The 144,179-nt window shown below is 44.1% G+C and overlaps 2 protein-coding genes across 2 annotated transcripts; both read right to left on the reverse strand.

Moving 5' to 3' along the window:
- Positions 1-7,631: 7,631 nt before the first annotated feature.
- Positions 7,632-10,785, reverse strand: SNTN (sentan, cilia apical structure protein). Its single transcript, XM_041465638.1, has 4 exons — positions 10,676-10,785; positions 10,045-10,079; positions 9,158-9,297; positions 7,632-7,790 (listed from the first exon to the last, which is right to left on the reverse strand). Exons 1-4 carry the CDS (start codon positions 10,783-10,785, stop codon positions 7,632-7,634), a joined length of 444 nt encoding a protein of 147 aa, XP_041321572.1.
- A 5,427-nt stretch (positions 10,786-16,212) lies between these two features.
- On the reverse strand, positions 16,213-118,297 carry SYNPR (synaptoporin). Its single transcript, XM_041465687.1, has 6 exons — positions 118,178-118,297; positions 118,021-118,086; positions 43,706-43,830; positions 27,126-27,324; positions 19,008-19,199; positions 16,213-17,996 (listed from the first exon to the last, which is right to left on the reverse strand). The coding sequence occupies exons 1-6, from the start codon at positions 118,193-118,195 to the stop codon at positions 17,730-17,732; spliced, it is 867 nt and encodes a 288-aa protein (XP_041321621.1). The 5' UTR covers positions 118,196-118,297; the 3' UTR covers positions 16,213-17,729.
- Positions 118,298-144,179: the final 25,882 nt, after the last annotated feature.

Genomic DNA, 144,179 nt, shown 5'->3' on the forward strand with positions numbered 1-144,179 from the left:
AGATATTAAAAAAAGAAAAAAAAATATTTTTCAAGGATCTTCCACTACAGATCCCAGTCACAGCTGCCTGTGGTGGGTAACAACCCTGCTCTCATTAGCATCAACACCAGAGACAAGAGAAACGACAACTGTGAGACTGGGTTTAAGAGAGAGCTTACTAAAGGTTAGGAGACCAGTACCTGCAAGCTGGGGGAAAGCTTTGTCAGAAGCAGCAGCAGCAGGGAGGGACCAGGATGTCTCCGGGCAGAGGAAGGCACTGTCACACCAGCAGAATGATTGCCTACTCCATTTAGCAGCATTTTAATGCCAAAGGGTTTTTAACAAAGCCCCTCTCCAAGGCACTTAAAGCTGCTAGGATGTCACAGGATGAGAAGGAGGATCTTTTAATGCATTAATAAATAGAGGGATAAAAAAACCCAAACCCCGCAAGACTAGGAATAAGCCCCAGTTTTTCAACACAAAAGGAATGTATCCAGAGATTTGTACTGCTCACTGCAGTCATAAGTGGCCTAGAAAGTCATTTAGAAGCAAAATGAAGTTTTTAGGTGAGATAAGTCAGAACAGTGAAAACTGGAAGAGATTTTCTATGTTTATATGCACATAGAGATATTTCATATGTAGCACAAGTATCTTAGTGTTATATATTGCACATATTACAGATATATCATAGCTTGTGTATAGATAAGTGAAAATATATCACATATATTTTAAATAAATGTATTTTATATACATACACAGATCTACATAAACTAATACCCCACCCCATTTTCTGCCACCTTTCCCTGGGCACCGGGCTCCGGGGCAGATGTGCAGGGAGGCAGCACAGCAGCCTGTGGGGCTCCACAGGAGAACATCAGAAAAGCATCCTAGCAACAAGTTAAATACATTCCTTCAGAGCAAACCAAGTGCCTGGGCAGCCAAACCCTGCCGCTCCCCCTGGGCCAGCGCCAGCCCATCTCCATCCAGGGACAGCCACCACAGCTCCCGGAGGGACCCCGAGGGCAGCAGCGTTCACTCTCGAATCATTTCAGACCCCTGGAGGCTGCAGCAATCGGGACACAATTGTTTAATGCATTCCCTTCTTAGCTACAGTTCCAGCTCTCCCCTGGTTCATTAACAAACTGCGAGCTCCCATCGACCTCAGGGCACCTCTGGGCCCCTGGTACCCATCAGGATGGGCACATCTAGCCAGGAATCTTGCTATGAAACAATTGTCAGCAGCAAGATGCTCCCAGGCTGCAGCACAGCACACAGACAGAAAAGTGGCTTCCAGCTCGAGGAGACAGTCCTGCCTTTCCTAAGCTTTTACTGCTTACAGAAAAAAAAAAAAAAAAAAAAAAAACAAAAAAAAAAAAAAAAAAACCAAACCAAACCAAACCAAAAAAAAACCAAAAAAACCACAAGATCTCCGTGGGTCTTTCTAAGGGTAGCAGGATGAAGTTCTGTGCTCAAGACAGCTACACAACTGCTCTAGGTCATGGGCACCAACAACCTCCCATCTCCAATTAATACCAGCATTTATTTTCTGGTATATTGTATATATTCTGGTATATATATAACAGATGCCTAGTGCAAGGAGGTATTTCACATACCTGTAAGGCAGGACAAAACAGCTCTCCATCTGCTCAGCCTGGGAAGGCCACCACCCTGACCTCTCTCCCAAGAGCTCTGTAAGAAAAGGATGTTCTCCTTTTATCAGAATTTCGGAGCTGATTTGAAATACGTAGCAGCTGAGAACTCCCAGTTAAACACCTGAGGAAGAGCTGCTAAACATTTTTCAGGGCTAGAAAAAAGGAGAGAACCAGAGCCAAAATGTTGCCCTGGGAAGGCTCTGGCTACAGCAGGAGTGCCCAGAGCGTGGCTGCCACCCATGGATCTACAAGCCACTCTCCTTAGGGGTCCTTTGCCAATGTGTTAGATGTAGGCATCCAACAACACAAGGAAAATGGTCACTTGAGATTCCAAAAGTCTCCAGTCTCTCGTAGCCTTCATTCAAGGCTGTCCTGTTGCCTCAGGGGTCTCTTCACTTCCATCCCAGGCCCTGCAAGAGGCAGCACAAACCTGCCCCTCTGCTGCAAGCCTGCCTGCTTGTCCCAGGGCATCAGCAGACCCCAAACACCCACCCCAACACCCCCAGCCCCACTGTGCACCCACACACTGCCCGGGCTGTGGGGCAGCCCCTCCTCCTGGGGGGCAGCTCAGAGCACCATTGCTGCTCCAGCATCCCGAACACAACACGAGCCTGGGAGCTGCTGGGTGAATTCAGCTCCCTGTGGAAGAGCTTTCCTTTTGACCTTTGCCATCCTCTAATAGGGATGAGAAATCTGCAATTCTTCTACAGTCTCAAGGGCTGGAATAAGTATTACAGAAGAATTAAGCATTTCTCTTTAATTTGCTGTGCTTACCCACTCTTTCCTTCACATATACTTGAGCACTGCCAGCATTGCTTGGCCTCAGGCTGCATTCAGCAGAAGGCTTTAGGTGCTCATTAATTAATGCTTAATTTGTGTGGGCCTCTGCTTACAATTCTTATGCAAATCCTTATCAAACTGTGCTCTGTTTTCAGCTGAGCTGGATCCAAGCCCTAAAGAGCTAAAAGAGGAATGACAAATTGAGGAGTAAATGTGCAGGTAATAAAGCCTTTCCTGTCCTCAGAGGCTTTGCAGTAACCTTGGGTCATGTGTACTACAAGTATAAAATCAGAGGAGAAATAAAGAGTGCCTTAATGTTTGAGTCTTGCAGAATGTACAAGAGCTGTTGTTGGAAAGAAACTACCAATAAACACTTACTGATGTGTTGGTTATTAATGTGACATTTTTATATAAATGCTTCTTCCCCTAGAAAGAAGATAGTTTTGTTTACCAGAAGAGGAAAAAATGAGTTTTTTCTGTATAATTCAATCATTGTGTATGTTGCCTGGTACTAACACAGCATTTGATAAAGGCACATCTAGTAAGATCTGTTTTTAATTTGTGCTCCTTATTACAGTTTGTTGTAGCTGCCTAATTAAAATTTGTCAGGGAAGTAATCAGCCTTATTTCTGCAGTGAGAGCAGTTTAATAAGAAAGTAATTTTGCAATTTGGTTTCATTAATTAATTAGGCAAAACACTATATAATCCACGTAGTGGTGTATAAACCCAGGGATGCCATGACACCAGCTATGGTGTCCCAAGAAAAAAGGGAATTTACCTGTGGATATTCTATGCCCAGTGTGGCTTTTGCCCCTGCCAGCTTCAGGGAAAAAAGCTGTCATACAATGCTTAACCTGAATGTGTCTGCTAGGGCACATTTTCTTCAAACAAACCTCAAAATAACTTTATGTGGGGATGGAGGCAGAACAACTGGATCAAGAAAAATTCACCAGCAAATGGATCAGCATCTGTACACAGACTTCCTCCAACTGTCCCAGATGTCAAAGTAAACGAATCTCATACTCCTGAGGATGTGAGATACTCCTCATATCCTCAGTTCTAGGGATATAAACCCTTAAAGAGGGGGCAGGGAATACAGGTGAGCAAAGTGAGGAGACAGCATCACTGGAAACCTTGTGAACCACTGACTGCAGTAAAAGTCAATGCAGGATTAAAAGCTGTCACCTCAAAAGGCCATAAACCACCACCTCTTCTACATCTATGTTCCCTGACTGAGCTTGAAACAGAGATTTTATTTTTCAAGAGGCATTTCAGAGTGCTCCTTTGAGGCTCACAAATTATCACACTTTGCAAAGAACATAATTCTGGGACAAAGCTTTTCCTCTGCTCTCTGTGAGCTCCTAGGGGTTGTACCACACAGCATCTTCCCAGCACTCCTGGAGAAGGTTTTCCTACTATGTAGCCACAATTTAATCACTTTCTTTGGAGACTACAATGCAAAACTCTACCTCTCTGCAAAGAGACCTGCTACAACAACCACCTGAGTGGATGTAGCTGCTGAGAATATTTCATGGGCCAGGACACATGGCAGCAGGTCTTTTCAAAGTGTATGCACCCAGGGCAAGTTTAAATTTACATTAAAAAGTAACACAACATTTCCTCTGAGGGAGGAAGACACAAGGAAAACATGTCTCAGGCTGCAGGGTTCCCTCAGCATCCAGGCTCCAGTGCCCCAGATATGAGGCCTTACTGAAGGTACAGTAAGAAAAGTTGAAAAATGTATTCTCTTCCCTGAAAGACTTATGAAAAATTGTACATTAAAAAATTGTACATTAAAAAATTTGTGCATACAGTGTACAAAACTGTACAGTGTGTGTGGCCCTGGGCTCCCAGAAGAAAGTTCAACACGCAAAGCCCTGTCCTGACTCACCTCCTCAAGTCAGTGCACTGGGATGGGAGAGTTCCCCTGCAATCTGCCAGAGCCCCTCAGAGATTAGACTGAAGCCAGGTTTTAAAAACTTTCTAAATTCAGCAGGCCAAAGAGTTAAGGTCAGATAGAAAGGAAGAAGTCATGGGGAGAAGCTGTAGCTGTGCTAATTAAAGCATGAGAATGAGCCTGCCTTCCTGAGCTGATATTTGGAAATGCAAGCTGAGGATTTGAGGCTGAAATTCTCCTTAACCCCCATTTCTCATCTGGCACTCATCTGAAAGCTCATGTAACTGCAGAGATGATTCAGACTTTTCAGAAGAGAGCTTAAGGCTTAGATCCAAAGTTTACAGAACTCCCCAGCTTCATACCTGAACACTCTCACGGCACAAATCCCAACACAAGCCCAAGCACACAGAGGTCAGGTCTTGACTGGCTGCTCTCACACCACTTTCACTTCTGGGGGAATCAGACACTGACGTGATGCTCTCACTTGCTGAGGCAGAGGAACCTGCAGATTTCATCAACTCAGCTGCTGCTCACTCCTGAGCCCTTGCTGGGCTCTGCTCTGAGAAATCAATGATGAACTCTCTTTGCTTCCAACAGGAGTAAGCTAGGAACAAAATAAAGCACAACAGCAGCCTTTAACAAGCTTACAGCCTGCTCCCTGAGGATGCAGCCAGACATGCTGTCTGCCCCAGATCAGCTTCAAAGCCAACAGCTGAGAGCGCTCAGGGCACAAATAGTCTGAGTTAATAAAAGAGCATCTTCCTCAGTCACGGCGCAAACTTCGGCCTCCTCGTAACTAAAAGAAGGTGCCGGGGCTCTTCCAAGAATTTCCTTCTGCTTTGGAGCATCAGGTGGGACTTTCAAGGACTGATGCAGATGGAGCCTTGCACATCCCATTCACCTTGATCAGAAACTCTTGCAGAAGCTGTCCCAGTGCCTCAGCCTCTGTGAGGAGCCCAGTGCAGGCTGGAATCCAGCCCTGCTACCTGTGTTCACAAGGCACTTGGTTTTCCTCTGCCTCCAATTCCTTCCCTACCATCTGAATATCTTTGCTATTGAGTTGTTCAGGAACAGCTTCTTACTTTGAATTTTTACTGTGCTTAGCACAAGGGGCTTTTGATCCAAGCCAGGGACTCAGGATGTTTCTCACAACACACCGAATTGGGATAAAAAGAGTTTGCACATGATGAGATGACAGAGTGAATAAGGCTGATAAAAGGCTCTTAAGTCATTAATTCAAGTTATGCAAGATCTAGAAACATTTCATTTCTAGCAACAACAAAAACTCTGTTAGAGCCTTAGCAATTTCAAAGAACGTTTTCTTAATTGGCTTCACAATATTTTTTCCTTTCAGTCTTTTTTTTTTTTTTTGTGACAGAGAGATATTAGGAAATTTATTCTTCCAGCACCACCAGTGGCTCCCAAACAATCTTTTCAAGGCTGTGCTGTGTTTTCTTTGCCTGAGTAATGGGAAACCTGCCCAGAGACTCACATTCAGTCCAGCTTCCTACCCCAGAAAAGGAGCATCATCTGATATTTTAGGCTTTCACAAATCTACCTGGCCAAAAAACAAGGGGACAGGGAAAGTGACTGAGTAGCACCAGGGACACAGAATCAGTGTAGAACTGTGATCCCAGTGTTGGGAGGCGGGATGGGCACCAATGGGAGCAGGCATCCTCCAGCACTGACACCAGTCCCTCAGCAGGGGATGCCCAGGGGGGACATCCTGAGCATCCCCTGAGCAGCCAAAGACAGAGCAGAGAGAAACACTTTGTGCTGCCTTTGTCACTTCTTGCCACAGGCTGGATGCTGCCTGTTCCTGCAACCCCCCATCCCAGCAGGGGCTTTGCTAATCAGAGGTTTATTTGTAGTAGCACCAGTTGTGAATGTTTGGCCTCCAGACCCGGCCTGTCCTGGCTGAGGTCCAGACCCAGCACCTTACCTGCTGAGCTTCATTTCAAAACCCACCATATCCATTTGCATTTCTTCTTTCAGCTCCATCCCACACTGCCCAGAGACATTCCTTCTCCAAACAATTGGCTGCTGGTCTTCTACTGTAGTCTTTCCTTCACATCAAAATCCATCACAAAACATCCTCTTAGCCCCTGAAAACACTGAGAGCCTTTTTATGTCAGAGTTAAATCTCATTACTCAGCAGGCATTAATTTCCCTCTTTTAACACTAGAGGGTTTGATCCCTTCCTGTTAAAAATTCATGCATCAAAGCTAAATCATTCTTGTCTTCACATTCCAGCCAAGGAAGAAGAAAAAATGTAAAAGGCTCCAACAATTTGCTGGCTCATTCATCTTGGTAGATTCTTATTAAATCCTTACAGAGGCTGGCTGTTTGTTCCTGGGGCATGACACTTTTTGTGTCCCAAAGGGATGTCACAGTGGGATAAATATTGGATCTGAGCCAGGACTTTGTAGGTAGGAATCAAACCAAATATTAGGATGATGAGCATTTAATACTGAGGCTCTGGCCCTAACCAATATCCCTCAGCTCCAAAACAAACAATTTATTGGCCACCTTTTTTTCCCACCACGCCTGGTCTGGATCATCTCTTATCTGGTTTCTGCTTGTCACATTTTCATGGAACAGCAGATTCAGCTGGCTGGCATGCTTGGGTCATTCCCCTGGCCATACAAGCACAGCACTGCCAGAGATGCCCTGCCAGTGCTGGACTTGAAATTCCTTCCATTGTGATCTGCAAAGAGAGCAGCTGAAGGAGGAAATAAAAGTAAACAAATGCTCCCTTAGCAGGGTTAATGGTGGGGTGGAAACCACACAGACTAAAATCAATCTTTACCTAAGGCTTTTGTGGTCATTTCCATTGTGAAACCCATCAGTGGTAGCCCCTGCTCAGGGCTGAAGCCCCCTGGGGTGACTGGGAGAGCCTGGGCAGCTGGGCAGCCCTTCCCCAGGGAAGCTGCACATTTTGGCAGCTGCACGTTTTGGCAGCTGTCTCTCTATCATGTCCCACACCATGGCAGGGAGAGGATGGAGAGCTCTGGGAGAGCCTGGGCTGCATTCCCTGGCATTAAACTGGGCTGGGAGTTGCCCCCAGCTGTTAACTGGTCTTGGACCCAGCAGGAGCCAGTCACTCACTCTCCCAAAGCAGGAATGCAGAGCACACAAATCCCTGAGCACAGATGTCATGGAGTGTTTGGAGAGGAGTAAGTTCAGCCAGGTTTGGACACAACTTTATTCCATTTAAAAGGGAGCAGCACAGGGTATCCAGGCACACAGTGGTACCTCTGTGTGTACCCCACTCATGTTTCCATCATATGCTGCCAGGACATTTCTTCCTTACAATCACATATCATTTTGTGGTTTTCACATTGTTGATCTCCTGCAGCAGGTCAGACATTAGAGTGAGACTGACTAACAAGATCATGAAGTCTTCAAAATTAATTTTGTTCTCTGACTCTTCATCCAAGGAAGAAATGATTTCCTGGTATTTTGGTTTGTTTTCTTGGCCCTATGAAAGATTTTAAATGAAAAAAAAAAAAAAGCATGAAGTTCCTTTTTTATTGCATCATTAGAAAAAAAAAAAAAGACATCTACTTATGTAAATATTAATGTATTTTTTATTTTCCAATTCAGGTTGTTATGTCAACATTCATATTACTTTTTCAAAAGGTATCCAAGGAAATTCAAACAGAAATATTATTGCAGTCAGAAAGGAGAACAACCAGTCCTCAAAGTTTCTGTAAGAATCCAGAATACATCTTTATGTCCAAAAGACAACTAATTATGACTGAAAATCTGACAATGATGATGATGATACAGCTGGTAACTGTTAAATAAAAAAGGGAGTCCTATATCTTGATAAAACTGGGAGGAGGAAACAACCAACCAACCCTCTTAAATTTAATATTGAAATATATACAAATACATATTGTGAAAGTTTCAGAAACTGTTGATTTTACAGGCATAACTTTAATACTGCTACTCTTGGATCCTCTTGGGCATTCCTGTTGGAATGGATTATTAAAATTCTGTAACATATCTATTATTTATATTTCCTAATGAAAAAGCCTTGCTAGAGTTCCAGGGTAGTTTCTTAGCTTAATCATTTCCCAACTGTCTCAGGATCCCAAGCTTAATTGCTTCCAGTAATATTTTAAATTCTTTTTCAATAAGGTGCCTAGTTTCTAATTTGGTGCCAGTTTCCCCTCCCTAACCAGTCACGTGATTTTGTTATTTTTGGGAGTAAAGGTATCACCTCTCTCATTTACTTATTTGAGCTCTTTTTCATTAGTGCTATATAGCTTTTCCTACCACTTGATTTTTTTTTTTTTTTTTTTTTAATTTAGGGAGGGGGAAAAAACCTGCAGGAAGTTTACAGCCACAAGTACTGCTGTGATGGTTTTTCACCACATCCATCCAGGTGGGTGAGGGCTTTCTGCCCCTCTCTCCCAGGACCCCCAGCAGTGACTGCAGTGAACCCAGCTCTGCAGCACAGGGCTGGCTCCCAGCAAACCACCAAACACCTCATTAAAAGCCATGAGTTTCTTCTCTTCTCACAAAACCAGCCTTTTGTCATCATCCTAGGGTTTTAATTTGGTTGGGGTTTCTTGTGCAATGGCCCTGTTTTCTTTAAACAAATTCAAGCAGGAATCAGCCGTGGTTTGTTGCTTCCTTTGGCCCTGTGTTAGACACAGGCTCAGCATAAAGCAGCTAAGTCACAGAATGTTTGTACCAAACCCCTGAAGTCTCACTTGGGACTATCACCCATGGACTGATGCTTGCCAAGCTGCAGGAGAGAGCCTGAGCTGCCATTCCTGCACCCAGAGTGCCCAGCCAGGGCTGTCCCAGTGCCACCCACCCAGCAGACCCCCTCACCTGCATGAAATGCCAAAACTGGGATTGCAGTAAGCTCTTGGTTTCAGATTTACTGAGCTTGCTCTCAGGGTCAGCATAGTTGTTATACACCAAAGCTGCTGTAGCAAAAGCCTTTTCAAGGTCTGAGCCTTTTCTTAGAGCTGGAGGGAGGAAAAGTTTATTTAAAAAAAAAAAAAGGCTTTTGAGATACTTTTGAGATATAATTGAAAGGATACTGTTAAAACCATCCTGGGTAGGTGGAAATCTGTGTAGTTTCATTAAAGTTAATGAGACTGAAACTGTTTATACCCACAGAGGATCTGGCCCAGATTTTATTTGGAATGGGCCAGCAACATGCCTCATATCCCATGCAATCACACCCTGAAGGGAGCTTCCCTTCAGAGCTAGGGCTGCGAGACCCATCTGGCCCATCCTGACCCTGGGCACCCAGCAAGGACCTGCCACACCACGGGGACAGGCCATGGTGACCATCTCCTGGATGCATTTGGACTCCCAGAGACCTGCACCAGGGAAAACACGGCTCATTTGGATCCTGGCTGCACAGGAACATCCGTGTCTGAGCATCAGTGCTGCACTCCAGCATTATGGCAAACTTGGGATGGATTCATTCCCCCCTTGTGCATGACTCTGAAAGGCTGCATGCTCCCAAGCCTCTGCTGGCAGAGGTCACACAGGTGATTTATGCTGTGATTTTTTATGAAAGGGCAAGCACAAGAGGAGATGTGACAACACAGGACAGTACAAGGCACAGGGACCCATGAGACCCTCTTGACTTGCATCAGCTGAGGATCTGCACGGCCTCTGCAAGCCCTGTGACACTGCCAGAACTTTCTGCATGTGGGCTGAAGGACCTGAACCCCAAAGGGGCAATGAAGGGCTTCCCTTACCTTTTATTGATGCCAGCTGCTTGGCTATGGGTACACTGGTGGTGAGAAAGCAGAGAGGCACAATTATCACTTGGTAAATTGTGTTGGGTATTGAATTTCTCCATGAATGAGCTTGCTCATTTCTGTTTTATTTAATCACACAGGAACTCAGGGCTTCCCAAGGGACAGTGTCTTTCCTTCACAGTGGAAAGGAAAATGGCCTCTACAAGAAGCACAAGAACATCACACAGCTTCTAATCCCTCACCTAAGTGAGTAGCCTGGAGTTGTTACTAAAGCTGATTATTAATTTTAAGTGAGGGACATTGCAACACACTTCATGTAATTTCTCCATGAACATGAAAAAGGTCCCAGAGATTTCTCAATTTTATACCTATTCCCAGGAAAGTAGAGAGGGGTCTGCCATCCCCCCCTCACCAATGCTCTCAGCTTGGAGCAGGCACATAGCTTTTATTTCCAGCAGGACTGACATTTGTGAGGATCACCCCCCTGCTTTCCATCAAAACCTGCTTACCTTGTGCTGAATTGCTGGAAACTAATTACAGAGCATGTGATGGAGACAAACACACCCAGATAATGAGCTCCAACAGAAACGGCAGATCACCCAGATGCCACAACAAAGCCATGACTTACCCCTTGGGCATGCCTGCAGCAGCTGGAGGGCCTTTTTTGGTGGAAGCAGGAGCTGCCTGACTGACCGAGTACTGCTTCATACTGGGAACACTCGCTCTGCAGCCACACATCTCCAGGCCAGGCTGTTTGTGATCTCCAGGCAACGGGGTAACAGCGAGCAGGTGGATGGAAGCTCTGCCCCGCGGAAGCAGCCTGCTTGTGGCCATGCCTATCAATAATGCAAACACTGCCTGGGGATCCTGGAGCCAGAGAAATACACCGGGCTACAGCAGCCCCTGGAAGGCACTGCTGGGCTGGCAAGTAGTGGGGTTTGTACTTTACAGGGGAATTTGACAGAAGCAAACCCAACTCGTAATGGAACCTGGATCCTCTTACACCTGTGGGGATGTAACTTTGCATCAGGAACACTTTGACACTGCATCCATTCATCTATACAAATTATAATTTTAATGAGAAACTTTCCCAGTGTGGGATAATGTAAAGAGAGTTATTCCTGCAGCCAGAGTCGGAATCCAAGCATTTCCTAGTTCCTGATCCAGCATTTATCCTCGGTGAGCACTCCTGCTCCAATATTTATTCTATTTCCCCGTCACAGTGCAAAGAGACCTGCTCTGCCTCCAAACCACTTCCATAGCAGCACCCAGCAGGAGCCTGGGCTGTGGTTCCCACCCGAACAGGGAGCGCTGCTTCCCAAAGCAGCTCGGAGCCATATGGCAGAGCAGTCGCACATTAGTGGAACTGGAAGGGCTCCAATGAACTTTGTTATTTATTGGCATGGATATTGCTATTAGAAAACACAGCTTGTCACACTGCCTATCTCCATGCACGGGCTCCTCTCTGCGGATCCTTTGCCTAGAGGTGTCTAGACAGGATAACTTCAAGTTAAAAGACAAAGCAGCCACTTTAATTCCAGGGTGGTCTGTTAATAGGTGGTGACTTCAACCACCTCATCCACCTCATCGCTGCTGGTGAAAGGATACAATACTGATGTTAAAACTGTCCATGATGAGACTTTATGTAACGGGACACACAAAGGAGACTGCAACAGATGGCCTAGAGAATTAAAATGTTTTCCTCATTTAGCAGAAGCTAAATTACTGAAGGCTAATGAATAAGGATGTTCACCACCTTACCGTTCCTGGATTTTAATTATCTTAAAAAGCATGGGAAAAGAGAACCTTTAATTTTCCATCTAAGAGTGTCATTACTCAAACAATTCATAGCCTTTTTCTGAGAGGTTTAAGCTGTCTTAGATCTCTAGTGCATTCTTTAGGACTGGCTCATGAATAAAACAGAGCCTGTAATTGCAATGACGAAGCCAAAACACATATAATCAATGCTCATTATTCCATCAATTAACACACTAAAATTAAACAAGAATTCAGGCTTAGTAATCTGCCATCAGCTAAAAAAAAAAAAAAAAAAAGGAGAGTCTTGATATCACGTTGAAGTGATAATTCCCTTTTACATCTGTTGAACCATACAACGAGGCATGAAAAGCGTTACATCCCATTTAATATGTGGAATGGGGATGTTTGGTCTTAGCGTCCAAGGTAAAAAATGAGAGTGAGAAACAGACTCAGTTGCCTGTTTATCACTGGCAGGCAGTACTGCGAGCGGGCTGGCAAACCCAGCCCTCTGTGTTTTGGGATCTTTCCACTGTAGATCAGATTTCAGCTCACAGTTGTTTTAATCGCACCGACTTTTGAGAGCCTGAGCTCTAGAACAGGTGATTTGCTTTGCTGGGGTAGTAGCAAGTTCAGACAAACCTGGGGTTCATTATCTCTCTAGGATACACTAATTAACGTGTACAGGAGCGTTTGTGCCTGACAGATGAAGGGTAGCATGAGGATAACCCTTGCCTTTGCAGATGATCATCTTTGAAGATTGAGATTTTGGCTGCGTGTGTTGCTCGAGTATTCTGGTCAGCAAGGTGTGTGTGGAGCCAGGCCATCTGCTCTGTAGCTATTTTGGTGCACACTATTTATGTTTGAAATATCCAGGTGCCTTTATTGGTCAATTTTTAGCATGTTTCACACGTTAACAATCCTGTCTGCGCAAAATACGCAACCTGCCACTTCAAACTGCAAAATCTTTACAGGCAGTTCACTTAAAATAATTGACACTGGAAAAAGCCAGAGCCTCTGCTTCAGTTTTGGTATTTTCCTGGAGTTTTCCTCTCCTTTTTTAAGGAAATGCTTTTTGCATTTCAGGAAGTTGATGTTGTGAAACAGCGTGTGTGTGACAGAGCCACGACTCCCTTAGAGATGGCCCTGGGCAGGGCAGGGGAGGGCTGGATCCCAGGGACACAGGCAGGAGGGAATACCTGAAACAGGAGACACACTCACACCTCCTGGCCTCTCAGGCTGCATTTCACCAGCAAACCCTTCAGCAGCCGCAGGAGAACAGCTGCTAACTTGCAGCCAAGCAGGTGATAGCTTGAATTCTTCACCCAGAGAAGCTGTGGCTGTCCCATCCCTGGAAGTGTCCAAGGCCAGGTTGGACAGGGCTTGGAGCAACCTGGGATAGTGGAAGGGCATGGGAGGGAGGGGAGATGGATCCAGATGATCTTTAATCCTGAAAATACTATTGCCAAGTAATTTTCCCTCTGAGAAATGTTTTATTATCGGACATTTAGACTTCAGAAAGGCAGCTATATTCTTAAAAACCTAGAATCTCATTAATGGGGGGCACAACAATAAAAATGTAAGAACAGGAACTAAATGCAACAAACAGGATGCCTTCCCACTGAACTATTAGAATTTCATATTGAAATGCTAAGGTCTTCATAATAAGGATAGATGTAATTGACAAATGATGGGATAATCAGCACCAGATATATTAATAGCAAAATACAAACGATTGCTGATGTTAGAGAATTCCAAAAGGAAAAGCTCCTGGGTTGAGAAGAAGTAGGGAATAAAAAGAAATCCTAAAAAAAGAATATTGAAGTTAGGGAGAGCACGAGCTAAGTAGACCATCTATTCACATACATAAGGAATTTTGACTCAAATCTATCTTAAAACTAGTGGACAAAGGACTAAATGCTTGTGACATGATATGGCATAATGAGAAGAACTTTTTCAGAAAAGGATTAAATAATACAGTGGCAGTTTTTACTCAGTGGTTCTTAATCTGTCTGTTATATTAACAGTAAAACTCTGCAGATATTGTCAGGAGTAGACTACAGGGAGGTGCAATACATGTTGATGCCACTGCCTCTTATATCAGCACATCACAGTTTCAGCCAAGATTGATTTAGGGCTACAGCCTGGATTGCTCTTTCAATTTGAGAGCATATAAAGATTAGAAATAATCAGCTTAATCAGATCAGGCAATTGCAACATGAATTCATGCAACAAGACCACAAACTTTCTCCAAGTCTTAGCCATCACTGAGGCTCTGTTATGTGCAGCTCAACGGCCACTCTGAAGGAGATTTGGTCATCAGGAAAAATATCACACACAAAAACCCCAACCCCATCCAGCCAGGGCAGAGCCCTGTGGGCTGTGTTTGCATCTGAACTCATCCTTGTCTCCTTGATGGGGTGGGCATGAAGTGCAGCAGGCTGCAGAGCCAGTGGTGCCCAGAATTACCCTCCCTGCCCTCTTCAGCACCTTCCCATGGAGGGCATTGATGCTCCAGCTCTGCAAAGTGAATCCCCTCCCCAGCCAAGAGCAATGGGGCAAACCCCAAACCAGCAGGTGAATGTGCCCCTTCTTTGGCCTCAGAGGCACCTGGAGAGAAAGTCCTGTGCTCCCTCCTCCCCAGATGGACCTGCCTCTCCCCCATAGCTTCACACTTGAAAATGCAAACATGCTCCTAACTTGGGCAGCTGAGAAATGGGCTATAAAGAGAAACACATGGGAAAACAGGAGGGACAGCACAAAGATCAAGGAACATGTTTTTTCTCTCCCAGGCTGACCTAGTTATTTAACTAACTGGCAGAGATACTCTAATGATGAAGCGGGGAAGCAACGAGGCTGCCAGCAGCAGTTTCACAAAGGATGCTCAAGTTTACTTCACTATTTGTCTTAAATCCAGGTAATATCAAATACAGTCTTTTTCATAAGTTGCTGGACCCTTGGCTATGCAGTCACCATCCCCAGCTGAAATAAACTTTCAATTTCTTAGCAACTGCAAAAGGATGTGATAAAACTCAAATCTACAGGAAGACAGGAAACATTCAAATACATTTTCCTACATAACACAGACAAGTGCATGCATCATTTTTGTTTTCACTTTTGCTGCTGCCATACTTTATCAATCTGAGAAGCTATAGACAAAGAATTTTTCCTCCCTCCTAATTCAGAGTGAAGATTACAGTTCCCAAAGGGTGACAACTGGCTAAACTGTTCTGTACAGCAGCAAGGAGCTGAGGTATCTGTAAAGATCTGGCCAGTTAGGTAAAGCAAGGGCAAGCCTTCCATGAAAATATGTGCCTCTTACACAACTTTTTGTTAACTCTTCCACCAGTTCTGCCCTTCATGAGAAAAATCTTAGACCTGGAGTTACACAAATAGTATCCAAAATATGACATAAGCTTAATTCTGTTCTAAGCCTTGTATCAGAAACTGCCCTTTCTCCAGGGGTGTGAATTCCAGAAAGCTGCAGTCCTTGCTCACATGGTTACAGAAGAATTTCATCTGGTCTGAAATGCAGGAATAAGCCAAAACAAATCTCATTTCCATCCCTCAGCTTTGGATAGAAAAGTTTAGGAATGGGACCCTGCTGATTTGTGTGGAAAAGTTCATGAAGAGAAAGCTAGTTGACACAAAAACTGTTTCTAGTGCAGAAGCTTAGATACGGGAGTTTGGGATATTCCTCATCAACTAATAGAAAGAGAATTTAAAAGAACAATAACAACAACAGAAAGAAAGAGTAGAAGCAGGAATATGTGGGAGAGGGTATGAAGAGCACACATCCCATCACACCCCTTGCCACACACACAAATTTCACTTTCTCCTGACTTGCCAGTATCTAACATTTTTCCAAACGTAAAAGAAGAAAACCAACCAAACAAACAAAAAACCACCTCCCCCAACAAACAACCCCAAAAACCTAAAAAATAATGCAAATCAAAAAACCCCAAACAAATTAACCAAGAGCCAAAATAACATTTTTTTGTTAACCCAGAAAATTGTATTTTGCCCTCATTTGGAATAGGAGAACCTTTAGATATTCCAGTTTCTTTTCTCTACAACTCACACATAGCTTTTCAGCAACTCTCAGAACTGGGATGGTTAGAACAATGCTGGGCTAGTCCTACTGACAGTGGAAAGAGAGGTAAAGAGGCAGGCAGGTATTAAACTGCACACTTTTAATTTTTTAAAAAAATTGTGATACTGACCTTTAATGACAGGTGTCTGCAGAAGTGTTGTACTCCACTGTACATTAAAACAATCCCCATAAAAGTGTTGGAAAACAGTAAGAATGTGACCAATAAGGTCAGGCACAGGAATAGTTATTTTTCTTTAATAGTTATCTTCATTATTTGGCAGTGACATTTCAATATTAACATACTCTGAAAACATGCATTGTATGCAATAACTTTATTAGGGTCAAATAGATATCACAATATAGATTCATCCACTGAGTAGCCATAAATTGGTTACAACAATCATAGAAGAGACTAAGCTGTTTTAAGCTAAGATGCTTTCAACATTACAGCTCATACAATAAGATTATATACTGATACACTTTGATCTAGAAATGCAGATGATCAGTTTTGATTAGTACATTGTGCTTCAGGCTTTCATTTGTGTCAATGCATCCCATATGTCCTAGTGAGGGAGGGTTCAATTTCCCAGGGAGGAATCCAAACAGGCTACAAGTCTGGCTCTGGCTCTTTCAGGACGAGCTCCTCTGAGCCTGGGTTATTTGGTCAATCCAGTTACATTCTCCATTAGCACCAAGCTAGCGCTCAGAGCAGCAACCTAACAGAGGGATATCTAACAATCTTCAAACAGCACGGACAGAAAGGTTTTCTTCTCATAAAAGGGCATAAAGGAATATTTATGCTTTGTAAGGTCACAACAATACGTGCGGTTTTCATGTTGCTGTATCAAGCAACAGGGCGTTTCCACATGATTTTGTATACTGATATCTGCACCTCTGTTATCTTAGTTAAATAAATACCTTTGTAAACATATAACACAGTTACTTGGTCCTTATTCTCCACATCTCACGTTAAAAGATTCACAAAACATCCATAGAAATAGTGATTTATAGAAGGAATACTTAGCTGAGTTAAATGGAATAAACATTGGTCAGGTACCATATATACTACTGAATGCCATGTCAAGGAAAAACAGTTTAGTTACAAAGCATTCAGAACTTGGGTAAGCCATATATTCAACTCTGCAAAATATATAAAAGATGCATACTTCGTTTAAACAGACATTTAACAAAATGTAGTGGCAGAAGTCGAGAAGTTCCATTTACACAGTCCAGACATTTGGTAGTATGAAACTGCTTATCCATGCACTAAATTACTGATGGATGACCCAGTTAACTGAAATAATAGTAAAATCTTCTGAAACAAAAAGGTATAACCAAAACAAACTCTGAAGAGTCACAGACAGGCAGTTCTGAAAATTTAGGTGCAATGTTACATGCATGGATATACAGAATAATCTGTAGAAATCATAGTAAAACACTTCCGTTTTTCACCAAAATGCAGAAGGAAATTCAATTATATTATGCATATTAAATACTACTGACTTGAGGCTACAAAAAGCTTCTACCATCTTAACACATACAAAACTACCATAAAGTTATCTCTACAGTACGTACTACAACAGCAACTCCAGGTCACCGGCGAGGAGCACATCCCCTGTGTCTAGTCAGGCTAGTCAGGGAAAGAAAGGCCAACTCCAGCCCACTGGTCACCTCCCATCTGCCAAAGGAGGTGGGCTTAGACCTTCAATGGACATTAAACACCATGTTGTAGTATTAATTTATGTAGAACCCTTAAAAACCTGGTGCCACTGAAACTTGAGACCTGTTAAACTCTCTACTTGTGAGGGATGCAAGAGCTTGCACTGCGTGAACCCTAAATTTGATTAGCGAAGGAGGTTGGCCCGCTCTGCCCATAGCTCTGGGACTGGCCATATTCACCCACCTGGCCATAGGAGCCTGGCTGGTTGTAGCCACCAGCTGGCCCATAGCTGTCTTGGTTGTAGCCACCTTGGTTGTAGCCACCGGGCTGCTTCTCCATGGTGTCCGCAGGGTGCCGCTGGCCCGAGGAATGCCAGCCCGTCTCCTTAAACACAAACCAAATGTTGCCTGCCCAGAGGATAAAGTTCAAGTAGCCAAAGACCTGGTGGGAAGAAGAGGAGCTCGTCACCAGCAGCCACAGTCCCACAGCTCAACCTAATGTTATGGACCCCACAAGATCCCGGGGGAAGGCAAAGCTGCTCCCAACCCCTCCTTCCCAAGGACAAGAGGAAACGGCCTCAAGTTGTGCAAGAGGAGGCTCAGATTGGTTATTAGGAAAAATCTCTTCACTGAAACTATTGTCAAGCACTGGAAGAGGCTGCCCAGGGAAGTGGTGGGGTCACCATCTGTGGGATAAGTGTAGATGTGGCACTAGGGGATATGGTTAGTGCTGGACTTGGCAGTGCTGGCTTAGTGGTTGGACTCCATAATCTTAGAGATCTTTTCCCAACCTAAATGATTCTCTGATTCTCCCAAAACCCACTGGAAAATTTTCTCAGCTTTAGAGCAAATTCACAAATTCACCTCACTTAGCTGTAGCTCACAAGGTGTCTGCTTTGCTTTTTGTTTTCAAAATAAAGGTCGAGTTTTTTTAGAGCAAAATTTTTTTTTGTTTGAAAACATAATCTAGTTTAAAGAAATTGTGGAAAGATAAAATTGAAAGAAACTAATTAAAAAGAGAGCTCTTAATTGGCCAGGTGGCCTAGAGGGATTTTTTGTGTTTATTTTTTTTTATCGTGCTGAATTCCAATTTTATGGGTTTTTTTGAGGATTTTTAGAAGAATCTGTAAGGCACAAACATTACCTTCTAAAGGAGCACACAGACCCCTTTGCAGAAGAGTTGCAGTGAGCAACTTAAAAGCAGAGGGGCAACCAATGCACTTGGACAGCCACTTTGCCTTTTCCCCATCCCAACCCTGCACACTCACCCTGCTGCTGCTCCATGGCTGAGCTGCTGTGAGTCACAGCCTGCCTTTCCCTGCAGCAAGACTGCACTTCCAATTAAATCATGTCAGCTAACTGGTTTACACCAGTCAATTTAGGTCAATACACGGGTAAAAGATGAAAATACATTGCAAGGTAAGGGTGAACAGCAGCAATCAAAGTCACTTACAACCGAAGTGTTGAGGCTTGACATAACAGGGCTGCGAACAGGCAAGCATTTGTTGGACTGCTGTTTGCAGGCAGACATCAGCAGCAGCACTTCATCAGGGTCAGTTGCAACCTTTACATCTGACAGTCCTTTAGCCCAAGCAGATGAGCTCACTAGCCACAAGAATGAGAAGACCACTGTCACAATGAAATCCTAAAAGACAAATTAGTTAGAAGCATTATACTGGTGTGTCCATTGGAAAGGAAGAAACATTAAAAATCACTAGAAAACTGAAAGCTTGAATGAGAGTAGAGAAATACCAAGAGCTTGTAGAAGGTTGTGTTACTGTTGTCACCCACAGAGCTAATTTTCAGAAGTGCCTGACACACCTAATGGGGCAGAGCCCCTTGGCTGACATTTGCACCTTTGGACTTGAGACAAGATTCCCACAAACACATGGCTGGTACCCTGGATGCTGAGCTGTCTTGAGAAAGTGGCTGTTCACAGCACCAGGCTGATGCATTGGGACGAATTACAAAATACACATGCCTGTAAGGAAGCTGGGCTCTCCTGAGGGCTGGGTCTTGCCCTGGGTACTCCTACAGATAGTTGGGGTGAGTTTCCAATAGGAAGTGTTTCTGTCTTAGGGAAAACCTGAAATTGGCTAATCCTCAGGTACCAGATGAGGAGTTTTCTCACCAGCCACAGGTAAGGCCAAATGTCCCTGCTGTATAAGCCATGCAGCCACTAATTACCATGAGTGAGCAAGTAAACAGCAAGACTTGCCAAGCAGAGATTCCTCCCTGGCCTGGTAAACCACTGGTTCCTAATTCCCATCCACGTGAAAAGAGGGGAGAAGGTGGGGTGGTCCCTCCAGGTTCCAGTAGCTCTGCTCTGATCCACTCTGCTCACTTTCCCCTTGAAAGACTCTCGGGAGCATGCACAGGCATAAACTTCTCCTTGTCTTAGCCAGAACAAGTGGCCAAGTGACACTGTTGTTGTGTGGGTTTGGGGGGAAAGGAGGGAGGAGGTGTGATTTTTCAAGCTTTCTTGTGTCTTGCTAAAACAGAAGAGCCTTTCTGCTGTCATATTTCATCCCATCTGTCAGCCCACAACAGATGGCAGAGGTGCCAAAGTCTAACATACCACTAACTGCATCGCTGCGTCTTGATATCCCACCTCCCAAGGGGCTGCTTCCCCTTCCCCCTTGCAAAATAAAGGTGTGCATGGAAGGGAGGGAAATCACTCATTAAGAACCCAGTGTTTCAGGTTGCTTCTCAAAGAAATAAGCAATCCCTAGGAAACACCATTCTCATCCACAAGCACACCTGACATTTGGGGCAGGAGCTCTCTGTGGCACCGCAGGGGTGGAGGGCGCGAGCCCCACCACGACGGACGAGGCACCAGCCGATAAAGGGAGCCATGAACAAAGGATGTCTCCACTGACGCAGATGGGATTAAATTAACTGTGCTTGGATGCTTTCCCAAAGGATACATCCTTCTCTTTTAACAATTTGTTTTCTGCAGGCCTGTGTCTGCCACTGAGCTCTGAGCTCCTCTGACCTCCTTCATGCTGCTCAAATGGGCTCTCTTGAAGAGCGTGAAGCCCAGGAGCTGACAACTCCCTTAACACCCAAAGAGACTCCGTGTGGGCAGAGGCATATAGCCCAGAGTAATTCTTCTTCTCAGGGAGATTTCCAGCAGAAGAGATTATTGTATCTCATATGTCTTAGCAGAAAGAGATTCCTAGAGGCAATGGCTCAATTGCAAACATTCCCTAAAAATTCCAGCTGGTAGAAACACGAGATGTCTGCTGAGCTGTGGATGATGGTGGGAGATGCTCTTTATTTGCTGTGAGGTTTGACATGCTATCAACCCAGATGCCAAGCCCCCATGCAGTTTTGGACTGACACAAGAGATGGGGACACAGCAAAGTTTTGGGGAATATATTTTCCAAATGCCAAGCAACCCTCTCTCAATGCCACCACACTTGAAGCAAACTAAACCCAGCTCTGTAATCAGTGCACTGGCAGTGTCAATGAAAGAAATGCATAACAGCAGGTAGAAATTTGATGCAAACAGAGACAAACTGACTAAAACTAATGCAACACAGGAGATCAAACTTGCTAAAAAGAGAGAAATTTTAAAAGCGAGCAAAGTTCTTGAAGCAGGTGACAGCAGCAGGGTACAGACCTGCTGTTGAGCTTACAGGCCCTGAGCCCGTGTTGGAGAGGCTCAAATTGCACAAATTATTGCATCTGCATGAGCACCTCAGTCTGACTGCTGGTATAGCCCATGTCCTGTGCTGCAAGTCCTTCCAGAAGATCTCATGGCACTGTGCAGTTGAGGGGATGGCCCTAAGGGCATTAAGTATTTCATGTTACTTCTCAGGTCTTGTCTTTCCCATCACACCCCATGCTCCATCCTTCTCCTGACTTCCTCTGCTTCCCTGTGCCGGGGTGTTCACAAAGTCTAAAACCCTGCCCTCTGTGCTACAAACTCCCCTATTTCAGAGCAGGTCAGAGCCTTGGGGAAAGGGTTCTTGCTCCTGGGGTATCAGGATCAGCTCTTGTACAGAGGAGCTCCCAAAAAACTGTAAAGTCTGGCTGGGAGCAAGAAACACACTGAAGCAGAGATGAGAGATGGCACGGTGGGACTCAAAGAGGAAACCATGCAGCCTGGCCAAGGAGACAGGACAGAATGGCTAATGGAACACTGGGATTTTTTCAGTAGGTGATCTCATCAGGGCTACATGGCCAGACTCAGGCTCTCAGAGGACTTTTTCTGCCTCCTCTGTACTATGCAAGGAGCAAAATGTATAATTCTACGACTAGAGTGAACTTGCATCTTCCTATTTATGTTGAATCTTTGCGAACCTTCAGCTTTGGCTGGAACTTGATCCTCTCTTGTTTTCAAGTGGGTTTGCATTTCTGGCTGAACATTTTCACAGCTCTGGGTGGAACAGAGTTACAAGATAATGACATGCTGAAAATAAAAGTGAATTTCAAGCTAAGCTGTTCTGTGGCTTAATGTCTATCTGGGGAATTTCTCCTTGGTAATTAAGGCCAGAGTGCCTGCATACTAAAACATACTAAAACAAATCTTGCATTTCAATGTTTAATATCCCTATAACATGGGTGAATCTTTTTTTCCTTTGGAACAAAGTAATTTTTTGTAGTTGCTCTCTTAAAATGATGTCCAGATCTCTTGAGTGTATATTGTACGATTACACTACACTCCTAATTACCAAGTTTCTCTCTCAGATCTCAGCTGTGATACTTTGCTCTGCCTACAGATGCCTTTGGGAAAGAAGGAAAACACGAACATGTAAAGAAAGGAAAAAACCTAAATTTAAAATACTCCGAATATACAAGGAGGGACTTTTTAAGATCCTGAAGTATGTGCAAAAAGAAAAAAAAAATTCTTGCTGCCTTTTTCAAGTTGAAACTTGTTATTACTGAGTTTGCCAAAAATGTCTACTTGGAACAATTTTATATATTACACATTTTAGAATAGAACTGTGAATGCCTTTTCTTTTTATAATAATTGAAATATTTCTCCTTGCTATCAAGCTACTTACTGGTTTTTGCAAAATGTCCTTCTTGGAAAGGGGCAGTCACTTAAGCCTCCTGAGCACAGTTTTGGATTGCCCAGTATCTGGCACAACCACACCCAGCCAAGAGCCTCTGTAGAAGCTGCTCGTTCACTCAGAAAGGGGACGTGTTTCATCTGCTCCAAGCTGGTCAGTGGCTTCATCAGGCCTGCAGGCTGTGACACACATGTCCCTGTGTGCACTCTGTGCCCTGCTCTCCCTCCCAGCCAAGGCTGGCAGGATGGGCTTGGGCTGTCATGGCTGGAAATGCAAAACCTCAGCTCTGGCCTGGCCAGAGCGCTCCTGGCATCCCTCCTCCCTCACAGAGCTGCAGCTGCTGCCTTGTAACTGACTTCCATGCAGGGCTCATGCTACAAAACCTTTCCATTTGTGAAAACCCTCTCACGCATTTACAGCCTCCAAGGGAGCAACTCCTCCAATGCTGAGGTCCACGAACCCTCCTAGTCAGAGCCTGTCTAGCACTGCCAACAGGTTTCATGGCCAGCCACGCAGCAACAGAGGGAGATTTATTTACCCAGCAGAGGCAAACCATTCAGAGGATTTGCTTTCACAGTCACAACCACCCTAAAATTTCAAGAACTACCCCAGCAAGAGCCAGAGCCCTGGTCCCAGCCGGGAAGGCGGCCAACAGCAGATTGCCGCAGGCAGCAAACGCCTTCCCACGGTGGCATTTTAGCTCTTTTTTGGTTTGAACGAGGTCCCACCCCAGATTTTCTGCCGAATGAAGCTTTGAAAGAATTACATGCTTCTTGCAATAGTGTAAGGCCTTGCAAGCTTGCTTCACAGGGAAGTGCAGAGCCTTTTGGGAGACACCAGCATGTACAGCAAGGTCACCCTGGCTTTGCTTTAAAAGGAGATGAAAAGAGCAGGCTGAAACAGCTCTTTGAAATGCAAAGAAATATTCAGGTTCTTCCTAATTTCATTTTTCAACTGTAAAGGATTCAGTCCTTTTTTTTATAGATGGCTCTTTATTCTTTTCCTGTCTATTTTTCAGACAACTGGACACTGGTGAGGAAGCACAACATGTTTAATCAAAGAGGCGTCCAAAGAGCAGACCTGGGTGTACTTAACTCACTCGATCTGCAACACATGTAAGGAACCAAATGCCTTTCTGCATAATGTGATTATTCATGGGACTCCAGATGCAAAGGAAAGATCTCATCTTCTTATGCACCATAAGAATGAGATCAGCAAGTAATCACTATAAAAATGAAATACCTCTTTTCAAGGCTATGTTAGTTACCTTTCTTGGATGAAAAATGGTGGTTTTATATTAATTTTATATTAATAAAGTGATTTACATTTATATTTGTGGTTCCTCATGGCCAAGCTATAACTTCCCAGAGACAAACCTGAAGGCACATAGGGTTGTCAGCATGTGGATTTTAAATGGAACACATATGGGGTAAAGAAACCATACAAAAAGTAAGAAGCCTGAGTGATGGGGATTGATATACATTGACTGTGACTATTCTTTCTTTTCTGAGAGACATATGGAAGCATCCTATCCCCTAAAATTTCAGCACAGCTGGGTTGGTTACACTCTGCTTGCAAAAAGCTCCAAATGTACAGACCTGAAGCAGAGCATCAACACAGGGGCCTGGGCTGGCAGCCCCAGGGTGTAGCTCATCTCTGCTCTCATCACAAACCAGCAGTCTCTCCCAGGGTATGTGGTGGTAAACAAGTGGAAACCATCTTTGGTTGGTTTGGTCTGAGAGATGGGATTGTACTGAAAACTGGTGGCATTTTGTACATTGCATTCTTGAAAATCTAAATCACCACCTCCAATTAATTTCTTTTAAAAGTTTCTGGCTCTTGAGCACTAATCAGTCACTTGAGCAGCTGCCTTGCCCTCGTTGTACCACCCAGGTGAGACCCCAGCTCCTCACTGCACACGCGCACCGTGTGGCAGTTCACAATGGAATGAAAATCAGAACTGTGGTTTGCAGAGCTCACAAACACACAGCATGTTTCCATGAGGTACTGAATCCCTGCTAACCTGCTCCTTGTTCCTTCAGAAACTGGGAATCCAAGGTCCTCTCTTAGGTTCATCTATCTGTATGAACCTCCTCAGAGGATCCCTCAGGGAGCCAGCAAGGGAAGCAGAGGCTGTATAGTGCAAGGACTCATCATTCCCTGTGGGAATGGATGAGCAACACAACCAGGGCCCTGTGTGACCAAAACGAAGACTTTTATCCCCAAAACCTGACAGGCAACATTAGCAACAGAAATGGTTTACTGCATAGGGAATAAACACACCCCTGCCATCCAAACAGACAGGGAGCAGTTATCTGCTTCTCCCACTGGAAATATTTCCTTGCTATCATGCCTCACTGCACACTGAATGCTAAAATATTTTTCCACAGTTAAAGTGATGCTTTGCTGAGATCTCAGCACATGCAGTTCATTTCCCTGTATCTGTATAAACAAAGTGAACTTGAAACATTTGTGACTGAAATTTTCCCTGCAAGTTTCTTGTGACTTAACGGTCATTAAATTCCTCATAATCATATCTTCTGCACCCAGTCAGGCTTCTGCAATTTGGTAATGCATTGATGGTGTTCTGACTGCCTGTGCAGGGACCTTTTGAAAAAAAAATTATAAAATTTCAAGTGAAAAGGTTTTTTTCCTCTCTTGACTTCTCCTGTCATACTCATTTTTCAAATCCTGAAAATTTGTCAGGAGAAAAAGGCAGTTCTGAGAGAGTGCTGCTTAAAGGCAGATGTCATCCCAGACTGAGAAAACATGAAGCCAAGAGGAAGTACGAGGCTTAAAACAGGAATGGTTTTAACCATGAAATTGTGATCAGGCACTGCAGCAGAAGCAAGGATGGATGAAACTATCATCTTCAAACTCTTCACTAAGAGAGAAAAACTGGTAGTCTGGACAAGGTGCCTGATGTACTCATCCTGCCTGGTGATGAAACAGAACGAGGGCTGCCCTGCCTCCTGCACCAGCACGTGCTGCACCACAGATTTCTGCAGCACTTTTCTTTGGAAGGAACAATCTCAAGGATGAGACATACTCACACATCTGATCTGATACATGTCAGTTCAGAGCAGCATCTGCCTGGAGCTGGAGGATACATTGCCTGTCTCCTTCACAGAGCATGTGACATCCCTTAGGTGAGCACTGCAGCCCTGAGAAGCTGCTTTTCACTCCAAGTTTTCTTTTTCCTTGAACATTGAATTCCTCCTGGCTACAGCTGCCAGTCTTTTCTCTACCTAGGGCTTTGCACTTTGCCTACAACTCCACTGCACAGAGGGCCTGTCCTCAGCCAGGCTGTGGTGCTGCAATCATTGCACTGGACAGTGTCCAGTGACATCAGCAAGGATGTGCTCCAGGAAGAAAATGTTCTTTTTTTCTAAAAATGCCAAATACAACAGAGCTTGCAGTGCACAGGAGTTGCAGGAGCATTTGCCTGGGGAAGATGGGACTCCTCCTGTCAGGCACAACCTGACCATAACCCTCAGCCATTCCCAGAACCACTCACCAGCAAGAGCTGATGTTGCTGTAGGGCAAACTCAAAAGCATCTTTATATTCTGAAAAAATAAGGACATATAGCCTTGTTTTAAATACTATGAAATTGCAAACAGAGGCTTTGGTAACAGACGCTGGTTAAATTTAACCTGTAGATTCAATTACAATCCATTTCTCAGAACAGATTAAGTCAATGTGATGTTAATGCTATAGCAGATTGTGCCATGTATGCTGTGACAGACCCGACTGCAGAAGCTGTTTCAGGAAAGTCCTGGACAAAGGCAAGTGGTCACATCATGATGTGACATAATAATACCATTGTTTATCTTTCCTTTTTATATTGCTACAGAGGATAATGTGGTTGGTCAAAAGTAAGTATTATTTTCCACAGGAAAATTAAGATGGAAGAATTCTGTAACAAATCCTTTGATGAAACAGTTTGAATGAGTTCTCACTTGATACAAAGAAGAAGAAAGGCACTTTATGTATTTACTCTTTCTGCAGGGACCCCTTTATTTTGCTCATTCTTTGTTTCCTCTGTGAGGAATTTCCTTACATTTCCACACCATTTTCTAGTGTGGTGGTTTGGCACAGCCTGGTTTTTGGCAGCAGGAGAGGACCACAGGGGTGGCTTCTGTGAGAAGCTGCTGGAAGCTTCCACCCTGTCCAACAGAGCCAATCTCTGATGATCTCCTCTTTCCTTTTTTTCCCACCAATGAAGTTCTGCTATCACAGGGCTGAGATCCCAATCCTGCTACCACTCAGCTACTGTTCATTATTTGTGTGACCATCATCACTGTGGGCAGTGGGAGAGAAGCACAGAATTTCACAAGTACATACAGGACTAAACTCCTCCTGCATACAGCCTCCATTACCTTTGGTGTTAAAATATGACATCACCATTAAGACAAAAAGCAGGTGGATGCAGAGATGCTTTGGGCAGCAGGACACCTGGATCTCCCAGACCATGCCAAAACCTCAACGACCAAAAAAACAAGAGGTGGAGACTACACCTGAAAACACTGCAAATGCTGCAAACACTTACAATTAAAGGCCCTCTGTTGTTTTCACGGTACTTGTTCTGGAAGAAGATGTAAACCACAGTGGCAGCCAGCGAGTAGAGGAAGGCGAAGACCGCGATGGTGACGAAGAACTCCGCCGAGGAGGAGAAGTCCCCTATCAAGGCGAGCGTTTCCTTGCGCTTGCCTTCACAAGTGGGAGCCTCAAAATTCACTTGATGCAACCTGGAAAACATCCCATAGAGCAGCAGGTGAAGTACAGAAAATGGAAACTGTTATCTGAATAAAGGTGAATGCATTTTCTGATGCATATTGATCCCTGTAACTGGAAGCTGTGGGCTGTGCTCCCCCCAGAACCCTGCGAGTGCCAAGGTGAGACTGAGCACATGAACACATCTTTTAATCAATCCCAGAGAAAAGTTTATGTTCCAGTGGTTTGGTACAACCCTCCCTATTCTCTCTGGGGTTTTGCCATGGCAACAACTGAAAAAGGATAACACAGGAAACAATTTGATTCTCAAATTCTTACAGTCCAGGCAGCAGAAAACAGGTTTTATCCTCAGTACTAAGCCCATGGGATACCCGTGTTTGGATGTTCACAAATTCCTTGTTTGGTGCAGAACTACCTGTGGCTGTTAGCCCATAGGGCTGCAAGAGCCACACAGTGATTCTACATTAAAGGCTTTTAAAATCAAGCTGCAGCAGAAATACACAACTTGGATCAAAGAAAAAGTCTTTATTCTCTGGTTTAAGCAACCTAAGCCCTAATTTTATATTCATGACTGTTTATCAGTGACTGAGCTAATAGATTTATAGTTCTGTCTGGAAGCTCTTTTTTCTGTAAAAAAGACTTTTTTCTGTAATAATTTTAATTTCTGTTTCAGAAAAAGAAAGAGGATCCATGGAGGGTCATTTTGGCAGGTCCTGTTGCATGGCCCACATTCACATCAGTGGGGACGTGGAGCCCAGTGAGGGATCATGTTGTTCTGCCCTGCACAGGCTGAGTGAAGGGGACGAAGCCAGCAGCAATTAAAGAACTGATGATCTGGTGCTGAGAAAGGATTAGGCCTTCTGGGAGACATTCCTCTGCTCAGGGGCAATTAATGTGTGCAACAGCAAGCCAATGGGAGCTGCAGCCATAACTATATTTGGCTAAATAAAAAGTTAATTCCCCAGATGAAAACAAAGTACCCACAGCAGAAATCACAGAAGATGGATTAATGGACAATGGAGGATTGGATGACTTTTTGCATTTGCTGGTCCTGATTAAATGTACCCAAACGTGTAGGCAAAACATTTTCATCAGTGGTTGATGAATAACACCAGTTATTTGCCTCAGAGATTTTATTCCCTGTCATTGTACTAGTGGTGGGATGAAAACAAAAACCAAATCTGCCCAGATTGCAGAGATGAGCAGTGCCTGAATCACCTTTCCACTGTAAAGCCAGCAAAGCTTGGTGAAATCTGAACATTTAAGAGAGATCCTAATGCCAGTGATCAGTTTCCTGACTTCACTGTCTTTATAGCAGAATTTTCTTCCCCTCCCTGGAGCCCTAAAACACAAGGTGGACAACTACTGCAAGTAGCAGCTCAAACTCCTGTGCATACCAAAGAGGAAATAACTTAGGGAATATTTCTACCAAGATTCAGACTTGGAGTTGCTGCCCACCCCTGCCCCCCTGACTGTCAACACAGCCCAGTCTCATGATCAACAACCACCAGCCTTTACAAAACATGGTAAAACAACTGAGACCATTTTCCTTTTCTATTCTCTGTTTTCCTGAGTGCACCTTAGTTCTGAATCTAAGGCAGAAAAAAAATGTTCATATATTAACACCCCACTTGTACCTTCCCAGCAGTGCTTTTGTGGCCAGACACCTGTCAGGGATACGAGATCACAGAAACCTTCTTCCATCAAGTTATTTTTATTCACTTGCTTTTCCTTTTAGATTTCCTTGGTCTCTAAGAGGATGTGCAGTAATTGGTGCCTCTTGTGGCCACCTCACCTCTGTCAAAACAACCAAGATCTCTGTTGTGCAAAGGGCCCCAAAATAGACCATGATTCAGACCTGGGAAGAGGAGCTGTGACAGCAAAGAGAAGTGAGGGAGCCAAGCCCTGCAGTGGTTAGGGTGGATGCTGACTTTACATGATACATCTGAAAAGTTTCTTTAAGGCAGGGGAGGATCAGTGACAGAAAATCCAGTTTCACTAATCAAAGCCTTTTTGATCTGGAATGGCATCTCCAAGAGAAAACTCTGATTTTTTCCCACTGATGTTGCTGAGTCAGCCTTTCTGGGGGCAGGATGGTTTGGTGATGACTCACAAAACATTAATTGCCTCCGCCTCTCACTTTTGCTACAATTCTACCTGTTCTGTCTCTTACTTCCTCTGATTTACTCTTCTTTCATCTTCTCTTATCTCTCTTTGTTTACACCCCACCTTTTCCTTCAAGTCACCCTTGGCCAGTGTCCTCCTGCTGCTGCTTTTCCAATTTCCAGCACCACCCCTCCATTCCACCTTTGACTCTCCATTTGCTAAACAAAATCAGGAACTCCAAGAGTGACTCTTTGCAATCACACCCCGAGCACTTTGTTAACATTTGTTAGGCTGCATTAACAGGAATGATTTTCACTGATTGATGGGCAATGCAAATAAGGAACATAACAGTAATGAATTTACTTAATTAGGGAAACCTTTCCCTCTGTAAGCTCCTCCAGGGCTTTTTTTTTTTTTTTTTTTTTTTTTTTTTTTTTTTTTTTGCCTTGTATTGCACCGAGTGTTGCTATTAATTCAGAAATAAAGCTCCTGACTTTGGAATGTGACCTTGCATCCCACACTCAGCAGAGCTGCACTAAGGTCATCCTTGCTGCCCATTGTTACCAGCACCATCGCCTTTGTTAACAGCAGCTGCCATGGCCAAGCCATCCAGGTCTGAATTCCCACAAATTCACTTCAGTCTGAAGTAAGTCCAGCAAAGGCAGTCAAGTTTCACTGATGAAGTCACAGTAATTAAGGGCTTCTGAGGTCTCTTCCACCACTTGGCAAACTTTCCATTGCCGTGGGAAATATGATGACAAGACAGCTGTATTGTCTAGCTTGACAACATCAAAAGAGGGCAGGAATGTTTTACAGTGAAAAAGGGGATTTTTACATTGTTCCACAATAGCGAAGAGCAGTTACATTTTCAGATGCTAATTACCCTTGCTCTGAAAAGAATACATGAAGCCAGACACATGGAACAAAGCTACAGCTGTTACATGTGCACGGGAGAGCAAAAGTTGTGCTCTCTCCATGTGAATGTGAAGTTCCCTTTTCTTCCTGAACTTCCTCAGTACAATATTGAAGCCACAGCTTTCTTTTAATCATAGCCCTCCATTTTTTTTGGAGCAGCTTAATTCCCCTGATGATCCTTGAACAAGAAAATAGTCATGAGCCAACTTCCCCAAAGACCTGTCTCACTCCACCAGCAGACACAGAAGAGCCCAAGCAGAAGGGTGAGTGATCTAATATTGTCTGATTCACCCCTTCAACAATGCTCATGGGGCTTAGACTTGAAGCCAACATAACACACAATTAACACAAGAATGGGCTCAAATGTTATTGATGAACCAGCACAGATTTCCTCTCCAGGGCTTTGATCAGTGTGTGGATTAATGAACAACGGATAAAGCTCTGCCTCCAAAAATTCTCAATGGGGGTTAGTGTTTCTCCATTCCTTTAGCAGGATCTAGTGAAAAACAGGCAAAAAAAGGCTCTGTTTTGGCAGGTTGTCCTATTTTCTGAAAATAGCATCTTGTAATCCACCCTCCAACCTGTCTACAACATGCTGGAACAAAATCTGCAACACCCACACACATGCTTGCAAAAACCCAGAGATCCATTATCTTTTCATTGGGCTGTATTTCCCCCCAGCTCGTTTCTGGTACTCAAACTGTCAATTGTCTTTACTGTCTGCAAATCCCTGAGAGAAATGCATTGCTAGAAATGAGTTATTGCAGTAGTGCTTGTGGAGGGGTTTCTTGGGAAATGTTTATCTTGGCTGATAATCTCCAAAATGAGGGGAAAATGAAATTTCAAAATACAGTAGTAAAATGCTGACATGCACAGAGCCCCTCAGCAAGTCAAACTGCTCTGCTGAGGCACAAAAACGTGACAAGGGTTTACATCTTCCTTTCTCTGGGATACAGAGTAAAGGCATTTATTTTAGTTAGCCCTGGAAACACTGGAGTTCCCTCATTTCAGAGGACTATGCTGGTGTGCTTTGACACCAGTGCCTCCAGCCAGCCAGTCCCTGGGCAAATGTACCTTTTTGAGGCACCAAATATGGAATTTTTTTGTAGGTTTAGTGGAAGGATACAAATAAACGGGAGCCTTTCTTCACACAACAGAGCTCATCATTCCTGTAAAACTTCACTACCGATACTACCTACATTAAGAAAAACACTCTGAAAGTCATGTCTAATAGTCAGGTCAAAGCAGAAATCTGCCTGCCAATGAGAAGTCTTTTCTTTAAGGAAACTGGGGTCCACTGACTCTTCCAACACTCTTCCCAGCCTGCTCTTCTCACTGCAAAGAACACTTTCCCCAGTGCTGGGCATTCCTGAATGTTTGGTGTTGAAATCCCGGCTATCTGCAAGGCTGCTCACACAGCAAGAAACAGATTTCTTTCCAGGCTTCAGGAGGATGGAAGGAATGATCTCTGCATTCTCATCCTCCTCTTCCCCCCAGATCTGCTCTTCAAGGACAAACTTCTCAGTGGGGGGACCCTGCAGCATCAAAACCATTATACAGCAATTCCCATAGGATCTGAATCTTTGCACCCAGGCATCCAGGAGCTGCTGAAGTTAGGCAGAGAGCCTGTTAACGCCACATTTGTACACCTTGAAGCCATTAATGCTGAAGTTCTCTCCAGCCCTTCAAAGTCAAACAGCTGAGATGTTTTTCAAGCCCTGGACAGCTGTGAGGATGAGATGGGGTTTGCCCCTCAGCAGGACAGCAGCTACCATGGAAGTGACTGGTCCCTGGCTCTTTTGCACCTTGTGCTATTCTGGTAAAATCAGAGTTTTCTACCCTTTTTCTAACAATGACAAGACTGTTTCTCACCCCAAGCTGCTCTCCAACAGTTCTTTTCCTAATGAAGAAATTACCTTACTCAAGTATTCCCATCCCTTACCTTTACATTGTCCATCTGCCATGACACAAATTTCAGTGCTGCCTGCACATACCACAGCCTTTCAAAACTGAGATGTTTATCCATTCTTTCATAACTATCCCAGCAGTTTCCCACACCTCACTCTACCAGCTGCCCCAAAAAACAACACCCTTCCAGACTGCCCAGCACCCAAAGGTGCCCTCCTCCCCTACAGAGCAGCACATTCATTTCCACCACATACCTGCCCCTAAAAAATCTGTTCATTTTTATCTGGAGACAGAAAGCAAAATTAAAATTCACCATCTGACTCAGCAATCCAAGCATGCCTGGTCTTTTGTTTCTTTCCTTTCTAGAGGAAGAAGGAATAGAGTTGGCTGATCAAAGAGTATTTGAAAATATTTCACTTTGAACTTCTGTTCACTCAATAAATCCTCTCCATTTGTTACCAAAAAATGAATTCTAAGGCCCACATCACTCTAGAATTATTCAACACTACCAGTCATTTCACACAAATACATATATCATCTTGCAAACATTTATTCCTAGCTCCTATCATGGACATTTGAACATCCTAAAGATCTCCCCTTTGTCACAGCTGACTTTAGTGGCTTATACCCATCCAAATCCATGTCCAGAGCAGCATGACCAAAAAAACCCCAGAAGTTGCTTCTGGGAAGCTAACCAGGAAGGCTGTAGCAACCTATACTCTTTTCTGGTTTATGTCCAGTCAAAATAATAAAAAATATTTCCCTCCTCATACTTTCAATTTGCTAGCTTGCCAGGTTCCCAGCCCTCTCTAGCACATAGCTGTGCTGCAGATGTTTGGCCAGCACTATTTCCCTACAGTACTGGTTTATCAGGACAAACTGCAGGCACAGCTGCCATCCTAGCACGCCACACTGTGCTGCACTGGGACAGGGGCAATTCCCCCAGCGCAGGCAGCTCAGAGCAGGTTCATCACAACACCTATCCAGATCTGGGCACCTCATGGGTCCCTCTCCTCCATCCCTCTACTCCTTATTTAATTTCTCTTGTTAAGACAGTGAGTCTGAGACCCCCTGAGGTGCTGAGGCCTCCAGGAAGAGAAGCTACACCACCCCTTTGAGGGTGGGCTCTGAAGGCATTGGACCAGGGACAGCACTGGTGGTGGGCAGAAGCACTGGTGCCATACCCCAGCTTGAGATCCCCCTGCAGGACCCACTCCCAGTGACTGTGTGCACCAAACTCCTGGGAAACAGCCTGCAAAACACTTCTGGGGGGAGAAACATCTGGGCTGGTGCCAGCCGCGGGAACGAGCCTCCACAGGCTGTGCATGTAGCAGGAGTGCAAACCCTACTACTCCATCGTAGCACCAAGAAGACAACAAAAAAGGCAAAAAAGGCTCATTATAGAACACATGCTGCTGGGAGTGCTCGCTAAGCTGAGTGGGTGATCCCAACCCCACTTCCAAGCCTTTATCCAAGACCCAGATTTATCTCCCAAGATAATTTCACAGCTCCTCTCAGGAACACATGCTGTGCAAGCAGAGCACAGTGCTCAAAGACATGCTCCACCAGTCCAACCTTCTCAGATTGGGCACTTGCATTCTTTGTGGTACAGACTAGTGACAATATACTCTGATTTCCCTTCACTGAGCTATTTTCTTAGGACAAACTGCTTTCTGGACTCTGGGAAACCTTGCTACAATCTCTGAAGGAAGGTAACCCTTAATTATCTTTAAAAAAAGCCATTGTGTTCATGGAACAAGGCAAATTATAGGACCTGGAAATGCCATTGGCATACATCAACACATGAATAACTACCAAGTGTTACCTGGTCCCATCATGATATCCTGGCTGAACCCACAGCTCTTGTGTCCCTCCTGCTACCCTCTCCTCTGGACAGACACAGAACACAGCTTCCAAACTAAGAAGCTCCTGTCAGAGCCAAACAAAAGCTTCCCTTTGGAGAAAAATCTACAGAAATCTAAACATCTACAGATGAAACACGAGCACTAGAAATCATAAAGTTCTAAAAAAGCCATTGAATATAACAAGACCATTTCTGAGAAGTGGATGTATCAAATCCCTGGGCATTGTTTCTGCATGGAGCAGTGTGGGACTGCTGATCTGCCATTCCTGCCCCCCAACACATCCTGCAGCTGCTCACACCACCTCCAGTTCACTCTCCCTTCCACCATCAAATGGGCTATGAACTCCATGTAAAAGTATTCCAAATTCTTGGGCAAGTTCTTTCAATATTACTTTGTATTTAACTACAATTTTTCTCAAGTCTATTGTCCTAATGTACCTAAAGCAATCAAATTAAGTTCTCTGGAGAGTTTTATGGGATGACTCCAATGAAACTCCCAGTCACAGTATGTACCTTTGGAAGGATATGACAAATCCTTTCCTCAGGGAGCTGGTGGGCTGCAGCACAGACTGAGCAGACTTGTGGGTCTGCTGGTGGACCTGCAGACAAACTGCCAGCACCTTCACACCTTGAACAGCCCAGGAGGTGTGAATCCAGAGAGAACAGCCACTCAGTGGGGCTGTGCAGCATGGGCTTGGATGCACATCCTCTCCAGAGTCTACTGAATGAAAACTATTGCATTTATCTCCTGGAAAATAAATTAACGTAGAACCCAGGTGTGAGAGACCAAAGACATCTCATGCATCCCATCCCCTACAGTCCTGGGGAAATCTTTAGGGCCCCTGCACAGCAAATGCACATTTTGGAGCAGGGAAAAGGGGAAGGACATTTGTTTGATTGTCCTCCAGCTGAGTCACCATGTGCCATACAGGGTATGGAATCAAATGCCAAGCAAAGCAAAGCCAAAGGGTGGCTGCTTTGGTTGCTTCTGTACTGACAGCATGAACATGTGCAAAAATAAATTTGCAAGGGAAGTTGCCTAAATTTTGACTTGTAGGGAAACCTTTTGTGGCAGGCACAGATAAAACACCATCACTGCACAATACTGCAGAGACTATTCATGAATATATATTAAAAATTCAAATGGTGAAAAAGCTGCAACAAAATCCAAAATCCATTTCCACTTAAAGAACAAATTTGGCATAACGAATTAATGAAAATTTTTCTGGCACTAAAACAGTTTTAAGCATAAAATATAGCCTCTATGAAGAAAAATCAGCCAGTATGGACCATCCAAATTCAGGAAAAGTCCAATTTTTGGGTGCCAAAAGAAAAGCTCTACAATTGACAAAGTTTTAAGAAAGTGTTCTCCCTTATCTGCAGCAGACACCATCTCCAGAAATTTCATACAATTTTCCTTCTCCCTCCATCTGTGTGCCCATGAGCTCTGTGTTCTTGCAAAGTTTGTACATGGACAACAAGACAAGAACAGACCAGTCTGAAGAGCTGTGAACAAAGACAAGCCTCCTCTATGGCCTCAGTTCAGCATTCAAGGATGTGCTTGTTTTGAGTTTTAAGGGATTAAAAGCTACAGAGTAGAAGCACAACACTGATGACAGCAGCAACTGAGATGACCTCAACATTTGGAGAAGTCATCTTGTCTGCAGAGCTGCTGCCCCATCACAAAAATACTGCCTGGACCCATCAGCTTGTCCTTGGTTAACAATTGTCCTTGCAATTAACTGGACACTTCATGGTTTTACAAATCTTCCTCCCCTGACCTCCTCAAGCACCGAGTCCCTACTGACAGCCCTGAACAAGCAGAGGCTTTCCCACCCTTGGGCTGCAGCTTCTTGGCTGTTTACAAAATAGTTTGACCCAGAGGCCAAGCCATCCAGACCAGCCATGAAATTGTGGGGCTGGTGGGTGGTCTCTTGCTTCGACAACACAGTTGTGATGAGGACCACATGCACAGGGTCAGCCTCAGAGAGAAGCTGAAGATGTGGTTTCATCAGATTTCTGGTGGTTTTCTATAGATCTCATGCAGGAATAAAAGGGTGACTCAAAGCATCTCTGATCCCTCACTTGTGAGGAAAGGACACTTGCCTTTATCCACAGTTCCAAAAGGGCAAACTGGCAGTAATGACCATTCTTTGCCAATCTTGAAGATTTCTACAAAGTGGCTTTTGAAGACTGTAACTGGGGTCAGGAGGAGGCCCTCAAAACTAGAAAAGTCACAAAGTCATCCATATTTTTATCTGTTCTAATCAAACCAGCAGTAGTTCCATCAAACTCTGACAATAGGAATTACATTGTACATTGTGCTCATGGGCAGCTGGTACTGCAGACCATAGCTGTCCAAGTAAAAAAGTCAATTTTCTCCCATTCCACTGTTCTCTTTGTCTAAAGACAGTATTTCACAGTCAGTGCGGTCCTTGAAGACTTGTGGAAATTGGAGAACACTGATTTGCAGTTTTCATTTACTTCAGTAGTCTGTAGCCATGCACAAAAATCACATCAGGGCTCTGAACTATGAGATGCACTCTTTAATCACTAGAGCCACTTATAAAAATATGAAACATTCTTCCCTATTACAAACTATGCTCATTCAAATCTGAAAAGTACTTATTCTGCAGACCTGGATCACCTTTTCCCCAGCCCAGGAGACAATCTAAGAGAAAACAGCTCTAACTAAACCAACAGCTCATTGATCAGTGCTCAGTCTGGATTTGCAAGCTCCATGCTCAGGTTGCTTCCAGACTTGCTTCAGTACAGAGACTTGACCAAGGTCTCTGATGCCTTCACTGCCAGGGAAGTGCTGGGGCTATACTTTAAATAGCCCACAAAGTTCTTGCATTCACGTCAGAATGGCATAAAATCTTTTAACTGGCTTTCCATCAGGGGATTTTGAAAAACTGAGCTGCAGTTTTCTGGATAGCCCTATAAATTACCAGAATGTAAAAATCACAACTGAGAAAAAAAGGTCTATTTCCTAGTTAAAAATATATCTTAATTATTCAGTTTGCATTAATTAAGTCACATTAAATATGAAGATACTTTGTGAAGGTGTCACAATCATAGATATTTGTAACCTGAAGGATTTGCTGAATTTTACCAAGGAGGATGCAATATTATCTTCTTCCTCATTCACACAATTTCCTCTTTTCACTAATAGTAGAAGTCCTGATTAGGCAAATTATTCATTAAGAGGTCAAAATTAGGTATAAAAAGCCTGCTGAGATCAGAGTTTGAAACAGTTGTGGAAAATAATTAAAGCCATGACTGATCCCTCAGTGCCCATCCTACACAACCAGTTTATATAACACGGATATTGGTGAAAATCTCCAGCTTAGCTGATGTATTACTGAACATTTTTCCTCATCAGTTCAGCTGTTAACCCCAGATCTGTAGCGCCAGATGAGGCAGTCACAGTTTGGCAAGAAAAGGGACTAAACTAATGCAGCTTTCACTATTGTAGATCCAGAAGGGACCACTGTGGCACAGCTCGTGGTCTTCTGAACTCCACCCAATCGTCTCTGCAACTCCTGCTTATGCAAAATCTGCTTCTCAGAAGCACCAGGTTTTGTTCTAAGAAGTTCCAGGGTGGAGATTTATGCCTTCATTAAGCTGGAATGGGTCACGCAAAGTTTAACCAGCACCTCTCACCTTCCCAGGAGCTCTGCCAAATCTGCCTGGGAACTGGGGCATCTGCATTTTGGCACAGCTCACACCTGAAGCCAGTGCACAGCTCCTGCTGCCTTGCTTTTGCTCCTGTCTATGCACAGGAGGTTTATGAGAACACAGTTTGGTTTTGCAGAAGGGGCATCTTCTGTAAGGTGAAGACATCCAAAATAAAACAAAATCTTAAGGAGTTCAGCTGACTCTGTGACTTTATTCTTTCCTATCTCCAACCTCCCAAGAAGTCTGGGAGCAGAGCCCGCCACAGCTGCCTGAAAGTCAGCACTGCAGGCAACTACTTAGTGGAAAGAATTTCTATTTATCAGCAGCTCTCAGTCTCCCAGCCATTACAGACATTCATAATCTTTCAGCCAGAATGTTTTTCACTGAATTCTGAAGCAAGATTTACAAATGGATGACAAAAAATAGAAGGATAGTACACACTGGCACAGAAATGTGCTAACATTTGCAGAGGCCTTTCCCAAAGAAAGATAGATGCAAAGCTCAAAAAGTTAGATGTTTTCTCCTTAATTATCATTTGTAGCTTCTAAGTAGGCAATTTGGATCTGGCTGTCATATTTCAAAGGAAGACTAGGCTGCCCATCGCATGCAGATGAGGGGAACACTTTCAAGGGTGCTCAATGGGAATGTCTTTATTCAAATGAGATACTTAAAGTGAATGAAAAGCTCCCATAAATCTCAATTTCCTTTTCCTTCAGAAGGAAGAGCCACTTGAAGAGACAGCTTTACTAGCACACTGAAAAAATACTAATAGGTGATTTAGAATAAAATGGCAAACATTTGTTTTTCTCACTGCTGTGACACAAAGATGTGCAAAGACATATTTTCATCAGGGTCTCATGTTAGCACCACCAGGAAATCCTACTCTGTCCTTCAGGTAACTGTGGCTCACTGCTCCTCACACTTCTGCACACACTTCACCTAAGAAGGTGGCGTAGGTGAGACTGTTTAAAATTTAACAAGGTAATCCTCCAGGTCAATATTTTCCAAGTAGTTTTCAGGATGAATGCCCCAAGAAAAGACAAGAAACGCTCCAAACTAATTCCCATGCAGCATTTAACTTGGGGATATACTCCATATGTAGGCTTGGGTTAAAGCATCTCCAAAAGCTACAAGCAAAAAGATTTCAGTCCAGGGTCTGCCTCAAGACTTAACTTAGGGGCTTGTTTTGGGATGGTTTTCCCTTCCCATTGCCCTGCAGTTCCAACCAGTACAAGATCTCTGCTCATGGGACTCCCATGAGCCACAGACCCCACCAGCATCACCCACAGCCAGGCTCTGGGGTGTTGTGGTTGTGAGGGTCCCAGGACAAGGGAAGAGATGAATCTGACTCCATATTCTTAGAAGGCTGATTTATTATATTATTATATTACATTAAAAGAAATTATATACTAAAACTATACTAAACTGTAGAGAAAAGGATACATCAGAAGGCTAGAAAAGAATGCATAATAAAAACTCGTGACTTCTGAGAGTCATTAAATAAAACCAATTCACATGTTTGATAAACAATCTCCAGACCACATTTCAAAGCAGCAAAACACACTCTGAGGGTTCTCAGCTTCACAGGAGAAAAAATCCTAGTCAAAGAGGATCTTTCAGAAAATATCATGGTGGCACTGGGGCACAGCATTCCTCCCTTGGCCAGGATAGGGCACCACCACAAAGGGCAGGTCTCAGCACAGAGCACCTCTCCCAGCACATCATCACAAGAGCACTTCTGAGATGCAAAGGTTCATTTAAATCAGTAGTTGAAGAAGCCCAAATGTTTCAGTGCAACTCTGCCAGCTGCAAGTAAAACATCAAGTTTGTGATACGGATAATTAACTAGCAAAAAATCCTCAGTACAGACTCAGTAAATTAAGCAAACAAAAACACTTGCTTTTAGGAGGACTGGTGAAAAAGCATCTTAAAATAGTGAATACCAGTAAGAAATATGTACCCAGTAGGTGTACTGCTCAATCACTTATTATCAAAGTAAGCCCAAGGAAAAACCAAGTACATGACAAAAATATTTCTGGGATCACAGAAAATAATAAACAAATAGGACCTTCACTAGGACTCTTATTACAGACAAAACATATTGCTTCAGGGCACTTGGATAAGTGACAAATCCAGTCTGAAAGGGTGATGGACTGTGAGAGTAACAAATAATCCCAAAATGCAGAATGTTTTTTCCACCCCTCAAAGAATCATTGCCTGGGTGAGGGTCAAGTTAATAAGCATCCTAATGTGTGACAAATTTGCAACAGACTCTGTATCAAGCACAGATCCTAATGCTAGAAAAAACCAGCTACTGTAGGGCCAGAGAAATTGATTCCATATTTGAACTTGTAAAACTTCCAAAATGCATATACAGGTATGCAGAAGAACAGCTGATTTGTGCTTTAAAACATGAGGAAGGAAGAAATGTTTTGTGATAAAACTAGAATCAGGCTGAAATGAGGAAAAAAACCCACAGGTGAATATATAAAACATCTTTATAAATATCAGATTAGGCATGGAATAGTCTGGCAAGATCTGTAGAAGAGTGTGGCAGGGCTCCAGGAGACACTGTTGGAGGATATTAGGGTTTAGACTTCAGGTGAATTTCCACACTGCAGGGTGACTAGAGGGTCATGGATGTGGGCTGCAGGAAGCTTAAATGAATCAGTGTAATTGTGGATGGAAAAGCATCCATCTCCTCTCCTGTTCCAGGAGAAGTGGTGGAGCCAGATTTGGGGTCAATTATGTCAATATTGGGGGACTCTTCAGTGCTTACTGTACCCCAGTAGCATGAGCTCAGATGGGAATGGCTCAGCCTCCTCACGTTCCTGACACAACCACCTTGCACAGGCACCACCACATGGACTTTTCTCCCAGGGATCCTGTCTCCCAGCAGTGCAAAAGCACCACTGCACCAGGTTACTCTGGTAGTGGCTAGTGATTAGTACATTTTCATGCTTTTCCTCACTGCCCCCTTTTCAAATGGCAAATTAATCTAGGTCCAGAACTAACTAAGAAAGTGATTCCAGCAGAAATGAGAAGCAGCCACCTTGCAAAAAAGGTTTCTTTGGATTTTCCTTTTGGTGCTCCACAATTTCCTACTACCAGAGTTACAACAGCAGTAAGATAACACAGGAGCCAAACATAACTTCCATAATGCCATAACTTAAAAAAAAAAAAAAACACCCAAGAAAAATTAATATTAAAGGTATGTTTCAAAACTCCCTGTCTAATTGTACTAGTTATTTCTTTTGGACTCATTTTTATTTCTTGCTGGAGACTTTTGCAATTTGTAGGTTGGGGCTGAGAAAAATCTCAATAGGCAGGTGTGAAGATGCTCCTTTGTTTTGGAAGCATCTGGAGCTACCTGCTGTGGAGTGCAGTGCTGCTTCTGTGCATTCAAGACTGGCCTGGGACCACACAAATCATCCCCACACCCCACCAGCACTGGTTTTGCCCTCCTGCATCCTCCTTTTCTTTAGCTCAGGTGATTGGCCCCAGAAGCATGCAGTCACAAGTGCAATGCCCATCCTTTCTGTCTGGAAAACTCCATCCCCATTCTGATCTTGCTTTAAGAGGAACATTTTCAGGTTCTTTTCATCTCACTTCCAAAGCATCCAAGTCCTCCTGCTTTGTCAGGCTGTCTTGTTCAGCCATACCACTTTGTTTACCAGCTTAAAGCTCTTGACATTTCTCATCTATTGGCCAAGGTCTAGCAGTTCATCTTTTGGGAGAAGAAAATAAAGCCTCAAATTCCCAGCAACAGAAATGAAAGCAGCTGGTAGAAAGACTTTCTTTGTTTCAAGTCATGCTGGAAGGTGCAGATCATAAAAAAGCAGCGCTCAGGTATTTTGACTGCTTCAGTGTCACAGCTGACAGCCCCAACAGCAGCGGGGTGTCAGATGCTCAGCAGTTTCTCTCCTTCCACCTACACCTCCCCCAGCTGACAGCCAATAATCAGGACTGTGAAGGCATTTGAAAGGAAAATGCCATGGAAAGATGGACCTGAATGCAAGACTAGAGGGAAATTCATTCTACCTAACAATGCCTACAAGCCCATGCAGGGACATGAGCCTCAGCCTGAGGAGCACAGTCTTGATTAGAGAGCCTCAACTTTTCTGAGCTGCTTTTTCCAAGCTTATTCACTGCTCTGAGATGTTACCTTTCCCAACTAATCTCACTTCTGTTTTTAGACCACCCCATCTCCATTCTGTGGAAGGAGCACTGGAGAAAAACAAAAATAGCAAACACTTGAGAAAGTCACAAGAATATTTAGATAAAACACTGAGATGACACCAAGTTCCAAAGTAGCAGATTTTCCAGGCACACATCTGCTGCCTCATGTAATCTGCCCATCTCTGGACACTTTTTGCATATGCCTCAGGTTTGCAAACAAAATCCCATACTGCACAAAATCTGACTATATTCATGCTTCTCCTGAAACATCAGCTAAGTGTCATCTCCCCTCTCACCTGCACATTTCAGGTGTATTTGTACCACGCAGCCAAGCACCCCACTGTACGTGCCACACATCCCATCTGTGCATGCTGAGTTCAAGAGCCAGCTACAGCCTCAGCTGGATCCCTCCTGCAAATAAACCCTATTCTGCATCATCTCATGTTGGAATGTTACATTACTCATCAATTACTTCCAGTTTTCTAATAAGTAAAACTGTGGGAAATTGCAGATCCAGCTACTTCCTTCCAGAAACAATGGTTGATGTGCCTGGTGGAACACCAGGAGACACTTGAGGGCTACTTCTCTCTGTTTTATTAACTTTTAAAATAAAATACTATTTTATAATCATGCAAACTAAAAGCACTTCACTACAGGGTGTATTTGTAATGAATGTTGGAGAAATGACCTATTTGGAAGTGAATCAAATTACAAACTCACATAACTCAATTTTCAGGATCTCTCCTACGCATACTAAGCAGAAATGAAAGAAAATGTGGACATATTCAAGCCAAAAAAAAAAACATTTTTAATACCAGGAAATGTGACTTTTTAGAGTAATAAATATATGTCAAGCAAGAACAACATTTCAAGGAATCAAATTCAGTTCCCACTATTTAGAATTTGCTGTGTCTCAGAACATGTTAAAGAAATAGATGCTTTCAAGTCTGGTCTGTGCATAGCAATCATAAGCAAAACAGCATGTGATTTCCCATGGAAGAAAAATTACTTTAGAGTCATAGTGTACTAGACTTGAGATTGAATTATGCACCCTTTTCTTAATCATCTCAATTTCTTGAAGAAATCACTTATACAAAAGTGAGTGGTTTCTACAGTGGACTTGACATATCTAAAAAAAAGATGCTCTTTTGAAGCAGGATCTCAAATGGCATGAGTATTATATATATATATATATGTATATATTTATATATATATATAATGTATAAGTACACTATAGTTTTCAGATGTACTTAAAATACATTAAAAACCTATAAAAACTGTTTTCCTAAATCACTAGGTTTAAAGCATTCAGACACCAAGAGATGCAAACAGGCAATTAATAAAATGTTCAAAAAGCATTTCAAAATTATGGTTCAAACTCATTTTGGTTTTTTTGCTTCCCCGTCCCTTGGAATCACTATTTCAGATCCTTGCTACTGCAATGGGTGGGAAATCTCATTTCCAGCTTAAGTTAATGGCTACACTACAGTTTTTCATCTTGGGATGATTTGTTTCATTTTCCCTTGCCTCCCATTTTCCACTCCCCCAGCCTTCCTGGCCTCCACAGGGCTCTGGCATTTAAGGACCATGAATTCTCCTCTGCTGAGCTCCCATTCCCAGCAGTTCCATGGCCCCATCCACACCAAAACTCATGCCTCCTTCACACCAGAGGAAAATTCTGGAGCCCCAGCTGGGCCAGCCCCAGCCCCGAGAGCCGAACCGCGCGCGCCGGCCGGGGTTACCTGAAGGGGTAGGCAAAGGCTATGTCAATGCTGAGGTCACTCTCGGACTTGTTTGTACAGTCCACACTGAGGCGCAGCTCTCCAGAGTACCCGCCGCATGTTGCAAATGCAAAGATTGCAAAAAGCTGTCAAAAACAAACAACATTTTTATTTGATTTCGTTTCAGCGACCGCCACAAGCAGATCCATGCAGTAGCTCTAGCGGCAGCACCGGCCCCCTCAGGTTATCCATCACTCCTTGCATTTAAGCATTGCCACACATTATTCCTGCACCCTTCCCAAAAGCAAAGAGCCATGACACATGAAGCTCTGTTGTCACACAGACAGACCCATCACCATTTGTCCGTGCCAGCCATCTCAGCTCTTCCCTTCTGTCTTGAACCCTATTTGGGATTCACAACCCAAGCAGTTATTTAAATCACCCCCACTGACAGGTGAGATTGGACAAGAAGAGAAGGATGGATATTGACTGAACATAATGAGTAATTCTTAACCCAAACAAAACACTGAAGTATTTCAAAGGTGCAACCAGAAGTAGCAACAGCAGACCCAGACAGTTCACACAGCCACCATCACATTATGTGGCAAAACACAGACCTGAGCTGCCTCTCTCCCAGTTAATTTATGACTTAAAAAAACCCACAGTGTTTGTTTTAATTCCTTTTCCTAAATTACTACCATAATCTAAAGTGGACATAGAGGTGAAATAAACTGACTGCAAAGCAGAAAGGAATTGCATATTTTGGCTGGAGTCAGGCAAACTGGAAAGGAAAAAAGATCTGGGGTGGTTCTGATGCAAACCTATAACACATCTTAATCTTCCAGGAGAAAAATAATGAAGGAGGGAGTATGCAGGGCAGGGACACATCAGCTTTTATATCAAGGGTTCAAAGAAAGAAATTGGAAGCAGGCATAAGTATCTTCAAACATCACTGATGTAGGCTTCCTTGGAAGATCCTAAGCAGAAGTGGGACAGTTTATATATGCAGTTGTAATTTAAATTAAAGGACAGGTTAGATTTTGTTGATTGCAGCACTATAGCCCTGAAGTACTCCATTAGTCTTAAGAGAGTTACTCTGAGATCTACAGAAGGGAAATGGCAAGCAAATGCCCAATCCCAGCCACAATTAAATTAGCTAAAATCAGCAACCCAGAGGAAACAAAGAGGGTTCACATCTGGGAAAGAAACCATGTTTTTGGACATTGAAAAATTATGCAGCAAGCAGATGTAATGACAAAATAACAGACTGAAAATATAATAAATAGAAAAACTAGATATTTTCTTGCTGCACAAGGCTTTGTAAAGCATGCCATTAATCTTAGTTCTCCCAATTTGCAGCATAAACAAGCCCCAAGTTTCACCAGCCTCCTTGGAATTCAGCTTTGCATGTGCACCTTTTTCCCACAGGGTGACAGATTACAGGGGTGACACCTGAGCACTGGGGCAGGGAGACCCTCCCTGGGTGCAGAGTGATGTGCTGAGCACGATGGAGCACAGGGAGTAATAGGAGAATGATGCAAGTTTCCACCCTGCCACTCACTTCCAATGTGATCAGGGCATATCATACATGGAGAATAGACTTGCAAAGGTATTTAGGTACCTAATGACAAGACAAGTTAATAAAAACTTTGATTGAATCAATTCTTCTTGCTGAACCACTGCAAAAGAAGAAAGCTGAGATTCACTATGAATTGACTTGTTAAATATGTGCCACAAAATAAATGTTTTCAGTACAACTTAAATAGTGTTCCTTCATCCTAAATGAGACACTTCCTCTGTACACACAAGAACTTTCTGCCATTACGTGTAGCACAGCACTGAAAATCAGCATTAATCACCTCAGGTCAATTTGTGAAAACAAATATATTAAGGAGAAGACAATACATTAAGGAGAACAGGAGAGAACGCTGACCTGCTTTCTGGCCTAATTAACAGAGTTGCAAATGCAAATGTTTTGCAGGTACATAGGCACAAAGATTAACAGTGGTAAATAAAAAGGGAACTTGAAAGCCTGCAGTGTGAGACCTGCCATAAAGCAAGAGCCATCACCTCTCAGCTAACACTCTCAGCAAGGGGACAAGAAGAGGAAAGAGGTGCAACTGAAACGCATCTCCTTTAATCATGCATTAGAAATCACCATAATGGATGTCATCATGGTTTTTCACCAAGGGCACAGAGCCATGACCATGCCCAAAAAACACAGCTTAGACTATTCCTTCCCAGGAAGTATCTCCCTCAGAATTCCCAGTTTTTCCTCTGCCCTATTGAGAGCATCCAGCCTTTACTTTAGCCCCACAACCAGCTCTTAACCAGAAGCTTTTCAGCAAACCCCTCCATGCACAACCACCAGCTCCCAACCTTACCCAGCGCACACTCTGCTCCAAGCACCAGGCAGCACCCACAAGGCAGGTGGGAAGAGAAAAAGGACCATGCTGCAGACTTTTCTACCAAACTTTAGCAATGCCTCAGCCAGCTCAGTTCAAGCCTGGCTCCCTGCTGTGGCTGGATCAGGTGATGGCTGGGATCACCCAGCTGCCAGTAATGCCAAGCCAGTCCCCACAGCTTCATGCTGAGGACACAAAGCACTTTTTAGGGAGCATATTTACAGTTTCCATCAAGGGAATGCAGAGTGAGGGCTGTAAATCAGTGGTATTTCCCTGGGGTATTGTGGCCAAGCAGCAGCATAATTCTTCTCCTCCTACCTCTGCATTTCCCCTTCCCCCCCACCCCAAGTTGTGCTGCTTTATGTTGTCAGAGGAGGCCCGGAGCAATAAACCAAGAATTACTAGCTGGTTTTTTGGGCACACAGTGATTCTGCGGCCATTTCAGGAATACTGTAAACACCACTGTATTTTATTAGAGCAGGATTTGTGTAAAAGGCAGTTGTAAACCCCATAATTGGAGCTTTATGGGCCAGACTCAATAAAACCTCCATCTGTGAGATAATTTTATTGAATCGGCCTGCTCTGAAATTGAAAAGTTTATGGAGAAAGGGAAAGTGTTTCCCCATGTTCCTATTTACTCTTTGCCTATAAATCCACACTCAGCACCAGGCCTATCTGCAAGTGTGCACACATCCTGCTTCTCCCCTTGACACAAGATAAATCTGCCCATGCAGTTAGCTCCAGTTATCCCATGGCTGCTGCCTGCCAAGGCTCAGGCTTGACAGCCAGTCAGGGGGAAATGTGGTGCCACTGAGGCAACAAATCCTTGCTGCCCTGGCTGTGCCAGGCTACTCCTGCCCACAGGAGTGGGAGCAGGGCAAACCCTGCTTTCTCCTGTGTTCCCATCCCTCCTGCAGCTGCAGCTATTGCCTTGCCATAGTTATACAGTGGGGAGGCTGGTGCCTTCACAGGTGCCTGGACCCTTGCAGGGAAATGGAAAATGCCTGTCCCCAGCCTGGATGAGTGCTCCACATTCCATGTGGGATAACACACCAAGCATCCCCAAATTCTGTGTGTGCTATGGAGCAGTTACCAGAAGGGAGGGAGAGCAAGGAACATTATTTGTGCTTCTCAGCACAGACTGGAGCAATGCACATCTCACATGTCCAGTCTAGCCTGGCTGGAAGATCATCCTTCTTCCTCATGGTCTCAGACACAATGCTGCCAAGGCAATGAGTTTCTGCAAAGTGGTTAACACCATTCCCAGATCCTGTTATGATGATGTTCCCTCTTTGAACTCCAGCTTTAGCCTGGACTACAGATACATTTTTGTAAAGAAGTATAATCCCACAATATAAGTTAACCAACAGAAATTATGTTTATTATGGTAGTGTGCAACAATAAACCAGCCTTCCCTATCAAATCAGACAAGCAGGTTTTAAAGACCAGTTGGTCCCTTAGCACTCTGAGAAAAAAATAGCAATGTAATACCCAGCAGAGCACAACACTGCTTCTCACACTAGCACAAGGCAGGGAAAGGTTCATCATATGATTTATGGGACCACCTCCCTTCTTCCAGTGCCAGGTTTCAATGCAATGGCAGTGAATCCTGTAATTCAGCATTCAGGTGCTATCATTTATCCAGGTTCAAGGCTGGTTCCTTTGTTTTCCAGCCCAGCAGCCAGGGACTTGGGGTGTGTGATGCCCTGAGGGAGCCCAAGTCCCAGCTGTGAATTAAAAAGTTGGTAGTGCCTCAGCATGTGACCCTGGACATCACTCATCCCACCACAGAAGGGAAAAATAGGATGATTTCATATCCCTTCTCCCTGTTTGGCTTTGTGACAATTCCCCTCAATGCCTGCTGAGCAACAGGCTCGCTCTGCACACCAGGAGAAGGCAGAACAGTTCCTGACAAGGCGAGTTGAAAGGCTTACGTGGTGCATGTTACAGCTGAAACATCCCAGTAGGAAGACAACACTGTCATTTAAAATTGATGAAACTTCCATATAAACCACTTGCTTTTAGAGGGAGCACATCTGCCCTGTGCAGCAGCCTGTGGCAACTTGCTGGCTGACAGGATGAAGCCATGCTGGGGATGCACCCCAAAACTATCCTGCTGCAAAGGAGAGGTCCTGCTCTGCCTGAGGGCTCCTTGGTGGGTCCTCCAGGAGGGCAAGATCTTAGAAATTGTTAGTCTTGTCTGGAGCAGTGGTGGCCAAAAACAGGCTGTGAGGGATGCACTTCACTATGTGGTTTGGTCTCCAGTGCTTTCTCTTGCCACCAAGGAAGGAAAATGAGAATGAACCTGCTGGATGCTTTCCAAAAGAGGTCCCCCCAGTCCCCTACTCCTGCTCTAACAGTGGAGAGCCAAGGGGAACTCCTGACACTTCGAAAGAGCAACCTGAAAGATTCAAAATGCCTACACTATTATTAGTCATTTCACATGTTCAGAGTGTTTTAAAAACAGACCTATTTTTCTGGCATCATTTCTGGATCTGAGACCTCCCTTTCTCCATACCACCATAACAGAGAGAATGCAAAACCTTTGCCAAATGTTCCATTGCCTTCCACGTCCCACAGTGGCCAAGAGTGTGTGGGGAGAGAGGAGGAGCACATTGCTCTGAGGGCTCTGGAGACGTCCCCCCACAGCCGGCATCGCTCACCCAGCAGAGTGTCTCGTTAAACTGAGATTATTTATTTATAGGGCAGAACCAGTAATTGAACATTATTATTAAGGCTGTAAAGGGAAGGTTTGAAGGCACTAAGGACTGTACGGGAAACATTTACTGCAGAACTGATGGCCCAAAATATGTCACCAGTGAAGGATTAGGGAGCACTCTCTCCTCTGGGTCTCTGCCTGTTTCTTTTTTAAAATCTGGCATTTTTCCTGCACGGATCTGAGCTGCAGACTTCCTGGAATCACTTCTCCTACATACAAGCCTTTGTGCACTGGAGATTATCAGATTATTGACTTTGGGATTCCTAATTATATCAACTTGACTGGTTGATGAATTGGAGGTGGATAGCATTGCAACCAACGCAGTTCTGGGTGGGGGTGACAACTAGCTGGAGTCACTTTCCTTCAACAACTACACAGGGAGAAAGCTGAAATATATCCTGCTCCTGCTGAGAGACAACCCTGAAGCTATAGCTCACTGATTGCTGGGATTTAGTGTCCCCACCTTATAAACAAACAGCAGCATTGCTAAGAAGGCTCCTGTGCCAGCCCAGCCCTGGTCTGTGTGGAGAGAAAACCCCAGGGATGAGGGAGCAGCTCGAAGTTCAGGCATGAAGAACCACATATGCCACTGTCATCCACCTGGAGGAGACCAATCTGCTCCACGACTTCCCCACAGGGCTGTGGGGGTCTTCATGAGGCCATCTACAACAGTAAACATCTGTCTGGCATTTTAGAGCAAAGAGCAGCCCTTGATGCCACCAGCTGGATGGAAAGACCTGACCCCAGAGCAGGCAGGACCCCCCACAGCATCCTCTGTTTGAAGTACAACACTTCATTTAATGCTTAGCATTTTTTTTTAATGAAAAAAACCAAAATCCAACAACTTGATTTGATTCTTAATGGAAGATTTATGGAAATGAAATTGGGGTATTTTTAGTGAGTAAAGATCATTTTATAATAACTTGGTTATACAATACTTTAATCCCAAGGAGACAATTTTCTCTCCTTTGCTTTGAAGAAAACCTTTATCTTTTTCATTCATCTTTCATTGATTATTCTAAAAATCCCATTTAGCTCCACTAAATAATGGTATGGTAGTCTTTTCTCATTATATTTTAATAGAATAAAGCCCGACTGTATATGAGAGGATTAGACAGCCATTCGTTGGGTAAAGAACACTGTTCCTCCAGATGGCCAGACAGAATCTGTGTAATGCCTTTCCTATTTATTAAGTTTGAAATGTAATACAAGCTGTTTCATCCAGTTTTTAATGGGTCAGCCACAAAGTTGAAAGCTAATGCTAAGGTTGGCAGCATGCATGGAAGAGTTAACAGGCAGAAAATAGTCACATCTCTTCTTGGCATCAGTGAGCATCTCTTCTTGGAATCAGTGAAAAGCCTTGAACTACAGAGGTACTTACACAAGTAACCTACACAAGAACCTCTAACCATTAGTCAAAGGTTTGAGGTAAGCATTTACTAGGTCCCGAGGGTTTTTAAAATTTATTGTATAAATTGCTTTCAGCACATGGACATTGACACATTGGTGAGGTGTCTTCCATGGAACAAAAGACACCAACAGGTGCTGCAAAGAGGCTTAGGGGTACCTGGGGTAATTACTGAGTGAACATGGCTTTGTTTGGGATGGATCACAGACATACATGCAGCCCTCTTCCCCTCTGGCTGTAGAACAGCCTGGAAGTTCTGGCCCTTCCTCCGCAGCCTCCACAGCTTCCCCTCCGTGCCCTTTTCCTTTAAGGACGCGGGAGCACAAGTTGGACAGACATATTTGGATTTGTACATATAATCCCTGAATGACTCATGCTGTGACATATGTCACTGCAGCAGAGACGTGCTCCTTTTTGGGCCTGAGAGTTTTTCTAGTCCTAGACTTCCAGCAAAAATAAAAACCAAACAACTGTGGCAGTCTCTACCAGGATCTACACTGTGACAGAGCCCAGAGCATCACAAATGCCCAGAGTCCTGGAGAGCAGCCACTCCCACTCTGTGTCCCCTTCCTCTTGTCTCATGAGCTGCTTTGGCACCAACCACATGTGACCACCACAGGCAAAACCACGGAAAGCCACGGTGAGGTACAAGAGAGCTTTTCTAATAGGTCAAGTCAATTCTCATTTTACTAACAGGCAATGTGCAACAATCCACCAAATACTCAGGTTAATGCATAAATATAACTCTGTTTCTGCTCCCTCCAGAAAACAACAGGTTTTGTGCAGACTTTACAGACTGATTATATGTGATTTATTGCGTAACAAGTGTAAACATCATAAAATAAAAAAGGTTGGATGGCTGCTCATTTCCTCTTTTGCTTGGTGGGTTCAAAAGCATCTGGGCTTAAAATGGCCCATAATGTAATATAAATGCATACAGAGCATGGTCCAAGTTATTACTGAGTAGGATTTACTCCCTCTAATAACCACAGGGATTTACATTACGGCTGAGTGACATGCACACATGGGAAGCACTCTGTGAAGGGGAAGTGCTCCTGAGCTTAATGTCTTTAAAGCCTGGCTGGCCAATACAGGCACAAGGACTCAACCACAGCCAAGGCTACACCACACTGCAGCACTGGATGGCAGGGACCACAAACCCAGCTTGCAAAGGCAGCGTTGTACTCAGTGTGCACAACACCTGCCCTGGGCTGGGGCTGGGACAAGGCATCTCTCCCAGCCAGGGAGCCTAGCCCCATTCCCAGCTCTGCCAGCATCACCACCAGGCACCACTGTCCCTTGGCAACGTTCCCTGATTGCTCCTGGAACTGCTTCCTCGCCTAATTTGTGCCTTTGTACTTCCCATTAGCTTCAGCTCCTTTCCCAGCACTACTCCGTGGACCTGGGCTCCTGAGGAGAATTTTCCTGCTCTGGTGACGGATGCACACAGCGGAACTGAGAGGCTGGAGCACTCCTCTGACCGGAAAATGCTCTGACAGCTGAGTCCCTGCAGCGTGGCGCAGTCAGGGGGCTGCAACCAAACCCTCCCTGGGTCAGCACTGATGGAAAATTATTATTACAGGAAAGGCTCTTGTTCTTCAATCACGCTGTATTATTTATGACCTAATGATTGCCCATTGACTAGCAGGGATTATACATTCCTGAAGATGTTTCTGGGTGAATGAAAGGGCATTAACCTCATTATTATCACGTCCACACTCATCAGAGGCCATTAGTAGCTTCCTCTCAGCTCCCTGGGCTCCAGTGTAACTATCTGGTGTCATCTGCTGCCTGTCACCTGCTGTCCTACACGCCTGCCCTGGCTCTGTCTCCAAACATGGGGCCCACTGCCTCATCTCAAACCAGTTTTGGATGGAAAAATCCACTGGAGCTGGCTTTGACCTCAACACCCACCTCTGTGCAAAAGGCTGTAATAAGAATTTGCTCCTGGCTAAATATCAGCCCACATGGTAAAAATAATTTATTTTTTAATAATTAAGACGATGGGCTATAAATGAACATTTGCTTTGCTGAGCTCTGGGAATTCACAGGGAACATTTTGAGCAAGAAACATTTTTAAAATTAAAACCTCCCTCTCCTCTTCTTTTCTGCCACTCCTCTCATACTCTGTCCCCAGAGATGGTATTGCTCTCCTTCCCACACTTAAATCATAAAAAGCAATACCTAAACACAACATATTTAGGAAATGCTAACAACATTGTCCTTATCTCACTAGCTCTGAAACACCTCATCTGGACAGGTTAAGTTGTCCTGTTCCCCTGCATCCTCCTGTTCCTGTGCTGCTTCACACCTCTTGCCTGTCTTCTTTTTATTCACACCCCTTAATTCACGTTCCATGAAATCTGTACCCATACCTGCTTCCAAACACAAAGAGAAAAAACTTTTCAAAAATCAGGTTCTTGCCTGAATGTTCTCCATTTCTGTCATGGTTCAAAATATTTAATTCTGAGACAACCAGTCATCCTTCCCTTTCTCTCAGCTGCCAGCAGCTGCTGCAAATTTTCTGTGCCACTTGTCAATGTACTTCAAATCCTCCCAGACCCCAGAAAAGAAACAGACACTTGTACAAAACCAATAATGCATCAATATGTTTTTGGCTGTTGCAATTTTTACATCTGCACTGCTGGAGATGAATATCCAGCTTTTTTTAATCTATAGACACTGGCCTGTGGAATAAAGCCAGGACCACTAAAATAAGGAAGCAGAGAAAATGCAAGCAGAATGGAAAAAGCAATTGAACATGCTATAAACTTAGAATCAGGTGAAAGCTAATTATGGCCATGCTCCCTGAAAAGATAAGGACACAGTGAGGGAAATAGACTTATTAATTATTTGTGTTATGGTAGCACTTAGAAGCCCCAATCCTTTATCTGGGACTAGCTGTACTATACACGGCAAACACTTAGATGTATCGTTGGGTAGTTGTACAGAGTTTTAAGGAAAATGTGCAAATGCTCTCTTCCTTCGCCTTCAGCAGCTTTTGCTTTGTTAATGCTTTTAAAGGAACCTGAGTCCACCATCAGACTCATTCTGAGCAGCTCACAGGATGGTCTCATCCGTCAAAGAACAAATTCAGCATGAAGGCAGCCTGCACTCTGGGCTGAACTGGGCAAACCGCAGGAAAAGCCCCCAAAGTGGGCATGAGCTGCATCCATGGCCATCCACATGCCCTGGCATGGGGCACAGAACGCTCACTGCTGCCAACAGAGACGTTTCATCCTCACTGACTCTGTGCGACTTTGATTGCTTTTCTAATTAAGATACATTTTATGATAATCTACCAAGCCCCTTAGACTAAATCACTCACTTAATCTGTTGTTAGTGCCCATATGTTTACAGCTTTACAGCCTGCTGCAGCATATTTGCTTTGCCACGGCACCGGGGAGTTTTGGTGACAGATGAGGCACTGCACAGCCCTTCAGGTGGCACAGGGCTCTCCCACCCACCCAGCCTGAGCATGGACAGATGGACAGACAGCCCTGACACACACACAGCAGTTTGGAAAAGAGAGGAGAGGGAAGACACAGCACTGCAGATACCCCATGCTGATCACCTGTCTCTGTCTCTACAGAGTGGCTTAGCACATCTTTCTCATTTTCTTTTCTTTCCTTGCCTTTTTTTTTTTTTTCTTCCTCCAAAATAAGAGATGGCACACGACAGGGGAGGACTGCTGAAGAGTTTCACAGTACTGTCATGTCTCTGGCCCCAGAGCTCAGTTACCAAAGAGTTTCACTGCAGGTGCAAGGGCTCTTTGCAACCTTTTGGTCACATCTGCAAACTAATGACAGGCAGAGCCAGACCCTCCATCTGCACTGGACACTGAAGGAAATAAAGGCTGAGCAAGCTCTACGGGAGGTGTGTCCCCAGCCCCAACCTCAGCAGCCCAGACATACACATGGGCCCTCCCAGCTCCTTCAGGGCTGGCACTGTGCCGCCACAGGCACAGCGAGGAGCTCCGTGTCCCCTGGGCTCCCCAGCAATCCTGCCTCCTGTGCAGACACAGCTGCAGCGCTGGCAGGCAGCAGCTCCATCTTCATCTCACAGCAGGCTGCCTGCTCTGGCTCTGGATGAAGGAGCAGGGATGCACTGAACAGAAACGTGGCCCTTCCCTGTTCCCAATCCATGGCACAGCTCCCAAATGCCTGCATCCCACAGTGGTGTCTCAAGCTCAGGAGGGACCCAGAGACCTCGGCTCTCCTCAAACAGCTGGGCTGAGTCTCCAGCCCACCATGCACATGAGTCAAATTCATAATTTTTGAAATTACTTGTGCTCAGCTTGATGAGGGAAAGAGCTCACAAGCAAAATCAGGAAAAACCAAACTCCAGGTTAGGTTGTCATCAACCATCCTATGTTCACAGAAAAATTCCCTGGAAAAAAATGGTCATATAATTCTACAGGAATTCTTAATCAAGAGTTACATGAAGAATAAAGCACCACCTGCAATCACCAGCACTGACAGACAGCTGCCACCCAATATCAATACTAATACCTTTCTCCCTGTAGAGTTTCTATTGATCTGAACAGGATCAACAGAGGGGAGGAAAGTAGTCATTACATCCAAGGACTTGGCTAAAAAAAGAGTATCACACATTCAGAAGGAGTCAGATATTTAAGAAATCAAATTTTTTAAGGGTTTATGGAATTTCTCTAGGAATTGTTTGAGCTGCTAGAGGAGCAGCCAGAAAGACAGGTCTTAAAGGAAATGAAGCTCCTGGGATCCATACACCCCTAAAATGATGTTTCAAACACCGATGCACCTCCTAGCAGCGGACAGTGATGTCTCCATCCCACTGCCACAAATGTCTAATTTTCAGTCCCACGGCTTGCAAAGGCATGCTGTGAACATGTCCCTGCAGTTGCACCAAGCCCAGTTTGCACATCAGCCTGAAGTCCTCTTGTAGAGTGGGTATCACACTCCTGGGGAGGTGATGGAGGCTGCTCCAAGGTCTGAGAGCTGAGGGGTAGTTGGTGGTACTGGGCTGGAGAGCAACTGCCCCCAGACCTGCTACCACCAAGTAGCTAGAGATGAAGGATCACCACACATTGCAGCATGAAGATGGGCAAAAGGACAGAGACAAAACCCCATGGACACTGAAGATTTCTGTATGTATGACATGATGAGCAGGGCAAGCTCTCCTGTCCCCCTGCGTTTGTGTCAGCCATACCCTGTAGAGATGTAGGGCTGATGGGATCATTTCTGCTCAACCAAAAGAGAAAATCTTGCAGCAAAATACTTAACCACATTTTCACTTTGTGCCTTAAGTCCCTTGCTTGCTGGCAACCTGTCCTCAGGGACAGGGATGAGTCTTGCTCCTGCCTGCAGTCAAACCAGCCATTTCAAGCCACTTTTCCTGCTTCAAAGCTATTAGGATGAGATCAACTGCCTTCCTTAATAAACCACAACCTGGCTTCAGGACAGTCTGGCACCCCTGCTATGATGAGTTATGTGGCACAGGAAAACCAGGCCTTTAGTTTTGCAGGGTAGGAGCAGGAGCTGTGCTTTTCAGACCCCTCCCCTCCTGGGGCACCCAAACACATTCGCTGACCATCGCCCTGCTCACCTCAAGGACTGCACTGAGCCACATACCAGGGCTGAGCAAAGTCAGAAATGCCCAATCCTGTCCTCAGGCAAGCAGGATCGTGCTTAGAAAGTGTGTGAAATGTGCATTGCTCAGACACCCATACCCTCCACACCTGAGGAGCTGAAGGACTGTGAAAAAGACAATTATTGTTATGTACCTTGTTCTCTAACGTGGTGGCACATTTCATGTACCGTGTTTTCTGTGCCAAGCACACACATTCAAGCTATGCAGCTGCTCAAAATATATATGGTCCTTATGAAACAGCAATCACAAAAGCACCAGAAAGCCTCTGAACTGAGTGCCTATTAACTACATTTTCAGGAACAAAGCCTGTGGAATGTCCTGGCTCGCCTGTGGAATGCCCTGGCTGCCTATGGGATGCTGTGCACCAGCATCAGCTCAGCCAGGGCACAGACCCAGCAGAGCCCACGAGGCACTGCTGGGGGACACACCACCAAATATTCCCATCAGCTGCTCTTCAAGCAGTTGAGAAGGCACATGAATTATTACATAAAAAAAAAAAAAAAAAAGGAGGGGATGGATAATTAAAGCTGTCCAAAAGCAGCTTAAAATGACTAAGCAGTTATTGCCAATCTGAAATTTCTCTTTGATTTTAGAAGAGTTTAGCTTGGGCTTGCACAACATCCTTACCTTCTCCTGTGGGTTTAATAAACTCAGTTACAGTCTTCTAACATCTTATTAAAGTACACTTCATATATCTATTAACATATCCTGGTATCATGAGAGTAGCAGACTATTCTAGGTTTAATCTGTTGATTTTCTGAGCAGATATATACTGAAACATGTTCTCATAGCAGCTCCAACTTGTGCTACAGCTGGAGTTCTTAAAGACTTCTGGAGCACCAAAGCTATTGATTCCCATGGATACGGTTCAAGTATGAGAGAATTAAAGTGTCAATAAATTAATCAGTATAATGCTGCAAACTCAAGTATTAGGTAATCTGAAAGTATTAAAGCTACACATCTTGTTTTCCTCAGCATATTACAGTCCCTGACTTGTGATGCCTGGAAAGCTCACCAGGAGCTGTGATGGGAAGACAGAAATAACTGCACCTCGCTGTTATTCACAGGTAACAAGGAGGTCTCCAAGTTAACCAAGAGGGCTGAGGAATGAGGCTGCTGAGCTGTAAAAGCCAAGGCAGGGAGCAGAAAGTCAGAGCAACAGTCTATTGACCTGTATAATGATGTTACACCCTGAAAAGCAAGCTATTTTCTTAATTAAAGATTTTCTTTATTTCATTAACATATTTTGATGAGGAGCATGTTGCTGCCAAGCTGTCATACTTTAGATTGATCTAAGGTAATAGGCAGTCAGATTTAATACTTCAGCTTGATCAATATTAAATAGCTCTTACTGATTTTTTTTTCTATCAAATATTGCAGCATTATTTTGGAGGCACCTTTGATTTAAAATGCCAGAAGGAACACAATAAATAAGAATTCCTTTTCCCTTTAATCATAATTCTTCATGTTTCTGCAGTAAAATGAAGTGCAAAACAAGTTTTCAAAGCAGGCATCCCTCTCTGCAAAGCCAAATACAAACTGAAAATATTTCAATGCATCTAAAAATCACAGAACAGTTTTGCTCAGCATGAGACTACAAAGAAGCCAAGCCTAAAGACAATTCTGTGGGCTTCACAATTCCTGAAATACCCCACTTCACCCCAACCAGTACAGTTACACAAATAAATAGAGATGCATATAACTTACCGGAGCAAATATCACCATACACATTTACAAAAGGATTTATAATCCAACTTGCGTCTCCTGAAATAAAGCAAGGTTTGTCTCATACTAAAAATAAAGGCTCCCAAAAGCTTCTCACAGGAGAGAGAGAGAGAGAGAGGGAGGGAGGGAGAGGGAGCAAGCGAGCATCAGCTCCTTGCCTCGCTTTTTATGAAGCAAATAAGGAGAGCAAGAAAATCAATGCTGAGAGAAAGTGAGATGATATACCAATCAGGCAGCAGCCTCAGACTTGTTTGCAGAGGGATGGCAAAATGCTCATATTATTAGACACCGACTACTCCCAGCCTTAGTGAAGAAACTGTTTCTCCTCAGTGAGGGGCTGATTGCTTTGTGCTGGTGCAGGTACCACCGTGGTGGGCAGGGAGATGCAGCCCCTTCCCCCACACTACTAGTGCAGCATCACTTTGGCCCTCATGTGTGCTCCAGAGAAAAGAATCAGCCCAAAATTTTGGGCTAAAGTTGAAAAAAGCTTGGAGATCCTCCAAACTGTCTTTGGATTAGTGGCTCTTCATTGTAGGGTTTGGGTGCTGTTTGGACTCTGTTACATTTTGAGATGCCTTTCACTGCACCTCAGACAGCTGCTCTGCAGCAAGGAGTCCATGCAGAAAGGGGAAAAGACTTCTCAAGTCTCCCATACCTTCATGTGTGCTGAGCTCACCCTGTGCTTGCACAGGACCAGACCTCCAAAGCATTCTCCTGGAATTTGTGCTTTTGTCCCTTTTTGTGTATCAGAAAAAAACAGTGGGAAACCCATAGGTTGCCTCGCACAAAGAGGGAAAACTTTTGTGCTATTAATCCACCCAAACAAAACCTTTGCCCTGCCACGTGTGTTGGGGGGAGGAGGATGTATCAGGGCATGAGCTCAGGCACCTGTTTGTGAGCCGGACGCATCAGTGGCAGCCAAACATCACTTCTTTGGGAAGGTGCCACATTTGCTCCCCCCAGCAGCTACAGAGACACAAACCTCACACCCTTTCACAGCAAACTTCCTCACAAGAGGGCTTCAGGCCAGTCCCACATCTCCCTGCTCTGTGCTTAGGACATCAGCACGTCAGGAAATGATCCACGGATCCCTTCTGGAAAGGTGTCAGCTCTGCACTTACCTGTGCCCCAACACCACTCAGTGTAACCAAGACTAAACCATACTGTGTTGTTTATTGATCAGTGCTGAGCTGATCACTGTTTTACCCTCTTTTCTACCCACAGCATCAAACATTTACAAATACATGTGACATAAGGCAGATTTCCCTTTTATTAGGAGACAGAAGTTACCTGCTGGTACACAGATATACCTGTGGGGTGACAGCAGTCCTCTGCAGTGCAAAATTGGAGCACAATTGCTTTTCCCCTGCGGCTTGTGATTTACAGTAAGTGCTGGAATTCACAGGGAAAATCCTGAAGACAAAAAAGCAAGGAGGCAGCACTCATCTGATAATAGAGTTTATCTGTGGGGGGCTGGCACTTCTAGCACGATCCAGGTGCAGAGGAGGCTCTGACAGCCCTTTATGAGCATAGTACTCCAGGCCCCTTTGCCACAAGCAGGAGCTGCACAGCCAGGCTGACAGATGTCACTGCTGTCAATGTGGCCCTGCATTTCCAGCAGACACAGCCTGATGCTGGTGGATGCTGTAATGAGGAGATGCTGTGATGCTCAGAGAGTTCTTCAGGTTGAAGCACTACTCTGCTGTGTGGTGCATTTTAACATACACAAAAACATGTATACCAGCTACCTGCACACTGCCTGAGCCCCAGTCATGAAGATTAAACACCACAGAACTCTGGTTCTGCAGAGCTGGGCAGCATTTGCCTCCCCCTGCACTGTGAGCAGCCCTTTGATGCCTCAAATGCAGGCAGGAGCTGCACTCTGCAGTCACGTTCACCTCCACGTGGTCAAAGGTGACCAAGGACCACACAAAACTTACCACCCACTGCATCAGCACAAAGAGTGATGCTGGCTCTCCCACAGCCCTGGGAGCTCTTCTCCAGGCTGTGGGTGCACATGGGTGGAGGATGGCAGGAGGATACTCAGCTTGCCTCAGCTCCCCAGCTGCTGCAGCTCACTGCTCCTTCTTCACTGCATTCAGCTCTCCAGCTGGCACTCAAATTGCTGTATCTCATGGTGAGCAGCCTCTTGCTGCAAGGTGTGAGAGTAAGTGAAATGCAAACACCTCTCATTTCCTTTTCCAGTGAGAAAATTTATTTTCCCTTCCCACAGCTAACAACTGCTTACTTAAATTCACTAAAGTCTTCTGAAAACTTTGAAAAACACACATTAAAAGAGTTTTGCTGAGCTGAGAGCTGTCATATCTCAACCCTCTAAAACATGTGTGCACCTGGGCACCTGTGTGGGATGTAGGGATGCAGCTTTAGCACAATGGGCTGCAGCAGAGGAGGACCTGTCCTGGCACACACCTCCTCAAAACAACACTGTAACACAGACTCCACAGGATACAGAAACCAAGGGCTGCTTTTTTTCCCCTAACTGGTAACACACCATGAATGCTGTGGATGGTTCTAACACTGCTGAAAGTGAACGTGCTGGTGTCTGCTGACAAGGCAAAACACTTGTCAGGCTGCAGCAGACCCTGCAGCACTGCAGCCTGGTCCTTTCTCCAGCTTTATCAGATTCCTTTTCAAAAATTCATCTGAAATGCTGGATGGGACACTCAACATCACCAAGCACAAGAAGTGCTGTTGCCAACACCAGCACTGCTGTGCCATGTCTCTGTGCTATAGTTTTTACTTCTTTTACTTTTTTACTTCAGAGCTTTTTACTTCTGATTTTTGAGTTGGGAGTTTCAAAGCAAACTAAAAAACTTCCTGGGATTTGAGTCCCAAACTACTTTAGGTACTACTGAAAAGCAGTACACATCTAATGGATTTGCATCAACCTTGTGCAAGGCTCATGGCCAGTGCTGCTGAAAGGGATGCAGTGACATCAGCAACAGGACAGACAGCAGCCTGGGGAGAGACTTGTCCCCAGTACAGGGGAGGCATCTGCATGAGGACACCTCAGAATTAGAGAAGTTGGAGAAGACCCCTGAGATCACTGAGCCCAGTGCAGCACTGCCAAGTCCACCACTAAACCACATCCCTAAGCAGCACACACACATTGAACACTTCCAGGGACAGAGGTTCCACCACTTCTCTGGGCAGACTATTCCAATGTTTGGCTACCCTTTCAGTGAAGAAACTTTTCCTAATATCTGGCTCTCCACCACTCTTTGCTGTTTGTTCTCACCATGCCCCAACCCACCATGGATATCCAACACCCACACAGCAGAAGCACAAAGACACTAACTGCCCTTAGAGCCTCTCATTGCTCCATTGCTTTATTCTTAACATGCTTGTTCACATTACCCCAGAACCCCTGTCCATGCCTGCTCCTGTGTGTGTGTGCAGAGTTACAGACACCTCTGAAATCACACACTGCACTGTGCAGATGGAGTTTCATCACTCTAGTCATGGAGCACCTGAGCTGGAGCTTTTCCACATCAGGGTGCTCAGCTCTGGCCAAGGCTGATTGCACCCTTACCCTGCCCAGGTAAAGCCAGGAACAGGCAGCACCACCAAAGGCCCTTTGGACCACGCTACTGCATTGGTGGCCACTCCACAACTGGAAAAGTTAATTAATAATATTAAAGTGTCCATCCCACCTGTGCTGTAGAGAAAGCATCCATCAAGGCAGCAGTGGTGTCCAAGAAGGCTGAAGCCTGACAGAGGAGCTGGAACCCCAGCTGGGAAAGGATAGTCAACCTACCTGGAGCTGCTGCTGTAAATAACACACCAGTACAGGGAATATTAACATAGGCTGCCTGTTTGCCAGCAGAGATTTTCACATTTCCCTCTCAATCTTTATTTAAATTTGGGAAGACAGAAAATTAACGAAGTCTGAGATCTATAACTGGAAACCATTTGTTTTTCTTGTGGAAATGGAACATTTCCTAATGAACTTCCCCTCCCCCTGTGCCACTCAGATCCGGATGCAAATATTGCTGCGAGTTTATCAATCTGCAGCTTGTTTCACGCAGTTTGCAATGCTAATGAGTAAACCAATTTTGACATATTATGTAAGCCAGTTTCTGAAACAGAGATTCTTGGCAGGCCAAATGTAAACACAGACACCCTCTTGCATCCAATTTAAATGAGCATGTTGCTGAAAGCACTAAGGGCTTGATTCTGTTGACTTATTCCTGATTTACTCCAGTGGAAAAAAAAAAAAGGTGGGGGGGAGAAGAGAAAGAAAACTAACAAAAATACCCCTTCAATTCAATTCCTAGTGCAGCAGCAATTTGCAAAATGGATCTAATTTCGTAGCAAGGAAATGTGCTGGAATAAGCTAATACAGGGTGGTGACTCGGGCACTGTGTGAGCATCAGCACAGCACACGCCTGGGAGCACACATGCCATTCCAGATGGAACTGAGGGGGGAGATGACAGCTCTCCTCTCCCTCATCCCCCCAAGCCAAAATCAGGTCCAGGTAGTGGCCCACGGGTTGGACCAGCCCCAGAAGGTGACTCCTTCCAGCCTCTTGCTCTTCCACCAGAGCTCTGCAGAAGGATGATGCCTATGGGGGGAGCAGACACAGTTCCAAGCGCAGCAGCAGCTGTTTTGAGCTGCCCCTGTCCTTCACACAAAGGCCAGTAGGAACCCAGAACATGCAGGAATATTTGTTTCAGCACACAGTAGAAGTCTGAACTTCACCAGCACACATTCAGGTGTGAAGACCCCACGTACTACTCACTACTACTCACTACCTTCTCCACCTGGTTCAACCTGGCAACAGGCCCCAACACGGAAAGTCAGACAATGATTAATGGATTATTATCTTTCCCTTTTAAAGAATAGCATCAGAAAAACATGCTGGAAGGAACTCACTTTGGATGGCAGACTGCAACAACGAGCAGAACAACTCCCAGTGACAGAGGGTTGAGCTGAAAGTCACAGGCTCAGAGGTAGGGGTAGGAAAAAAAAAGGAGAGGGGATGCATTTTTAAAAGCCCCTAAAAAGAAGCCTTTACCAGAGAGATGAACAGGATTTTATTAAAGTGAGGAAGGGCTGAAATCAAATCTTTCATTTGCACTTTTCCCAGCACCATCTGGAGCACTTGCACCTGCCAAAAGCACGGCACATTTCTTTGACTAGTAGAACCAAATGGGATAGAGGCAAACCTGGAGGTGGCCTTTGCCCTGCTATCAGCTCTGGGCACCTCCACAGTGTCTTAAAACACATGTGTGAAGTTGAACTGTGATGATCCTGCCATGACAGAGTAAAAGCAATAAAATCAGAGACACGCTGTGCTCTAAGGTCAGGTGTGCTGCCACAGAACGTATTTATTGAGAGTCAGAGATCCCACCAGGCACTAGAGCTGCAAAACACCACCTCACATTAAATTCCCTGAACAACATCACAATCAGGATACCATTTATCATACCTGGATCTTTTATATGACAAGGTAAAGGAGAGCAAAAGGAAGAATACTTTTAATCTCCAAGCAAATATCCCATCCTGAGCTTTAAATGGTGAAAGCAAACATGAGAGTTCTTCCCTTTGTGCTGTGCTGAACTTTCAAGCTATGATCATAAGCAGACAAATGCCACACATTTGTTGGCTCATTAAGTTTCACCCTGCAAGTTTAACAACTGTGTATTTCTAAAGTAATTCACGTTTTTATGCCATAAGAGAAAACTTACTGCTGTCTAGACACAGAGGGGGAAAAAAAAAAAAGGACAGTGCTTGAAAGGAGGGCAGCAGACAAGGAAGCATCACTTGGGATGTCAACAACAGGGACATGAGATGCTGTACAGCCCCAGCACTGCAGGGCACAAATCCCAGCACTGCAGGGCTGTGGGAGAGCAGCAAAGACTGGGAAGAGAAGATGCCCTGCAGATCTGACGGACCTCACAGATTTTTGTCCAAGTCCAGCTCTTTGCCAGCCAGCAAACACCCCCACTACTCACTCTGCCATCCCAGCACGGAGGCCAAGGTGGGAGCGAAGCCCAGAATCACATCACAGCATGGGCTCCCATCCCAGCAGGGAGATGAAGGCAGCAAGCAACCAGTGCAGACTGATGTGCCATAGCACCTCCCTCCATCCCTCCTGCTTATCTACACCTGGCACATTACAGTAACAGACAGGCAAATGGGGATTTAATTCCTAACATCTCATTTTTTACTGTAATTTTAAATGATTTGGAATAACTCCTGTGGTTAGAAGTCCAACTGTTATTCAGAGTTAGTCAGTTTGGAAAGCCCTCACTGTCCACTCAAGCATCCCCTGGATTCCTCATGCTCAGAAGAGTATTACTGCCATTCCCTCATTCCTAGTGCTTTTTGCATTTTTTTAACATTTTCTCATTTCTGCATGTCTTAAATACCAGATACTAAAACCATATAAAGAACAATCAGTAGACCAAATGGATACCAATTGGATGATGAAAACAGCACGAAATAAAAGAGAATCAGATTATTTTCTGTTGTAATTTTTATAGCTATTTAACAGGAAGAATGGAAAAATCTAATTACTGTCAACTGTAAGTTTTCAGCTACCCAGCCAGCAGTGCGCTGTTATTAAACTACTGTATAATTGCCTCTTTTACTCTGCTTCCCACAGAAGTTGTGTTATTTCACTCATAGTTAAACTCATAATATTGGCTTCATAACTAATCCTGTCAATCGAAATCCCCGGGGGCTGGTGCAAGGATAAAAATAGCAAGGAGTTGTTTTTTCCCTCAGCTTTCTTTCAAAGCCCATTTCTGCAGGCACTGGGGCTGCAGCTGCCAAGGTGCCCCACTGGCCTGTGAATGCTGCTCCTACAACTCAAAGGAACACAGAGGGGAGGGACAGATCGTTCCAGCAGGAGATTCAGTCCTTTGTGTTGTATCCATCCCAGGAAAGGCCAGTCCTGCTCATCTCTCCCTCCTGACCCAGGCAGCTCAATTAAGGTATTTGATGTTGCATTGTTGAACCCCACCTCCCAGCCCAGCTGTGACTGCCTACCTTGGGACTTCCTCCCAGCCCTGAGGTTGAGGTGACACTCACAAAGCCTAAGGATACATAAAAAACATGGGTGTGCTCCTTCCCCAAACACTGGGACAGAGTCTCACACAAAAAACTCCACCAAGACATACAGCTATCTGTTCAAGCACTGAAGGTACCTACTGAGATGTCTGTTAGGCTCCAGGATCTTAAAGGTCTTTTACAGACTAAATGATTCTGTGCTTCTCCAAGATGAGTACAATTTGCCTATGCATTTATAGGAAACTGCAAAAAGTAGCAGATTTTCAGCCATCCAAATAGTTAAGCTCTGTCTGAAGCCTTACTTGTTTCCTGTACCTCCTGGATTGATGTCCCTTGCTAATTCATGGCATGGTCCTTTCCTGGAGATGGCACTGGGTTTGCTGTAGAAGACACAGCCAGGGTCTCCTGCTCTCTCCTCCAGCATGTCCTCCCTTCCCTGTGGGATACTCCTTTTGCCCAGGACATAGAAGGCCTAAACTCACTGTTCAGCTCAGGTTTGGGATGAGGTGGTGGGGCTGGAAAGAGTGAGGGAAGACAGGTTTGACCTCACACTCATCTCTACAATCTGTGTCTCTGGAGACAACAACCCTGTGCTGGGGTTGCTCTCTTGTGGGCACGCACAGAAACTGCTGAGAGCTGGCAAGGAAAAGATGGGAAACAACACATTTCCCAAAGTGGTGTCCCAGAGGAAGGTGCCCATGCCAGGAGGGACCCAGTGCCAGGGCTCTGTGTGCATCTGGACCAGCTCCAGAGTCATCTCTCTTGCCTGGAGGAGCCCCTCCCTGTGCTGGGACTGACACACACAGACAGGAGCACACAGCACACTCACTGCACCACCAGGTCCATGTGAGAATCATGGGAGACTGGTTAATCTGACGTGGTTTTCCTCCTGGGAGAACCACCACCCCACCTACTACAGCCAGAGACAGAGAGTACAGCATCCCAACCCTCACTCAGCCTGCACCTGGAGCCATCCTTGGGATGGACAACAGCAGTGTCCATCAACATAGGAGCGAGAGAAACAGAGCACCAGTTTAAAAATGTGTAAAAAAACATGGCTCACCCTTTCTCCCACCCACAGCAAGGATGGACCAGCCCAAGCACAATGCTCCGCAGCCAGACAGGAAACTACTGCTTCCCATGCAAGCCTGAGACACCTGACCAGAAGTCCAGAGGGGCCCCAGGGTTAAAAATCCCTTGTGTGCACTGTGAGAGCCCTCTGGAAAGACAGCTCTTCCCTGAGCTGTGTTACTCGGTTCTCCCCTCATCACTAAACTTGCTTCACTTTAAGACAAGAAGATGGCGAAATCATTTTTGCCATTGCTTGGGCTGCCAAACAGCACCATGGTGCTCCCAGGCAAACCAGGAGAGCTCCCACCACGTCCAGCCTGGAGAGCCCTGGTGCTCCCAAGGGCTGGGGGACTGCCTTGGCTGACAGAGCTCTCTGACAGAGAGTAGAGATTCAAAATAAACATGGCCCAACATGGTGTTAGATTTCTCACCCAAGGTGTTTGTGCAAATGAACCCTCAGGCTGACAGACCTTCCGACTCAGAAAGCTGCAAAGACACAGAGAAACTGTGTTATGGCCAAAGTCACCCTAGTGGTGGCACTGTCAATGAGGTGCCACCTCCCTGGCAGCAAGCAGAGCCCACAGCCCCAGCTGTACCAGGCACGGCGAGGACAGAGGAGGGAAGCACCAACACAGCAGGGCTGAAGCAAACCCACCAGCGTGACTGAGAACTATTCCTGTGTCCAAGTACAGGAGGAGAGTCAAGGACAAACAAGGAAAACTGAGGTTGCCAGGCACAGGAACAGCAAAATCTCCTACTGTTCCTACAGGTGTTGGTGATGGCACAGCACACAGAGGAGCTCATAGCAACAAAACAGATCTGGTGGCATGAGCCAGCCTGCCTCAGTGGAGGTGACAATGTATGTCCTCTCTTTGGATGCTCAGCCAGGTCCTCAAGGAGAACATGGCAAAGCAATCACTCTTATAAACACCTTAATACCAACATTCTTGGAGTCTGATTCTTCAAAGATTCAAAACCTGCCAGAGCTCCCAATCTTCCTCCATCTCCTTTTGACCATACTGCTTGTGGTGTGTCCACTTAAAATTGTCAATTTTTCATCCTCAAAGAGGAACGACAGTCCCAGGCTGTCCTATGCTCCTCATGAAGTGACACTGTGTTTTTATGAATTCCCATCAGCAGTAGATCCTTCAGGATGAATCTGGAAGAGGAGAGCACAAGCTGTGTAAACAGTGGATAAATCAAGGCCAGCCCGACTTTCCCATTTGCACAGTGACCCAAACATGCAAGAACACTTGTGCAAGGGTCTCTGTATTCCCCAAATTAAAGTACTACGGATAAATGGATGAAAATGTATTTCAATTGACTCATTGGTCAGGGAAAAATGAAAAGGAAGTACATTACTGCTTCCTTAAGTACCAATTATCAGTGGATTTTAGATACAAGAGTAAAGCATTCATCTTGCTACCTATTTTTCATTAAACATAGTTCAATCAAAGAAGCCATCAACTTTCCTAGATGGAAGTAATTAAGGAGAGCACAGCCTGTTGTGTTTGCAGTGGAGAAAGGAACCTTCCCCTCGGCAAATCATATGCTCCCAGATGCATCCGACCCACCAAAAGCTTTCAGCCAGCTGTTAGCCCAAGGCCTGTTCCCAGATGTGGGGCACCCATGTGATTGCTCCAGCAATCAACCCACCCACTGCTCCAGCCCCATGGAATGTGCAAATCCCTCTCCCCTACATAACTGCATCCATTATGGGAACAAAACACAGCTGCTTCTGAGAAGGGCACACCAGAGACCTGCCCTTGTGCCAGCACACAGGGGAGAGGAGATGTCTGTGTGTGCCCATCTCATGCTGCAGGACACTTGCACTCAGCTCTGTAATGGATGGACTTCTAGTCACACCTAAAGAAGGAAGTGGTCCCTTGTAACACAACCAGGGACCACTGAAGAAACTCCACATGGAGAACAAAGCTGAAGGAAAGCAAGGGCTGGGCCATGTGGTGAAAGGCTAAACCTCTCCAACTGATGTCCCCAAAAGTGCAAGTGGGATGCTGTGCTGGGGACATTTTCAGCTCTGTCTGAGACATGTTGACTACTGTGTGTCATCAGGGTATCTTGTATTGTCCCGATGCTCAGAAAAATCAGTCACACCCCTAACAGAAAGTAACATGGCCAATGCAAACACCAGGCAATGTCTTACCTGAATCACCATCAGCAAGGCTCTTCCAAACTTCAGCTTCAGGAAGGTCAGGGGCTGAGGTATTGTATTTCCCCTGTGAACGAAGGTGAATGGTGCATTTTTTAAGTTTCACGCTAGGCAGCCACACAAGTGCTTTAGGTTGACCTTCCCTGTGGCTTGCAGAAGACTGTCCTTGTCCAACCAGCAGAGGCTTTCTGTACAAAGCAGCTCACTGTCCTTGGGCTTTTGCACATTTTGTGTGTGTAAGATTCAAGTATTGGTTATTATTTCTTGAAATGAGAACCCCCCCCCCCCCCCCCCCCCCCCCCCCCCCCAGAAGCACCACTTGGTTTACATGGAGGGCAACATTCTCCCACACCAGTTATTTCTCTTAAAGTATTCCACAAAAGTCTGGGTGTTCAGTACATGCTTGTTGGCAATTTATGCAAATCTAGTCTACAAATAATCTTGACAAATAATGCTAAGAGTGAATTTGAGCTGAGGCTGTCTGAGATCACAGGTGTTAGTTAGGTTATCAGACACAGTGGGTGGCATGTTAATGTGTTCACGTCCTAACTAGTGGGTATAAGTGAGAGGCTTGATCTACAACTGAAAGAAAAAACTGAAAGAAAAATTGAATATAGAGCACAACAGATATTGCTGAACAGATTCGCATGTGGGCACTTGATTTATCACAATGCCTACATAAATATGTATGGAGCAACTGTTTCAGAGAGGCCCCATGCATGGACAATAAGTTTTCTGATCTAAATATTAAAATTGGCCCTTGGCAAGTAATATAAGTAATAGTCTCTTACAAAATCACTGTTTCAATTAATTTTACTGACATCACCTTTATCTGTGCAAGAGGGAGAGAAAAGCATCAAACAGGCCTGAAAGCCAGCAAAATAAATTCAGAGTTATTTTCAAGAGGTCTGCTTGTCTCACAGTTAAGAAAATGCACCATGAGATGGAAAAACAGGTTGAAGTCCCATCTCTGCCAGGGTCTAATTTTTCTCTGTAGAAAAGTAGGATGTATTTCTTGCAGCAAACACAAAGCATTTTCTCTTACTTCAACGAACAATCATTTTTTCTGAGCAGTTATATCAAACTTACATTTTTTTGCACCCTCCAGTAGCTTTGTTTTACTGAAATTGTCATTGTTAAAAAAAAACCCAACAAAATAAAAAAAAGTATCTTCCCTCTTCCTTAAACCGATTAGAAATGTCATTCACATTACTCTGGAAGTGAATTGAACTATTCCCAACAGCCACTCAAAAAATACATAATCACCATAATTAGTGGTGGCATCTAATTAACATTCAGCTTCCTCTCTACAGCAGCTACAGCTGGACAATCCATTTATTTCAACCTAAAACTAATGCTCTCCTAATTATTTTCCATCTCACTAAGCAGCCCACCTGTGCCTGTTTGCACGGCTCCGTCTGGCACAGCCTGGTGAGCTCAGCCTGGAGCAGCCTTGCTGACAACTGCCCCATGCAAACACGGGGACCTGCTCCCACTAATTACACAGCTCCTGCCTCTGTTAGCCTGCTTCACCACCATTCACAAAAAAAGAAAAAGAAAAAAAAAAAAAAAAAAAAACAAGGAAAAAAAAAAAAAAGGAAAGGCAAAGGAGCTGCAAAAGGCTGCAGCCACCCCAAGGGACTTCATGCTCTGGGTTTGATAGGATGGGGTAGAGGATTAATGAGCCCATAAAATGCACATGCCTCTGGTTTGATGCTGTGGACCTATCTTCCAGAAGGGCATGGGGTCAGGATGGGCACACCAGTGGTCCAAAAGCCTGGCACATCCTGGTGCTGGTCTCCAGGCTGGGGAAAACCCTCTGCTGCCACCTTCATTCTCCTTCCTTGGCCTCTCTGTTGCAGCAACAGGAACAAAACTGCTCAACCCAAATACTATTTTAAAAATATAGACAGCTAGGGATTACACAGATATAGCAGCTTGCTTTTATGAACTGCCTGGTATCAGTCACTCAGAATAAAATGAAGTACATGCAAATGTCATGATACCTTAGTTGTTTCAGTCTACTTCTAGCCATTTCCACCCCCATATCACTCATCAGACAACTTTTTAATTCACTTTTATTTTTCAGACATCCATCACCTCTTGTTAGGAAAAATAATGCCTGCTGTTGCCATCTAGATGAGCTCCAACTCATTATCTCTGTTTCCTTCCAAAACTCACCTAAAAACTTATTTTCTTTTTTCCTCACTCCTCTCTCTCTTTGCTATTATGTTTCTACTTGTATTATTTCAGCCTGTAATGATTGTAGCACTCCTAGGAGTGATGATCTGCAAAATTATCTTGTAATTGCATTCATATTTGAACTTTCATCATTACAACTAAATACATAAAGGGGGATGAGAAGGAAACTGACAGTTACTGGGGGAAGCTCTTGGCTGAACTTCTCCTGAACTCAGGAATTACTAATGCCTCTTTCTTTCCCTTCGCCCCCACTTTAATTTGTCAGATCTAGGGTGAATCTCTGAAGGCACCAAGAGGCCTCTGCTCAGCATGGCCAGCTGGGTTCACAAAACCCACAGTGGCACAGTGTTCACAAAAACCACAGTGGGCAAGACAAGTTAATGACATTCAAAATCTGTGGGGAGAAGGAAGGAGCTCAGACAGCACAATCTTGTAGATGTCACTTGCTTCAGAGATCAAGGAGAAAAATACAGCAGGTCAAGAGAGGTCTTAAGAGTTGGCCTGAGTGTCAAGGGGAAAAAATAAATCAGTGCATGCATATTGGAAGATTATTTATGCAATAGTCAAGTAGTTATGGTTTTGATACCAAGGAAAGAACTCCAAGCACCAGTTAAGATCAGAAATTCAGTATCTTCAGGCTGTGCGCACAAATTTCTCCCCTCTTTGTCACCTGCTGAGCAGTAAAGTGCCTCCAAATGGAATTGTCCAGACTTCCCCAAACAAATTTTCAATTCCATACAAGATAACCTAGTCTTGGCAGCTGGCCAATAAAACTTTTGCGATATATAGGCTATAGGGAGAGGACCAAATTTTATGAAAATGCCCTAGTTCTTATCAGCGCAAACCAAGCTAAGATCAGAGAACTGAAGTCCCAGCATTTGCTAAACTCAAGAGCTGCCCATGTGCTCTCCTGGCTGTCCAGGAGCACTCAAGTTTGAAGGACTAACTGCAAACCAGTGTATTTTTCCTTGCAACTTTTCCAGAAAAGAATTTAACAGAGTTAACACAAAGATCTCCAGCCAGCAGAACATTGCTAAGATTCCCTAGGTGAACATTTTGCACCTCATTTACCTTCCTGGTGAAGCCCCGGTTTGCAGACACTTGGTTTTTGAGCTGCTGGGCTCTCCACACCAGCCAGGCTCACACCTCCTGCTGCACATTATCTCTCCTGGAAAGGGCACTCAAAGCACCAGGAAGGAAAGAGCCCTTGCAAACCCCAGAAGTTCTCAGCTGGCCCAGCAGAGGAGGAGGGATGGGTGGATTCTCTGGTGTCTAGTTGCACATACACCATCTCTGCAAGTACTCTCAGCAGGGGCAGTGGGACGTTCCGTTTTTTTTTGGTTTTTTTTTTTTTTTTTTCCATTTATTTTTTTATTTACTTTTACAAAAATTCCAGGAATGCAGATTCTTCGAAACCCCACTATCCTACCCCATCGAGCTGATGCTATCCAGCAGGTTCACAATGTATTTGTACCCCTTGTCATATTGCAGGGTGCCAGCCACAACCAAATGATTTCATCTGATGCTTGAAGACAGGACTTGCAGATGATAAAACAAACATCTCCTTCAAACTAATAGCCCTCTCCAAAAGCCAAGCAGGTAGCAATTTATCAATTCCAACCTCAGCTAGCACTCACTTGCACTCCTAATTGCTTTTAGCCTCTTCTTGAGGCAATTAACTCCATACCCACCCCCTGACACCTTCTCACTCCAAAAAGCAGTTCCCAGTTCACTGCCACAGGGCTCTACATCTGGATCTCAAGCTTCTGTCTTCATTCCCTTTCCTCTGCAGGGTTCTGCATGTGTTTGTGTCTGGGCATGTGTTTTCTCACCCTGATGAATTCATTATTTATGGGGCTGAAAGAGCAAAGCTGCTGAAATCATTTAGCTCTTCTGCATGTCTCCCAAAGGCATAACAAACATAATGGGAAAGCAAATATCAGGCTAAGCTGGGTTGTTTGAGGGAGAACTCAGAAATGAACGTGGGGATGCTGTGCAGCAGGTATGCCAATACATGCCATGCTTTCCTGCCTGGCATGGGGCTAAATCCCTCCTGTCCTGGCTCCATCTGCTCCTGGGGATGCCCAGAGCAGCCTGGACCAGCACAGGTCAGAGTGCTCCAAGGGATGCTCTGTGTTCCCTGGCTCACTGACGCTTTCAGCTTTACCAGATCTGGCAAATGACACTAGAGGGCAGAGCAGTTTACCCTCAGCATATCTGAGACAAAGGAAAAAAAACACAACTTTCAGGCAGCTTCTGAATTCTCCACAGTCCTATCCAACACCAAAAGCTTGTTAATACACAAAAGCCACCAAATATATTTCCACTCAGAGTGACCAAACACAGGCAATAACGAGCCAACACAGAGCCTGCAGTTCCCTGCTCTGTACTAAGACTGCAGACCTGGAGGTGTGTGCCAGCCTCTTGCCAAGGCAGCAGCAGCTCTGCCTGGGCCTGCCCTGGCTCTCTGCATTCCAGGGTGCACAGGGCAATGCAAATAACACAGGTGCCTTGACAGCAGTGGGGAGTAGCAAAGCCTGTTCTCCTCCCATCACTGATGCAGATGAAAAGGCGCTACTCATCAGGAAGCTTTGATCGCAGAGACCAGAAATTATGGACCACACTGATACTCTGCTGCTCAGGCTTGCTGCTAAGCATCTCAACAGATGGAAAGTGCTTCCAAGCAGGTGAAACCTTCAAGGTTATAGCTTTTGTTCTGAGCAGATGACCAGAGGCTGAGAAAACCCCTGTAGCTGGGCAAACGTGCTCGAATGCACACACGTACCCTATGAACCACAAGATTTACATTCCAGAGAGCACCTTCAACAGCCACCACTACATCTCCTGGACCCCAGCTCACTGCACTTGGCTCAGGAGGGGTGGGAGGGACTGTAATTCCCAAAATTGACACTCTTGTGCTGCTACATGCAAAGGTTTTTCGATGGTATACATTTGCTAACTTCAACAGACTGTTCCAGTGTCCCTGGTGCTGAGAGCTCCCTTGGATGAGGATTTTGGCCCTAAGAACCCCACTCCAAATCACTCATAAATCCTTTTCTTATTATTTCCCCAGTGCACAGAGTGTGCTTTTCTTTATTATTATCAAGATCAGTCATCCTGCAGGCCTGTTTACTGTTGAGTAAGGAAGCAAAGGAATCTTGCTCTTCCTCCAGAAAGTCACTGTTCCTTCCAGAGTCTAAGGAGCTTGTTCATGAAGTACCACCCTGCATCATATCCCAGCTCTGCTGCCAATGAGGGTACTTCATAACAAAATCTCTGGAGAGGGCAAGGAAAATACCTGCAAAGTATAACTCAAAGTACAGTGCATTAATGGCTTGGGCAACAGCTTAGAATAATGTTGGCTATCTTAACAGCGTGAAAAAAAGGTCTATTAATATTTAAAGAGAAGGAAGGAAATAATACTGGTTTCAGGTCTCAGTCACATTTTGTCCCTTGCCACAACCATTTTATTCCACATCTCTTCCTCCTGGGCACACCCTGCATCTTCTTTGCAGAGGAAAGGCAGTGCATGGTCTTATTTTTGTGCAGAATTTGATTTCAAAGCCATCATTGCAAAGAGGGTTGAAAGGACCCTCAGAGCAGAGGCCAGGCAGCTCTATCTTTTCTGGCAGATGTTTATCTAACTTCTGACTCCCAGTGACTGCACCTCCACAACTTCCTGGGGCAAAACTACCCCAGTGCTTGTCCATCTGCTTCTTAAAATTGTATATCCTTTAATAGCATGTCTTCTCCCACCCAGCACAGACAAGAGAACTGCCCATTCCCTTCCTCTCCTCTCTGCAGCAGCCCAGAACCCAAAAATTATCTCACCTCCTTCCAGTTACCTCTTTTGCCCCCCCCACAGTAAATAACCTGAACCCCACAAGTTTTCTCCCCACAGCCTCTACTCTTGGTTCATTTTTAGTACCCCTTTTCTTGACTCTGTTTTTCCAACTATCTCTTTCCTTTAGGAAGAAGCCGAAAATGTGATTGTTTCCCAGACTAATCAGCACAGAGCAAGGCAGGAAAGGTTGCCTCACCTGCCCATCACTCAGCTCTCCCAGTTTGCTGTAGCCCCAGTTACAATCTGGACACTTTGCAGAAAACTTACTTCCACTCTGAGAAGCACCCTGTCCTCACCAATCCCCTTCCTGCAGAGTCCCATTCCAGGGAACTTGTGGAGCTGTTCCTGCACCTTCCCAAAGGATGCTTTGGGATCCCCTTTCTCACTGACTTACCTTGTGCATGTTTTCAGTCCTGCCCCACAGATCTGCACAGGAATTGTAGAGAAAGCAACAGCAAGGACCAGGCAGGTCTGGCTTACCTGAGCACATCACCTGCTCAGCTCACACCTGCACCAGCCACTTGGTCAAAACTGCTGCTCCTTCCCTCTCCCTCCCTTAAAAGCAATGGCTGTATGTGATTCTGCAGCTCTAATTAATGATGGCCTCCTAAATTTTCACTTGGGTTGACCTCAGCTCACCTGCCCTGACCCCAGACATGGTGGGTTTGGTGATTATGTCCATGCTCACAAATCCAAGTGTACCCCAGGTGTGGCTGGTTCTTCCTCAGCCCATCAATCACTGCTGCTTGCTCCTTCTCTGGGCACTGGCTAGCCTCACCAAGAGGCTGTGAAGAGCAACTCTGGGGTTGTGTAAAACCTGAGCAACATTTAGATTTGTAGATAAAATATCTTCACTCTGCCTACTTAACAATTCAGCATGCAGTTATTGTCTTTAAATACAGTTGGGCAGAGAACTAAGAAGGATACTGTTCTTATTCTTCAAATAGTTACTAACAAATTATAGTAGTACATTAATATCAGAGGTATTTTTTTCTCTAGCTTCATGCTCATCCTCTGACTGTCACTGAGGCTATCAAGTACACTGGTGTTGGAGCACTGTGCTGGGCTCATTTAATTTACTCTTCATCCCCAAGGTCTGCTGCAAAATCTCATGACCAGGCTGAAAAAAACAATACTTAATTCTTTCATAGATGCTGACTCTGAAGTACAGATCACTCAGAAAAAAAAAAAAAAAGCTTAAGGAAATTGAAAGTGATAAACAGTACATATATATGAGTAATAATTAAGAAACAGTATAAAGCACATAAAAGGACTAGTTCCCTACCAAGGAAAACACAAAATACAAACAGCCCTGCATAAAATGAAATTAAGCCAAAGAAGGTTTAAGCAGCATTACAAAATCAACATCCTTTTAATGTCAATGACCAAATCTGAACCTGGTTTCAGCCACCCTCCAAGTTTTTAGCGTATTTTAGTAATTTCTTAGCCCAAACATACCTGCCAAACCTGCCTGGATGTATTTACAACAATTCAGATGTGGTTGTGCAAGAAAATATCTGATTTGCACATGCAAATTCTCATGGAAACTATGATCAGACAATTGACATAGATAATTTTTCAATGTGTGCTCAGAAGCTGACAATTTAATCACTTTAAGTGTAAAACAGCCTTTTTGTTACTGTGAAACACAAGGCCTGTCATGAGGTTATAAATGAAATTGCTATCTGAGGAGTATGAACCATCAAAGCCAAAGAACACCAAGGTCTGGATGGATTTAAAATAACACCAAGGCTGGCACAAATCAATAGTGGTAAACAAGAGTCTTCAAACGATTTAAAGGACAAATCTCTGTGTGCATTTGACTATACATATTACCATATTAAATATGACATTTATAGAATCACAGAATGAATCACAGGCTGCTTTGGAGGACTGGTTTGCAGAGGATCTGGGCCTTTGGGCAGACGATGGATTGTTCTCCCTGGGTGACTCCCTTGATCATCCCTCTGCCTTGCATCTGCAACTTACTTCTTCTCATGTGGCCTCCAAGTATTTTTAAAGAATTATCTCATCAGCTGACATTTTAGCTGACAATCACCTTGTATCTGCAAATCCAGATAGTTAACAAACCGATTTTCTTCTATCATGAAATTTTAAGTAATATTTTTAAGTTCAGGAATACAAGCTTTAATAAACAGCACATTCTATATGAAAGAAAAAGAAGTTGCTTTATTTGTAATCAAACTAATTGATCCCTTTAAAAAAATATTTGCATAGTTTTGTTTAATTTTGTAGAAACCTATAATTGAGACTGAGATCAAAGAGACTGATTTCACCAGAGACAATAGGTTTTACAGAACTCTGCAAAGTTCTACCATTGCCTGAAGAGGTTTTAATTCAGGAAAGAGATTTATGTTTCCAGCCTGCCAGTTTCAGTTAAAACTAATAATTACACTTGTAAACGGACTGCTGCCTCTTACCTGATCTGTGATTTTAATACCCAGTTTGGAGGTCACATCTTGTTCATACTGGACAATTCTGGGCTAGGGTTAGAGATGTTTTATGAGTCAGGTCACTTCCATTATATTGTGGTTTGACACTGGCCAAACACCAGGCACCCATGAAAGCTGTTTGCTCACCATTTCTTGCTCTCAGCTGGGCAGAGGAGAGGGAAAAAAACTAACAAAGTGCTCATGAGTTGAGATGAGGACTGGGAAAAAACACTCTAAGGGCAAAACAGGTTTAAATTTAAAGACATAAAGTAAATTTATTTACTTTATGTCTTTACTTACTAACAGAGTATTTATTTACTTACTAACAGAGTCAGAGTCAGAGGAGGATAATGAGAAGTAAAATAAGTCCTTAAAACACCTTTTGTCCTCCCAGCCCCTTCCCTCCTTCCTGCCTAGTTATCTCTCTAACTGGGCCAGCAGCACGTCCATCTTCAGAGCATCAGAGATGGGCTCTGTTGGACATGGTGGAAGCTTCCAGCAGCTTCTCAAAGAAGCCACTTCTGTGGTCCTCTCCTGCTACCAAAAACCAACCAGGCTGTGCCAAATCAACACACAATAGGTGACACCATGGCTCATGCTCTGGGGTAACTCAAACTGCAAATAACTAACACTGCCCAGAGAAGGAAAGAGTGAGAAATAAGGGAAAAAAAAAAAAAAAAAGCATATTTATATGCTCAATTCAGCCAATCACATAGTATTAGTATATTATGCTGTTAAAATTTGTTTCCATTGTTTCTAACTAGGGTTTTTTGGCTTCTCCATACAGGGACTGTCAGTCACAAAATCCAGTAATATTCTGCAGTACATGATTCCAAACATACACAGGCTTAAACAAGGCTCTGTAGACAGTGATACTGAGGGGTGCCAAAATGATTGCTTTCACTCAGCTTTCAGGGAATCAACACTGATTTATGACTAAAACCAACTGCATTGAAATCAAATGGAAGTCAGACTCTGCCAACAATTTTACATGCATTAAGTGCTGGGAGGTGATGGGGAAAATGGACCATTAGCATATGATTTCTGAAATAACCACAGCACTGCAAAATTAGATTATTCTGACCCTGTCTTGAGCAACAGTCTCCTCCAGAGCCTTTTTTGCTCATCAGTTGCCTCTTCTGCAGATCCACTTTGTTCTCCCCAGGTTTCTCATTAACTCTGGTCCCAGTTTGGGGCTTGTGGAGACAGAGCCAGCCTGAGCTTCCCACAGGAAGGCCAGGGTGGATGTGTCAGCTGGGGCACATGTTTTGGAGCAGGTGGAATTAAAAAAAAAAAAAAAAAAAATGAGCTGTGTTGAAACAAACTTGAACTAAGACTTAAAAAAACCCCAAAAGGGTTTTTTCAGCTGCAGCCTGGTTTGCTTTTCAGTGACCCCAGATTCTAAGCCTACCAAGCCCTCAACTCCAGAGACACAATGTCCTCTTCCTCCAAATACAGAAAACACAAAACCTAGATTAAGAAACTAATATTACTGTAGTTATTAAAACTATTTTCTCTACATCTCCTACACTGGATTTGCATGCATATAAACACATACATATATCATTAGATAAGAGACAGGCTACACCAATGTAAACATCAATTTATATCTGCCAACAAATAAATGGCCATTTCATTTAAAAAGAGAATTAATACTGAAAATGAACATTTGCACAAAAAAACCCCAAATCTAGGAAGGCCAAGTGCCAGATCACTACTTAAACATGAGCAAGACAGGTCTATCATCACTAGATAACAAATCAAAAGGTAATCAAATGAATAAATCCAGCAATTGATGGAATATTACTGCCATTCATATAATTTCTCAGAAGTATGGCTCAGCAAACATGAAAGAGGCAGGAAAATCAATGGCTCCAATCTCCCCCCTGGAGAATTTCCCATTCTGTTTTAAACCATGAATTAATTTGTCTCGCTTGGCTTTTCAAGTTCCCCAAAGCTCTCAATAAACCAGCACAAGCCAGAACTGCTACTTCAAGAAGTCCTGCAGTCCTCATCTTCCCCTATAAAAAAAAAAAAAAAAAAGAGCAAAGGCTGACACTTCCACAGATCTTACAGCACAAATAACACAACAGTTATTTAGCAATCTTGTCATTGCAGGCAAAGTTACAGCTGAGTCCTGATGGTGCTTTGATTTTAAAGCTCAATCCTTGTAAACACATTGGCTGAATTAAGGATATGGATAAAGGCAGTGGGAGGCTTTTTCCCTGCAAAGAGCAGAAAACAGTTTGCCTTGAAAAAATTAATCACAAAAAACATGCCTCTATTTAAACAATTATTTCCAAAATTTTGGAAGGGATTTCATCTCCCCTGGAACTCAACATTACATTTGGGTTAACAAACACCAGAAGTAAAACCAATTAAAATTTTACAGTCAGTGAGGACAGAACCAACAGGGTATAACAGCCTTCCAGATTTTCATTGATATGGTGATGAAACACAAATATTTATGAGCTGAACACTGCCTCAAATATCATTCAGAAAGAGTTCTTTTAGTGCTCCAACTAACCTTTCAGGATTAAAAGAGAGGAGAGTTGTAACAGATAAACTCTTCACCCCAGCTCACCCTGAAAGTATTTTACCACTACATGTATCTCTTCTTTATCACTATTTGGCAAAAGAGAATGAAAATATGAGACAGGATAATGCTGCTCATAAAAAAAAAAAAAAATAGAAGAAAAATCTGGAGATAGTTGGAAGTGATGGATCAAACTCATGCCGTGCTGGTTTTTGCCTTTTTATTTTATATATTCTCTGTATTCTCTACACATATATTTGTGGCCTATCATTGTATTAGTGGCTAGTTTTCCCAGTAGTTTTTCATGCTCTTTCCCCAGACAAAGAGACAAAACACATTCCAAGGGCTCCTACCCTATCTTGGTTCTCTCTTCCCAATCTCTCTCTTTGTTCTGGCTACCAAGGCTGAGAACAGCTCTTCAAGACACTTTTTCATTAAAAAATACAGCCATTACCAAGGAGGGGGTTCCAGAAAAGTATTGAACCAGAAGGGGGAATTACCTCATCACCTGTGCTTCTAATTGGGAACTCTTGCCATTTATGCTAACTTGCTAAATTTATAGAAATTGTATTCACCCTGTGTGGGTGGGCTTTTGTGGACATTTTCCATATCTGCCCCTGGAGGCCTCCAACCTTTATATTACCTCCTATACTAATATTATCTTGAAAGTGTGAGTTGTTTAATTTATAAGTTCCTAAGGCATCAAACTACTGCACAGAAATATGCAAAAGAAAGCCTTATTTACATCATAGCATTGAGGCTGGTGCATTATTAAAAGGAAAAGCCTTGAGCTCCTGATAGAAAAACAAAAGATCTTCTCATTCACAGCCAAGGCACAAGAAGGAACTGCTTGCCAGCATCTCACAAAGTCTGTGACCCAGCCAAGAACTGAGCCCAGATATCTCAGTGGCAGTCCAGCATCATGAACACATCCTCCCTATCAAAGGAAGGCTGGAAGAAATGCCCTGACAGTGCAAATCCATACAAGAAAATTAAATCTACCTCATCAAGGAAACACTCCTCTGTGTCTGTGAAATGTATCACTCCAGATCAAGAGGAATGAGTCTCATCTCATAAATGTCACACACATGCCTCATGCTGCTCTGCACTACCTCAGCAATGTGCTGGAACCTGGAGAGAAATGTGACAATCATGGCACAGCACTAGGCACTCACCCAAGGGCACCTTCCACAGGGCAAAGGGGGTCTGCCCAAGGTTCCACCTCAATGATGGAATGATCTCAATCTCTTCCCTCTCAGAGATGACCTGTGCCAGGTGACACTTAAGGAAAGGGGAGGAGAGAGTGAGAAGCCAGGACTGTTCAATATACAAATGCAGGAAAAGTTCTGAAATAGATACAAGTGCTGCATTCTTGTCTGAGATGATGCAGGACTTGGCTTTTTTTCCCAGGTCATTTCCTTCTCCATACAGAAGAAAAAGGTAGGGGCTGCAACCTCTAGACAATACAAGCAAGAAACTTCATCTTAAACTAAGGGAAGGAGATTCCAGCTTGACCCAAAGGGAAAAACTGTAGGTTACTTGTGATGCTGAGCAAAAAAAATCCTTTACAATTGCTGTACTGCTTTGCCCATTTATCATTCTGCAGTTTTGTTCTACTTCCATAAATCAGAATTTGTTATCAAGCACATTATTTTGAGTATCTATCTGGGTGGCATATGAATTGAAGACTGAAGTGTGTCACAAAGCCACACCTTACCTCTGGGGTGGCTGCTCAGCTTAACACCTTCTCAGCCCACATCAACCCACAGGTGCCAGACAGCAACAGCAGGATTCACAGGCAAGGTAAGGAGTGCAGCACTTGAGAGAGGAATAGGAGTTTTCTGATCATCAGCAGTGAGAACTCATTTGATGCACTCCAGGAGAGAAGGGAGTGCACCTGAAAAGCCAGGGAGTTTGTCACAGTTGCTTAAACAAACATGGAACAGAAATTCTACTGTAAGTGACCACCATTTGTGCACTCCCTGAGAAAACAGATCAAAATGCTTTTGATAACTATGAAGACTGAAATGAAACTATACAAAACAATGTCAAAACACAGGTAACAAGAAAAATATTTTCAATTATAATTCCCTTAACCTGAATTCATACAGAATATCCAGGGGCAAGTTTCCCAAGGTGTGAGTGTGGGATCACACACAGGACTTCTGCAGCACCAGTCTGACTTTGCCAGTCCAGCCATGAAAAGCTGGCAATGCAGAGAGGCACTTACCATGAAAAGCCCAGGAAGATGAAACAGTGGCAGAGAGTTTTGCAGAGCAAACCTGAGGCAGTTGGGATGCAGATGGTATCATGCTACCTGCCAGACCAGGGGCATTCTGTACCATCCCTGCCTGCACCCCCTTTTTACCTGCTGGGAAAAGGAGCAACAAATGAGGAACACCAGAATGATGCTTTCCTTGTGAAGGACTCCAGATGGGGCTTCTTAAGTACCTTTTTAAACTCACTTCTGACTTTTCTAACTCTCACAACATGCACAGCATGAGGTGCTTTTGGCACACACAGATAGCTTGGTGTGGGATAATTTGTTGTGCCCAGAAATGTCACTGTTCACCTCTTGACAGCAGCTGATCTTCCACTGTTTCCCTGGCACTGACAACAACTGGGTAATAGAATAGCTTAGAACACCAAGGAATACAGAAAGGAAGTTTATTAAAAGCAAGGGAAGTCGCCTAAGTGAGTTACAAAGCTGCAGCCACTGCAGAGCCCATGAAGGACAGACAGTGAAGTTCATTAAAAAGCTCTCAGCAAACATTCCTTGTGTCAATTCCACTCTAGAGTTATCCTCCAGCTTCCACCTCTGCTGTCTGTACACCTGGTTCTTCTCAGGTGTTTCCAAGATGAGCAGCTCTCAGGAAAAGGCATTGCCTGCGTGGTCTGCCCAGGACATCAGCACCCTCAAAGCTGTGAACCATGCTGGGGCAGAGCCAGTTTAGAAGAATTTGACTTTCTCTAACCTGTCCCTACCTCACAAGCAGCAGCAGCCATTCCAGCAGCTGAGTTCAGTCTGTTATAGCATTTCTCTGAGAAAACAGCATTGGATCAGGGAAAGACACATTTGTTCTTTCTGTACTCTCCATCCATGAAGACAGTGCACTCTGGCTTTGAGCATGATCACTCCAAATGTACACAGTGTTGAGAAATGGCTGGACACAATCCTGCTTTTTACCCAGTTAATCATTTTCCATCAGCCCTTGCTGCTAAAGAAGATCTGGCTGCCTTCTCACTCACCTCTGAACATCTGCATTGATCCCCTTGTACCTGCCTTTAATTGTCAGGGTGGATGAAGTTCTCCAGATAAACATAAATTCTCTTCATTAAGAATTATCCCTCATGCATAGCTCCCCTTGTGACAGAAGCAAGAGGACTGAAATGAGTCTGAGAGCTATGCACATTCAATATAAGGCTGGCTGAGCCTTTAAACTTCCCCAAGGGTTTTTTTGTTTTGTTTTGTTTTTGTTTGGTTGGTTTAGTTTGCGTTTTGGTGGTTTTTGCTGTTTTTTTTTTTTTTTTCCTTTTCCATATTCTTACATCATGGACAGCATGTGCTTTGGGGATGGGGAAATAAACTGTGGCAGTAGGTGAACAGGCAAAGGAATGGGGACTGAGCGATCTGCCACATTTTGGGTACTACAGGACAAAGCCATGCAAAATCTTGGGTTTCTAAAATCCTTATGACTCCACAGCTGCTGCCAAGCACAGGAGTTTGATCCCAGCAGGGAGGAGTATCCCAGAAGCGAGGTGACTGGCAGTCAGACCTTCCTCCTCAGCATCTCAGTGTCTCACTGCAGCAGCACAGGCCCCTTCCACGCTATTTAAAATATTAAATACCACTCTTGTCATACAGTACACATAAATATTCACTAATCCATGCACAAAAGTACCTTCAGTTGACTCTGATACTGGAGCTATAACTGACGGCACAGCAAATGGGGGCCAGTGCTCCTCATAGCAAATAGCTTCTCCTTGTATTCAACCTCATCAAAAGTAGGTTTTTATATGCTAAATTTATGCAAGCAAATGCTATTTTGGCAAATTCTTTTGTCAGCATTTTTATGACAATGGATACATACAGAATATAATGACTCTGGCTCACTGAAGAAAAAAGCCAGCACTTCCGAGAAAATCAGATTTAGGAAAAAAAAAATTCTGGTCTGGAATAACTGTCAGTATTTTCATAATATTATTCATTGTTTCCTTCGCTGGTGAAATTTATTGCAAATAAACATAAACAAAACAGAATTAAGGAGAAGCAGATAAGTTTCTTAACAACCTGCAGACATCCCCTTGAACTTTCCCTGCCATTCTCACTCCATCAAGGTATTCAGGGAAAACAGGATTCTGTCACAAGCTTGTGTAGTGCATGACCACCAGCACCGAAGCTGTTTGGAAGCTTTCCAAGCTTCCCTGATTCACCATCACACACTTCTGTAGCACACTGAGCTGTGCATTTGTTATCTTGGAGCTTTGAGATAAATAACATTTCCTAGCAGACTAAATAAAATCACATTACTGCTTCCAAAAGCATCACCATAAGGGCTCGAGACCCAGGCAGATCACGTTAGTGGAGCTTCTCAGCCCAGAGCCTTGCAAGGGCAGAATCCCTTTGATCAAGGCTTGGCAGACAAGTGCAACCTGTTGCATCTGGAGCCTGCTCAGGGCAGAGATATCTGGATGCCCTCGGAGCAGGACATCCTTCCTGCAGTGGCATTTTGTAGCACCTGCCACAACCAGTGGCTTTCTGAAGTGGTTTCTCAACCACACCTGCAGGGAAACCTGCAGCCCTCCAGGGCTCTGTTGCTATTTCTCTTTAGGATGGCAAGATAAGGCCAGATAAAGCCAGATATCTGGTTTTAAATTTGTTTGCTCTGGTTCTTTTCCCAAATATGCCATAATCTGTTGATCTGTGTAATGCAGATTATCGACTCCGCTTACCCATAAAAATAGCTACTTGCTAGGTTAAAAAAATCAGAATCAAGGTTTTCCCAGGTCACAGACAAAAATGCAACATCTTTCCTTAAAAATATTTTAAATTAATTAAAATACTGACTTTCATCAACCTGGTAGTGCTGCACGAGCTGTTCAAGTTGAGATGTTTTATGTAAAATACATCCTGTATTTGGAGTCCTCCATCCACGTGGTATAATCACATGACCTGGAAAAGTCTCTGCAATTATGATCCCATCACTGTTCCCCCTAATATGTAAGAAAAAAACCACTTTTTAGTTTGTTTTTGTCAAGACTTTATGGGATCCAAAATGAATACAACTACCTGGGCAAAATCAGGAAACTCATTCAAAATAAGATAAATTGCCAAGGTGACCCAGCTGCAGCAATGCACAGTGAAACACAAACCAGAGAAGGAAATAATAGTTCTCTCTCTGCTCCATCTTCCTGACATGTGTGCCTGAAAGGCCATCTTCCAAAGTAAAATTAGGACAAACTACCAATTAAACATAGGCTTTTAGATCTTCATATTCCAGCTGAATAATACTGTATAGAAACAAGTTGCAGTGCTAACAAGTTTCTTAGTATTTTCACCTTTATTGAGATTAAAAGCATTAGAAAGAAATATTCAATACAGTTTCAGAACAGTTCCAAAAATTTACAGCAATTCCAACAATGACTCATGGATTACAGCAGATACATTTGGCCAGTGTATTATTAAAAAAGTCAACTAGAGTAGAAAATGTCATTGTCCATAAGCCAGATGAGCTCAAAAAGACATCTCTAAGTGTTTAGATCAGGAGTGCTTTTTACTGACTCTTTCTGGCAGGTATACACAGACCTGACCTTGACTGGAGCCAGTGGTCATCTTCATCCATGCACAGGCTGAGCTGCTCACACACTATTATAAATGTGTATATATGTGGAAAAAAAAAATATAAAAAAAGCATATACCTTATGGTTTTTATATATAGATAGATATACAGATAATACCCTGGACTTCACTAAATAAGCTTATACCAGGACATGCCTCCCCACTGGCCTCAGCACTGCTAAAACTACACAAGATGTTGTGCATTTAATAAACATGGTTTCACTGCTGTACAGAAAACAGCAATACACACAAAAATGGACACACATCTATTTCCAGCCCACCAGAATAAACAAAAAGATATGTAAAGAACTGGGAAACAGGGAGATAATGAGCTGTCATAGTGAGTAACAGTTTGGCACCAGTGGTGCAGCTCTGAACAGTCACAGTTACCAAATAATAATGTTTACTTCAGCATTTCTGTCAAGATCAACTTGATGCCTCAGGCAGTTTGGGAAAGAATCACTTAGTCAACAAGAAAAATCCAAATTCAATTGGAGGAAACTAATTAAACTGAGCATGAAATTCTTCCAAAATATTAAACTCTGTCTGAAAAGACACCTTAGTACAACTGAACTGACAGGATTTTGGAAAAGTCTCCACTTCTGTGATTTTAAAACACTGGGATCTTAGGCTGTCCAAGAAATATGTTTTATAGTTCATCTCTTGCAATAAAGTCATCACTGGGGAAGGACAGCAGCAATATTACCTTCCTGAGAACCCTTTCATGTAGTTTCTCTGATATAATGCCACTATACTTCTGAAGATGAGACCATAAATGATGAAAAGTCACTTTAAAGAAATCTTCAAGGAGCTTTTAATTGGTTTTCATTTTACAGAGTTTTGGGACTGCACATTTTACTCTGAGATGCACAAGGATCCCGACTGCACCCTGGCTGAGTGACTCTTTGGCTCTGCAGGGGTGACCACCACCCAGCACAGCGGTGGCTGCACATCCCAAAGCACTGCTCCATGTGTGTACCATCCTGGCAGGCTCCATCTGAGTGCAAGAAGGGCCCTTACAACAAAAAGGGTCAGTGACTCCAAAAATCCCATTACCAGGTGGAGGTTTTCTTCCAAGTTAGACTGGCAAGTACAGCAGGTATAGACTAATGCAAGCATGCTATTATATTATTTTTAATTGGTTCCCTATGTAAGATGGTCCACATACCAGTGATACAAAACCTAAGAATTCTGATATCTAGAAATGGCATTTATTTTCTCCAAAGTATAGCAGATAAGAAACCAGTTGTACTTGACCTCTGATACAGTCTGTTCTTCCCAGAATTTCTCATCCTTTACAGATAACACACTCCAGGTGATGTGAGATGAGGGGATCTGCTGAATTCAAGCAGCAAGGCAAAGGCATAGATGGTGTCAGGGACAGGATCCTGCCCATGCAGACAAGGAGCCACGGCAGAGTCAGGATGCTCCTGCCGCTGCACACAATTAACTCAAACGGGTTTTATCCCTGCAAAACCTCAGAAAACACTGAGGTGGAGCATTTTGCCCTTGTCAGAAAACAGCGTTAATTCTGCAGCAGCCCATTCAAAGGGCAGTGACAGAATCTGGGTCAGCGGCGGAGCCCGGCTTTGGCCAGCGCCCGCCACCAGGTGTCACCAACTTCTTGATCAACGCAGATCTGATCCCAAAATGCGGCTCTACCAGCCTGTTTACGACTGTCACACGTACCACCCATACAACCAGAAAAGACCGGCACTTTCCCCTCCAAAACCGCATGCTGTTTGTCTCTGCTCCCGTTCAGGTGTCTCTGGTTAACTCCCCTGGGTTTACAGTCTGTCTCTTTTCTGTCACCTTACAGAAAAACAGAGCCCAACCCACCTGTGAAGTTTAAGCCCTGTTCCCATGAAGGATGTGGGGGCTTGAGGGTGCCATGTGCTGTCTCTGAACAAAGAGACTCAAGCCTGCCCCAGCCCACAGGGAAATCTACTATTCCACCGTTTCCTTTACTATCAAAAAACAACCCACTCAGCAGTTATGGTCTAGATTTCCAGTGGGAAAGTGGTTTGGGTCAACCCCACAATTTCAGCTGAAGAGAAGTTAGCTCCCAGATGTGTAAAACAAAGTATAAGACATGAAAGTTAAAGAGTATATTGGGAAAAGGTGACAACTGTAAAAAGCACCATTACTTACCCTGATGTCTGAGCAAATGGTGCTGCCCAGAAAGTGAGAGCAACAGAAATAAAACCTACTCAGATGGGGAATATCATCTTTCCAGTCTCATATCTTTATGTACATGCATGACATTTAACAATCAATATAAGAACTAGAGAGAAAGCGTGAGTTACTAATACTTCTGCGTCAGTTACAGAACTTTTGAAAAAAACCCCAAAACCAAAAAAACCCAAACTTATCATAGGAGACAATCTATCCTGGGCTCCCAGTGAAATGTCATGCATAGAGCAAGGATACACAAAACCAGCACCCAGCACTGGGAATGCTGCCACTATACTCAATGCCTACAGACACTGCCACACTTTGAAGATAATCAACAAGGAAATATTCTTGCAGCATCTGGACACTGCCTCAGCATATGAAAGACACTCCCGGAGGGACCCAAAACACTCTGTTTATTCTGATTTGAGCTGCCATGCTTGCAAGTGTCTCGTAACTGGGAACAGACCTTCTTTACTGGTCAATAAGCCCCAGGTCCTTCCATGAAGCAAGCAAAGCCCTGCTGAGTGAAAAAATTTAGTGGCCCTGAAACCTTCAGAATCACATGAAAATCAGGACTTTCTGTTCCTCTTCTCTATCCCTCTGATTATCTATCCCAATGCCAGAGCCTTGTCAAACACCTCAGAACTCATAGCATCCATCTGGCAGGTCCTCATGTCATCATATTCTTTCAGATTGTCACTATGATGTCAACTGAAGGCACCATCACAGCACACACTATCTATTAGGGTCAAAGAGGATGTTGTCCTTATCTTCATATAAATTAATCCCTGATTAATTTATATGAATCAGATTATTTTTTTTTTTTCAGATTAGGCCTTGCAGATGCTGAACTCAAGAGACAGACACAAAACCAGAAATGTTTTACTCTGCTTTCAAGGCATCACTTTACATGGCATCTATATCAGGAATATTTTCACTTTGGATAGCCACCAAAGCCTCATATCAAGTTTAGTTAAAATCATCATAACAAAGCTGCAAGAAATGCTTCAAGATTTTCAATTGCATTTAAAAATCTGAAAATTTTCACTTCAAAGGAAAGCAGGCAGTAAAAGTGCCTCCAATCTGTATTGATTTCAATGATGTTATGTAAAATTTGCAGACCAAACTTGCCTAATAGCAATGAAAAACCTCCAGAGTATTGTACAAAATGTCAAAAAAACCTTGTAATCTGGGGCAGTGGAGATTTTCACAGTCTGAAAAGAAGAGGAGCTACCTGTGGTTTTAGGACAGACATGTGAGCTGAACTGTTCTAGTGAGACCTTCAATAATAAGTGAGCTTGGGGTGTTTAGTTCATTTATCACCAGGAGTCACAAATCTCTCCCCTCTCTCTGGTTCTCACAGATGCTGTATTCTGCACAAGGATTCTGCTGTGAAAAACGTAAAACACCATAGAAATGCACAGTAAGCGAGGCAGAAATGTCCCAGGTTTGGTCCTGCTCCCACCATGGACCAGGGCAGCAGCTTCTGCACGAGCCCAGGATCAGGCCCTTTGCACAGGGAGCCTCAGAAAGGCTGAGCCATTTTCCCCAGGAAAGCATCTCTTCCTTTGACAGTGCCTGGCTCAAACAAGCAAAGAGGGCTTGTGCTCTGCCTTGATTTTGCATGTCATTATCCCACTCTTCACAGTGAGCAGATGTGAGGAAGCTTTTTACTTTTTGGAGCATTGCTGCATCCAGACCAGATAGAAAATACTGCACAACACCAGAGAACTGCTCAAATACATCAAAGTGCTATATGCTCTTATCCCTTAACCTACTGGTTTAACCTAGACATAATTCCAGACCTCCTCCTCAGGAACCCTGGATTAAATTCCCAGCTCAGACACCCATTCCTTGCATAAGCAAACAGCAGCCTTTCCTGGCCCTTGCTTTCATGTATGAAACAGAGGTGGTGAGCATTTCTACAAAGCAGGGAGGATGCTTGGCAGATCTTACAACAAACCACATTTCAATACAGCAAAGGGTGAAGTTAGTGCCTAACTCACACTAAAGGGTTTTAATTGTGTTTTTATCAATGGTGAGGCACTGCAAGTCAAGAGCTGTGACAATATATCTTAAATCATACAGGATTACCACATTGTGTCAAACAAACGTATAATTAAGCAGCTTTAATATGTTAACAGTTTGGAATCAGATTAGTGTTGTATTAGGCTAATAGAGTTGGTCCCCATTAATCCAGATGAATTGCTCAACTCTGTTTACTTGGATTTTTTTTTCCAGAAATTTAAAAACATAAATCTAATTCTCAGCAGAACGTGCACATGCTGTAGGGCGGGATGAATTCATCAAGATATCTGGGCACGTGGATAAACCAAGTGCAGCTTAACTGGTTCAACCACACAATGAAGAACTAAACACTCTAATCCCCTGTGATGAGATTTTTGTACCACAAGAAAAGACAATGTATCTGGGCCCTGAGCAAGGTGCTGAGGCACCTCTCCACATTTGCAAATGGCCCTGAGTACTGTGTGGCTCCACACAGCCCCAGGACCAGTATTAGAGTTCATCTTGCAGAAACAGTCCACAGAGGTAATGCTGCTTTTGTACACAAAATGCAGGGATGCAAGGCACAGGTGCATGTAAAACCTGCTGCCCAGCTTCCCTGGGCTACCCAAGCTTTAAATACAGAACTTTAGGGATCACACACATCATGACAGCAATGCTGGGATGTCTGCACATGTCCATGATGCATGATCCCAGATATAGGGCTCACTCTCTAGCCAGGTCAGAAAGAGTTTTGATGATTCCCATTCTTATTCTTAAGGATGCAAGGAAGCATCCAGGCAAAAAGAAACGTGAATAGTGGGGCATGGAGGGCAACCAAGGCCAACCCATATTGCTCATGACCTGTTCATGAGATTTAATCCAACCTCATCTAAGGCAGCCAACTATTGGCGCATCCACACACCAGCAGCAGAGTGAAATGTTCTGACATTAAGGTTTTGTTCAGATGTCAAACTCAGAGGTGACACTTCAAAGCCAGACACTTCAAAGTCATTCCTACACCTGCGCTCTCTGCTTAATTTCTGTATGTGTGCATGCACCTGTATGAGTAAATACATACACCTTCTCCCTACATATACATAAAAAATATAGAATGGATCACAGAATGGCTTGGGATGAAAGGCACTTTAAAGGTCTTCTAGTTCCAATCCCCTTCCAATGGCAGGGATGTCAGCCACCAGATCTATTTATAGATGTATCCTATATTGCAGCAGGCCAATGGCAAGATTTTACTCCTTAACTTAATATGGCTAAGGCAAACACACGCATTAAAGATGCAATTTCTTTTCAGCCAACCCTCTATTGCTTTATAATCACAAAACATGGACTAGATTTACATAAAATCAATGTCTACTTGTCTTAAACTGATCAATTGTCACATTTTTCTATATCCATGCAAATAATTCAATTTAACAGTCAATTTATGCTAATAAACAAGGCAGTTTCTAAGACAAATTCTGTTACTGTCAACATTCAAGGTACCACTCAGTCAGCAAGAGGGATTTGATTTACATTGCATGAGTATTAGGGAGTCACCCAAGCACCCATAAAACAACTACACACATAGAGGCTGAGCTCCAAATAATTAATTCATCACACTCATTCCAAGACAAATCCTGTGGTGCAGAGGGCAGGATACTGTAGTCACCTGACATGTGGACACCAAGCTTTTATTCAAGGCAAAATATTATTCTCAGTAGAGAGTACCAGGCCTTGATTTACAACACATAAATCCTAGTTCACAGTGTTTATGCTACTGGGGACAAAACGTTTCCTTAGAAATATTGCTGGGAAAATGTCAAGCAATGAGTTATCTGTGATAGAATGACATGGAGACGACAGGTTTTTGCTGAGAGTAAATGGCAAAATACAGAATGCAGAAAGGTTTGGACGGCACTGCTTCTTCTGAAGTCTGAAGCTTAGCACACACCACTAAAATGAAAACCCACTTTCATCTGTTCCATTTACCATGGAGTCATAAGCAGCAGACAGATACTTTTTGTTTGCCATCAATCAGTTATTGATGTGTAGCTCAATAAAATGAAAATATTTTATAGCAGAGACTTCATCAAGCATACTTCTACTACCAGAACACAACATTGTGCCAGAGCGATACGGTTTAACACTTCTCTTCACATTTATTGGTATTTACAACATGCAGCAGTAAATGACACAAAAACCCATGACCACCAACACTTACCTTCAAGGGCAGCTTCAGAAACATTTGCACTCTGCCCTTCCACCCCACACACTGGTGCCTTCTGATGGCCAGGCACTAGTACTGAACACAGTGCTGCACATGGGCATGTTCCCCCAAGGGACAAGAGGCTCTTCTCCGTTTGGGAACACACCTTTGGTAGCGTGCACTCACTCCTGTCCCCTCTGCCCTACAGCTGATACACAGGTGCCTGTTGCTTCTGGAGGGAAACAGCAGCACCCATGAGGAGGCTCTGTGCAAACCTGTACTCTCCAAAACCTGGCATTTCTTCCAAGATCACCTTGTGAATCCTATTTCTTCCCAAGAGCTGCCAGCCCGACCTGTGCCACGTCCTTACCTTTCCAACTGCAATGAGGAGCCTGCACAGAGCCAAGGCTGCAGAGCTGCTGGCTCCTCCTTTTTGTCTTTTGTCTACGTTTCTTTACTCTTGAGCAGATAAAGCCGCATGTCCCACTGGGACTGTGACAGTAGTGCCATCATCATTCTGAAGGCTCCTATCAGTGGGGTTAGTGCTGGGAAATGCTCCTGAGAATTCCTCCAAATGCTGTTGGGACAGTAGAAGGTCCATCTTCCCCTCCCACCAAAAAGGGACCAGCTGACTGAACCCCAAGAGGAATTGCCATTGATTCTCAAAATACACTGGTCTGTACTATCTCTTTCCTTTTCTATTAAAATTGAAATAATGTATTAAATGATGCAGCTGGAAAGTGCCAAAGAACTATTATTGCGCATGTGTGTTTTTCCCTTAAAGCTTTGATTTGTCCCACATAATTGCAGACAGGAAGGATGACATGTTCTCTACAGAAATTTATTACATTGTCAAAATCCTTGCTCTGAGTTTTCAAAATGAACAGTTTTGCTTGAAAAATACTGTGTTACAAAATTTATACACACATGAGAAAGACAGCATAACGCATCAAAATCAAAGTACTTCAGTTGACCAGATCTGAGTTTTGGGGTGTTGGTATCTTTTTCAAGGCAAACAGACTTTCAAGATTTAAACATTCCTTCCTGACTCAAAACAGACAAAATTTTGGCAGTCTTGCCTTTTTTCAGTGAGACGTGAAGGCTGTTTCACACGTGGCTTTGCCAAGCATCACTGAGGCAGAAATTACACTCATGTGTGAGGAGAGGGCAGATTTTTCTCCTCCCATGGCACACACTCTGAGACAGCCCCCTGAGAACATGGTGATGGCCACACAAGGAAATGCCCAGCTGTGGCCAACAGGGCCACCTCCACTCTCATTCCATTCTATTCCATCCCATCCCATCCCCTTGTGTCCTCCTGGCTCTCAGAGAGCTGGAAGCAACACAAGGGTCATTGAAGACTCATGCTGCTGAGGAAGCACAGCACCAGCACCTCTCATCAATTCCCTCCTTTTCTCACAAAACTGCCTTTGCTTCTCTTCTCCCCTCCGTGTTGGCAGAGGAGCTTTGTGCTCCCAAAGGCTGCAGTTCTCTGAGGGTGCCTGCAGCCACACCAAGTTGGCTCATTAGCTCAAACAGCTGTTTTCCCCTTCATGCGTCTCAACAGCAGAGTTATTTTTAAGTGTGCCCATTACACCTGAAAAACCTCTTGTCTCTCTCTCAGCAGTTTCTCATCACATCAGCACTTTTCCATACCTTTCCCTGCTATGAGAAAATTTAAAATCCAGCATCAGGCAGGATAGTTCTCCTTGGTCACCTCTTTTGCTATTTTTGCAAGGTGTGGCCCAACTATAAATGTGTATTTTCACAAATAGTGCTTAACCTCCACAAATGCACATATTTCAGCCTTTTCAGTGTGGCTGCTAACAGATTGATCACCTTCATCTATTACCTGGCCCATGACACTGAAGATTAATCCAGTTTGTTGTACATTGAGAAGCAGACCATGCTGAAGATGAGTTTTTCCCAGAAATCAGCCTTCTAGCAGCATGCAGGAGAAAGGAAATACAAGGACACCTGACAACGACCCTGCTATCTCTAGAGAGCCAGGCGTGGGTGTCCACCACATTCCAGCATCCAAATGGCTCAATTCCCAAGGGGACACCAAAAGCCCTTACAAAACCCACCACAAACTTCACAGTCTTCATGCTCAGCCTGGAAAAAATGGGTTTGTTTTCCTCATAAGCTTTTCCTTCTGCACTTGAAACAGTAAGAAATACTGTATGCCTCTGGAGCCAGGATGCTCCTCACACTAGGATCATGAAACCCACAGCCAAACATTTTATCCCACAAAGAGGTAGAGGTTGTGGCCATCACCTCAGCCCAACCTCCCCTCTTCGGCACCATTGTTTGAGTATAATGAGACTTGAAAACATTGCTTTTAACACTCTGCCACTTTCGAAAAATCAGATGGCATCTTGGTTTGGTTTTGTATTTTGGGAAGAAGGGGGGAGGCTCTGATGTTGCCAAAATTAAAAAAAAAAATCAACCACATAAAATAAACATATTTGCTTATAAATATCAGTAGTTTAAACTAGCATTTTATTTGTGTTTGTATACAGTGACAACATTCAGGTGAAACCAATAATGAAGTACTAAGTGTCACAGGTTCAGAAGTAATGTTTTCTAGGTAAAAAGCATTTTTGAAGAAAAATCGGCATCACAATTCCATTCATACTCAAATGTGAGGAAATGAGTTGGCACAACCGACAGCTCCATCTTTTTGACATATTTGTACTTTGCTTTTAAAAAGTAATGCAAACACAAAGCAAAAATGTTCAACACAGAGGATAAAGAAACACACGATCAATGTCTCCCACTCCCCACAGCTGGAGGCGACACATTCCCTCAAACATGGTATTTATCTTGGCATTTCTAAATTATTCACTGCCATTATTATTTTTTTTTCTTAAATACATGCCAAAGTATCACTTTCCAAATTACCAGCCTCTATTGTTAGTTACCTGCAATTTTTTACCTCCTGTTCAAGTCAGGGCAATCACATGAAACTAAAGGCTAAAGCGTGAGGGAGTTTGCCCATGAAACCCATGGCCTTGAGGGTGCCACAGCTCCAGGACTTCTCCAAAAACACATTGTGAGAGCTGCTGCCCAAACAAAAGGAGCTGAGATCAAAGGGAGAGGAAGGGAAACCAAGTCATGGGGCTGCTGCTTCCCAGGGACCGTCCAGAAGAGATGGGTGAGCCGTTCTGGCCCTTGACTGACCAACTCCCACTTTCTCCCACCATCCCAAAAGCAGGTTTTATGAGGAATTCACCACCTTGCACACGGCTACAGCCTCTGCAGAACATGTTGTTTAAACAAGGGACAATTGTTTGGCATTTGTGAGAAATGTGGCCAAGCTCCTTCAGAAAATGCTGTCATGTTGATGCATCATCCTCTTGCCACAGTATTTTTAGAGATATCTGTGACTATCTTTCCAGGGTAGGAAAAAAATCCCACTTTGGCCACCATGGGCACATGTCAAGGAAAAGCAGCCACACAGGCACCATAAAATATGATGAATATGTAGCAAGTGCTGGTACCCTTTTGCTGTAAAACAGAGGGAACAGACACACAGAGCATTTGGATCCAGATCTTCTTCCTCCAGGTACTGACTTTAAACACTTCGCAACAGCTAAAGCAGCACAAGGATTCCACATTCAGTTCTGAACTTCTCCCTAACCTTTGTGGTGGCATTAGCATAAGGCAAGGAGACATATTTTGACTCCCATCTGTGCAAATCCTCCCCGTGCTGCAGAATCAACATTCTGTCAACCAATTATTTTATGCTGTATCACAGCACCGGGGTGTGGGGGGGAGAGATGAGGGGGAATCATCACACCTACAATCAAAAGAGCAAGGTTTTGCAACATAGCATGTACTAAAGATGTCTGTCTTAAGTCAAACTAGCAGCCATATTTTATTCAAGAAGCATGTAAACAAATCTGGCACATTCATTATAAAAAAATTGTGTACCTAGCATGTTCATCACATTTCAGATATTCCATTTCTCCCTCCCCACTGAGCTCCATGGAGACAAGTCAATCAGAGTTAACCATCTGGTAATCCTTAGCCCAGGCTGTGCAGCTGCTACCTACCATTTTTAATCAGGGCTATGTCTTCCATTCATGCTAAATAGGAGGCATGAACAGCTGCTTGGCCAACACTTTCAAGCAAGCACTCTCTCTCTCTCTTTTTAGTATTCCTGGCTTCTCTTCCTTTTCAGCTTTACATTTTGCCCATGTTTTATGAGTATTCACTTAAAAAAAAAAAGTAATTGTGAAACAAGAGGAAAATGCTTCTGGTCATTAAATCTTTAGAGAGTGTATCTGCTCTAAACAAGTTCCTGGGGGACACAGAGTCCAATCACAATCTCTGATTTTAGAAAATAAAAATTATTGTGTCCATCCATAAACCTTGTTTGTTTTTGTTTTTGTTTTTGTTTTTTTTTTTTTAAACCTACAGACCCCTGCAGAAGAGTTCTTCATTGCACATTTCAGGTAGAGAAGGTTTAAGCATGTGAGAGGTAAGATAAATTTAAATGAAGGATATATGGATTCATTTTTTAAATGGGCACAGTAATTCCCGAGTTTACAGGGAAGGTTCCCTGCAGGCTTTCCTGTATCCCAGCACCCAAACAGAAGCCTCTCTGACTCCAGAAGATACAGGGGAAGGGCACATGCCAAAATCACCCCCAAATCAGGCTGTTTCACCTCCCTTGCTCGGTTCCAGAGGAGATGCTTCCCTGTGAACCATGCCTTAAGCTTCTCCCAGCATCCAAAATGCTTTGGGATTATTTTTGTAGCAAATCCAACTGAATGGCAACCAAATCTTTTCCAGAGATCAAAATACTCCAGCACAGCAGTATCTCAGCTGCAACTGCTCCAAAAAGCAGCATGTATCCTTCCCAGGTGATGGGTACCAGCCCAGCTCCATGCTGGGCACACACACTCATCCCTCATTCTCTGCCTTGGATGCATCCAGAGCCATGACTGTAAATCTCTTACCGCAGTAACATGAGAAAAATAAACTCCTATCCACTGCCAATGGCAGATTTGCTGCAAAGTCAGGGAGATGGGTCACAACCATGGTGATGCCACCTAGTAGGAATGACCCAGAGAGAATTGGTACCTGGCCCAGCAAGATTTCCACCTGGATTTTGTGGGTGCAGACGCCGAGGTGCTGCCTAAGCCTGTTTGTTTAGGCCAACTCCTCCAGCACAGGTGCTTCTGTAGAACATGTTTTTACCTTTTTTTCCTGAAATCCTCCTTCAGCCATGAGATGTTTTACGTATACTGGTCTTTCAGAAGAGCAGAATCTTGGGAATATGGAAATCACCCATTGCCTCTATACTCTGTGCAACAATAGTCACAATTTATACTCCAGCAGTGTTAGAGAATGTTTTAACCCTGAAGAACATTGTTACTTGCTCCACCTACCAACAGACAAAACAACATGAAGGTCATACTTACAATAATAATAATAATAATAATAATTTAAAAAACACCACAACGATATAGATGTTAGAAAACATTGTCTTTATTAATGACATGTTACTGGGAATGTAAAATCTTGCATGGCTCAATCAATTAGTTTGCCTGAGCAGAAAATAAACAGAGGGCATTTTCAGTATACAACAGTGCATAAGGGTTAATGCAATCATGCATTCCTCTTAGCCCACCATGAATTCAGCATTTAACTTCCATGAATTTGCCACAAGTAAAAACCCAAAGAAATAAGTTAGATGACAGGATGGTGTTTCATCTTGTGGAGGGAAAATTCCTCCAAAACACAAACATGTCAAAGCAAATTTTAAGAGAAAAATAGTCTAGAACTATGGTAGAAGGACCCTGTGAAAAAATAGCTCTAGGATAATGAGTGCCATCAAATCAATAAAGCCCACTTCTCCTTATGGCCTTTATGCACAGAAAATTACTGCAAACATTCTGCTTTAATGGCATTTTAGTTTTTCATCAGAGATAAAAACAGTCTTTGCTGTATCTAAATGTGCAGATTCACTTCAACTCTTACAGCAATCAGAGTGAATTGGAAGAATAAAATATTCTATGTTAGCCCTTCTGGGAAGACTTATTTCAACCAAAAAAAAAAACCTCCTCATGAGTGATGGACCAAAGCATGTGCATCTCTAGGCAATGATCAGGCTGAGGGCAGTGAAAATGGGACAAGAGAGGTGTGGAAAAAGACAGTGAAAAGCACAACTGCAGATAATTTCTTGACTGGAAAAAATAATGCATAAAAGAGTGGAACAGTATTCTGCCACAAACCAACCCAATTAAAGTGGAACCATGGGCTGTACATATTAAACTGGCCTTTGCTTTCTTCTGCTTGTAGGTTAATATTCCCAGTCTGCAAATCCTGTATATGTTGTCTGATAACCTTTGTGCATCCTTTCACGCTACAGAAGTGAATACAATTTAAATTTAGGATACAAAACACAGTAAAAGCCAACCACAAATTTACATACACTAACCAAAGGTGGCACCAAACCAGAGGAGTATTAAAAACCATGAGAGACAACTCATTTTATGGCACTTGCTCTGATTGTGCCAGCTGCTCTACGGGCAACACTGAGAACAGCAATACACTTCCAGAGGTCATGATGTGGCAGAAACTCAGGCTCAGCAACTCTTACACAAACTAGCACATGCCAAAACAGTGCAGAAAACACCTTCTGTGTCTGAAGTGAAGGTCAAGAGATGTCCTCAGTCACTGTAATGCTATAAAGTTGCAAAAAGCCAAGCTGTGCAGCCAAAATACTCTTATGAATTATCCTAAGCAGCAATGTCCATGCTGTAGCCAGTGGTTGCTACTTCTGGCAGAAAAGCTGATTCTCTGATGACTGCTACACAAAAAAGGGACATTTTCTGATATGGAACCATTTCCTCCCCCAAGCCCTTGATTTCACTGCTACAAAATGAGGCAAGGGATGAAGTACCCCTTCTCCCAGCCAGCGATGTCTCCTGCAATTGGGAAAAGCTCATGGCACTTACACTCCTTGACAGGCAAGTGAAACCAGTGAAGTGTCATTAATCGTCACAGCAATTAATTCAGTATGGAGCAAGCCCTGGACAACACACATCCACCACTACAAAGATTCAGAATGGCTCTGTGCTTTCACACTTGCACACAATGTGCACACCTACCTCAGATATGAAAAAGTCCAGTGTGGAAATACAGGATGTGCTGGAATGCTGAGCCCCAAACTCATGCAATGAAGGGTTTAGTTGTTGTAACTGGAAGGGTTTGAATTTAATAATCCAACAGATTTTTGGCATAAAGTAACACCTTCTCTTTGAGAAAAATCTGATTTTTACAGGACATGGTCACAATAAAGATTGAATTCCTCCTCTAGATTTACTCCCCAAAAACCCCAGCCAATTCACAACCTGCCAGATGTGAGCTATAATGATGGTGGTGATGATTTTGTTTTCTCCCCTCCCCACCAAGTATACTAGTTATGAAACAAACTGAAAGGGAATTTCAGCATCTTTAATTCAGAAAACAGAATGAACTAGAAATCTGGAAAAATAACTTGTGACTAATATGCAGATTTTATCAGCTTGTAGATCGGAAGCCACAGTTTGCTGGAAGTTGTCTCCTTTTCTGCTAATTTGCCTCAGATGAAAAAGGCACTTGTGTTCTCTCTCTAAGTGAATACTTCACCTCAATGCCTTTTGCAGCACATGCTCAAGCTTGCAGTTACTATTGATAGAATGGGAAAGAATGACAATTCTCAAGATTTCATAAAAATTCTTCTTAACCCAAAATGCTGCAGAATTTAATTTATAATTCAGATATTTACACTCAAACATCAGTCCTGAAACTTTCTTTTGCAACACTCCTACCATAGGAAGAATTTAATTTTAACAAAGGCTGCAATGGTGTGTGTTCAGACTGTGGCCTCACCAGAGCCTGTCATGAAAGTAGAAGTGTTCAGACTACTTTAGGCCAAATGTCCAGTAGGATAAGTGAAAACTGCTGATTTGGAAGAGGATAGACACATGATTTTAGAGTGGGAAGTATGCTCTGTGGTCATTAACTGAAATCCTGGGACTATCCACGTGACGAGCAGAGGAAGCTGGTGTAGCTAGAGGGCAGAGACTGGGGAAGCAAAGCCTCACAAGGGAACAGCCATGCTCCTTGTATCTGGCATTTTTTGAACCCACCAGTCCCAGTGCTAAGGCATCACAAGGTGAAGTCATCAATCATAATCTACAAAAGGGGCAAAAACCTGCATCATACAGATTATTCCTCCAGGATCAGACTCTCAACCACATGTTTGTGCAGCAGGCGAATCCTTGGTTTTCTCCATCCTAAAAACCACACATCTCAGAGGGTCTGTGACAGGAGGGACATGCCCTGACAAACCACTACCCCTACCTCAGGTGTCAGTGCAGCACTGGGAGTTTGGAGGAGAAACCAAAGGAGATGGTGCACCTGGAATCTGCTCTGTTCCTTCCCTCTGACTCCACAGGAGATGATATGTGCAACAGGCAAAGTGCATATGGGGCATTGCACTGCCCATTTCTCTGTGTTTCTACTGCTCTGATTGGAGAATTTGGGAAGGCATTTCTATTAGAAAATGGTAACTATGCCAAACTTTGATCCATCAGTGTACCACAGAATACAACTCTGATTTTCATGCTCTTAGGCATGCAATAAACTAAAGGCACCACAACTAGGTGGTACATGCAGATAGCTATAGGAATGCCCTTGGTAAATTGAGGACCACAACTATGAATTACACCTGGATACAAAATGTCCATTTCCTAGGTTTTTTTCCTAAAGCATCATGGTATGGATAGAGGCAGTACAGGAGCTCACACAAACTCTTAGACAAAGTGACTAAAGCTATCAAAATATGTATGCCTGGGTAAGCAACATGATACTGTCATTCAGTTAAGAGCGCCACAAATGAGAATCTAACACTGAAAATGTATCCCTGAGGAGTGTGAAGATACATTAATTCCTTGATGCTTTTCACAATCCATTATCAGCTACATAATGGCAGACCATAATATCCAAATCCCCAGCGTCAAAGATCAAAGTTACGATACACAGCCATAATCAATTTTAATTATAACAATCACCCTGTAAACAGGTCAGGAGCTAACTGGATCAATAACTGAATTCCCATCAAGTGCAATGGGCTGCACATTCAGCAGCCTTTGGCTACAGAAAGAGTTTGTTCTCAGCATTATTGGGACAAGATCACTTTTAAATTGGCTGGGGCTGCAGATGCCAGCATTGCCAGCTCTCTGCATCCCAAAGGCTCACTGCAAAGGGCAAGTCTTTTGGAGCGGCTGCTCAGCTACGTACCCACCACAGAGGTCTTCATTATCATTGACATTTGAAGCATAAAACACTCAACAGCAGGATATTTTAACTCCTAAAACCAGTCAATTATGTTTGCTGAATTAGCCTGTGTGACTGAGTTGGTGAGTGCAATGAAGGAATAAGAGTGAAACAAAAGCCCTGTTTAAAATAGGTCGCTCCTTCAGAAAATTTTGTAATTACACACTGCAAATACATTTGCATGTTCAATGAGTAGTACATGTTTCTTGTGATGAGAAAGCCTGGAAGAGCTTAATCAAAGTCTAGCTTATCAGCAAAGGCTAATTGGCTTCCATAGCACATCATCCATCAGAATGTAGCATTAGCGCAAGCTTCGCCAGCCATTAGTTGGCAGAAAATCCCAATTTATTTTGATAACAGAGGTCTTACCTCCAGGGGTTTCCATGACCACATAATCAGGTGGTGCATCAGTGGCCCATCCCATGCCCTCCAGTCAGCATCACCCAGTTAATCAACTCAACAGACAGGGAAGATGGGAACCGACCATGATGCAGAGTAATTTGAGAATAAAGAAAGGTACAAGGGTGATACGTAATGAGTTGGAATCTTTTTCTTTTAAGAAAGAGTGCAAAATAGAAGCTAATTAATAAACTGCCATGAGTTAAGCAACCCAAACAGGCAAAATAATGATGGACTGAAGTTTTCCCTACAGCAAGCTGTCATCTCAGTTTGTGAACTGTAAAGCTGATTTCCCAGCGTTATGCAAAGAAACAGCCCTTCTTTCTTGTATTTAGACTTCATATTTCAGCTACTGAGTCTTCTTTACACTAAGTTGGGTTTGCAGGCAAGGAATAAACCCAAGCCTTCTATTCCTGGGCATGATATGCCTATGCAAAAATCTGGAATTATTTTAAGGAAGCACATCTTAGTACTTCCAGACTTGGATTTCCACCACCACAACACATGACTACAAATGACAAAATCTAAAGAAAGTGAGACCTTACGGAGGGCTGAAGATTCATTTATTAATGTAACACTTCATCTGAAATCATCTTACATCTGTGTCACAGCTTGAAATTCTTATAATCAACCTAGGAGAAGCTATCACAAGATGCTGTTGACTTGGTGCAAGATAACAGCAAGGAGATAGGACCAGATTTTATTGCCATACCAAAGCTTGTATGCAGGAAACATTATTGCCATTTCAGTGACTAATTCAAGGGTGAAGAATCAGGTCCTGCCAGGATCACCTGTAATCATCTTGAGGCTGTGTGCCACCAGGCCACAGTCAAATGCTGCCTATTTTGGAGTCTCACATAGCGATCAAAAAGGCAATGGGACAGCTCTGTAAGTATTACAGATTCATCAGTACACCACTTATTACTGAGAACTGAGCTAATTAGCACTGCCTCACAGGCAGCATCACACTGGGATCCAACCCATCCCCTCCACATGGCACTGCCTGGTACTGGGTTGGTCCCTACAGCTCACCCAGAGCTGGCCAAGGCCTGCTGGGGTGACACGGGCACATGCCCAAATTGCGCTCGTCATTCAAACCACCCAGCTACAAAACTCAACTACAATGGTTAAATACAAGCAAAACAACCTAATTTTGTGCTTCAGAAGACCAAGTAAGAGTCCTCTCACCATCTACAAACCCAAGAGCCAGACCTGGCCGATTAGGACCGCATGTTTCCTAGGTGATAAGCCTTTCATTTTTCTGAAAGACATTTGAAATAGAGCATAGGAAGATTAATCCTCCCCAGAGAAGCGAGAGTTCACTGACTAATTTCTCTTGCATTTAGATGTAATAATTAGGCGTATTGATTCTTCTGCTTTGTTCTTTACCACTATAATGAAATAATAAAGACAACTTCAAGGAAATATTTGAAAGCTCATTTCACTTTGTCTTCTCAAACATGGGCCACCTAACACTTACGTGCACACTCAAAGGGAAAAGCAAAGGTGGACTCTTGCCTTATTTATCTCTGTAATTCATCAGGCAGCAACTTCAGGCAGCAAAGTGCTGCCTCAGGCTGCACTCCATTTGCTGCCTATCATGACTATGAACGGCAACACAAATGAGACCCATCTGGTGCGACCAGGACACACATTGCTCTGCTAAGCTCTCACAGCAGCTTGTTATCCAGGGGGACTGGAGAGAGGCTGACCCCCTCCAAGAGTTATGAAGGAAAAAAAAAGGCAATACTTGTAATTCCCCCTCAAGAGCCTCATGGTAGCATTCTTATAAAATATTACACAAATGTTATTTCCAGTTCAATTTTTTTTTTTTAAGATTCTTGGAAAATAATGGTAAAGTGTCTACACTGAAGAGCACTCATGATCTCTTCAATCTCTCAGAGAGCAGCACAAGCAGGTTTTTCAAATACAAGTATGACACTATCCATGAAGGACTCAGTCTTTGCATCCACAGGAGGAAAACGTTAGACAAATGGTTTGGGGGATTCCTGATGGTCCTCGGGGATGTAAAGCTTGGCTGAATGGGTCAGGGCCTGAACAGTGTGCATTGTGCACATCTGCATGGACACTCAGGGAATGCTGAAATTGGAACAATTATGAGAAGGATGATTGAAGATATTAAACATGCAAAAAGTTCTGAGAAAAGCCACTTAAATTGAAAAGGATTTTCTCATTTCTAATTTAACATTACTAATTCAACAGCTGATAAGAGTTCTCTGATCTCTCCAGCATGTCTCAGATTTAAACAATTTTAGGCATTTTTGTATTAAATAGCCTTTCAAATATTAATCTTGTAAAAACAGAGGGAAATACATATGCATTTTAAAACATGCTTGCTTCACAAATACCACTAAAACAAGCTAATACAAAACCATAGTCTCACAGCCCCTGAGGGGCAAAGACAGTGATCAAAAATAAAGAGGTCACTCCCCCAAAATGCAGATATACTGTCCTGGAATATGACGCCACATGTGTTAGATGTGGATGAGTTTAGGTCCAAAGAGAGCACAGAACTTTCCAGAAGCGGGGCATTTGCTGCAGACTGGGATTGAGCACTGGAGTATCTTAACCCAAAATATGACATTGCAGCCTTCTCCACATTTTGCTGCTCACGTAAAGCTCACCCAGACCCTCGTGACTGATGTAGCTCTGGCCCAGTGTGAGCTGTTAATGTTTAATAGGCGTCTCCTGTACCCAGTGGTCACTGTGACAGCAGGGAACCAATGTTTATGATTCAACACTTCAAACAGAAATCTTAGATGTGGCTACCTCTCAACAGGAGGAAACATCTGAAGAATGTGTTTTTCTGATATTTTTACTTCCTGAGAAATGAAGGGTGCTTTCTGTATGACTCACATCCATGTTTTTCACTTGTGATATTTTTAAACTCTGAGATCCAGCACTGATTGGAATGCAAAAAGTGTGACTTTTCTCCCGTCCTACCCCAAAGGGCCTTTCAGCCAGGGACAGGTGACAGCAGGAACAGGGAGTAGGTCATCTCTAGGTTTACAATGGGGGTAGAAAGCTTAAAAGAAACAGCTTTAGAATTTATGACTGTCAGCCATATGTGAAAGCTAAAAGGTTTGATGAAAAAGAAGTACACAGACTTCTTTCCTCTGAGAACATAATGTGTATTTGAAAACAAACAGAAAAACTCATCTAGAACAAGATGAACTCATCTAGAACTTTCTTTCCTTTCCAGCCAAAAGTATCTTTACAGTGCAGATGAGAGCTAATTTTTTTTTTAAATGCAGTTAATTAAATGCATAATTCAAAGAGATATCCTCATGACAAGTGATCCAATGCAGATTGTTTATATGAATTTCATCTCACTGCACATTCCTTCCCAAATTCTGCATGCTTATATTAGGGCATCATGGAGAAACCTACATCTGTCCTAGCTGCACCCAGACTGCAGATCTAAATTGCTGAGTCCTCAAAGAATCAAAAGATGGAAAAAACAAATACAACAAACAACGATAAAAGAGTTTCAATGCTTTGAAACTCCTCCCCAGAGTGCAGCTTCTCTTTCAGCTTGGAGAAGGCTAAAGGGCTCCTTGCTGGACCAAGGCTCACCATAAAATCTTGTTGGCTGAGCTAAAATGTCTTTAGCATCAGGCCAATGTAAATGCTGCTTTTCTTTAAGTACAGTTTAGTTCCTTTAAGACACCATTCAAGAGACCTAAATGCCAGCCTCAAGCTCAGACACAAGTAAGCATTCAAAGGAAATTCACAGGCAAGGTTTTGCTCTGGGCAGAAAGATTTTGCTAATGGTTTCACAAAACTGTTTTTTAACTCCACAGGAGCAAAAAAGCAGAAGAAAGTTGAGGCAGAAGAACCACACCAGCAGTCAGAACAACAATAAAACCTGGAAACTCAAAGGTAAGAAAGGGGCTTCTGCCCAGTCAGGGGAAGGTGGCTGCAGATGCTCAGAGGATGCAGGAGCACACCAGGCTCCTCTGTACTGCCAGTGTGAATAAACAGGAGTGAATCACCACATCATCTGAAGCAACTCCTTTTAAAAGGAATAACCTGCAAAGGACTGAAAACCTGACTAATGATTAAGATCAAAAGGGGTAACATCAACACAGAAACCTATTCAGTCTACACAAAAATGTCTCCAGCTCTCCAAGTGCCAGGGAACACACTGTTTGCTTAGTAGCAACACAGAGCTGTACAAGATACGGAGTTTAAATACATTTCCATTCAGATAAGTTATCTCTTCCCCTCCCCACCAGCAGCTTTTGAAAGATTCATCTTGAACTTAAAGCACTGGAGGGTTTTTTCTTCTCAGATTTTTAATTCACTGGCATTTTAAAGACCTTTGGCAATTTACAGTGTGAAGAGCACTTTCTCCTCAGATTGCCCTGCTTGGAGTCAGTTTGTACACTATGGTTACTTCATTACTTACATTGCATTACACAGGGGCAAATGCAGCAGGCACTGCTCTCTGCAGCAGATGTGCCCCAGGGCCAGCACCAGCCAGATGTTTCCCAGGGCCCCACATCAGGAGCAGGGGCTGGGCTGCTTTACCCCAACTGCCCCTCCGCAGTGCTGAGCCTCACACAGACCTTCCTTCTAGTCTGAAAGTGGGGTAAATCAGAGAAACTGCAGAGGACACAGACACATCAGCAGGCTACACTAATCAAAGTGTTGCAATTAGGAAAAAAAAAAACCAAAAAACAAAAAACCACAAAAAACCACAACCAAACAGAAAAAAAACAACAACAAACAACCAGGCCAACAAAGCAAAAACCCCAAACCTATGTGAGACACCCAAATTCTGTTGAACTGCAGAAGGAACACTAGAGCCAGAATATATTTCTTCCTTCCTCTTGTCATGATAGTCTCAGCTGTTTGTCCTCCTGTAAGTCAGAGGGATGCAAGCCAGACTCCTCAAACCCTCATGCCATGCTCTCCCCATGTAGTTTTGGTGATAGTTGCATCAGGGGTAGAGAAAAAAATTACAGGTTTAGCAACTGTGACCAACCAATGCACAAAGTGTTCACCCTGCCACTCAATAACTGATAACAAAATGGCACCTGGGCCAGAAAATCCCATGGGTTTTCTTTAGACATGTTCAAAGCAGAGCATTCCCATGTCTTGTTGCCTGACTGCTGCTACTATGAGATGTCTGTTTTTCATAAGCACTTCCTATCTCTACATGCTATATGTTGGCTTTAAATATCACAGATAAATACAGGTGCTAAAAATCAGAATAGACTGCAAGAATCTCACCTTCCTCTTTGAAGGCACCTGCACTTTCTTGGTGGGGTAGTGAGCTGCTGCAATGCCAGGAGGCCAGTCCATAGGAATACGTGACCACTATATATGGCATGTAGAACCTGATTTTTCTGCATACCACCATATGGAACAGAATCTCAGCGGCATCAAACGTTTACCTAAACTCCATTAATGTCTTCTGCAAGCCAATATTTATAGCATACACACCAGTAGCTGCTGTCAGAGTGTGTATAAATGTTAAACTGAACTGTTAAAGAAACATAATGACAGATGTAGAGATGCTGAAGAGTGCAATCTATTCTAATTTATGATAATTTATTTCCATCATCTGGAGCCCTATTCAGAAGAGAAAGCTGAATGCATCCCAAAGCGCATCATGGGGTGGAGTGTAAAAATCCCCAGAAAAAAAATAAATTCTCTTTTAAACGAAGCAAGAATACTCTTGTCCTAAAACCCAGGACATGCTTAGCAATCTCTCTGTGCAGAAGCAATACAGATGTGGGGTACTCAAGCCCTGCCTCTTGGCAGCCCAGTGACACACGGGTTTCAGTGCAATTTGGGAATAGCTGGGAACTGTTTGTCCCATGAGAGATGTCTGATCACTGCTGAGTCACTACTTTTGGGGGACTAAGCTGCACAATGAACATTTATGAGCTCTGTCAGAGCCCCTCCAGCTGCACTAACAAACAACACTGCACCCATGGGTGGCCAGCACTAATGAGCACATACATTTGAGGAGGGAAAGCCATTTTTAGAAATGAGTGAACTATGCCATGGTGAACTACATGGCAGAAAGAGCTTTTCTATTTGATTTCCCAGCAACACAAGCTGTGCTGCCATGAGACCTAAACCCCATCTCCATCTCCTGTTGCTGTCATTCTGCTGTGAAAGCCATGGTGGAGAGGATGAAAAAAGAGAAGGGAAAAAAAAGCAGTGACAGGACTCGGTCCCTGCAGTGGGGACCACCGCTGGGCCGTGGAGGACCACGGGCAAGGAGCTGATTTTCATGGCTTCATCACTGCCTGGGAAGCAGCAGTGGCAGGAGGCTCATACCCCGTGGCACAGCCAGCATCCCCTGCATATGTCAGCCCGCCATGGAGCCAGCTCCTGCTGCCTGCCAGGGCCTCACAATCTGGACAGGCACAGATTTTGTGCTGGAACAGGCGCCCTCTCCGCAGAGCTGCCTGCCACGAGTGACAGGCTGCCACAGCAGCCCCGGGACCGCGCAGCCCAAGGAGCCAACGCAGCAAAACACGGGGCTTAGGAACGCTGATGCTCTGCTGAGTGCACTGCGCTGCCCCTGCACAGCTCTGAAAAACTCCACTGTTGGCCAGGAAAAGGCCAAGGCACACAATGTATGCACAGACTACAGCACCAGCATGCACTCACGGACTTACACATCAGATGACAATTTTCAACCAAAACAATTTTCTTCATTTTAGACTTACTTGTCTTTTCCCAAAAGAAAGTCATCTCTCAAAAAAAAATCTTGACTTTTCTTTCTAAGTGCCAGCGCTAAGGGCTTGCAACATCTACTGTGGGAACACCAGTGCTGTGCCTTCAGTGAGTTTGGGTTGGCCCTTCACTCTGTGCCTGCTCTGGAAATCAGATGCCACAGCCAGACTAAACCATTTCAACGGGCAAAAGGTCCCATCACAGAAGGAGTGAGCCTGGGGCACCTCAGCAAGGTGTGCAGAGGAGGAGAATACAACCATTTCTGTAGAGAATATCTCTTTAGAGAAATATTTTGTGTTGAAATAATTGCAGTTTCTGTTACAAATATTCCTCCATTCATGATCTCACCAAAGCACCAGTTTTCAAAGGAAATTGAGATTAAGAATTATTTTTCCCTCAAGTAAATGAAATTTCTTTTCCCAAAGCACCTCTACCAATGATTCCTTTTGATGTAGAAATGAGAGTTTCTTCCCTGACATCTTAGGTACAACCCAAATCACAAAGGACAAATACTCCACATGATCCTTAATCACCTGCCCCAGCCTATAATCCATGAGGAAACTCCTTCCAATACCTTTCCTGCTGCTGTGTGCCTGGCTGCAAGGAAAGCTAGCTGCCTGCCAAATGCTCCCAGCCTGGGCACTTGGCTGGGATTAATCGATGGATGTGCCCAATGTACAACATACAGCATTGCTTCTGCTCTCTGACTGAAAAATTAAAGTTTATTAATTATTCCACTTGAAATTAAATTCCTTTCACAATAAAATCTTCACTCTTGGCATCAACCCTCTCAATGAGTAATTCCATCAAGGAAACTCTTCTTGCAGCACCGTTCACAGAAGATTAAAAAAAGGAATATGTTTAGAGAGAAACTCTACTGAGCCATACTTGTGAGTAAATCCCTCTGTCCACATGCCCGTGGGTCACCAGTTGGAAAAGGCAGCTTGCAATGCACTCAGCACTTGGCAGTGAGCAGCTTTTGCACTTTTATCCACCCTCAAATGCATCCTTGCATCTGCGTGAAAGATTAGAACAAAATGCTGCTACAACACAACACCACACACCATGTGTATCAGCTCACCAAGATCAAAGGCACACAGCAGCAAAAAATTTAATTAAAATGTTAAAATTAAACAGGAAGGCATCCATTGTTTAATTTTTTGGCAGGCATCTTCTTTCAAGCCGGGTCCTAATTCCATTCCAGCATGCTGACTGCCCCTGGAGATGGCAATCAGGAGAGCTCTGCCGGATTTATCAGCCGCTGGATTTGGCGGTGGGGGAATCCCACACTCGCTTTGGCTTTCAAGCACAGTCCCCAAAAAAAAACACTAAGAGAAACTGAAACTCAGCTTCAAAGGATAATTATTGCTATATAGATATTCTGCAGTAATAAGCCAATTTCCAGTATCAAACCTAAGCCCCCTGGGCTGGGCACAAGATACGCCCAAGAGCATCATTCCCCTTTACAGTCCCAACAGGGAGGTGTGACCTTGCCATGTTCAACCACTTCAGGACACCCTTCCCTCCATACAAAGGCTGTTTGAAATGGGGTAAAAAACAGATGCAAAGAAGTGGTGTTTGTGTGTAACATGACCTCTGTGTGGGGAGGAGCAGGGGTACACAACAACGTGAGTTTAGACTTGCGTGCAGCTGGGGGCCTTGTCTTGTTTGGTTTTGCTTTGAGCATACCTCCAGCACACAGCCAGGGAGAAGGTTATTCTGAAAACAGTTCAAGCAATGCTTAAGTTTGCTTGTTCAATAACTGTGAGATATTTCCTGGCTTCCTGGGGTATGCTGTTTTTTTGGGTATTTTGGGCTGAATGCTTAAGGCAGCCATTGACCATACAGCCCACCTCAGGGAGACTGAACCAAGAAGCCAGATGTCTCCTTGGATTTAGGGAACCTAGAAAGGAAGATTTTGCTACTTCTTTAATACTATTTGGGATGCCAGAGAGGCTTTTCACCTAATATGAAGATTGTCAAATGCAGTGTCAAACATGGGGCCCCAATACAAGCACCCAACATGCATGTGACAAAGGATTTGAGCTGGGGCTTATCACTTCAAGCCAAAGATACTTTGGATTTGCATTGCCTGAGAAATTACACAGGAGGGCAAAGCATTAACATCAGGAAAAGAGAAGACTGAGGACAAACACAATAAACTTCTCTCTGAAATTCAAAGAGTTACTGTAGAGCTGTTACTATAAATGACTTCCTGATGTATCAATGATCTTGCCGATGTTGGTTGCATTTCATTTTGAAATCTTCTGGGCAGAATTTCACCCTCACTACTTCAGAGTTTTGAGTACTTCTAGTGAATATTCAGTCAGGCTGTTCACAGCAGGCTCTGGTATTTCTCATAGAATAAAGATCAAGTTGACAGGTTGGGACTTTTGCAAGAGAGTCAAATCAGATTTATTTCTGAAAGCAGGTCTGGGACTGTACACCTCTCCTCTGAAAATGGATAAAACTCCATTGAAATCTTCCTGCTTCAGTTTTTTCTCCTGCTTCCTTAACACTACCTCCCTCCTGCACATTTTAGTGACTAGGATGGGGTCTTCTTATCAAAGTGGCTTCTCCAGTCCAGCAAAAGCCCCCTGTGTCATGGTCTGATCACTGAAAACATCCTCACCAACTTCTGCCTTGCAATGGCCCTACCAAACTGGGCTGAACATCTGTACCAGCACTTATCCAAAACCTGGAGCCCTCAGAGCTCCCCACAGTGTTTATCCCAAGCCTCAGGCTGCAGCACTTTCTGCTCCCCACAGTATTTGGCCAGCAGCTCCCACAGGCCCTGCCTCTAACACAGCCTTCTCCCAGATGCTAAGGCATTCTGGAAAAGGCACAGACAGAACAGCTTGCTCAGAGAAACACAATTATCTATCCATTAGAACATTGGGGGAAGAAAAAGCAAAGGTAAAACAATAAAGGGCAATGAGCACATTAGTTCAGCCTTTCCTGGGCCTTTTTCCTGGGTCATGCCCCTACCCCTCTGCTTTAAGGGCCAAAGCTGACATTCATCTTGTGAGACCTTTCTTCTTTGCTCTCAACACTGAGGTCCATAACATTTGTTTCATGCCACAGATGGCTGCTCATGTGGAAAGCCCTCTCTCCTTAGGGGCCACACCAGTCTAATCCTCTGCTGATCCTTCTCCCCTGGCAGCATTATGAAAATACTTCACCACGGCAGAACCCAAGCTGTCCAGCACAAGACTCTGCTCCCTCCCACCACAACCAACCTCTGAGTCTGATCCACGGCAGTTCTCCCCACACCATCCATTCCAGCTTAGGTTTGAGCACTTGCAAATGAGTGCAAATGCCCTATCCAAAAATCTGGAGCATGCACTCATGGATGGGCCTGCATCCATAGGCTGCTAATGACCCAACACCTAATATTTTTGTTTATATAAAATATTCTTAGAGAATACTTCCTTCCTTAAATTAATGTCATAAATAATGGCATAAATAAATGCAAAATTGGCATTAAAATGTCATAAACAATGGCATAAATAATATCTATAATTATATTAATTCAAATCTCTATCATTTTATGTGATTTAGGATTTTCCTTAAAAATGGGAAGCACTATTAGCTTTTTTTAACTGAGTGAAATATTCAGAATGGGAAAACAATGCTTCCAAACACAAACCTGAGAAGTCTCTAGCATGGCCAGAAGATAAAACTGTGCAAATTAAAGCAAAAGCTTACAGTTTGCCTATATTCAGTATTCTTTTGCCAAAAAGCAAGCAAGCTGTCACCTTAGCAACAATGTCACACTTTGCAGCACATATGCCACTTTGAACAAACACCTTAAACACAGCATCTCCACACTGTATATTCCTTTCTGTAATGTTCTTAACAGCACTCTGTAGACCCCCATGAGAGTAAAATCCATGAGGACTCTCTGGCAGCTGCTGGGCTGGATAGCTGGCCAGCCAAGTGCTGTTTTCCACACTGCACCCCAGGCCCATACTAAGAAGCATTTTTATCCAGTGCCCAAGGGGAAAACTGGGCTTGCAGGGGTACAGCTTTGTCTTCCACAGGCAGCCCTGTGCAGAGCCCAGTGTCCCCTGCTGTCTGCCTCTCCTCTTTCCCTGCTCAGGACAAGGTCCTCTCCCCTGGAGCAGCGTGGAGAACTTCACCAAGCATCTCCTGCCACTTGGGATCACTTACAGTGCCATGAATGCAGGTTAAGCCAGGGACCTGAGCATCCAAATGATAAAAAGGGTTTTATCAGAAGCATCTCCAAGCCTGTCCTCTCCCAGCTGCAACATCTGAATCCAGAGATGTCAACATGCAGGGCTTTTACCCGGAGCTCCAATTATGCAGATGCTGATTTACAGGAGTGATGACTGAAACATCTCCCTCATAAAAATTGTCAAGGAGACTTTAACTGTGTTTGTCTAATAGCAGAACCCTCTATCTCCACACATCTTATTGCTAGTTTGAAAGTCAGATCATTTTTGTTCTTCTTTTCATAGAAACCTGGTTTGCATATATAATCAAATTTAGCATTAATGAGTCTCTTTTCTCATCTTCTATTCCTAATGCTTCAAACAGCCACGCTTGGATAAGAGCAGCTATTGAAATGGCTTGCCATGAGATTTTACCAGTTTCTCCCCAGGAACTTCCACAGCAGCAGCATGTAACTCCAAAAAGTTCTGCTCCTGGAGCCCTGTCTCTCAACCATATGTGCTAATCCTACATAATTATTTTATACCAGGTTGCACTCAGTTTCTCTGGGCTGCTTGAGAAACATCAGGATTTAAATGAACTATTAGGTGACCTTTTAAAATCAGCTCTTCCAGCTTCTGATCACAACACGGTCTTAAAATGGAAAATGGTAGGCATTTTCCAGATGAAAGATGTCATTTATTTGCAACGTGGTCAGGCACTGCTGACCTTTTCTCTTCCCCTGTATCAGCATTTGTACCATTTTAACAGCAACTTGCTGATAAGCACAGTTCTCAGTTTCCAACCAGATATGCATGCAGATAATCATGGATGTGAACAGCAAAGCAGCCAGCTCTCTGCAGACTGCATAAAACATGGGACCACAAGGCAGATTTTCCTGCTCTTTCAGTTGTGTTCTGGGTTTTCAGTCTTTAGAGCTCCCATCTTTTTCTGCTACCTTGATCTAAAACTGTATCTTTTATCAAAGCCAGAGGTCTCAATCATGAGACTCGCAGTAGTTGAGACTTTAGGACCACAAGGTAGAACACCATGTAGGCACTGCTAGTGCTTCTGCTGCCTTTATGCCAGTCCCACTGGCAGAGTGACATATGGCTTCCACATCTGCCTTCAGTGAGACTACAAAAACTTTTCAGATCCTTCCTATTGCACACCACAGAGCCTGATGTCTAACAGCAAAATCCACTTCCTGGGTATTCCTAATAAAAATAACTCGTCTGACAGGGTTCCCTGCCTGCAGATTACCCCAATAAATGCTCAGAAGTTGCAGGCCCAAAGCCAAGGACAAATGAAGCCTGTTCCCAGGGCTCAGGTCTCCTGGATGCTCACATCTTGTTGGTTCATCATGGCAATTTTTGCCTGCCCAGAGCTGCAGTGTATTTTGCATGCATTATGCTAAGCTGCCTATAAGAAATCATCCAATTAATGACAGCTTACAGAGAAGGGTTAGTTACACAGTAATTACCTTTCTAATATTAAAATACCATAGAAATTGATTTAGATTTTTTGATTTAGTGGCACATGTTTCACTGACCTGACACTACACATACAAGACCATTGAGGCAGCAACTGGGACCCAGTTTACAGGAACAGCTAAGTACTTACATCCCCAGGCAGACAGCAAAAGACTTGACAATACATTTTTAACATGTGTATGTGTTTCTTACACATCAAGATGGATGGGCCCAGCACTAAATGCAGCATCTGATCCTGGTCATATAAGCAAAATCACCAGGCAAGAAGAAATATTACTTTTCTTTACGGCTTTTCTTTCAATATGGGGGTAGAGAAGATCAAACACTCAACTCTTCCAGCCTGCATTCATGAGGAGCATTAAGCTTCAGCAAGCTAACCCTGCTCCATCAACTAAGTATCTGCCCATACCAGAATAGCCAGCAGCCTTCTGGTTAAGCAAAAACCAAACACATATATGCAAATGTGATGAAGAGTCTCAAGCAACCATAAAACATCTCGGGCCCATCATACACTAGGACAGAGCAAACTACTAATCACACATGCTTCATGGAAGCATTACCTTCTTATTTCTTTCCCATTTATTTTCAGCATCTCAAGATATCTAGGCTTTTCTAGGGCACACTTGAAAGCACGCAGCTACTTATGTCCATTCATATGCATGCAAATATAATCCAACAAAAGCGCTCCACGGCCAGATGAGCAATCAGCACTAGGACAAAAGACAAGACTTATTATCAGTCTTTCAAGATTCAGATTCCCTTTGCCTTCTGAACACACATCTGCGTGCAAGGCAAGAGGTGCTAACCCTTTCAGAATCTATACCATCAAAGCAAGCTTGACTCTTTCCAGGCAGGAAACAGCCTGGCCTTTTTCCTGGCTCACCAGTCAAGTGATCACAGCGTGAAGGCAAGGAAGCAAAGCGAGGTTAGCTCGGGCCATGTGCACCGCACACAGACTTTTTCAAACAATCTTTATCCAATTTTCCCCAGAGATTTGTTGTCTAATGCTTTGGAACTCTTTGGTACATCCCATGAAGATGTTCATGAGCAGTGATGAAAGCCAATGTATTTTTTCTTCATTGTATCTGCAATGTATTTTTTCTTCTCATAAAGGCAAGGAATAAAACAGCTCAGACACATTTGAGTTCACTGAACTAACATTCACTTCCAAGTTGTCCTATTAAGAAAAGCCATAGCATCCACAAGATTTGTCCTGCAACATAAATGATTCACAAGTGCCCTGATAAAAGCTGCACTGGCTTACACAAAGTTACAGTCTGGCCTTCGTGCCAAAAATACCCCCTGCCCATAGCAACCCAGACACAGCTGCAAGTTGGTGGAGATGGGAGCTCACTGCAAGGTATTTTAAAACACCAACCTATAGATAACCATCAAGGCAATCACAGCAACTCCTGACTGGCACAATGGTGGAGTTTCTGCATCCCTGCTATTTATGGAGGAACACAGAGAAGGACATTATGGACACGCTGCAGCTCTTGTTACTTTACAGGAAACTGACAAGTATCAGGTTGCTTTGGGTTTGCAGAAGGAAAGTTGTTTGTTGCAATTCACAATGTAATTAAACACACACACCCACACGCCCCACCACCACCCATGCCTCTCTGCCTCCCCACAGCCTAGGGATACAAAGTTCCCATTTTTACAAAAATATTTTTGCCAGTAACAGTGAGTACAGCAGGTAGTTCCTATACCCATTGCATTGCTTGGGGAGTATCTTGCTTTTCATTTAATTTCCTCTTCTAAGGCTCCAGAGAGGCAGCAAATGCAAAACAAATAGACCAAAAGTGTCAAACTTGCTTGTCTTGCTCACTTTTTGCATACCCCAATAAAAGCAGTCTAAACACATCCAGAGAGTCACAGGACTGAAATTAATCCAGGTCTCCGAATGTGTATTTCTTCTCTTTCTTCTTTCCTTATTCATTATTGTCAGGTGCACGTATAAGAGAGTTATTTTTCAAATGAAGTTGTAAGAGTGTTTGTGACATTGCTATTGGTTGTAGTGCCGCAGTGGATTATCTGAGAAACAAGCTTCAGAAGAACATTCTTCTCTTGCAAAGATCAGTGGAGTAACAGCCAAGGGACTAAAGAAGAGCAAGAACAAATACAGCTTTTAAACAGCTCTTCCCTGCCCCCAGCACATGCCATGAGTTGACTCAAAGCTGGAAACACCCAGGCCTCACCCAGTGCAGCCGTGTGCATTTTTCCAAATTCAGATTTGTGATCCACATGCTTTATTGCCAAGGTAGAGTTCAAAAAAATGAAACTCTTGCATAATTGCTACAAGTCGTTTTCTTGGTTTCTTTTCTTTCTCTTAACTTTCCCCAGGCCTGAGCCAATGTTGTTTCTTAATGGCTTCTAAATGCAATTTCTTGTCTGAAAATAAGATTACAGTGTACATGGGAAATACAAATGAAAACATACTACAGTGCTATGAATATTCAGAAGAATCAGTCTTATCTCAGCAGCTTCTCTCTGGGTGTTAGGTGACCATCAAAGTAGGAAATTGAGAAGGTCAGATAAGGTCCCTGCTCCTCAAAACAGAAGTTCACATCTGAGCCAGACTACAAGTAAATTGGAATCTGCACACCTAAAGATTAATTCTGCAACACTTACAGTTTCACATCTGAGGAACACACAGCCACTTCTGCTGCCTCCAGACCCACAAATGTGTGCACCCCCAAACACAAGAATTTCAGCAGCAGAGGTTCACAAATAAGGATGTGCTCACCCCAGAGTCACTATGAGCCACCCCAAACCACCCAAAAAACGAGAGTAAGAATTCAAGGCTGGACTGCATGGACAAGCTGAGGACATTTTCAGCCTACACCACCTCCACCCTACCAGCCTTTCTGAGGAACTCCCACAGCTCTGCCATCTGTGCTGCAACACCACAGAGCCTCCCCCCAGGCACGAGAGCCACCCAACGCCCAGAATCACTGCGTCACCAGCTGGGCTATGAACTTTATTCCCTTGCAGATGCAATCTAGGACTCACGTGGGAGGTGTTAAGGGGTGTAATTTAACTGTTCTGATCGAGTGCAACAAGGTCTGTGAGGCTGCTGAAGGACATGGAAGAGGACACAGAATTGACTGGAGCATTTGGTCTTTTAAGGTTTAAAATTATGGCTAGGCTGATAAAAGGAGTCTGAGGGAGAGGTGGACAATTAGTTGGGACTGGAAATGACAGAGAGAGGTGGACAGCAGTTTGGAGGCATGGTGAGAAGGGAGGGAAGATGGGAGAATAAGATTAATTGAATAGAGATGGAATTCCAGTAATCCAAAAAGCCTTTCAAGTATATTTAAAAAAATAAAGACTTCCACACTCTGAAATATCATAAACCAAGCTGTGCTTAATTCTTCTTAAACATACATGGCAAATGGAGAGAAAGTAATGTCTCAGATCATCTTAAATGTCACCACACTCTGCACCCTTTTCCTATACTCCCTTATTGCCAAGGGCTGGCCCACTCTGGCCGTGTCAGAAGAGCTCCGTTTCACACAGCCGCGTGTGCGCGTTGTGTACACACACAGGCAACGTGCACTTCCAGCAGCCAGAAGAGCTCTACTTGTGGCTTCCAACCGTGACAAAGGCAGCTTTTATATTTGGCTGTTGGAAGAAGTTACAGACCCAGGAAAGTGCCAAGAGGAGAGTTCCCAGTCGCTGTCCCAAGGATGCCAACACACTGGCTGGGGCGGGAACAATTTTCTCGATGGCACAGCCCATGCCCACAAGCCCAGAGTCCTTCCCAGAAGGGCTTGTTTCCCAAGCTCCATCAGACATAGCCTCATCAGGCAGACAGCCAAAAGACCACAGTCCCAGCAGCTATTTGCCATAGAACAGCTTTGTTCCCCATTCTGCCCCGCAGCGAGTGCTGCAGAGTGGCTGAAGCACCCTCAGAGCAGCACCTGGAGCTCAGCCCCTGGATGTCCTGACTTCTCCTTGAGGCAGGAGCAGCAGTGCTGGGTGGGTTTGTCGAGCTCTGGGCAAAGAGCACAAGGGATCTCGCCCATCCAGTGCCACTGACCCCACTCTGGGGCCACCCTGTCCCAGGCCACGGCACCACCACATCACCATCACCCAACTCCACAGGACCTGATGCTTCAAGGTGCCCAGTCAGGAAGAGGAGTTGCTTCTGGTGAGCAGGAACAGAGTCTGGGGCGAGCAGCTGCCTCCAGAACACCAAAACACCCCCTCAGAGGCACCCTGGTCCGGCTGCACGTTGCAGGTGCCAACATGTGGATAAACACACCCGCACAGGGATGCGCCCCCCAAAATACACGCCTTACATAATTCCCCAGCCAGTCGGCGTTAGGGGAATGTGATTAATCCTCCATGACATGTTCTGAACTTTCCGTTCAGAGAGGCTCTCTGCTCCCGCAGACCTACCGGCGATGGATGTCATTTGACCTGCAGACTTCACTACGAATGAGCATCAGAGCAACACACAGTGACATTGCTCCGCACACCAATTATCTGCCTCCTTCCCCGCTCGGCCCAGAGACAAGTTTGCTAAATGCATAACGAGGATTTTATTTTCCTCGGTGTGGTTTTTTTTTTTTTTTTTCTTTAATTCGGTTACAGCCAGCACACGGACTGGGGGGGGTCACCCACAAACCCAGCCCGCCCCGCCGGCCACAGCGCTGTAGGACGCGAGTCCCCGGCCCCGCGCCCCGCGTCCCCGTCCCTCAGCCCGGCCCAGCTCCCACCTGTTCCGCCGGGCGCGCACTTCGGCGACAGCCCCCCCGCAACCCCTCCGAGCCCGGGACTCACCCACTCGAGCACCCTGAGGAAGGCCAGCGGCTCCTTCACCACGCGGAAAGTGCCGGCGGAGGCGAGCTGCGGGCAGAGAGAGGGGTCAGCACCGCGCCCGCTCCGCGCTCCCCTCAGCGCCGCGCAGCCCGCCCCCCGCCCGCGGCGCTCCGCGTACCTGGTCCACCGCCTCCATGGCGCCGCAGCCCCGCGGAGCGGAGCCGAGCGGCGCGGAGCCCAGCGGAGCCTCCCTCCCTCCCTCACGGCAGCCGGGATGCGCGGCGCTGCCCCCGCGCAGGCCGGGCGGAGCAGCCGGGCGGGGCCCGCGCCCCCCGCACCGCCCCGCGGAGCCGCCCCGGCCCCCACCCGCTGCCCCCGCAGGGCCGCCCCGGCCGCCGCCGCTCCGGCACTTTTTATAGCGGCGTTGTCCTTCTGGAAATTCGTGGTGTTGTTGTTTTCTTTTTTAACGATTTATTTCTGGCAGGAAGGAGAAGGGAGAGATAGGGAAAAATAAAAAGAAAAACAAAAAAGGAAAAAAAAAAAAAAAAAAAGAAAGAAAACAAACTGCCTCCGCAGCGCGCGCACAGGAATTATTAATATTTTAAGGCATGGCAGTCGCTGCCCTGTGCTCTTCCGTCCCCTCACCCCCTCCCGGGACGAACTCTCTCGTCTCCCCCGCGGCCGCAGGGCTGCAGCTCTGTGCTCTCAGCCCTCGCTCCCTCCTGCTTTTTCGAGCATTTCCTTGACAGCAGAACAGCGTTTTCTGCCTTGCTGTTGTCCTGGCCTCGTTTCCCAACAGTGCCTTAACAATTCTAATGCATCCCGGGTGGCACAGCCCGGCAGGAGCGGAGGATCCCCGTGTCCATCCACGCTCACCGGCAGCATTTCCTTGTGACATCTAAACGGCGCTGTGAGGATTTTGCGATGGAGCGAATTCCTGCCCCAGTAAAGGCTCAGGACGCAAATCCATCAACCCGTTTGAGAGCACAACATCCTCTAGACTGAGACCCCGAGCCTGCAAACATTTGCATATCCAACTTCAGTGCCAGCCTGATAACCAGTTGTGCCACCAGAAGGACACCAGTGCTCAAGTAGGATTTCGGCCATAAGTAGGTCAGAGATGTGCCTGAAAAATACCTGAAGCTTTTACTCCCTGGAAGGAATCAGCCATCTGCAAAAGTTAAATAAGTCAATTAGTTTTGCTCAAACTACATCTCTGTTATAAAAACCCCAAACAATAATCTAAATGCACTCTTGGAGTAAACAAGATGGGGGGGGGAGGGGGTGGGAGTCAGAAAAAGATAAATTTATGAAGTTTTTACTGGATCTTGAGACAGACGATTTTGTGTCAAAATCACAGATCTGGAACAAACTCAGCTGAAGTCTGGCAGCAGTGGGACTGGGTCCAGATTTTTAAAAATTTAATTTTTTTTAAACTATATCAAAAACAGCTTTCAGGTCAGAATTACATTTAATTTTTTTCAATTAAAAATTCTGGTATTTTCTGTGCTCCTTTCTTTCTACCCTAGGAGAAAAAACAGGAAAGGAAAATGGATAATTTTCCTTACAAAATATTATCAAATATGCTTTTATTTATTTATTTATATAACATCCTCTAGGAAATACGAAACACTTCTCAGCAGTTCTAGGAACTGCCTGCTGGTGTCCCAGTGCTGTGGCAGGCAGAGTCCCCTCACGGAGGCAGAAGGACAGAGCATCCATAAATCTCCAAGATGCACAAGCAGAGGGATGCAGAATCATCCATCTGACTTTCAGCCAGACCTTCTCCCACTGGTACAGAGATGCAGAGCCAGGTCACTGCAAGCCACCTGCCTTCAGTTCTTATGCCTGAAGAAGAAATTATCATGGAATAGCCTGTGTTGGAAGCGACTCACAAGGATCATTGAATGTGAATTAGTCTGGTCCCCAAGAGCAGCAGGGTAACCATTCTCCCTCCAGCAGAGATTTCCAGCTCTGGTGTCTGGTATTCCCACCAACAAAGCCCTTGGCTGTGGGAAGTTTCATCACTTGCTGTTTACTGTGACTCTCATGTGCTGTTTCCTTTAATAGGTTTCTTTCATGGAGAGACTTACAGCTGTGGATGTATTGAAGCAGTTCAAAAACCTCCTGAGAGATTAAAAAAAAATAAGCTGAAACATTTGTAAAGGCATTACTTAGCAGTAGACTGGGGAAGATGTGAAGAATATTTTTTCCCTAATTTTATCAGTAATGTATTGGGAAAAAAATCTGCCTCATCTCCATTGACTACCATAGAGGACTGGAAGCCTAATTCACTAGCCCTTTATTAATTACCTCCAATTATAAGCCTGAGATTTTAGTAGCAATTTTCAAAAATTGTCAAAGAAAGGAAAACAAATGTTCCTAAAACCTTTACTACTGGCAGGTTGCAAACTGGGATGATTTCCCCACTCTTCTCTAGGTCAGTGCACTTGGGTTTTCAGCAGATGCAGGAGCTCCCTCATGATGTTTTGGGTTTTTTTTTCTCATTCCCTCTCCACCATCCCAGCTGTGTTTTATCTTGATGCTCCTCAGTGTTTGGCCATCCCCACCTCAGCTCCCCCTCTGGCTGGAAATTCTTGCAGAACCATGGCAGGAACTTGGGTTTATAGCCAGTGTTCAGTACTTCTTCTTGCCATTATGAACCCTTCCAGATGGCTATTAGCATTTGTTCTTGGATATGGCAGAGTGTCCCTGGCTTTCACAGCTGCTCTCCCTAAATACTATCCCAGTCAGCTCAGAAGTAAGAGCACCTCCACCCCAGGTCTTGAGCATCCTAGTACAAACCATGCTCTGAAAATGACATTAAAGCTCCACATTTTTTTGAGCCTACCTAATAATACACACTCTGCAATGCATGTTCAGGTTAGCAGCCATGATAAGTCTGCAATTAGTGGTGGTACAGCAAGAAGTTGTACCCCAGGACACATTATTTTCACTCTTCTCACACCTGCATGGCTGGGCTGGACATGCATAAATCAATAAAAGCCAGAGAGCTGCAGTTACAAATCTCCATGCTGAATGAAAAATAGGCTGGAAAGACTCTGAGTATTTCATAGGCACAGAATCTCACACACGAGAGGCTCCTGCCCTTTCCTTTCCTTGGAAAGGGTCCAGCAGTGCTCTAAGGGGAAGCAGCCATGCCAGTCCTGCATCACTGCTGGGGGCCAAAGTTTTCCATGGGACACCGGTGGAGCTTTAGTGCTCATCAAAAAAATAAATTTAATTTGCCCAAGTCCTAATAGGGTAAGTTTAAAAGCTAAAGTCCTCATTTCAGGATTAGCATTTTGTCCTGCTACAGGCAGTGGTTTCTTTCCTCTTTCTAGGAAGCACATATCTTGATTTTTCATTTGGGTGGAAGGTGGGAAGCTTCCCTGATTAATTGCAAGAGTGAGAGCTGCATCTGTTAGATGTTATGTGTCAGTAGGAAAAGCTGCAGTATGTACCTACCCCTCATTTCTACCTTGGAAAGGTTTTTCTCAAAGAGCTTTGTCAAGACATGTGTGTTAGCCTTCTTCCAGGCTGCCTGAACCTTTGTTCTCAATAAATAATTTCCTACAGTGTGATCTAAGCATCTGACCAAGGGAATTCAGGCTTTTGCTGCACACCCATGGACTGCAGACCACACAGGGCTGGAAAGCAGCAGATCCATGGAAGCATGACTGTGCCAGCACCACTCCCAGCATGGCTCTGGATCAAAATTTCCCTGTGGGAATGGAGAAAGAGCCATGCAGGATGGGAGCACTAACTTAAGGGATGCTAGTGCTCCTGCCCCTGCCCAGGACTGCAGCAGTGAGAGCCATGCCAGCCTCGAGGGGCTGGAAAGGACACTTAGGCCTTGTTTTTCCTTGGATATCTTTGATTTAAATCTTACTTCCAGCTGCTGATGTGGAAAGGGTAAGGGTAATCTGTTCTCCCAGGCTGGACATTAAATGTAAGCCAGGTGCATCTGCACACAGGTGTGTGCACAAAGGGTAAACAGCAGAAAAAGTGTCTTTCCTTGCATGAGGCAGAGCACAAAGCCTCCAACCCATGGGTCATCCAAGCTGCAGCAGCAAGGGCCAGATGGTGGGGTCACTCAGTCTGAAGTGAATTTAAGGCAACTGGTGATAGCACCAGTGCAATTTTTTTGTGAGCAGTTGGGTGTGGAAATGAGGTCTCGCACACGCGCTAGGAGGACCATATGGCACTTAGCACACCAGATTTCCCAGCTCCAGCCAGGCCTCAGTCTCACACTCTACCTGTCACTCTTCTCGAGATCCACACTGTCAAGGGTCACTTCATCCTCTCGGGGTCTCCATCAAATTTGTTTGCAATACATTATCTCCTAGAAAGGAGAGCTTGGTGCCATCACTTGGATCTTTCTGTTGTTTTTAAATCTCCCAGTTATTTGATTAGGTTTTGATAGTTTTCCCCTGGGGCTGTATTCTGCACTAGGGAGCTTTTCACCTTTTGCTGGCACAGAGTTCACTCACCCATCCCAAAGCCAATTACCAATCATTTCATGGCTTGGCTTCACTTTTTTTGGTGTGTTCACTCTCAAATTTAATAACAGAAAAGCAACAAAATATGAGACCTTGGGATAGCCAAGAATTGCCTTCCATGTTGCCAGGAATCACATATGGTGATCCATGGGAGAGACCAGACTCTTCGGTCCCAGCCAGGTCCTGTACCACAGTTTCCAACACCCATAAGCTCCCTCCCCCATTGCATTTTCTAATCCTAGGTGTACTCCCCTAGCTATAAATAATCCTTACTAAACCTAATTTCCCAGGGAATATAATTTCTCAGTTTTCCCTGTGTGCAGATGATAGGGCCAAGCATGGACATCAATCCTCCCTTACTGCATACTAAGGTAAATAACTTGAAATGCCACAGGACTGCAGAATATTCCATCCTCAGAAGCTGAATAAAGTCTGCATGCAGAAACCCACGTGTGCTTGTTTTAGAGCAAAATAGCTTGGAAAAAAAAGCACATCTCCATGCGTTGCCAGACAATAAAAAGTCTTGTGGATTCAAATCAGCAGAGCAATGAGGCTATTGCTCATTATAAAGCTAAAGGTACAAAAGTATTTTTGAAAGGAGCTTTGTTGAATCAGCATTTGTTTTTCTAGCAATGTGCACAATTTCTTTAAACAGGGTTATTTTCAGAGTATGGCATGCAAATAATTATGGAGTACTTTCTAAAGGTTCAGTGATTAAGGCAAGAGCAGCCAGCTGTTTGGCTGCACAGCTGATGTTGACCAAAAGTATCATGTCTACAAGTCAAACTATCTTAGTAAGATTTCTAGAACTAGCACAAGGCTTGCAACTATTTCTTTCCTGATCTTTAAGAATAGATGCAGAAATAATATTTAGTTTTTATTTTTGGATTTCAGTTATAGGCCTGTGAAATAAAATTAAAAATTATATTATTACAATTAAAAGTCAAGTTTTCCTTAGTCCAAAAGGTTTGTCTGACTTGGCTGCAACCTTTATTCCATGTGCAAAAGGCAATCCTGATTTGATTTTAAAATCTGATTATTTTTCTTTTCCTTCCTAATCTTTCAGTGCCATCCTGTCTTGTCATTTTTGATCCTAGCTTCCAGAGCACATTGTCTGGCTTTAATCAAAAGCATTCTGTAATTAGGTTCCAACTAATTTAACTTAGACTATTTAAAAGCAAAAAAAATAACCTTGCTTCATGGTAAACCCAGCTAAGTTTCAAAGGAGCTGAACAGGGGTAACTTCATAAATATATCACTGGCAACTGGCAAATTTGTCCCTTAAAATCATCAGATATAATTTGTCCTGGGCATTTTGAGAGTGATTTTATACACAGGAACATGAAGAGCACAAATGAGCATGAGAAGCACTGCTGCAGTCATATTCAGTCTCCCCAAAAACCTGTGTCTGGAGCTCTGGAAGGGACACTGTCAGGGCTGGGATCCTTCAAATCTGACCTACTTTTCCATTCCATCCTTTACCAAAGAAAATGTCTAAATGCTAGGGTTTGGTTGGTTTTTTTTTTTTTTTTTTTTTTCCTTACAGGAAGAGGGGAAAATGTCAGTGCACTGGCTTCAAGGAAGAGCTGCAGACACCAGAGCTGCTTTGGGCTGACCACAGAGGAAGGGGTTTGTACCTCATCCTGCATGGAGATGATGCCCTCAGCTGTCCCAGCCCCATGAGAGAGATGTCCCCATGCTGTGCCCTGGCCCCGTGCCCATTTAGGGCATAAGAGCAAGAACAAAACCCTAACCCAGATTGCTGCTGGCTTACATGAGAAAAATCTCTTTTAAGGATAAGGAATTACAGGGCTAGCCAGGTGGTGGGAAGGACTCACCTTGCCAGCTTCAGGACTGAAGGGGAAATGCCACAAATCCAAGCTTTGCTCCTCTATACTGGTAAAAAGCACATTCAGCACTTAAGGAGGGATGAGGCAGGCATACAGCATCCACATCTCTGCATCCCAGGAGGCATCTCACATGTCCTTTCCTTGCTAGGGGAGTATTTATTTACCTCCTTCAGTCTGGATTCAAGCTTTGACAGCGTGGTAGTTGCAAATCTCTGGTAGCACAAAGTGGAAAATACAAACTCACCAAAATCCCCAAATTCACACCAGCACAGCCCTGCAACTTGGAAGGTGTTTTTCGCAGTTGGTTGTGTCATAGCTAATAAAAATGCAAAGAACAGGAAACATCCCAAACACCATCACTCTCCAGGGGATACCCATCAAACTCCCCGTGCACCCACAGCCTGGAGTCAGGACCTGGTGCCCCACCACTTCAGAGAACAACAGTTCTTTCTCCTTAAAACTGCTGCTTGCTGGTCTGAGCTCACACAAACCATGAGGGGAAAATTCAGCCTTCTCTCCAGCCAGGGACAATTCAAGTTCACGTCATCGGTTGCAGAGGGTGCCCCAAGCACAGGGCTGCAGATGAGGGCAGGCTGGGAGGCAAAGCATCATCTGGTGTGCAGCCCAGGCAAGGTCACAGCAGCAAGGGGGATGCTCCCAATCAGATCAAAACACCCAGCAGGTTCCACTGGTGAAAGCCTGGGCATGCAAGGCATTGAAGACAGTGACCCCCTTGGATGTTCCTGTCAAAGGCACCTAATTAGTACTTGATGGGTGGATGGAGGAGCTTCAAGCACAGCACCAGTTCCTGTCACCTGCAATAGAATTTCAAAAAACTTTTAGGAAATGAGCAGCCGTCTACATCTTGCTTTTGGGGATCAGAAACATAAAATGAACTACACAATTATGGGAAAGAAAGAATTTACAACCCTCAAAAAACTGTCTGTAACATCCCTGAACATCAGTCCCCATTCCTGCCCTCCTTGCAGGCAATTCACACATTATCTTTGCTTTCCTCACACTGACTACAGTTTTCCCAAGTGCTTCCTCAGGCTCTGGAGTTGAGCAAGAAGCAGTGCTGTAAACTTTCACGTTTTAATAAGGTGGTCTCTGCATCTAATTGGAAATTTTGCTAACCATTTTTCAGCATGTGCTGAAGTCATTATTGGTAACACCTCAAAACAGGAGCTTACTAATGCCATAAAATAAACGTTTTATAACGATAGATAATGAAAAAATTATCTGGGGACCTTCCTTTCCATAAAAATGAATATAACAACCCTTTCTCATGCTAAATATTATCTGAATTTCCTTCAGATTTGCAATCTGGCTAAAGTTGTTGTACAAGTCATGCCGGTTGCTGACGTACTATTTATAGCAATGTTGAGAACACTGAAATCCATTCTCTGCTCCCAGGATAGTGTGTTTCATCAAATTGCAACTAATAAAAAAAATAAATTAAAAAATCAAGGCTTTTTTTAGGCTTGATGGAAAGATGAAAGTACCAAAAAAAAAAAAAAAAGGTGCACACTTTTCCCTGGTCATTTCAACAGCCTTTTCCGTTCACTTTGCCTTGCAAGGCACTCACAGGGAGGGGTGCAGCTCACCCAGCACAGAACCAGACCTTCCCAGCCTAAATTGTGCTGCATGGAAGTCTAATTCCCCACCAAGGACTTCACAACAGCTTCACAGGTGCCCACAGAAGTGGAGCAGAGAGTGGATCCTCACCATTAGTCAAACCCTGGTCAGGCTCTCCTCTGCCCCAGGGACAGTGTGAAAGGGAAAAGGTCCTGCTCTCACTTTGTTTCTGAGGGAGTTTAGTTAAGACTCATAAAATTATTCTTTAAGAGCTGTAAAACACAGAGAGACAGCCATGGTATGATTCCTACTTACCAAGCAACACCCAGTTTTCATGAGGATAAATTAGCCTTTCTATCTGGTTAGAAACACCCTTTGTCCAACCACCCATCAGTCCCTGATGCTGCAGAGAAGGTGAGTGCTGGTTTTGTTTTGAAGAACTACTTTGTTGGAAAGAGAAACATCAGGAGACCCTGCAGGACAGAGAGCAGGCAGGGACTACTAACACAAAACCCCCAGTGAGAGGGTGTTACCAAACAGAAGAAGCAGCATGAAATATGAAGTGAAAAATATGGATGGAAAAATAACAAAAAGGAATTTAAGACTATAAGCAAAAACAGTAATTAAAAAGAAAGCAGACACAGCCCATCACAAAAATCCCAAATAGCTGCAGTTGAGCAGAGGTGGATAGGTGCAGTTGAGCAGAGGTTCTGGATAGTCCCCCAGCAGGACTACTGCCTGTTTTTTGGAGGGGAGATAAGAGTGGAAAATAGAGCTCTGTGTAAGGCAGCAGCGGGTTATGCACAGAGCTGTTCCTAAGTCTGGGTAGAGCCGCTGAGTATTTTCTTGTTTGGTCACCTTTATAGCTACGTGCCTCCCAAGAAACATAAATTTTTCTTTTCTTGCTGAACATAATTTTTCTTAGAAATGGCAAAAATCTTGAGTTTTGAGACCTTAAAAAGGTAGTAGCAGAAGGGAATTATGCAGCATCTTCTTTCTTTCTGTTCTCCTGCTTGTATGTTATCACCTCTTGACTCTCTTCCTCACACTCTGGCTTTTGACTACATTTCCTGCTTCAGTTTTCATAAATATTTGAAGGCCTTCAAGGACGTCTCTTCAGGTGCAGAGGGAGCTGGGGGCTATGGCAGCTCTCACAGAGTCATTCTGGGGGATGGAAAACAAAGGCTTGAGTCTGTGAAATAACTTATCTGGGAGAAGTGCTCTCAGACTGTCTGAGAGCATTTGCTAGGCCTACAGAAGAATGGGAGGCTGGAGAAGGAAATAAAAAAAGTTCTTTTACCCCAAGGCTATTGTCAACAAAAGGCAGTGTAGTGATACTGCACTGCTCTTCTCCAAATCTGCCCTGGCAGGAGCAACTTCTAGAGCAGTCTGGTCTTTATGAAGGCCATAGAGTTTATTCCAATGACCTCTGTATACCAGATCTTCCTGGAGAGGCTGGAAATCTGTAGAGAATCTCCACGTGTGCACAGAGAATGACAGAATGGTTTGGGTTGGAAGTGACTTCAAAGATCATCCAGTTCAGACACCCCTGGCATGGGCAGGGATACCTTCCACTGGACCAGGCTGCTTGAAGTGGCCTTGGACACTTCCAGGGATGGGGAAGTAAATAATATAAATATAATCATAAATATAAATATAAATATAAATATAAAGAAATAGAAATAGAAATTTATTTTAAATAGAAATAGAAATCATAGAAATAGAAATATACACACAGAGATGTATATTTGTACTTCATACTTTAGTGATGACAGTCCTAGCACTTAAAAGGAGCAATGACTTCACTGGCAGTGTTTCCCCATGGCACTTTAAGCCATAAAAGGGCTGTGTGTGACCAAATGACCAAATCCAGCTGCTCTGGTCTTAAGCAGGGAGCTCAGCAAGTGTGACTAGAAGGGCAGGGGCTGGCTGTGCATGTGTTGGATAACAGCTTTGAGTCATTGGTGTGATATGGCATGGAAAGGCAAAGTCTCAAGGTCAGGCTCTCTGGCCAGGAACAGCAATTCCCTCGTGTCTGCTGCTGGTCCCTGGTCCAAGGGGCTGTGAAAGCATCCCTACACTTCCCTGGATAGATGCCATGGTGTGGGAGCTGTCAGCATAGAAAAAAAATGGGCAAAACCAGGTTTCAAGGGGCAAATGTTGGTACTTTCAGACAGGGAGCTTGCCTTGCCTGTGGTTCTTCTCTGCTCTTTTTCTCCTGGCTCTCCAGCAGCTGTCATTGGTGTGAGAGAGCCTTGTGAAATGGTGGCTGGGCAGTGAGAGTTTAGTGCTGGGGTTTGGTTTGAACCTGAAACCAAGTCTGGCTGGATGGGTTCCTGATAGAGAGAGGCACTTGGGAGAGTGTTAAGATCCTCTACTGAAATGCAGGCTGTCTTATGGTTTCTTTCTGAGGCTGGATCTGATAGTGCTGGCAGTGTTTAGACTGAAAGCTCAATTGTGTTTTGACATCTTTTCCTGGTGTGATGGAGAGGAACACACCCAAAATCTGTCTTGTGCCCAGACTTGTTCCTCAGCAGTATTTAATATTCTTGATTTGGATGCTCTATAAATAAAGAAAAAGCCAAGAAGAGTCTCTGTGGGACAGTCCCTTTCCTCTCCTCCTGATTTTAACGCAGGAACCCTGGAAATTCAAAATGCAAACATGTGCATGAGAAAACTGGAGTGTGGCATCCAGCATGTTCTACTCCCCAGTCCTGCTGTTGTCCTGAGGGGGATCAGATTAGGGAGAGGCAGTGAATGATGGCTCCAGGCTCTTTGTTTCATATGACGGAGGGATGAGATGTCACATGGAATGAAGGAAAATAAATAGTAAATAATAAATAAATTGTGAGGTATTTGTTAAAACTAGGAATTTTTAAGCATAAAATATTAATGAGGTCTTAACCGGAGTGGATGAATATATGTATGTGTAAAAGCACCTGATCCAGTCCTCCTGTGCTGGAGGAAAGGATTTTAAAAAATCGATCATGGGCAGGCAACAGATTGAAGGAGCAAAGGGCAGGACTTCCCCAGCTGGAGCGCTGATCTCCCTCACAATTTTCACTCACTCTTGGAGGGTTTGAGCCCTCAGGACCAGGACGAGCTACATCTCAGAAGAGAAAATCACAGTACTTGCCATGAAAATGTTGATATTAAATCTTTTATTGTGACTTATTGATTTAAAACCAGGGCCATATCTACATTGTCATACTAAACACTCTATCAACTCAAATAATAAAAAATCTCAGAAACAAAGACCAACAAAAACAGTGTCCAGATGCTGATAAAAGGATTGGGGTGAGAAAGCTTATATGGATATTTGCAGGTTAATCTAAGTTTCCAAGAAAGAAGTTCAAAGTGAAAGTCAGGGAAGCCTAAATATTTTGATGATATTTTTTGTTTGTTTTGCTGGACAATTTGTCACAGAGGAAATTATTTAGTCAAACTAACTCTATGTTGCCATCATAATGCCTTAGCATGCCATCTCCATTGCTTGTGCCAGAGCCAGAGGACACAAGGGGGCTTTCGTCCACCTCTGATTTTGAAATTCTTAATGGGTTTGGGATAGCAAAGATAAAATTTAAAAAAATCTCAGAAACAAAGACCAACAAAAACAGTGTCCAGATGCTGATAAAAGGATTGGGGTGAGAAAGCTTAAATTCTTAATGGGTTTGGGATAGCAAAGACCAAACTGGGATAGAAAAGACCAAATCAAAAAAATCCCAAAACCCAAGAAAAACAGTGTCTGGATGCTGATAAAAAGATTGGGCTGAGAAAGCTGTCACCCAAAGGCTTTAAAAGGGTGGTGTGAGCTCTGGAGAGAAGGATCTTGAAACCACAATTTTGAGCGGGAGCCCCGGTGTCTGGCGGGTAACCTGCCCCTGTTCTTGCAGGCCATTCCCAGTGGGGTTTGTGCAGGGCTGTGATGTGTGTCAAGAGGCTGGAACAAGCCCAGTTTCTGCCTGGGGACGAGGAATTCCTTCTCTGGCTGCATCCATTCCAGCACAACGTGAGGCACTGAATGAATCCAGCGCTGCTCTGGTGCATCCCCCCGGCCAGGGGATGCTGCAGCACCCACCCGGGGCTGCTCCGTCCTTCGGGACCGGCCGCCTGCAGCTGGGCTCGCTGTGATCCCACACGGAGCTAAATCTGGAACAAGTCCTCCGAGATCAGCGGTGCTTCCCTCGCACAAAGCCTCTGTACGAGAGGCAGATTATCCCAGACCAGATGTCGCTTTCTGCAGCCGCTGCGGCGCCGGCACAGAGTGGGTTTGACTGTCTGCACCTCCCAAGCTGTTCTTGGCTCTTGCCTTCACCTCAGCTTCAGCGTGAGGACCCAGCTAGCATATATTGTTTGTCTACCTTATTTTTTCAGGAGCTCAGTTTTGTTGTTCCTAAACACAGGTTCTGGCACTTTAAAAAATGTTTTGCTAAAATAAAGCTTAGATTCGTCACAATCAAATTTAGGATACACAGGGATCAATAGTTTATACAGTCTTAGAGGTGAAATGTTTCGTTTAATAAAAAACCCCTGGAACTGTTCCTCAAGAGACCACATAGCTAAAATATCTCAAAGTATTTCAAGGCTCATGATTAAATAATGATATCTGTCAGCACCAGAGCATGCAGAGCAGTCCCTTTTAGTCTCTCAGAAAAATATGATCGTTTTTCATCTCCCTTTTCATCCCTTGCTCTGGCGCTGACCACATATAAACTGTTTTCTCCTATTGGACAGAGTTTTCAACAGCACCAAACCACCCTGAAGTCCCAGGTTCCTGCCTGGCACATCTCTGCCTCTCCCAGAGGATGTGAATAAACAAGCTTCATACTGTCCAAAGCTGCTATCTAGGCAACTCATCTTTTCTTCCAGAATTAAGAAAAACCTTGCCTAGTTCTGATGAGCATATGATTTCCAAAGCTGGTTGCATTTAACTCAGGGTGAAGCAGAGACAGAGTTTATTACTTGTGTTGGGGAGTAATTTACCCTCTTGGTCATCTGTTGGAATCTCTGGGTCTGGAGAAAAAAAATGCTTTGTTTGAAAGCTTTGCTAAGAAAACCAGGTCCATATTGGATGTTTAGCAGATTTGACATTTGATTTTCTTCATAGGTAATTGTATTGTTTCTGAGGGAGAAGATTTGGTTCTGTAAGCACTTCTGTGCAGACCAGAATACATTTTCTTGTGCAGGAGCCCTTGAATTTGCACAGATAAAAGCCTCTCCCTAAACGTTTGTGCAGTCAGACCCTGTCGCACACATTATTGTGAAGAAAGTGAAGGAGAGAAGGTGATCCAAACATGACTAGATTTGGAGATTGCAAATCATCTGCACACCATTGGTCCCGCTCTAATCTGCAGCAGAGCATCAGGATCTCTGTTTTTTGGAGGCTTAGAAGAGCAAAGCACCTGTATATTCCAATGAACTCCTTTTCCTTTGGATTCAGACACATAAAGACATCAAAATAACACCAAGGATAGCAAGTGGCTAAAATAGGCACGATTTTGCATTGTACAGATTCTTTAATGACACCACGCATATGCTTTCTCAAATACGTGTTATAGCTATGACATGAAAAGCTCTCTTTGGAGCTATTTTGTGCAGGTGGACTAATTCGGGAAGAGAGATATGGAGAAGACATCTGTGCTCCATTACATAGCTCGAGTTTAATTTTGAACAGAGAGAAATGGAGCAGAGGAGTGTGAGAAATGGGCTTCACTCTTTAAAATTTTTAGAAGTTTAGTAAGGGATAAAAGGGACAGTAACAGCGCTGGGTGGTAGCCATAGCCAGAGGCACAACAGTTAACCATAACAACTCTTCTTATATACTTTTTTTCATTGCATTGGTCAAATACATATTTATAAAGATTATACATATTCAAACATTTTGTTGAACTCGTTTACATGTTCCAGGAATCCTTTAGCTTGGTTTGACTCCTAATCCACCTTTTTAGAGTGCATGCAGTAATGTGGATTGCCTTTTTGAGAGTTGTGTGTCACTTCTTTACAACAGCCCCCTGCTCCGTGGTTTCAGCAGGTGACAGTTATTGATAGTCAAAGGGTCAATGGCAGGGGTCCTTATCACATCCATGTCTTAAATGTTATCTGACCATGCAGACAGTTTTAGCTATTTCCACAAGTACTTTAATTCAGCATTAGCTATTTCGCAAATATATCTGAGTTATTCTCATTGTTGTCAGTTAGTTACAAAAATAAAAGCATTAGTTATTATTTCACAACTACAGCTACTTCTGTAAAGGTTAGCATTATAATGCACAACACATAGCTTCCATTTTAATATTTTGTGAAAGCCAAAACTATAATATATGTTTATCACGCTGTTTATAGATGAAAATATAATCTATAAATGATGTTCTGAGAATACAAGCTACACAGTGGCCAGGGCATTGGTCACAAAAATCTGACAAATTATACTATATCAAAAGCAGTGAAAAGTGATTACAAACTGTACTATATAAAAATCATTGTGATTAATAATAATTTGCAAAAGCCAATATATAATAGTGAAAGCCAACAATTTCATAGTTATTTTTAACAGGAGTGTGCTCTTCTCTATAGCTGGAGTTTATGGGAGAGAGGGAGACAGAGGTTTTTCCCTGAATGTTCATACCTGTTTTGCTGCCTGAGAGGGGCACCTTTTGCCCATGTTTCTCCAAGCCTTGCTGTACCCTGATTATGCATAACCTTGTAGGAGAAGGAGCAGGAATATCTGACATTCTCCTCCATCATATGTTATATTTCACAGCATGGGTTTAAAGCTTTGCCATAATATTTTTCTATAACACAGCATGCAAGTCAAAATTCCCAGTACTTTCAATTACTGGACACCTGAGTGAGGAAACTGCTACTGATGGGATTAGCAGTGGTGCAGGGTAAGTGGCAGGCAGTGACCAGAGAGGATCTTGGAGCAGTTCCAGGAGCTGGTTTCTGCACAGGAGCAGGGCTGTGCAGTGAGTGAGGGGTGGCCAGAGGCCTACCCATCACACCAGAGTGAGCTGGGCAGCTGTGGCTGCTGTTTGCAGCAGAGATGGAGTATTGGATGCTGTAGGAGTGTGAGAGCAGTTCCAGGAACTATTGCTGGTGGCAATAGGAGGCTTGTGAATTTCCTGGGGACAGGGTTGGGTCTCTGATTCCCTGCATATTTCAAGCCAGATATTTCATCTTCAAGCTGCCACTGAAGGAGACAACCTATGTTGTCTCTTGTGCTTATAGATGCAGCAGCATGAGATCTCATCTGATGTGATAAAGTGCTGCTGGTTCTGGGAGCTGCAGCAGATTTCCATCTGTGACATCGCACCATGTAAATGTCAGGCTGCACCAGTCATGGCATTCCTTTGGAATGATTGTGCATGCCATGATATGGAACTATGAACAACAACCCAATCATCCCTTATTCAGGATAAATGGTGTGATGATAATGACCACAGATAACAAGAGGTATCAAAAGGCAGAGCACCAGACAGCTGATGCAGTCCAGGCTCTCTGCCTTCGTTTGGATGGGAGTGTGGTCTGTGCTTCCTCATTACAGGGCATGGTTTCAAGCCCAGAGAAAAAAGAATCCTTTAGATAGGCTGATGCTTTATTTCTCTGGATTTAAGAATGAGGACTGATTGTACAGGTACTATACCTGGAATAAGGAAAAGCAGCTCACCTGAGGTAGGAGGGACAGAAATATCTGACTGCCACCTCTGAAGCTGTGGAGCCCCAGCTATGGTTTGGGTATTTGGATTTGCCTTTCAGGCAAAAATTGGGTGATAACTGGTGCAATGAGTTCCCAAGGGGTGCAGTGAGGGCACTGAGATATGGAGGGGAGGCAGAAAGCAGGAAAATTGCAACCCACTTGCTTCATATTTCTCAGGGTGTAACTGCCAGAGGAGGTAAAAAGCTTCTGCAGCCTTCCGTTCCTCATCTTCAATCAAAACACAATCCAAAGTCATTTTTATTACAGTAAAAAAGAATCAAAACCAGTATCAAAGTGTTATAAGAAAGAAAGGGGAAAAAAAAGTGACAGATACCCACAGTCATTAACTGGCATCCAACAGATAATCTCACCTGCTACAGAATTTACAGTGGTCACCACCAAATAAAATTACGCAAGTACACGAGTAAACAATGCTTTTTGAAAATCAGTTGCACTGGGAGGGTGCACAGATCTAGATCTAGCAGCTGAGGGGCAGCAGAGCTGCCATGCTTCAGCATTTTTTCCTAAAACTCCCTAGTGCCAAGGCACTGCTGGCTACCCTTAGGTAGCTGGATGCCTTAGGGGTTTCACTGTAATTACTGGTCTACGATCTGTGTTCAGGAAAGCTATGACTCTAAGTCTGTAAAGTTTTCTGATTCCTTAGTCCTGTGTTAGGCAGTAGCAGGACTTGGGCTGTGCATTACATTTACAGGCATTCCCAGGCTGTTCTTCAAAGGTCTTTTTGCACCTCTTTCTTCCATTTGCCTGTTACAAAAATGAAAATTTACATGGCTAACAATCTGAGGTGGAATAACTCACTCTTGGTTCACCAGAGAATAGCCTGAGCTCAAACCTCACAGTAGGAACAGTTATACCCCTGTGTTTAGTAAGTGGGGCACTTCTTGTGCTCTGTGGGTAGAAATATTCTCTCAGATGCAAAATCTGAATTCCCTCACAACAAAATTCAGCAATCAAGAGTTTGACTAGCTCCTAGTGCTTCCAAAATGAATGGCATAATTAAATGATTTAAAGCCTGCTGTAATCAGGAGTGCATAGTCAATGAATATGCAAGCTGTTCTCATTGTTAGGGATGATAGAGAAACATCTTCTCTTTAGGTGGGTTATTATTTATTGTCTAAAGAGTCATCCAGAAGATGGTGCCACAGTTCTGCCTGTGAAATGAACGCCAGCCCAGGAGAGAGTCCTTGCAGAGAAAATAATATTTCATTGAAATTTAAGAGCAAACTTATTTTCAGGGGCAGTTCAGAGCTCCAAACCTGACATTAAGTCTGTATTAAGTCTCTTATTGAAAACTAGGGCAATGTATCTCCATCACTTTTGCTCTGTGTCACTCCAGGCAAGGTCAGCCAGCAAGCAAGGAAGAGAAAACTCTTCCCATCTCCCCATTCCCTTCTGCAAAAGGGAGAGATCTTTGGGTATTTGTTAAACTGCTTGTTCTGGGTAGCAGCAAGACATCAAAAATGATAAATAAGATGAGGACAAAATAAGCCTTGTTCTGAATGCTTCACGAGGCTTCAGTGGCAGTAGGAAGTGCAGCATTAAATAGAGACTGTAGTTGTTTCTGTTGGTTAAGGAAGGACAGTATTTCTGAGGCTCTGTGTCACTGAAGAAAACGATGAGGTCAAGCCTGTAGATCCTTGTAATGAGATTAAATAATCTGATTTCCATTTCACAAAGCTTTGCGCCAACATAGAAGGAAAAAATGAAAACTGAGATTGGTACAAAGCAAAATCTCTGCTCCTACCTAAAGCAGGCATTTAATTTTTTCTTCCATTACAATTTTCTGTTGTCTGAGGTCTCTTCTCTGTAGCTCAACCAATTTGTCATCCGATTAGTCTGATGAAGCATAGAGAAGTCATTTGAACTGTAAATTTTCTGCAGGCAAAATAAAATGCAAACAAGAAGAGCTTCCTGTGCCTGCCAAAGTGATGATACTCAGAATACAAATAAGAAAAAGCCATGCTGACAGCATAAGCTATTTTTATATTCTGTCATTGGCTCCCGGGCATGGCAGTTTGAACAGGACCGCATCTGTATTCCCAAACCCAAATAAACCATGTAGTCTTAAGTGAAGTTCATGTCTTACAGAATAGCTCTTTAATCATAGTGAAAGGATCCATTGCAGGAAGGATGAATCATGATGTTGATTCACACTCAGGCTGTACGTTTACTGTTCGGATTAACCCGGACACAACAGCTCGAGAGAGGAGGGTTTCCTGCTGCTGACAGGAGATGTGCAGGAGGAGCCAGCAGGGACTTCTGTGCTGGCAGCAGGAGCTGATGACACTTCACAACCGTGGTTCATTCCTGGACCTTTTAGAAGCCAACGTCACGAGCTGGCTCTTTGTGGTGGCGGGGCACAGACACATGAACGTGTTCAGGGGTGGGTCCCCTGCCATCCTCCCACGGTGATGCCCCAGCCTCCCCAGGGTGGCTGGATTTGTCACCTAAAGGTCACCTTAAAGGACCTTTAAACACTCACAAGAGGACAGCCCCCCCTTCCTCACTTGGAGGACAGGGATGGGGAGAGATGCTCTGCTGGGGCTGTCCTTTCCCACAGCCTTAGCAGCTCTCAGCTTCACTCTCACGTGGCTCCTCTCTGAAAAGCAGCTGTGGCCTCATTTCCTTCTCTAAAACCTACAGCATTTAGAAAACACAAGCTCTTTCTCAGCACTCTTACACTGCTGAATTGTTGTACAGACATACATCCACGTACTCATTACCTGCCGGGATGCGCTTAACAGCTCTGACTAATTGCAATAACATCTTGCTTTTATAATCTCTTTGACACTGCTGGACCTCAAAGTCTTTTGGGAGGTCAGTAGCATTAGCAACAGGCAAGATTTCCCACAGCAAGTGGAGCTGAAAGGAGCACTAATAGGACTGTAACTAGCAAATGGACCGTGCAGTGACACAAAGGCCTTGATCCTACAAGTTCTTCCAAAATAATCCTCTGGAAGGTATTAGTGGAGCAACGGGAGACTTTTATGATGCAAAGGAACTGCTGCTTATGAATTTCTGGAAAGTAGTCTGACTTTCTCTAGATAAGCATCTCAGGGGAACTTCTGCCAAGCCAGGGAGTGTTTTACTATCCATGCACTATTCATTCAACAAACTATAATATTAGTTAAGTAATTCTCTCCTGAATTAGAAAATTACTTTGATCTCTACAACAAATATCTCTGTAAAGCCAGGAACTTGCCTGGATTTACACAGACATTCCCACAGCACTTTGCACCTCAGGAAACCATTCTCTGCCTCAGCAGAGCTCAGGGCAGCTTCCCACTGGGGCTGAATTTGGCAGCCAATAGTCGCGGATGAAACCCCCTGTTCAGTTACACTGGGGGTAATAACCAAGCCTGCCACCAAACCCAAACGTAGTTCTTACCTTAATTGGGAATAGTGGCTGGAGGCTTTGCTTCTCCCCTCGCTGTCCCTGGCATTTTCTTGGCTGACTGCTCAGCAGCAGCTTGGGCCGTGTGGTTTTCTGGCACCTGCGGGTTGTTCCCTCAGCAACGGCAGCCCCGGCCCGCTGCGAGGGATGATTGATGATTGATGATTGATGATTGATGATCTGATCGGAGCCATGGCTGCGTTCCCACCCACGCTCGCTGCCAGCCCCCTTCAGGAGAGAGAGCCGTGCTGCCGTGCTCTGCTTTGATGAGTGAGTACAGCAAAACACACAGCGGGATGAGTCCATCGGGATCTTCACAGCTTTGGACAGGCCTGGCCATGCTTCATCCCCACTTTGATTCTGAGCAGCTGAGTATGGTCAGGGATGGTCCCAAAAGCAGGAGTTCCCTGGCAAAATGCGTCTCACCCCGGATACTCCGGGTGGATATCACTCTGTACAGAAAAACCTTGACTGGAGAGGATGTAAAAAGGAGCAAGACATAAATCCCAGGTGAGTGACCCAAACCTGGGACCTGTGATCCCACCAGTGATCCCCCAGGCCCCAGAAACCGTCAAAAACAATCAAAAGTAAGTAACTCCTGTGCACCCTTTCTGAGAAAATGGGGCTTTTTGGTAGGAAAGAAGTTGATAAATTGATTTTATTTTAATCGGCCATTTTACTGCAGGAAGAGGTGAGATTGGGAGTTAGGTGGATGCTTTCTGGTGCTGGGGACTGGGAGGTGCTGCACTAGGAGATGTCAGTGTTGTGGTGACTTAGCCAGCGTGCAATGAAGGCTTGTGGGAGGGCTCTGAACTGTAAATCCACTTGCTGAATCCACCTGACTCAGGCTTGAAAGAAAGGAAGGAAAAATACTACCCAGATTATTAGCACTGACTTTTGCCTTTTTCATTAGGACTTCTCCCTGCAGGAGAAAAAAAATGAAGGCAGAGCTAATGCCATGGATAAAATTGCAGCCCAAACCTGATTTTCATGCTCTATTTATTACAGCAGATCAGAGGTTTTGTGTGAGATCCTTGGGAATGTAAAGAACAGTGAGTTTTTTAGACCAAAGCAGCAGTTACATATTTCTCCTGCCTCAACACAAAACTCAGCTGTTTTCTCAACCTGAACTTGGTCCTCATCCAAAAACTGGCCTCAGGAATGAAGGTCCTTGTTTCTGGCTGGGGATCTGACCCCAAATGCCCCACACAAACCCAGCCAGCTACAGCTGGCCTGGAGAGCAGCTGCTTTCCTTGCCCTGGAGGAGGAGGCATCACCCCAGGTGCTGCAAGAGGAATTATTTGGTGTTCAGGTGGTGCTGGTGCCAGTGCCAGCCTCCAGCAGTGAGGAGAGTGAGAGCCAGCAGCCTGGATCACCTGGAAACCCCCTGGCTGGCCTGGCATGCCATGAGCATCAGGCACCTGCTAGAGCCACCAGCCAGCACAGAGTGGGCACCTCGCAGAGCTGCTGGCTGCAGGCAGGCATTGTGGCAGTGCAGGAGGGTCTGTGAGCTCCAGCACTCTCTAAGCACCTTCCTCTTTGCCCAAATGCACTCAGAAATAGAGCCCTGCTTCCAGAGAAGTGCTTTCCCCAGCACTGCTATTGTTTTTTGGCTGCTATTTCAGATGCGTGGTAATTCACTGGTGCAGCAGTTAGGAGCACAAATCCACTCATTTTCTCTTTCTGGGATCCATCTGGGTGCCTTGGGGGTGTTAGAAATCCTCTAACAGGAATTTAAACCAAAAATCCCAGCTTCCAGTGAGAGGGCTGTGTTTCTAGCCCAAGCTTTGCCTTTCAGGGAAAATGGCCCCACTTATCAAGTTATCTGTGAGAATGACTAGGCCTCATGCCAGGAACGCTATCGGCTGCCTGCTGAATTACTCACTATTCAGTGACCTTTCAGCAGATTATTGGAATTATTTTGAATTTCAATGGAGGATGCTGGAGCCTCCTTGCTTTCAGGCCGGCTCTCTGCCCTCTATTAAATCTCTGAGCTGCCAGCACAAGCTACTGGGTCCAAGGCAATGCGAATGGTTCTAGCTGTGTGGCTCGTGTGATGGCTTTCCATGTGTGTGATCCATCAGAAAAGTTGTGCTCTGAATCCAAAAGCAGCAAGACTCTCATGATCAATATTCATCAAAAGTGAGGTTTTGATTTTCAGAAGCAGAGGCTCAGGGTTTTCTTGTGGGATACCTCAAGCTGAGGTAGATGCAAAGGAGCTGATCTTTTCTTGAGGGGATCTGCATACATTTGCACAGAAGAAGGAGGGTTTGGATTGATATTTCCTTGAATGAATATAACAGAAGGTGAGGAGGAGAGAAAATAATTAACAGATTCAATCACAGAATTGCTTGCAAGGCTCTTCAGAGGTACTAGAGAAAGAAAATACCTAAGTAGTGGGAAGATTTTGAGTGTCCTGATGGTAATAACAAATGGTCCAGGCTAGCTGAGGTTGAAACCTGGACCTCTAGTTGGAGTGGGGGCTGCTTTCCCAGCAGGACAGATCCCTTCTAACCATGCCAAGAAGCCATTGTATTGTTGATGGATCAGCATGTAGAGGGGGGAAGAGAAGGACTGTGAGTTGTGGTTTGTGAGCCCTTCCAGCAAGAAACTTCCTCCTGTGCAAGTCTCAACAGCTTTCTTACTACTTTTGTCCCATGAAGATTTCTTGAGTGTACTTGAAACTGAGCTGAGCTGTGCTGCAGAGTCGTGCTAACAGCAGTTCTCTGTTCTTCCCTACCTGCATAGGCAGTGTTAGAAAGCAGAATGTCAAGCGTCTCAACTATTGATTGATGACAAGCCCCAGGATTCATACCCTGGACAACTCTTCAATGCCAGTGACAGCATCATTTCATACCCATTTACTGCTGTGACCATGTTCAAGTGCTGAAATACACACTGGAGATTTTTAAGCGTGTAGTTCATGTGATGGGAAATACATCTAATAATCCAAAATTCATTTTGCACTGAGCTTCCAATAGTGGGAAAACTGTGTTTGCAGTGTTGCACTTGTGTCCCTGCTTGGGCTGTGCTGGGGTGAGGGTCAAGGAATGGGGTAATTTGCAGCCTTTACTGGCTCTAAAACCAACCTTTCCCAAAACAGTTTAATTTGTAACCCACTTGTGCAGGGGTAGTTGTACATTCATGTGAGAAGAGACACATACTGTAATCATTTCTAAGAATTACACTACATAATTGCATGTATATTACACTGCAGCCTCACAAACCTGGCAACACGTTCAGCAAAGAACAGCTGCTATAAAAGTCGGTACTTGGGAAAAAACCAATTAATACTTATATTAACTGAACTTATTACTGCAAAGCAAGTGAGTATTTCTTATGTTTGCCATTGAGCAAGTGCAGCCATTTAAATCGGGGCTGTTACTGGTGGCCAGCAGCCTTTTCGTTCGCCAAGGAGCATAACTCTGGCTGTGACAGGGCAGTAGGAAAATACATAAATATTTAATGCTAAAGTACACGGAATTGAGCGGCCTTTTCCTGCAATTTGCTCGGCAGCCACTTGATGGGGCCGAACGTCTCCTTTTGCGGCGGGAGCCGCTCGCTTCCCCCGGCGGCCGGGGATGCGCAGGGAGCGCTGGGCAGCGGCCAGGGCAGGGTGGTGGTGGTGGTTAATATGGTAAATAAGGATCACTGAAACCATCACCACTCTGGGAGTCTGTCATGCCTTCCCAAATCTCTCAGTGCTTCCCTAGCCTCCTCCTTGTGCTATTTCATGGCTGCACACAAAATTGCTCTCTAAATTCTGCTTTGCCCAAGGAAAAAGTGGTACCTGCCCTGCAGCTGATGGGAAAGGGCTGGTGTGGAACATCTGGGTCTTTTGGACAGGTCGAGTGGCCTCACAAAATGCATGGATCTGATTTCCCCAAAGAAGCCAGAGGAAATTGTTTCCTAACTTTACTTGCTGAATATGTCCAAAACATACTCAGAGGAAATTGTTTTCCTAACTTTACTTGCTGAGTATTGTCCAAAACCATTCCTGAAGTCCTTCCCAGCAGAAGGGAAGTAATCTTCTTCCTTTCCTCAAAGAACCTGATGTAAAATATCCAGTTTGGGTTCTACCCTTTGAAAAGGGATGTGAAAAAATAATAGAGGGACTCTTGGAGTGCTGCTAAGATGCCAGGGCCTGGGGTACACGCCAAGGGGCAGAGTACTGGAACACCATATCCTGCAGGTGTCTGTGCTGGGGTTGCTGCTAAAAGGAGCTGTTGTCTCCTGCTCCCTTCTTGCAAACAGCTGTGGAGTTTCAGGCTATCAGCTGGGCTGACCACAGGTCTTGCATGTTCTGGATCTAATGCAAAGAAAGGTGTGTGTCAAGGTAAATAAGAGAATCCAAACTGAAGCCTTGTACAGCTATACCTGTTACCCCAGGAAAGCCACACATTCAGAGAATGAGGGTGCAGAAATGGCACCAGGGCACTTGGAATTACCTCTGTCTGAGCTGGTGGCTGAGTCTGAGGCTCAGACATACTCGGAAGAAAGCCAGTATTTCATTATATGTGCTCTAACCTGGAATGTCCTTGGCTGAACTGGCAAATATGTGAAGATCATATATGTTCATGAAGAATAAACTTCTGAGGACATGAAGGAAAAAAAGAAAGTAAACCAGTGTCTCTGCACTGGGGGGTGTGGGCTTGCAGGCTATTGTAATTCCATGCTCCAGAGTCACCAGGCTGTGCAGCATTCCTGGTCTGGCTCAGGGTTGGATCTTCAAACTTCCCATTCACTAATTGGCATCACTTTTGGAGCACAATGCCCAACGGGGCCAACGTCACCATCATAATGCTCTGCTGTTGGTAAAGAAACTCCTGATATTGCACAAACATGCTATGCTGGCAGGCAAAGCAGTGGTGCTAAATTGCATCAACTCTGAGTTTAAACACAGAGCTTTTTTTATACCACCAGAAGCATCTCTGCGTGGTAACTCAGAGATTGCAGCTCATTAGCAGCCCATAGGAGGAACAAGGCAGGATGGCAACAGCACCCCTGGGCCAAGGGACAGCAGCCTGTGAGGGAAGGGTTAATCAAAGGCTTTTTCGTCCCCTATTTGATCACAGCTACTTGCAGACCAGTGCTTCTAATTGCTTTCACCAGAGTTTATTACTTTGAGTTACTCAACAGTGAATTGTGACCTTTTCATGGGCAGATGGTGATAGAAAAAGGGGGAACAGTTCTAAACTAAATCAGGAGAGATTTAGATTAGATGGTACAGGGAAATTCTTGACAGTGAATGGGATGAGGCTCTGGCATAGGCTGCCCAGAGAAGCTGAGGATGTCCCCCATTGCCTGAATTGTTCAAGGCCAGGCTGGACAGGGCTTGGAGCAACTTGGTCTAGTGGAAGGTGTCGCTACCCGTGGCAGAGGGGTTGGAAGAAAAAGATCCTTAAGGTTACTCCTAACCCAAACAACTCCGTGATTATGTGACTCTCTGACTCCATATCTCTTTCAGACAAATACAGAGTTGATTTGTAATACTAGTGAAATGTGGCACATTTAACAGATTTGTACATCCACAAGTTGCTTTGTGATGGTGTCCCCAGGAGATATTGTTATGATAGTTAAGACATGATTATGTGAAAACCAGATGATGATTTCTAAAAGTTAGTTAAACGTGAGAAACCAGCTTCCTTTTAGCACAACAGCAGGCTAAAGAGATAATTAAAGGTGCTGTTCCTCAAAGAGCAGTGCAGGCTTGAGCCTGCTCCATGTATTCACAGCATTTGAAAACAGTGTAAGGTTATGAAGTTTAGCAAAAAAAGAAATCTTGAGGCATTTTCACCTCAAAGAAAATCTGACCACTGGAGAATAAATATGGGACATAAATAAGTAGAATCAAAATGCAAGGTAATGCTTTTAATGAGCACTTCTGCTGTAAGTCAAGGGCGTATTTTGTGGAACTGGTTGCTCTCCATCTATGGATGACTAATTGGCTGAGGGACATAAAGTGTGTATGACAAAAATGGGAACCAAGGATGTAGCAGCAGAGAGTGTCCTGTAATCCTAACATGGATCTAATGGGGCACTGGTGAGCCCTGATCTCAAGGATGTCCTGAGTGGGGATATTGTGGCGCTGGGGGTGTAAGAGAAAGGTTGATGAAAACTCAGCTGCTTTTGGCACTCAAAGCAAAGGCTGTGTACAGTGTTTTAGGGAGGGACCTCTCCCAGAAGCCCCAGCTGTAAGTGGCACAGTGCCTGTGGGACCTGCTTAGCTCAGAGCACAGCTCTCTGCCTCAGCAGGTGCTGAGGGTGGTGACAAGCAGCGTGGCACAGAGGGGCACAGCACGGCATGTCACCTCCCTGGGCCCCACCGAGCACAGCTCTGAGTGATGCTGAGACCTGAAGGCTTTGCTGGTCACGGGACTGTGTGTCCAACAGAGAGGTCCCTGGCAGTCTGGGGGCAGGGGTGAGTGAGAGATTGGGATAACTGGCCAAATAAGCAGTTGTACATTAAGTACAGAGAGCAGTGCTTGGTTGATTAACTTTCTAGGGCAGCGAGATTGCTGCAGCTGAAGGGGTAGGGTGAGTGCCTCTTGCAGACACCTCAATTCCACCCCTAGGGATGGGACCCTGTCGAGCCTGCAGATGCCCATTGTGTTGGCAGCTGGGACCACTTTCTTGTGCAGGTCCCTCTGTGCCTCCCTCCCTTCAGATGGTGGGGCTGGCAGGGGAAAGTCCCCGCAGAGGGATGAGCAGGGCTGCATGTTCACATCCCAGTACAAGAGCACTGCCCGGGGGCTTCCAAAAGCCAAAGCCTCTGCACGGTGTCGCTGGCTCTGCTCCTTCCTCCTCACACTCCTCTTCAGCGTGCAGGCAGCTGCCATTGGCTGGGTGCTGCCTCTGGGAAGAGCAGGGATGCAGGGAGTGGGGCCGGATGGTGCTGCCAGCAGAGCTGGAGAGGCTCTTATCAGTGCAGCACAGAACCAGCCATACATATTCATTTCATCCCCAGTCATTTTGATTTTCTCTGGGTTTGAGAGAGCTAGCAGGGGACCCCACTTTGAAAGAAAGTCTTAATAATAATCTTTTTCCATTCCTTCTGCCTTTGACTCAGAAACAAAGGATTATTTTACATATTTTACAGGATTTTCTTGGTAGCATAACTGAGGCTGACATGGAAATTA

Source organism: Pyrgilauda ruficollis, unplaced genomic scaffold, assembly GCF_017590135.1.
Source record: "Pyrgilauda ruficollis isolate IOZ18807 unplaced genomic scaffold, ASM1759013v1 scaffold10, whole genome shotgun sequence".
NCBI lineage: Eukaryota > Metazoa > Chordata > Aves > Passeriformes > Passeridae > Pyrgilauda > Pyrgilauda ruficollis.

What these genes read in the sequence shown, in the direction of transcription:
- SYNPR (XM_041465687.1), bottom strand. An exon ending in TCCTCAGGGTGCTCGAGTGG is followed by an intron (nt 43,831 to 118,020) that starts GTGAGTCCCGGG and finishes TGTTTTTGACAG; the next exon opens with CTTTTTGCAATCTTTGCATT. An exon ending in GCCTTTGCCTACCCCTTCAG is followed by an intron (nt 27,325 to 43,705) that starts GTAACCCCGGCC and finishes GATGTTTTCCAG; the next exon opens with GTTGCATCAAGTGAATTTTG.
- SNTN (XM_041465638.1), bottom strand. Translation starts at nt 10,785, where the DNA reads ATGTGTGGCTGCAGAGCGAGTGTTCCCAGTATGAAGCAGTACTCGGTC. An exon ending in GCTGCAGGCATGCCCAAGGG is followed by an intron (nt 10,080 to 10,675) that starts GTAAGTCATGGC and finishes TCTCACCACCAG; the next exon opens with TGTACCCATAGCCAAGCAGC. An exon ending in AGTTTTGGCATTTCATGCAG is followed by an intron (nt 7,791 to 9,157) that starts GTGAGGGGGTCT and finishes AATCTTTCATAG; the next exon opens with GGCCAAGAAAACAAACCAAA.